The 144,179-nt window shown below is 41.1% G+C and overlaps 1 protein-coding gene across 1 annotated transcript; it reads right to left on the bottom strand.

Annotated features, from left to right (window-relative positions):
* Positions 1-98,805: 98,805 nt before the first annotated feature.
* Positions 98,806-100,695, bottom strand: LOC145627828 (uncharacterized). Its single transcript, XM_081680173.1, has 7 exons — positions 100,395-100,695; positions 100,234-100,321; positions 99,765-100,152; positions 99,331-99,683; positions 99,054-99,187; positions 98,916-98,972; positions 98,806-98,858 (listed from the first exon to the last, which is right to left on the bottom strand). Exons 1-7 carry the CDS (start codon positions 100,693-100,695, stop codon positions 98,806-98,808), a joined length of 1,374 nt encoding a protein of 457 aa, XP_081536299.1.
* Positions 100,696-144,179: the final 43,484 nt, after the last annotated feature.

Genomic DNA, 144,179 nt, shown 5'->3' with positions numbered 1-144,179 from the left:
GTACCCAAATCATGGATTAATATTCTAGGGTACGTTGCCGCCTGTGAGATGCTGCAGGTGGAGGTGAGCTTTGAAGCGTTCGCCCACATGCACTATCTAAGCAGGGCGCCTGCTAGGGGCGGTGAGGGCTGGTACATCTTGACCACTTGCAAGGGGTACATGATGGCTGTTGGCAAGGAGAACAAGTGGAAAGACTGGAGGACTAAGTTTTACATTGTCAAGTCTGCCGACAGCCGCCTGAACCAAAAGTATAACAGGTGGAATAAGAATCCACCTCTCCTAGCAGGCAGGAGTGCATTGCCGCCTATTCCCAGGCGGGCAAAGGAGGAGATCATGGACAAGGGGTTGTTTACCGTGTCCGTGTGGACGAATGATGAGTGGGACAAGGAGGTCACCCCTCAATGCTATCTCCCTTTGTACAAATGGTTTGAAGAAGGAACATTCTTAGGCGCCTGTGGGCTAAGTTCTGAAATGTTGAGAGCTAGTCGGCCGTCTGTTTTATATGCAATTTCATTTTGCTTTTCAGTACTTGTTTGACGGTGCTAACACTTGTCCATTTTTGCAGACAAGACAATGGAGAAGCTCTCGGCCACAAGGAAGCCGGCTGTATCTGCTGCTTGATACAGGTCGAACGTCCTAAACAGGGCTGAGGCTACCACCCACACCAAAGTGGATGAGCAGAAAACTGGCGGCACCCCCAATGTAGGAAATTGTTATACTTTCATTTCTGACCAATGTTAAATTTTCCCGAATGATTTCTAACTTGCTTTTATCTTGTGTTGATGTAGGGTGCGCCTTCCAAATCTCCTTTAAAACCATCCGACCCTAAGGTCCAAAAGACAAGGGCGGGTGATGTGAGCGCATCCGGCAAGGGCGGCCGGAAGCACATTGCTCACAAGCCCAAGAAGGGCCCAGACGCCTCTTCTCTCGAAGCTAAAAAGGAGATCAGCAAACCGGATGCCCAGAGGGCATCGAAGGGTGGCTTCAAGCAACCCACCGCTGCTGTTGGCTCAGCCGAAGAGAGGAGGAGTCTGGGGAGAGAGGAGGAACCGAAGGACGACGGTAAAAACCATTCGTCTTTATTGTTCTTCCATTTAGATATACCTGTGTTATTTTTCTAACTTTCTTTCCTTCTCAGTTCCTATGCAGAGGCCGACTGTAATCCAGATGGCCAAGTCCATGCCGAGGGCGGTTGATCCTGACGACAAGGCGTCTGTCAGAGGAGTCGGCACCCTTGACTTGGATGGCATCTTGGGGAACCTCTGCGAGGTATGAGTCTTAACTTAAGCAATTCAATTCTCTTTTTTTTTTTTTTTTTTTGCTCAAGTCTTTATCTGCCTGGTTTTAACCATTCGGCTCTTTTTGCAGGCCATGCTGCGCGTCCAAGGGCTCAGGCAACCCCTGAAGGAGAAGTCCAAAGAGGTAACAACCGCTAAAGCTCGGGCCGAGTCCGCCTTGGATCGAGCTCAATTTGATATTTCACAAAATGAGTTTCTGACGCTTGATATGATGTATTCGCAGGCGGAAGCCAATATGCAGGTGAAGAAGGACCTGGACTCGGCCCGCCTGCGCATCACTTCCCTTAAGAAAAAATTACAAATCTTAAGGAGAAGCTCGAGCCTCTTCAGGATGCCAAAGAAGAGGCCGAGAGAGCCAAGCAGAGGGTGGGCCGCCTTGAGCAGCGCCTCAGCAATAAGGAGCATCACCTGAAGACCAAGTTTGAGTCCGTGGCTGAACAAGAGAGAGAGGCTCTTGTTAAGCAAATGATGAGCGACTATGATGCCATCATGCGGGACACTTGGGCGGCTGTGCAGCCGGACTCGGACTATCAGACTTGGAAATCCAAGTTTGATTAAGCCAGCAAAGCATTCGACGGTCACCTTATTGAAGAGGCTGAGAATGCTGCTGCGGCCGAGGAAAGCTCCGGGTCCCACTCTTCTGGGGAGTCGTCCTCTGGTGGCGAGGAGGAAGATCAGGTGGAGGACCAAGAGAAAAATGATGAAGAGCAGCCGAAGGACAACAGGTCGGCTGCCAATGAAGAGGCTCTCCCCTGATCACTTAAGCTTTTTATGTTTTCTGCAGCCGGATGGCCATGTATTTTTCTTTTCTGGCCTGCGTGCCGAGTATGGATGTATATTTACCGACCAAGGGGTCAAGTACTTTAACAATTTCTTTGGCTTTGCTAGAAAACAATCTTAACCAGTCGTCCGATGGCGATTTGTCTTTTTAATTTAAATCATTCGGCCATTTGGCTGAAGTTATTCATATTGTTGTCCTTTGCATTTTTGAATTTTTCATTGCATGTTTTTGGCTAAGTATTATCACCTGTATACCATGCGAATGTTCTTGCCCCTGGACGGATGTCGAGTGGTTTCGGTTTATTGGATTGATTGACTTAGAAATTATTGATACTTAGAAGAGTATGCATGGTTTCTAAGTCAATCAATCACTATGGTGATTGCCCCAAACCACTCGGCAGACGTCCATCCTGAATAGGCAACTTAAAGTTTTTATTCGGCTATTGGCTCGAACAAAACTCAAATTTCCAACTTAGCAAATTTGGCCAGGGGAAAACTTCCGCCTGTTTTGCCCCGTGAGCTAAAAACAGGCGCATCCGGCCATAGGCCTCTTTTGAGATAAGATAAGTTTATAACTTAGAAAATGTTCTTTAAAAAGAACTGTCCGCCTGTCTTGCCCCAAAAGCAAAGAACAGGCGTCATCCGGTCCAAAAGCTTCATTAGGTGCTTAAGTAGTTAACTTAACTCGTATATTACTAAGAATGTTCCGACTGCTTTGCCCCTGGGCAAAAACAGGCGCATTGGGCTTAATACCTCATTAGCCTCTACTTATGAAACAGTGACCATTTTCGAGCTGTGCTAGAACAGTTAGAAAATTCAGGCCTTTTAGATTCCACTTTCGATTAAAACAAATGATTGGGAATGCTGCCTTAGCATTCGGTAGGGCCGCTTGTTATATTTGTAGAGTAATGTGCCACCCAAATGGGAGATGCTTCTCCTCGACGAATTCGCCCGAATGGACGTCGCCGATCATCTAACTCATGTTGGAGCAGACGGTCATACTCATGTCGGAGCAGACTGTGACCATTCGGTCTCTTTTTGTTTATTAATATCCGACCATCGGCCTTATCATTATTTTATCTGGCCTTAGGCCTCTTAAATGGTTGGGTAAATATTCTTTAAGTGTCGATATTTACTTAGTTGATTTCGTAGGAGCGACTGTTATAAAGCAATCGGCTCCTTTAGAAGGATTGGGGCGTCTGCTGTTAGGACAGACGCTTTCCAAACGCATTGGCCGTCTGTACTTTATACAGGCGACACTAAGAAACTTTAAATAAAAAGACAAGTTAGGAAATGAAAGGCCTATTCTCATTAACAAAACTTGAGATAACAAAATTTACGCCTTTACATTTGTACTTAGAAGTAATACTTTTTCAAGTTGTCTACATTCCAAGATCTAGGCAGCCGCCTGCCGTCTGGGTCATCCAGGCGGTAGGTGCCGTCTCTTACTTCCTCATAGATTCGGTAGGGGCCTTCCCAATTTGGGGTTAGCTTTCCCTATTCATTCGCCCTACCGACTACCTCCATTTTTCGTAACACAAAGTCCCCTACTTTGAGACGACGCTTGTGTAATCTCTTGTTGTAAGCTCGTGTCATTCTCAGACGGTAAATCTCATGGCGTAAGGCAGCATTGCCCCTACGCTCTGGAAGTGAGTCCGATGCCAGCCGCATGGCCTCCCAGTTAGCTTCCTCGTCATATAACATGACTCGAAGAGTCGGCTCATAATGTTCAATGGGCAGGACAGCTTCTGCACCATACACCATGAGAAACGAGGTTTCTCCAGTTGCCCCTTTAGCAGTCGTTCTGATGGACCAGAGGACGTGTGGTAATTCATCCGCCCAGAGACCACTAGCCCGCTCAATTTTCTTTTTAATCCCATCTAAGATTAACTTGTTAAAGGCTTCAACCTGGCCGTTTGCTTGCGGCCGGCCGACTGATGCAAAGAAGCTTGAGACCCCCAAGTCTCCCAGCCAAGTCTTGAGTTGAGGCGTCTCAAATTGAGGACCATTGTCAAAAACCATAGACATGGGCACCCCGAAACGAGTGATTATGTTCCTCCAGATGAAGGAAATGACGTCTTTAGTCTTGATGTTTTTTACTGCCTCCGCCTCTACCCACTTGGTAAATCAATCCACAGCTACCAGTATATAGCGCTTGCCGCCTGGTGCAGTTTTATATGGCCCCAGAATGTCCATGCCTCATACTCGGCCTCATTGTTAGAGACCTGGAACTTGAACCGTAGTGCGTATTCGTACTTATCTCCTTCAGGAGATTGATAGATAATCCCTGCACCACAGCCGTTCACATTAGAGCTCCCATCCACATACTGAGGAATCTCCCCAGGTTCACAGTGGAAAAAATAGAGGCACTTGTCGCCTGACCGACTGAGCAATCTCCCCAGGGCCGCCAGACAACCTGTTAGTTTTTGCACTTCTTTCACAGTACGGGGCGACTGCATGTCGATCACCGCCTGTATTTTCTCAGGGTTGGCCTCTATTCCCCTTTGGTCAATCAAAAATCCGAGAAACTTCCCAGACTCAACACCAAAGACACACTTTTTTGGGTTAAGCATGACCTTGTGCCGCCTGAGTGTGGCAAATGTTCTCGGAGATCAGCAAGATGATCCGCCTGTAGTTTGGATTTGACTATCATGTCATCAATGTACGCCTCTACATTCCTTCTGATTTGGTTAATGAAGACCGTATTAATCATTCATTGGAAAGTAGCACGCGCATTCTTCAAACCAAACATCACCGTATAACAGATCAACCCCTGATCAGTGACGAATGCCGTCTTTTCTTGATCTTTTTTCCACAAGGGGATCTGATGGAAACCTGAATAGGCGTCCATGAAACTCATCAGGGCATGTCCGGCTGTTGAGTCGACCAGATTGTCGATCTTAGGCAATGGATAGCTATCCTTTAGACATGCCTTGTTGAGGTTTGTGTAGTCAACACAACACCGCTAAGTTCCATTCGCCTTTTTTACTAACACAATGTTAGCTACCCACTCAGGGAAATTGCACGGCCGAATGAACTTGGCATCTAACAGCTTTTTTACTTCGGCAGCTGCCGCCTGACTTCTTTCTTCGCCGTGGTTTCTTTTCTTTTTCCGGATGGGCTTCTTTTTAGGATCCACGGCGATTTTGTGGACAGCGAGATCCGGGCTGATGCCTGGCATCTCCTCCACTTCAAAGGCAAAGATGTCTTTGAATTCCCTCAGCAGCTGGTGAAGGCTTTCACCCAGCTTTGCAAAGGCCATCGTCCCCACCTTAACAATCCGCTCTGGACGAATGTCGTCCAGAGGGATATCAATATGTTCACCAGCAGGCTGGGGACGAAGATCTTTCCGGCTGGTGGGGCCGACTGTTCTTTCTCGACATCGTTGAGGTCGATTTTTTGCTTGCCCTAACCGGAGGCTACGGCCGCGGGCTTGACGTCCGAGAGGTAACACTCTCGAGCCGTCTTTTGGTCCCCATTAAGGGAGCCGACTGTGCCATCATCCTTCTCATACTTGAGTAACACGAGAGCGGGGATGATGACGGCCTTACACTCGTTAAGAGTGGGTCGGCCAAAAATAAGGTTGTAAACTGTGAGCTCTTCAACCACTAGGAAACGGATGGTCATGTGCCGACCGTCTCCCCTGCTTCCCAGGCGGACAGGTAGGTCAATTCGTCCGACTGGGTGCACAAGTCCTCCCCCAAACCCAACAAGGGTATGGCAGACCTCCATCATGCTATCCGGTTTGTACTTGAGATTGGATAAGCATTTGAGGCTGATGAGGTCAGAGGAGCTTCCTGTGTCAATCAGAATTCGGCCAACCAACTGGTTGGCGACTTTACACTCAATGACAACAGGGTCATCATGCGGCCGACGGACCTTGCCTCTGTCCTGCTCGGTGATGACAACTTTAGGGAAGGTGGATGTGCCTGCCGCATCCCCTTCTTTAACTGAGTTGACCATCTTTCTTAGATGGTCCTTGGTGCCCCGAATGGTCGGCCCACCACCGGCGAATCCGCCTGCTATGGTGTATACCGGATCTTCATCAATTTTGATACTCACAGCAGGCTGGGGAGTCTTCTTCTTGGACTGCCCCAGATTTGCCTTTGAAGTCACTTTGGACTTCACATAGGACTTCAGCTGTCCTTTGTCGGCCAAACAGTCGAGCTCCCGCTTAAGACTAAAGTAGTCGTTCGTGTCATGGCCAACATCCTCATGGAAATGGCAATGCTTGTTTTTGTTCCGATTTTCAACGGAACCTTTCATAGGAATCGGCTTTTCAAGAGTCAGCCGATCCTTAATTTTCAAGAGGATGGAGCAGCAGTGCTTGTGGAATTCGTACCTTGGGACGTACGGTTTCCACTCCTTTTTCTTCTTTTGGGCCGGTTGATCAGAGTTATCAATGGCCCAGACTTGCTTTTTCTTTTTGCTCTCTTCTGGCTTAGGAGCCGGCTGAGCAGGCCTACTCTCTTTCTGTCGGTCGGACTTCTTATGGTCCGACTGCTTATTGGAGGAGCAGAGTTCGGTCGCCTGTATATAGTCTTCCGCCTCTCGCAAGGCTCCTTGCAGAGTAAAGATTTGTTTGCGGACGAGTTCGTACTTAAAAGTAGACCCGTCCTTCAGACCCTTAAAAAAGTCTGTGAAAGCGACCTCATCAGACAGCCCATGAATCTGGATTCGGACCAGATTGAACTGCCTGACGTAGGAACGCAAGCCTTCTCTATCTCCCTGTTGTACATTGCCCAAGTCAAGACTTGTCTTTTTGGCAGGGATGTTCATAGAGAAGTTTGAAGCAAACAAGAACGCAAGCGTCTTGAAGCTATTTATGCAACCAGCCGACAGACTGCCAAACCACTGCTGGGCTATGCCCTTTAGGGTGGCTGGAAAGCAACGACACCATGCGGCATCATCCAACCCCTGTAAATACATGAGGTGGGTGTATGCTAACAAGTGGTCTTCTGAGTTGGAGGTCCCATCATAGGCTTGATGAGTGACATTTATGTCACTCTTAGGGAGTAGTTTTAGAGTCATTTTCGTGTTTATTTTATCTTATTTTCCCTTTCTTTCTCTTGTTTTCTTTTTAATAAAGTTTCTTGTTTATTCGGTAATTTTGGAGCGTTTTAGTTTATTTTCTTTATTTTATTAGCTTTAGTTTATTTTCGTATTTTATTTTACTTTATTTGCTTGTATAGTTTTTGTTTATTTTTATTAGTTTAGTTTTATGTCTCTTATTTTCTATTTTATTTTACTTATTTCTATTTTATTTATTTTATTTTATTTGTCGTGGTTTTGTTTTATTTCGTCCTTTGTTTATTTTCATTTTATTTTATTTTATTCTTTGTCCCCATTCTCTCCTCAATCTTGCTCGTGTTTGTAGGTGTGTTCGGGTTGACGCTCGATTTCCATGTTCAAATCAAGTTCGAAGTCCGAGGTTCGAGGCACAAATTTTGAGCCAAGCTAACTGTGTTGTGCTACCTTGTTGCTGCCCCTTAACCTTCACCCCACCTCCCTTATCCTCCACCACATCAACCAACAGCAGCAACATTGCGCAACCTAACACCACCAGCAACTTCCCCTGCTTCACCCCGCAAACACCACACACACCAACAACACAAGCATTTCGCTGCCCCTGCCTCACTTCCAGTTGCCAGCAACAACAACCACAATCACCCACCAATTCCCGCACATCCCCTGCTCCACCAACACCAACAGCAACACAACCTGCACCACGCAAACCACCAATTGCAGCAGCCGCACAACAGCAGCTACCCCCTACTCTCACCACCTCATAGCTGCTGCCTCCTTGAACCAACACAACTCCCTTGCACCAATCGACTCAACCAACAACAGCCACCAGTCGCAAATCCCCAACCCATCCAATTACCACCAGCCGCACCACCGTTCTCAACCACCAACCAACTGCAACCCCGCAATTACCAACACCACCAACACCAACGCAATCAGCCGCACCTAAACCGGCAACATCAATCCACCAATTCACACAAGCATTTCGGCCCCGCAATTAAGCAATTCAGAACAAATTGAAAATCAATCAAGTTCGAGCATACCGTTTGTGGTTCGATCGAACTTCGAGTCAGAGACTTTGTGGGTTTTGTTATTCGAAGAGGAGTGGCCGAACATACCCATGGTTCGACCGAACCAACCCCGTAGTTCGGCAGCACCAACCCACGGTTCGATCGAACCATTTCACGAGCTATGCACATGGCTTTTAATGAGGATCGAACGGCCTCGATTTGATGATGATGGTTGATGAATGGTGGTGATAAGATGAGCTTCAATGGAGATAGAGCAGCCAATGTGAAGGAGAAGAAGAAGGAAATCGTGGTGCTGATGGTTTTGGGTTGGGAATTGATTTTGATTTTGTTTTATTTTTCTTTTCCTTTTTCTTTTATTTTTATTTCCTTTCCTTTTCCTTTTCTTATTTCTTTTCTCTTTTGTTTTCTTTTTTTATTTTTATTTTCTTTTTATTTTCCTTTTCTTTCTTTATTTTATTTCCTTCTTTTATTTTTCTATTTTTCATAGTTTTATTAGCTTAGTATAAATACCCAATTTTGGGGTAATTAGAAAAAAACAATGGAATAACTATCTATTCTTCTCTCTAATTAGTTTTAGGTTAGGTTAGGATTAGTCTTCTTTGGTAGAGAGAGAAAGTGAGGTTTTCTTCATTAATGAACTTGGATTTTGAAGAAGGAGCTTGTTCAATCCTTTGTAGACCTTCATATTCAAATAATGAGCAATTTCTTACTCTCTCTCCTCTATTTTTATTTGTTTATTTTGATTCTTATTTTAGTTGTTGGTATTGCTTGTTGATTATGTTGATTCTTGATTATTTGTTGATTAATCTTGTTATTATCATGATTAGTGAGTAATTTCCCCATTAAGGGGATGGTTGTGGTGTAGTTGGACCTTGAGCATGTTCTAGGGTTTAAAATTGATTTATTTGTGATTAAAGTCTTTATATGCTTGATATTCTTTAATCTTCTTGCAAGTGCACATTGTTGGTTGATTAAAGGTGAATCTTTGCTAACAAGAGACGGAAGTTGACTTAGTTAAGGTTCATTACTATCGATTGTTATTTAATAGTACCTCCTAGTATATGGTTCTAATGTGGAAACATAGAGGCTATGTTAGGAGAAGCCAATTGACCCCAGAAGGCGGCTAGATTGGATTCTTAATTTCGATATTCGAGCATGTTTAGTTCATAATTAATTCAATTTCTATGCCTTTGTTCATGTTCAAGTGAATGCTATACCTAAACCATTTCCCTTAATGTTTTATTTTTTTGTTTTAGCATTTTTAGACTTTAGTTTATTTATCCCCTATTCCGGACTAGCTTAATTGTTGATAACATTTGGTGGTGTTTACCGTTCTCTGTGGTTCGACCCCTATGCTTGCCTTATACTCGTATTAGGTTTGTTTAGGTTGTATAAATTGTATTTGATATAGGGATAGACAATTGACGACGCGTTTATTCCCTTGTCAAGGCTCCAACCAGTACGTTTTTAACTTTAGCCGGCTGTACGGCTTCAATTATTTCCCAAGAGAAAGGAGAGGTTTGATCTCCAAGGTGTTGCAGCCTAAGCTGCCAGTCCATCAGCTGATAGCCGTATATCGCCTGTCCTCCATAGAGAGCAGGTTACATGTAAGGTAAAACTGGCACCTGGTACAATGGTTGTGCCATGTACTGGGCAGACTGAATCATATGAGGCCCAGACTGAACCCGTTAGCTACTTGCTGGGGTCTCATGTACAGACTAGGAACACCTCACAGAGGTATTTCGAAATCTATCATGATAAGTCGACGTTGAAGCCGACTCTGATAGCTGGGTTCTCTTCTCCTCAATGTATTGCCGAGCGTCAAAGAACGTCTTCTTGCTGCCATCCGGTTGTACGTGGCGGATGGGTTTTCTTGCGCCCGTTTCTAGGAAACGGAGCCGAGTAAGGTCAAATTGGGGCCTGGCCTTCTCCTTAGGGGCAGGATGAGGAGTCGGCTGACGGTCCCTTACCGACTTCTGTTTGCCAGCTTGGGCTAGCTTCTTGTCCGACTGCTCCTTTCTAGGTGCAGGCGACTTCTTTGAGGCGAGCTGCTTGATTTTCACCCCTGAGGCTGCTCAGGAGTGTCATTAGTTCATCTCGAGTGACGGGAGTCGATCCTGCCGCCTGGGAAGGATCAATTGGCCGCCCCGAGGGCTTCTTTGGCTGGCCAGCAGTTTTGCTTAGGCCTGCCTGGTCATGGTCGCGCTCCCTCCTCTCCTTACTGCGGATGCGCTTAGAGATGAGGGATCCATTTGGATCCACATAGGTTTCGATGTCAGCGTCGTCCCCTGAGTCATGGTCCGTTTGGACCAGTATATCATTAGGAGGGCGAATGGCCTCTGGATTTGGTACAGGTTCTTGTGAAGCCATTTCAGAGGTACTCTCCCCACATACGGCGCAAAATGTTTCGGGGGTTTTTGTCCCTTGGGAAAGTTACAACACTGAGACTGGATTCAGCAAAGGACGCCTGTACCTGCAAAGCAAACGGACCGCCGGATGGTCGGTTGTCTGCCTCCGAAGATTAAGTTAGTAAGCGTTCGGTAATAAAACGTGCGGAAGTTAAGTTATCTGCTCGGATTCCAAGCTCAGGTAAGGTGTGATAAGTGACGTATTGTCTCGTATTGTGTGTAAATTCTCTCTTCTGTCATAAATGCCAGAATGTCCCTATTTATAGGGTGCTTTTGAAAAGTGTGCCTCTCCTAGGATTTGGTGACCTAGGAATTAGGTCACGCCGTTTTGCGGCTACTTGGGATTTGGGCCTTTGAAGGTCGCCATCCCAGGGCCAATGTCTGAGTGACACGTGTCACTCAGCCCAAAAGGTTTTTGAGGCACCTTTTGAGTGACACGTGTCGCCATCTGAATGGTCCATGTTGGATCTTCAGTCCACGTAGGACAGAGGAGTGTCCGCCCTCCACGTGTCATCATTCCATGGGTACAAAAGGCACCTCTATGGAGGACACGTGGCGCTTTCTTATTGGGCCACCTAGCCGGGTATAAAATACTCAAATCACCCCTTAAGGCTAATGAGCCCCTTTGATGGGCTATGATGTGACACACGCTCCTTAGGGCTAATGACTCCTTGGATGGACTATGATGTGACACCCGCCCCTTAGGGCTAATGAGCCCCTTGGATGGACGATGATGTGTCGGACTCCCCTTAGGGCTAATGAGCCCCTTGAATGGGCGATGATGTGTCTGACACCCCTCAGGGCTAATGATCCCCTTGGATGGGAAATTATGTGACTCACGCCTCATAAGGTTAATTAAGCCCCAGATGGGCGATGATGTGTCTAACGCTCCTTAGAGCAATTGGGCCTCTTCTTTAGGCGATGATGTGTCTCCTCCCCTTAGTTCTAATGAGCCCCTTGGATGGGCGATGATGTGACTCATGCCCCTTAGGGCTAATTGAGCCCCTTGGATGGATAATGATGTGTCTGATGCACCTTAAGAAAAATAAGCCCCTTGGATGGGCGATGATGTGTCTCACGACCCGTAGGGCTAATAAGCCCCGTGGATGGGCGATGATGTGTCTGATACCCTTTAGGGCTTACGAAACCCTTGGATGGGCAATGATGTGTCTGATGCACCTTAGGGCTGATGAGCCCCTTGGATGGGGGATGATGTGTATGATGCACCTTAGGGCTAATGAGCCCCTTGGATGGGTAATGATATGTCTGACGCCCCTTAGGGCTAATAAGCCCCTTGGATGGGCAATTTTGTGTCTAACGCCCCTTAGGGCAATTGAGCCACTTGGACGGGCGATGATTTGTCTGATGCACCTTAAGAATAATAAGCCCCTTGGATGGGCGATGATGTGTCTCACGACCCTTAGGGCTAATGAGCCCCTTGAATGGGTTATGATTTGTCTGATGCCCCTTAGGGCTAATGAGTCACTTAGATGGGCGATGATGTGTCTATCACCCCTTAGGGCTGATGATCCCCTTTCATGGGCAATGATGTGTCTGACGCCCCTCGGGGAAAATAAGCCCCTTGAATGGGCGATGATGTGACTTACTCCCCTAAAGGCGATTTAGCCCCTTAGATGGGCGATGATGTATCTAACGCTCCTTAGAGTAATTGAACCCCTTGGATTGGAGATGATGTGTCTCACGCCCCTTAGGACTAATGGGCCCCTTGGATGGGTAATGATGTGTCTGACGCCCCTCAGGGTTAATGAGCCTTTTGGATGGGCGATGATGTGTTTGACACCCCTTAGGGTTAATGAGCCCCTTCAAGATAAGCGATCATGCAATATTTTAATATACTCGTCCTACCGAAATTGCGAAAAAAGGCCTCCAACATGACGAAATTGCCATTTTTATGATTACGGTCTCATTATTAGGCGTGTCTGAAACAGCACGTGCTCGGATCACGCCATAATGAGCCCCTGGGATCGGCGATGATGTAATTCACACTTTCTAAGAGCGTTCTTGGTGACAAGTGTCTGTGAAGAAACATGTAGACTTATGTATTTGAAGAAACATCAAAGAAGAAATAAATTGTAATGCTTAACTTATGTATACTTGTATTTATTGTTATGTTTGACGCCTCTTAAGGCTAATGAGCCCCTTTGATGGGCTATGATGTGACACACGCCCCTTAGGGCTAAAGACCCCTTTGGATGGCCTATGATGTGACACACGCCCCTTAGGGCTAATGAGCCCCTTGGATGGACGATGATGTGTTGGACTCCCCTTAGGGCTAATGAGCCCCTTGGATGGGCGATGATGTGTCTGACACCCCTTAGGGCTAATGATCCCCTTGGATGGGCAATGATGTGACTCACGCCCCTTAAGGTTAATTAAACCCTGGATGGGCGATGATGTGTCTAAAGCTCCTTAGAGCAATTGACCCCTTCTATAGGCGATGATGTGTCTCCTCCCCTTAGTTCTAATAGGCCTCTTGGATGGGCGATGGTGTGTCTCATGCCCCTTAGGGCTAATTGAGCCCCTTGGATGGATAATGATGTGTCTGATGCACCTTAGGAATAATAAGCCCCTTGGATGGGCGATGATGTGTGTCACGATCCTTAGGGCTAATGAGCCCCGTGGATGGGCGATGATGTGTGTGATACCCCTTAGGTCTTATAAAACCCTTGGATGGGAAATGATGTGTCTGATGCACCTTAGGGATGATGAGCCCCTTGGATGGGGGATGATGTGTATGATGCACCTTAGGGCTAATGAGCCCCTTGGATGGGTAATGATGTGTCTGACGCCCCTAAGGGCTAATTAGCCCCTTGGATGGGCGATTATGTGTCTAACGCCCCTTAGGGCAATTGAGCCCCTTGGAGGGGCGATGATTTGTCTATTGCACCTTAAGAATAATGAGCCTCATAGATGGGCGATGATGTGTCTCACGACCATTAGGGCTAATGACCCCTTTGGATGGGTTATGATGTGTCTGATGCCCTTTAGGACTAATGTGATAGGAATGGTGTCCTTCGAACAAGTGTATTATTCTAATAGCGGGTTCAGAATTATTAGAAAGCTAATATATTCAGTAAGGCCGCTTCCGATCAGTAATATTAATATAATTAATATTACAACTTAATCTTGACAGAACCCTTCGGGTCACACCCAAGCAAAATATTAATTCGTCGCGCGAGTGTTAAATATTTAGACGTCGGAAATTCGAGCTTGGAGCGTCGAAACCGAGCGTCGGAGAATCTCAAATGTCGAGCCAAAATTTAGGATTTGGAGAGACGGGAAAATGCATCAAGTAACAAGTAAAATCCTAGCCACGCAAAAGGCTAGGAATGCATGCCCAATAGGAGCATGCCACGTGGAAGCACACATGGCAAAACGCCATGTGGCAGCACACGTGGCAGCGTGCCACGTGGCAGCGCCATGGTGGCGGCGCGCCACGGTGGCGACACATGTGGCAATGGCCGTGGACCTGGGTTAATGGGTCATGGACACGGGCCAAAATAAAATGGGCCAACCGAACCCAACTTGGGGCTCAAGGTTGGGTGACACATGGTTAGTTCACATTGCATGTGAAATGCCTTCGGGACCAAGTGAGAAAGTGGTCCACACCTAACCATGTGACACTTGTTACTTGTTCCTTTATTTATTTAACTAAGGGTTGAATTCACCAATCTTTCCATGTGGGGTCTTTTTGTGAAAAGTTCCACATTGAAAGATGAATGAAATTCACAAGGCGTACTTCCTTATAAATAGTCATGGCATGGCTTGAGAATTATTTGCTTGAGTGGGAGTTAAAAAGATCATTCCATAATTTTTGGGAAAACTCTTAAACTCATATAACACTCGGGTTTTGGTCGGACCTTACTAACCCCAAGGTAGCTGACCTTAAAGTTATGTTCTCCTTTTTGTGGGTGGATACCGTTGGAGACACGGCGCTTGCGGTGCTCGAAGCTTTCAAGTAAGAGCCCGTTTTTGTAAGGGCGAAGCTCGCTTTGAGGGTAAGATTCGTTCTTCCTTTCTTGTGATTATTTATTTATGCTTTATGGTTTTATTAATTGCGAGTGGTTCCTTGGGTCGGGGTTGTTTCCGCGGTGAGTCGGACTCACCAAACCCCAACAGCGGTATCGGAGCCCCGCTCGTTTATTTTTATAATCATGTTTTTCAAGGTTTATTTTGGCTTAATTTTCTTGTTTAAGTTGCTAATTAGATTAGTAGCTCGGTTTTATTTTTTTAATCCCGTTTTTAATGTCGAGTTTGGCCCAGAACCCAGATTTTCGCCCAAGACTAGTGAATTATGGGTGGAAAACGTGTACTGGAAAGGTTTTTATCGAGGGGTTTTTCGTTTTTGACGAAAAATTTTAAGTCTTTTACTGTGAAAATTTTATTTTTGAGGCTTCCTAAGTGTTAAAGATTCAATCTTTATTTGTGATAAGTGATTGAAACTTTAAAAACCACTAAATTCCATGTTATTTTGTGTTAAACTTTGATGTTTTAATCATTTTGAGTTGATTGGAAACATAAAGTTTCGATTTTTGTGATAGAAATTTGGTTATCTTCATGTTGGAAGATATAATTTTCAAGGATTCACAAAATTTAGATGTTGGAATTTTCATTTGAACATTAAAGTTCATATTTTTCCAACTTCCCTTTACATTGTCAAATTCTCAAGTTTAATTTAAATTGATTAAATTGAAAGTGAGAAATTGCCTCAATTTTATGTTGCACCAAGCTAAACCAATTTAATGAAGAATGGTTCTTGGAATTATTTTGGTTATTTGCACTTTGAAAATTTTATTAAGTTAGACTTGTTTAAAATTTTATTTTGCCCTCTAAGTTAGTTCTAAAATTAATTTAGAATAATTAATTATTTTTGTCTTGCGAAAAGGGATCAAATCCCGAGGCCGTGGCAGCGCCTCCTTGCTTGCGGCCACACGCACGGCAGCAGCACACGGGCTGCAGCAGCTCGCGGCCGTGTGCCGTGGGTCGTGTGTTCGTTTTTTTGGCGTGTGCGTATGCTTGGTGCGGTGAGGTGACTAGCCGTAGTAAGGCTTGATGTTAATTTTTTGCCGTTTTACTTATTTTAATTAATTTTGTTTATTTTAATTAAAATTTTGGGAGGCTAGGCCTCGGTTTTGAGCGGCATTGGCAAAATTTCATTTTGACAAGTTTGGGTGCTACCGACTTAATTAATTAGATTAATTAAGGAAATGCGGAATTTAGTGGGAGCTTCAATTATTAATGACGTAAATTATATAATCGGTTAAACAACTTTGACTAGTTTTAATTAGGCGTGTTAATCGGATTAACCACCTAGATTAGTTACTAGTGCGCGCGTTGTTTAAATGCATTTTTACTTTGTTTTAAATTTGTAAGTTGCATGGGCCATTCACAAATAGTGAATGGATGAATGGAATATATATATTCTCTCTCACAGGTTTTATGGAATTGCAACTAGTGGGACCCGACTAGGATAGAAAATACGGACTACGTGCCGTTATGTATTTTTGTAAATCTAAATACGGTCTACGCACCGTTAAGTATTTTTGTACTTTAATATTTAGATTATTCCTAGTTGTAGACACTAGTTTTTGCATAGTTTGGTTAATTCTTGAAGACGGCGTATCTTGGAAGACAAAGCCTTGAATTGCAAATGAAGACCTTTTAAAGATATGAAGATTTCAAGGGGTCATGCTAGTTGCCAATATGCATCTATAATTTCGCTTTATATTTTATGCTTATATATATGTGAATTATTCGTTAGATGCATGTTTAGGTTTTCTTGATGTTGCGATGATTAGTTAAGTTCACTTAAATCAACTAACATAGAAATCCTAGGTCCCTAATAATATTGAGTCAAACTTGCCTTTCCAAAACAACACTTACTAACCGGACGATGGTGATGGTAGGCTACGCCAAAGCGAGGTGCCATCACTTCTGCAAGGGGCATAAGGCACACCGGGTGTGCACGTTGGTTTTGGTTTAACTCATCGGTATGAGTGAGGAGTCCTCACATACCGTGGCAAAAGAGATAAATCGTCAAAGATGCATTAGATGCGACGATTGTCTAACCAAGAATGGCTTAGAGCCATTAGTAAGGCAATGCTTACCCTAGAAGATTGAGTGTTTAAGACAAGCCAAAGCATGCTTAACCACTCTTTGTTTCTTCGGATCTTGGAATCGCCTTATTTTTGCCAAATAGGGACAATTATTATGCGTAAATAAGACGTTTAATAAGATTTAAGTTTGCATGAATGCTATTAAATTTCAAACTTATTATGTTCTTGATAAATGGTTATACTTAGCACTTATATTTATAGTATTCTAAATCAAATAATATTGTTTCCATGATTGGTAAAGGAAATCCTTGAGAATAGATCTCAAAGACAAGAAAAGCATTTCTAAAATACAATTCTCATAAATGACTTTTATAACTAAGTCCGAAAGGACGGTTGGACATCATGTATTCAAAATACTAGGTAGTTTTGATAAAACATGAGGAATTGAGTTGCAATCTCAATATTGACAACCAACGTATCCTTTCGCATCATACATAATTGAGTAGGACTCATTGATGTAGTAATTCGAGTAAGAATTAATGGAAAAGATGGAACTTTGTTTTACGGCGCACTAGGTGCTTGATTATGCCTAACAAAGTATAAGAGTCAAGGTACTTAAAGAAATGATTCTTAAAGTAAGATTATGAGATATTGTATGATAAGAAATATAGGAAAGAAGGAACGAAGAAAAGGAATTAGATTTCATTTCAACTCATGAGTTCATGTTATTGTAGTTAACTTAGCAATTCGTTATCTTCACAAGTATCGGATACTGCTTGAGTGTTCCACTATGATAGTGACCTCAAACTATTGAAGTTAAGCTAAGTTATCGACTTACAAGCTTAGAATGAAGCAAGAAGAGCTACATCAATTGTAAGGTCGTATGTTTTGTTTAAAGACCTTTTAAGCCAAAGGGTGGAACAAGTAATGGTTATTATGTCCCATAATCAGCAATGGATCCGTTTACACACGGAAAGACTCACATTCAAAGTAATGAGCAATAGTTGCTAGATTTATTTGAATGGCATGGTTATCCAAGCATTGGGTCAAGAATGCCTGATTATAAACAAACATTTCCCTAAACATGATAAACTCACTAAGTTCAAGTCATGGGCTTTATTTGCATTCCAAACATCTTTAGCAATGTCACATCGACAAGAACGTACTCAAAGGCTCTATTAGATAGACTCTTGATAGTTGCTCGATTTGGAATCGTTCTAAGACAAGCAAGTCTTACTTGTTGAAACCGACAAAACAGAGAGCTATTGTTCTTGGTATAGACAGTTGACTCCAAAGGCTAAAGAGGATTCAATTACTTCAACGTTTCACAAAGAATTTGAAAGGATATGGCTATATTCATAAAATGTGAACAAACTTGACTTGAGTAGCTCAAGAGTTCAGTGAAGTACATAATCGACTTGGCAAGATATCAAAACTTTTAGATTAGATCGAGCGATGTTTTCTTGTGCCAAGCGTGACTATCTCAAAGTTATGAATGGAAATTTTCATAAATAACTCCATAAAAAACATAGTGTGTCTTCATGGAGACCTCGGTGTCATTTGAAAATGACTCGAACAATGATGGTTCACAACCCTTCCTATAAAGTTCTTAAAGATTTGCACAAATGACTAATGTTACACTAAACAATGTGTCGAAGCTAAGAAAGGACGCCATATTCAGTTATGGATAGAAATAACTTCTAAAAGTCTTTTCAAGTATATGTCTAAGGCTCTTAGTCTCAGTGGGAGTTCACTAGCTCAGTGGGAGCAAAGTGGCTCAGTGGGAGCTAGGTGACTCAGTGGGAGCTGAATGGCTCAATAAAGACTAAGATAGCTCAAGTAGGAGCTAACTGTTTGTTTCACAACGAACTTTTACCCAAAGACAATATACATGTCTCTTTGTAAGCATTCAAATGAGACTACGGGTATTACCTCCACATCCTAATTGAGAACAAAATTTGTTTGTTGCTCTAAGTAGTGTCTTTCTGGAAAGTAACACGTTTCCAAAACGACAAGTGGGAGACAAACGAACTCGATGACCATCGAACTTAGCAACAAACTAGAACTGAGAATCTCGGAAGACCTTAAAGGACTTCATGAGAATGCTTGATCAAGAATACTCAAAAGGACTTTACAAGTGCCTTAAAAGAGAATTCATTACTCACAAAACATTAAAAATGTTGGAGTAAGATCAACATAATAAAAGGGCTTTGAAAGCGCCTTAAAACTCAGTGTTTGATGCAATTGCCCCGTATAGGTATAGAATTCACCAAAGGCTTGGATTGAATCCTACAAATTTTCTTATTAAGTTAGAAACAAACCTAAGACTTACAAGCATACTATTTACTATTAGATAGTAAAGGAATAATGTCTTGTAAGATAGCTACGACAAATCCAAGTTCCGAATAATGGTTAAAGACCATGAAAATCCGAAATAGACTCCATGTTTGAAAATCATGTTTGAAACTTAATTAATTTGCATGAAAGGTGAAAGACCCATCGATTGCAAATAAGTTTTCAAGTAGAAAACTAACAAATGTAGAAATGTATATGCATACATAGCTAGATTGGTTGTAAAGGATATAATTAATATCAAGGAGTTAATTTTAAAATCCCATTCACCAATCGGAATGCTCAAGTCTTTTCGTGATTGATCTAGCAAAATTGCACATATGAAATATGGCAAAATAGATACAAAAACCGCATACCTAAAATAGGATTTTGGAAGTGACTATGGAATAGTCTAAGGGTTTTGAAAATCTAAATAATGCTAGATTTGAAAGCAAGCACATGGAATCCGTCATAGGATTAAAGGAAGCATTACATGAAGGAATTGGAACATGTTTTCTCATAAAGTTAATAAGAGGATTGACTTATGGAGAAACATAGAAATTCTGATGAACAAGAAGTTTAGTGGGAGAAAAAGTAATGGTCCAACAAGAAGTTTACGAACTCTATTGTGAAACAACCATCAAATGCTAAATGTTTAGAGTTGAAAGTATTTTCGACAATGGACCGAGCTAAAGACGATACTTAGTACATGTTGGGAATTAAGTTCTATGGTATAGACTTAATTAAATGTTTAAATGAGTAAAAGAAATTACCACTATGTATGAAGCTAAGTAAATGTTTGACCTATGTATAAGCTAGGCTAAGTACTAAGTCAAACGAGAAAGAATCTAGTAGGAGACTTTCAACCACATCATATAGCGAACAATTTGGCAAGACTCAGTGTAACTGTATGAGCTAAATGTTACATGGATGGAATAAAATTGAGAATAATTCTAGAATTAAATCCATCATGTAAAGCTATGATATGGAATCGTCAGATGACTTAAATGCTTAGAGCATGTGAAGTACGTATATAATACCAATCGACATTAATCTAAGTATTAGATCATTAGATTATAGTCAAGAACATCTAAAGAACTTAGATAAGTAGTTGGATGAGTTCTTGACGCATGGAAACAAATATAATTTGAGTTTTGATGTTGCAAGCACAAACCTTAACAAGGATTAGATCCTTAGCAAGGAAGCCATTTATAAGCACGAGGCAAGAAGTGTCGTGGCTTGAGAATGGTAACATGGATGTGCATCCATGTATAATGTGCGGGAATTTAAGGAAAATTTCCATGCTCACAAGTGATTAGGGTATCCCAAATTGTTGTGAGTCGCATGGAGTGAAACCCAAGAAAGGCATCATCAGGGAGTCTACTAAAATATATGATGAGAATATTGTTGCCTTAAAGGCAATAATAAGGAAAGATGTTAAATGGAAAAGTTCGTTGTTGAACGTTGATGATTGTAGGTTGTCAATTAGAAGGTCTCGAATCATACAAATGAGTGGGAGCCATTGCTTGGACAATAAATCCTGAATCACATGTAATCCATTAACACTCTCAAAATTTTATCATCTTATTATGGAAATGGTGGATAATGAAGATGCTAAGGTTTGCAAAGTAATTATAACTAAACCTATGCAATAAGTGAACGACAACATTCATAATTGCATGAAAGAAATCAAGCATATCAAATATGAGTGTGATTTTTATGAATGTTTTATGAAGAGTACTACTCTTAAAACATTTGGGAAAAACCATTTATCATAAGATGAAACATTGTGAAGTTTCATAGTGGAATAAAATATTTCTAAATATTTCACAAAACTATTTAATTGTGGTTTAGAATTAAATAATGAGTCCATTCGATTTTAATAAATATTAAAAATAGGGTATCAAGTCAATGGCTTGGATAAAGAAACACCTATTAAGTGAACATTGAATATTTTAATCGAAAATTATCCCTAATCAAGGTCATATTTTGTGGACGATTGATGACCATCAGAGATTAGTGTGTAGTATGATTTATAGCACCGTTTCTTGTGCTATGAGGATATAAATCATTTGCACAGGTATTGGTTTAGAACCATACTGGATCGACCTATGAGGATACTTTAAGAGATTTAAAAAATCGTCATAAGTATTTTCTCATTATTACTATCGGAACTCTTTTCCTTTGACCATGAGTAGTGGGAGATCTCTTGTTTGAGTACTGGTCCGCTTTGGTATCCGCCAAACGTCTGCCGTAACTGGGGATTATAAAGACAGATATCAGGCGAGTGAGTCCTCTTAGTAAGAGAAGCTACATTACAGGACTGGAAATGTCCCCCTACTAACAATAGAGAACATGTCTTGTTGTTTACAAGGCCTCTCAAAGAGCGAGACTGTGAAAAATGCATGGCCGTGCTCAGATGGATTTTAGAAATCATCTGCTTGTTGACAATCAAACTCGGATTTCGAGAAACACTTCTGGACGTAACAGAGATGACTAGTAATCTTACTCTGTAGTTCATGAAGATACATGAAGAGACATAGGATAAGGGCTATACACTAAATGCACACTTGTCCGGAAGGACAAGTGGGAGATTGAAAGGAATGGTGTCCTTCGAACAAGTGTATTATTCTGATAGCGGGTTCAGAATTATTAGAAAGCTAATATATTTAGTCAGGTTAAGTGATCGGAATGCCTGGGTGGAGGCCGCTTCCGATTAGTAATATTAATATAATTAATATTACAGCTTAATCTTGACTGAACCCTTCGGGTCACACCCAAGAAAAATATATGAACTGACTCGACGAATTAATTCGGAAGAAATTAATTCGTCGCCCGAGTGTTAAACATTTAGACGTCGGAAATTCGAGCTTGGAGCGTCGAAACCGAGCGTCGGAGAATCTCAAATGTCGAGCCAAAATTTAGGATTTGGCGAGACGGGAAAATGCATCAAGTAACAAGTAAAATCCTAGCCACGCAAAAGGCTAGGAATGCATGCCAAATAGGAGCATGCCACGTGGCAGCACACATGGCAAAACGCCATGTGGAAGCACACGTGGAAGCGTGCCACGTGGCAGCGCGCCACGGTGGCGACACATGTGGCAATGGCCGTGGACCCGGGTTGATGGGTCATGGACACGGGCCAAAATAAAATGGGCCAACCGAACCCAACTTGGGGCTCAAGGTTGGGTGACACATGGTTAGTTCACATTGCATGTGAAATGCCTTGGGGACCAAGTGAGAAAGTGGCCCACACCTAACCATGTGACACTTGTTACTTGTTCCTTTGTTTATTTAACTAAGGTTTGAATTCACCAATCTTTCCATGTGGGGTCTTTTTGTGAAAAGTCCCACATTGAAAGATGAATGAAATTCACAAGGCATACTTCCTTATAAATAGTCATGGCATGGCTTGAGAATTCTTTGCTTGAGTGGGAGTTAAAAAGAGCATTCCATAATTTTTGAGAAAACTCTTAAACTCATATAATACTCGGGTTTTGGTCGGACCTTGCTAACCCAAAGGTAGCGGACCTTAAAGTTGTGTTCGCCTTTTTGTGGGTGGATACCGTTGGAGGCACGGCGCTTGCGGTGCTCGAAGCTTTCAAGTAAGAGCCCGTTTTTGTAAGGACGAAGCTCGCTTCGAGGGTAAGATTCGTTCTTCCTTTCTTGTGATTATTTATTTATGCTTTATGGTTTTATTAATTGCGAGTGGTTCCTTGGGTCGGGGTTGTTTCCGCAGTGAGTCGGACTCACCAAACCCCAACATAATGAGCCACTTAAATGGGCGATGATGTGTCTATCGCCCCTTAGGGCTAATGATCCCCATTCATGGGCAATGATGTGTCTGACGCCCCTCGGGGAAAATAAGCCCCTTGGATGGGCGATGATGTGACTTACGCCCCTCAAGGCGATTTAGCCCCTTAGATGGGCGATGATGTGTCTAACGCTCCTTAGAGAAATTGCACCCCTTGGATTGGAGATGATGTGTCTCACGCCCCTTAGGGCTAATGGGCCACTTGGATGGGTAATGATGTGTCTAACGCCCCTCAGGGTTAATGAGCCTTTTGGATGGGCGATGATGTGTCTGACACCCCTTAGGGTTAATGAGCCCCTTCAAGATAAGCGATCATGAAAAATTTTAATACATTCGTCCTACCGAAATTGCGAAAAAAGGCCTCTTACATGACGAAATTGCCATTTTTATGATTACGGTCTCATTATTAGGCGTGTCTTGAAACAACACGTGCTCGGATCACGCCATAATGAGCCCCTGGGATGGGCGATGATGTAATTCACGCTTTCTAAGAGCGTTCTTGGTGACAAGGTGTTTGTGAAGAAACATGTAGACTTATGTATTTGAAGAAACATCAATGAAGAAATAAATTGTTATGCTTAACTTATGTATACTTGTATTTATTGTTATGTTAGAGGCCCCTTAAGGCTAATGAGCCCCTTTGATGGGCTATGATGTGACACACGCCCCTTAGGGCTGTTGAGCCCCTTGGATGGGCGATGGTGTGTTTGACGCCCCTTAAGACTAATAAGCCCCTTGGATGGATGATGATGTGTCGTACTCCCCTTAGGGCTAATGAGCCCCTTGGATGGGCGATGATGTGTCTGACACCCCTAAGGGCTAATAATCCCCTTGGATGGGCAATGATGTGACTCACGCCCCTTAAGGTTAATTAAACCCTGGATGGGCGATGATGTGTCTAACGCTCCTTAGAGCAATTGAGCCCCTTCGATAGGCGATGATGTGTCTCCTCCTCTTAGTTCTAATGAGCCCCTTGGATGGGAAATGATGTGTCTCATGCCCCTTAGGGCGAATTGAGCCCTTGGATGGATAATAATGTGTCTGATGCACCTTAGGAATAATGAACCCCTTGGATGGGCGAAAATGTGTCTCACGACTCTTAGGGCTCATAAGCCTCGTGGATGGGCGATGATGTGTCTGATACCCCTTAGGAGTTATGAACCCCTTGGATGGGCAATGATGTGTCTGATGCACCATAGGGCTAATGAGCCCCTTGGATGGGGGATGATGTGTATGATGCACCTTAGGGCTAATGAGCCCCTTGGATGGGTAATGATGTGTCTGACGCCCCTTAGGGCTAATAAGCCCCTTGGATGGGCGATTATGTGTCTAACGCCCCTTAGTGCATTTGAGCCCCTTGGATGGACGATGATTTGTCTGATGCACCTTAAGAATAATGAGCCCCTTGGATGGGCGATGATGTGTCTCACGACCCTTAAGGCTAATGAGCCCCTTGGATGGGTTATGATGTGTCTAATGCCCCTTAGGGTTAATGAGCAACTTAGATGGGCGATGATGTGTCTATCGTCCCTTAGGACTAATGATCCCCTTTCATGGGCGATGATGTGTCTGACGCCCCTCGGGGCAAATAAGCCCCTTGGATTGGCGATTATGTGACTCACACCCCTCAAGGCTATTTAGCCCCTTGGATGGGCAATAATATGTGTAACGCTCCTTAGAGCAATTGAACCCCTTGGATTGGAGATGATGTGTCTCACGCCCCTTAGGGCTAATGGGCCCTTGGATGGGTAATGATGTGTCTGACGCCCCTCAGGGATAATGAGCCAATTGGATGGGCGATGATGTGTCTGACACCCCTTAGGGTTAATGAGCCCCTTCAAGATAAGCGATCATAGAAATTTTAATACATTCGTCCTACTGAAATTGCGAAAAAAGGCATCTTACATGACGATAATGCCATTTTTATGATTACGTTCGCATTATAAGGCGTGTCTTGAAACAACACGTGCTCGGATCACGCCATAATGAGCCCCTGGGATGGGCGATGATGTAATTCACGCTTTCTAAGAGCGTTCTTGGTGACAAGTGTCTGTGAAGAAACATGTAGACTTATGTATTTGAAGAAACATCAATGAAGAAATAAATTGTTATGCTTAAATTATGTATACTTGTATTTATTGTTATGTTAGAGGCCCCTTAAGGCTAATGAGCCCCTTTGATGGGCTATGATGTGACACACGCCCCTTATGGCTATTGAGCCCCTTTGATGGGCGATGGTGTATTTGACGCCCCTTAGGGCTAATGAGCCTCTTGGATGGACAATGATTTGTCTAACTCCACTTAGGGCTAATGAGCCCCTTGGATGGGCGATGATGTGTCTGACACCCCTCAGGGCTAATGATCCCCTTGGATGGGCAAATTTCTCTCAAACTCATCTCTTTCTAATGAAGCCTTATCAATGAACTCACTCATAAGGTTATGGGCTACCGTTTGAAACTCAAGAAATATTTGGGCCATAATCTCAAATGAGTCCAAATCATCATGGATAGACGAGTCAAAAGCTTGCTCATTGGAATCATCTAGGGGACTATGGGGCACACCTTTAGAATTCATGCAAAAATCGGATGCAAAATGAGAAAGAGCATGCACTTCATCATCATTAGAGTGTACCTCATTACATTGAGCTATAGAGAGAGGGGAGTTGAAATCATGCATTACATGGTCACTATGGGGAGCATCAAGCACATCATGGGAATTCATATTAGACAAATCATGACAATTAGCATCAACATTAAAAGCATGAGAATCCCGAACATAAGTCTCATGATTGGCCCTCTCCCAATCATAATTATCCCTAGCTAACCATGAATAGAAATCCCAAGCTTCATCCGAAGACATGTCTTGAAATTTACCATTTAACATATTATCAACTACTCCTCTAAAATTCTCATTTAATCCCAAATTGATGATTTCACAATAATCACCCTTGGTTAAACCTTTAACACCATCTAGGAAATCCTCAAGTCTATTGAAATACACCTAAAACGGTTCATTATCAATTTGAGGAATAGAAATATAAGCCATTTTTTCTCAAACAAAACAAAGAGAACAAAAACAAATAAAAAAAAAAAATATAAACAATGGACTAGTCTTAATAAGATAACATGACGGTAATGGAAGCCGTTCCCCGGCAACGGCGCCAATTTGGCAAGGGAATAAACGCGTCGTTAATTGTCTATCCCTAGATCAAATACAATTTATACAACCTAAACAAACCTAATACGAGTATAAGGCAAGCATAGGGGTCGAACCACAGAGAACGGTAAACACCACCAAATGTTATCGACAATTAAGCTAGTCCGGAATAGGAGATAAATAAACTAAAGTCTAAAGATGCTAAAACAAGAAATAAAACATTAAGGGAAATGGTTTAGGTATAGCATTCACTTGAACATAAACAAAGGCATAGAAATTGAATTAATTATGAACTAAACATGCTCGAATATCGAAATTAAGAATCCAATCTAGCCGCCTTCCGGGGTCAATTGGCTTCTCCTAACATAGCCTCTATGTTTCCACATTAGAACCATATACTAGGAGGTACTATTAAATAACAATCGATAGTAATGAACCTTAACTAAGTCAACTTCCGTTTCTTGTTAGCAAAGATTCACCTTTAATCAACCAACAATGTGCACTTGCAAGAAGATTAAAGAATATCAAGCATATAAAGACTTTAATCACAAATAAATCAATTCTAAGCCCTAGAACATGCTCAAGATCCAACTACACCACAACCATCCCCTTAATGGGGAAATTACTCACTAATCATGATAATAACAAGATTGATCAACAAATAATCAAGAATCAACATATAAAATAATAATCAAAATAAACAAATAAAAATAGAGGAGAGAGAGTAAGAAATTGCTCATTAATTGAAGATGAAGGTCTACAAAGGATTGAACAAGCTCTTTCTTCAAAATCCAAGTTCATTAATGAAGAAAACCTCACTTTCTCTCTCTACCAAAGAAGACTAATCCTAATCTAACCTAAAACTAAAACTAACTAGAGAGAGGAATAGATAGTTATTCCATTCTTTTCTAATTACCCCAAAATTGGGTATTTATACTAAGCTTAATAAAACTAGGAAAAATAGAAAAAGAAAATAAAATAAAATAAATTAAAAGGAAAAGTATAAATAGAAAACTAAAATAAGAATAAAAAAAATAAAAGAAAGAAAATAAGAAAAAGAGAAAAGAAAACAAAGAAAATAAAAATAAAAGAAAAAGAAAATAAAATCCAATAAACCCACGAATCCCCACCAAACCATCAGCTACCCCATTCCTTCCTCTTCGAAATTGGCTGCTCTAAAATGGGGGAATGATCCCATGTTTTTCATCTCACCAAATCAAACTAACAACCATCATCATCAAATCACTACTGCTCATCATCATTGAAAATCGGCACCAAGAAAACACCACCGTTCGATCCTCATTAAAAGCCATATGCATAGCTCGTGAAATGGTTCGGTCGAACCGTGGGTTGGTGCGGCCGAACTACTGGGTTGGTTCGGTCGAACCATGGGTGTGTTCGACCACTCCTCTTCGAATAAAAAAACCCCCAAAGTCTCTGACTCGACGTTCGACCGAACCCTCAACGGTTTGCTCGAACTTGAGAATTTTTGATTTACTGTAAATTGGGGATGTTGCTGTGCGAATTGGTGACGGTAAGGTGCAATTGTTGTTGTAATTGATGCTGGTGGGCGATTTGTTGCTTAATTGGTGGTTGTTTTGTTGTTGTTGTGGCTGGTGGTTTGCGGGGTGAAGTAGGGGAGTTAATTGGCGACTGTTGCGAGGTGAGGGTGGCTGTAAATTGGTGGCAGCAGGCTGGTGGTGTGTGATATTTGCGGATTGGAGCAGGGGAGTTGTGTTGGTTGGTGGTGAGGCTGGTATGCGGCTGTGTGCGCGAGGGAGCAGGGGGTAGTGGTGGCTGGTGCAGTGGGCGCGTGAATTGGTGGGTGATTGTGGTTGCTGTGGCGGTCAGGTGGTTGTTGGCTAGTGGTTGGAAGTTGGACTGGTGGTGAGTGGTGTGAGGGGTTTCAGCAGGTGAGTGAATTGGTGCTGGTGTGTGTGATGTTTGCGGGGTTGCAGGCTGGTGATAGGTGGCTGATGTGGTGTGGTGGAGGATAAGGGAGGGGATGTGGTGAAGGATAAGGGGCAGTATGGGGTTGGCTCAAGTTTGCACCTCGAACCTTGAACTTCGAACACGGACATGGCCTTGAAACCCGGGTCACCTACAACCAAAAACACGAGGGGAAATCAAGACAAAAAGGAATGAAATAAATAAAATAAAACTAAATAAACTAAAATAGGGAATGAGAGAATTAAAACTAAAACTAATAAAATAAAGACACTAAACCAAAACTTTATTAAAGAGAAAACAAGAGAATAAAAGGAAAATAAGGGAAAATAAACACGGAAAGGACTCTAAAACTACTCCTTAGGAGTGACATAAATGTCACTCATCAGTTAATTAAACCCTGGATGGGCGATGATGTGTCTGACACTCCTTAGAGCAATTGAGCCCCTTTTATAGGCGATGATGTGTCTCCTTCCCTTAGTTCTAATGAGCCCCTTAAATGGGCGATGATGTGTCTCATGCCCCTTAGGGCTAATTGAGCCTCTTGGATGGATAATGATATGTCTGATGCACCTTAGGAATAATGAGCCCCTTGGATGGGCGATGATGAGTCTCACGACCCTTAGGGCTTATGATCCCTGTGGATGGGCGATGATGTGTCTGATACCCCTTAGTGCTTATGAAACCCTTGGATGGGCAATGATGTGTCTGATGCACCTTAGGGCTAATGAACCCCTTCGATGGGGGATGATGTGTATGATGCACCTTAAGCCTTATGAGCCCCTTGGATGGGTAATGATGTGTCTGACGCCCCTTAGTAATAAGCCTCTTGGATGGGCGATTATGTGTCTAACGCCCCTTAGGGCTAATGAGCCCCTTGGATGGGCGATGATGTGTCTCACACCCCTTAGGGTTAATAAGCCCCTTAAAGATAATCGATCATGGAAAATTTTAATACATTCGTCCTACCGAAATTGCGAAAAAAGGCCTCTTACATGACGAAATTGCCATTTTTATGATTACGGTCTCATTATTAGGCGTGTCTTAAAACAACACGTGCTCGGATAACGCCATAATGAGCCCCTAGGGTGGTCGATGATGTAATTCACGCTTTCTAAGAGTGTTCTTGGTGACAAGTGTCTGTGAAGAAACATGTAGACTTATGTATTTGAAGAAACATCAATGAAGAAATAAATTGTTATGCTTAACTTATGTATACTTGTATTTTTTGTTACGTTAGAGGCCCCTTAAGGCTAATGAGCCCCTTTGATGGGCTATGATGTGACAAACGCCCCTTAGGGCTATTCAGCCCCTTAGATGGGCGATGATGTGTTTGACGCCCCTTAGGGCTAATGAGCCCCTTGGATGGACGATGATGAGTCTGACTCCCCTTAGGGCTAATGAGCCCCTTGGATGGGCTATTATGTGTCTGACACCCCTCAGGGCTAATGATCCCCTTGGATGGGCAATGATGTGACTCCCTCCCCTTAAGGTTAATTAAACCCTAGATGGGCGATGATGTGTTTGCCGCTCCTTAGAGCAATTGAGCCCCTTTGATAGGCGATGATATGTCTCCTCCCCTTAGTTCTAATGAGCCCCTTCGATGGGCGATGATGTGTCTCATGCCCCTTAAGGCTAATTGAGCCTCTTGGATGGATAATGATGTGTCTGATGCACCTTAGGAATAATGAGCCCCTTGGATGGGCGATGATGTATCTCACGACCCTTAGGGCTAATGAGCCCCGTGGATGGGCGATGATTTGTCTTATACCCCTTAGGGCTTATGAAACCTTTGGATGGGCAATGATGTGTCAGATGCACCTTAGGGCTAATGAGCCCCTTAGATGGGGGATGATGTGTATGATGCACCTTGAGGCTAATGAGCCCCTTGGATGGGTAATGATGTGTCCGACGCCCCTTCGAGCTAATAAGCCCCTTGGATGGGCGATTATGTGTTGTAGACACCCATTTGTGTCTCCCCAAAACCAAACCCAGTGATGTGTACCTTTCACGTCGAATCATAATCGAATGAATCGAAAGTGTGGAAAGGTCTAGTGTTGCGGAAAGTTTTTAATTCTTTTCTCTTCTCTCTGTTTTGGAAAACTTTATTTTTAAGAAAATAGCCAATCCAGTTTGGTTGGTCCATGATATGGGTCCAATAATAGTGTAGTTGGATGGGGCTTGCAAAGACCTTTCCAACGATATATTATAAGCCCAATTACGATGAATATTGAGGAAGTTATGGCCAATTTACTAAACTGGGCCCGGTTTGAGCTTTATGTGCAGCCCAATGATCTAGGGGAGGGCCTTATATGATTTATCATTGCTAATGCAATTAGGAATGGTTTTAGTCTTCTAGATTCTTCTACAAGGTTCTTTTCATTCCTAATTCAATTATCATTGATAAGTTGACTTTGTTGACTTTTCAGAGTTTTAATCGAAATCAAATATCATTTTCGAAGGAATTATATTATTTTATCCTCCAGTACGGTAAACTTATCGTATTTTCGAAAACGCGTTAAAATCAAGACTAGCGTCCAACCCCAGGCCTTGGCGTCTAGAACTAGGCTTGGCGCTAGGCGCTAGCCATTGGCGCCTGGCGCTAGCCACTGGTGCCTGGCGCCAGCTAGCCAGGGTTGGCGCCAACCTTGTTTCCTGAGCGTCAGACTCTGTTTTGTTAAATTATCTTGTTTGGCTGATTTTCTCTATAAATATCCTATCAAAAACTCCGTTTTCATTCACGAATTCTCATCAACAATTAGTTTTAATTAGCTTTCAACAACAATCATTAATTCTTGAGCATTCTTTCATTCATCTCTTTCTTACCTTGTTTTTCATACAAAATTCCGCATTCGCAAGACTTAGATACACCTAGCCATATTCGAAGTTGCTTTCGCCCTAGACGTGAAAGGTTTTAATTTCTGAGGGTTTGGTCCCAAATCTATCTTTCAATTATTTAATTTAATTGTTTGTTTATTATTTTCCTTGAAGTTACTAACGTGTGTATTTTGTTATTAGAAAGAGGTACGAAGCATTAAAGTAAGTGCTTTAATTGATTAATTGATATTATGATGTAGAAATCATGTTTATATTGTTATTATGATATTCCTAGTATCATGTCTAGGGTAATTTTAATATTAAATATGATTGTTACGATGCTTCCTATGTTTTTCCTAATATTTATGATTGTTAGAATAATGTTAGGGCTAAAGGTTTGATTTTTATTGCTTAGTGACATGCTAGGGTTTGTTATTAATCTTGTTAGTATCATGTCTAGCATCTTGTTATTTTTATTATGCTTTAATATTAACAAGAACATGATTATGATTATAATCGTTATAATTTATGATTATGAATATTATTATTATTATTATTATTATTATTATTATTATTATTATTATTATTATTATTATTATTATTATTATTATTATTATTATTATTATTATTATTATTATTATTATTATTATTATTATTATTATTATTATTATTATTATTTTTATGATAATTATTATTATTATTATTATTATTATTATTATAATTATTATTCATGATATTGATTATTTATTGTGTTGCTTGATTATTTATATTTATTGCTTGATCACGCCTTTTATGCATGCTTAAAGGGAATTTGGTACTTGTAATCACGCTTAATAAGATAATTAATAATCTTGTTAGGGTTAATGTGATTATAATTTCAAGTGATCGCCAATAATAGTTTATTTGTGCATTAATATTCAACCAACATAGATTAAACAGGTTTAGGGTAATCCTATTGATTGTATGTTAATCAGAAAGCGCACATGAATACGATCAGAATAAAGTAGAGGCCTATTATTAGGGCAGGTTCAATCTCTTTTAGGTTGGATTTGTACCTTCATCCCCGAACCCTTATTTGGTTCTAGACCTTATGGAGTTGACGATCTCTTGGATCGTTAAGGGGTGTAACCTTCACCTCGTGAACGGTTTACAAGTTCCTAAAAAAACTTGTTGGCGACTCTTTTGCTCTATCTTCTTCCCTTTTGGACGCCACTGTACTTTAGTGTATGATCACAGTGGGGTTCAAGCTAGTGGGATTTTAAAGGCTTGAATTTATTCCCTACAGTTTTTGGCGACTCCGCTGGGGAGGATTTCTATTTTAATTCCTGAATTTGTTTCGGCAATGATTTAGAATGAGTGGATGAGACTCGAAAAGTTCTAAGTATTTCATGTGCGTAATTTTGATTAACATTATTGTCATATGCATAAAAAAGATCTCATTGGAAAGACCATCCGTAATGAGTTAAAAACATAGGATTTTACACGTAGGAAATTTGAGGAATGTCTTTCACAACTAGGACCGAAATAACACCGCTCGAAACTGGAAAATTTTATCGAGCACAGAAAGCTGCTGAGGCATGTGGGAAGTAGCGTCAGGGGCCAGAGCTTGGCGCCAGACTTTTAGCCTTAGCGCCAGACGCCAGCATTGGCGCCAGGCGCTACAGTTAAAAACTGGCGCCAGTCTCTCTTTGCTGGCGACAATTTCCCCCAATACCGAGCCAGAAATATGCGTTCTAATTTCGACCAGTTTTTCGTATTGTTTGCTCGATCCTACTTCCTGATTAAATTTTTTCTCACTTTTCTGAAACCCATATGTGTTCTACATATGGACATAACCCTCTGGGAATTCATGCTCCATCTACCCGATTGAACGCTCCGTGCAACAAAGGGTACATCCGAGATGTTGAATTCACCAAACCATGGAAGCGAGTTTTTCTAAAACTCGCGGTGTCCCATCCACTCGCACCAACCCTTCACGGTTAGGCTTCCGCGCGGTGCATCCGGACAATTAACCATGGACCCTCTATTGACTAAACCATATCCCGAACTTTAGGGAACTAGAGCCATGGTTAGGTTGCAAACTCATTGCATCATATTGTGCCTACCTGACTAATTGTGCATTATTTGTTGTGCATACTCTATGTGATTTTTCCTAACCGTTTGTTTGACTTGTGTTAAGACTAAATAAACTGATTAATGACTAAAGGACTTTGTTTAATTAATTAATTTGAGCTAATAAATAAACATAAAATCGAGTCATACTTCCTTTAAGTCAACCCGGATTTTTATTCCCGTATACTGCACAAATGTCAACTTGTTTTGGTCATAGCTGGAGTTCTAGAAAGAACTACGAGTCGTACAACCTATGGATCTGTATCCCCAAGTTTTTTCTTTAATTTGGCGTTGGTTTCATTCCAATCAGAGTCGCGGATCAAAAGTTATGACTAAAATACCACAGTCTTTCCAGTTTAATGCATATACGTGAAGTCTTAACTTAGTTTTTGCTTGAGTCTAGTCACATAGTCTAGCCACATGGTCATGACACGAGTCTTAACGTACCATCTACACTCACTAGTCTTAGCACACACTTTGAGTATATGTCACCATGACCATGTCTTAGGTTCATGCATGAGTCGGTCTTTTTCCGTCATTTGAGTTGGGGGTACATTCTATTCCTAGTTCTTCATATCCCTCCACCTCCATCTACATCATTTTCCTTCACGCTCTATTCCAATCTTTCTTCACTTCCTCCATCCATTGCATGTTGAATAAAGTTTGAGTCAAATGATTAACAATGAATATCCCAAAACTCCTTTTCCACAGTACTTGGTCGAGGAGAGAAGGGCGATTAATCAAGGACAACACCTTTGTTCAAGTCTTACTTTTTGATAAACCGATTCGTCAAAAGAGGAAGGCTAAGAAGATAATGGCAACTCAAGAGGAAGTTAATGAACTTAGGAGTCAATTGACTAACGTGACTGAGACACTGAAGATACTCACACTCAAGGTCGATGATCCCGTGAAGCAACAACAGATGGATCTCATGCAAGAGAGTCTAAGCAAGCTATCTAGTGACTATAAATTTCAGGGCATGAGTTTGCAAGGGGTCTCGCTGGACAAGGAACTTCTTCCGTATAAGTTCAACGCCACTGACATCCCTAAATTCAAGGCAACAGATAACCCTTACTTTCATCTAAGAGATTTTGAAACAATAATGAGTATTAAGGGTATCGATAAGAAGGTTTTTTCCTCTCTGTTCCTACTATCTCTTGAAACCGTTTGCCAATAATGGTTCTTCTCCCTTGACAAGGAGAAAACCTCTACCAGGGAATCGATAGTAAACGCTTTCGTTGATAGGTACAAGTGCAATATTCAAGTTGAAACTGACCATAGATAACTGGAGATGCTAAGACAAAAAGAGAATGAAGGCTTTATTTCTTTCTTTAATAAATGGAGGGAAACTTCCGCCAAGATGATAGAGGTCCCCACCGAAAGGAGTCTATAAGGATGTTTGTCAAGAATCTCTAAGAAAAGTATTCAATGCACTTAAAATATCAACACAACTTGAATACTTTAAAGGCCGTTTATGACATCGGAATTGAAATCGAAGACGACCTCGTAAAGTAAAAAGCTACTAACAATAGTAACCACGGTGGCTGGAAAGGAAAGATGAACGACAATCCTTCTTCTTCAGAAAACGCCCACTCTAGTAATAATGTTAGTACCTTTGACCATAATGGTGTATTAGCCATAGATAATCAAGGATCTAAAAGGAAACCCAGGCGAGAGTTTACACCCATTGGAATGACCTACAATGCTGCTTCCGATCGTCTCTATGATCGAGGATTAATCAAACCTATTGGCCCTACCGAGGATCCAACACTAGAAAATCGATCTTCGAGATGAAATCCAAATTCCTATTGCAAGTACCATCGAGGAAACGGTCATACCACTGATGAATGCTACAGGTTTCAAAATCTCATTCAAGACCTCATAGAAACAAACAAGGTCCCATTGCCTCTAGCTAGCGAGAAGACTGGGTGATGATGAAGCAAATGACACAAGACAAGAGGCGAGCTGCAACGATAAGATTTCCTGGCCTCTTTTTTCTATTTCTTTTTCATCATTTCTTTCCCCAATAAGTCTAGCATAGGCACCTTTTCCTTTCCTTAGATTAAAGTTGTAGATTCTTTATTTTCTTCTAATAAAATGAGCATCTATTTCCTTGCACATGATCATCACATTGCATTGCATCAAAAAAAAATTTAAAAAAATTAAAAAAAATTAAAAAAAAGAAAAAAAATCCATGTCGAGCTAAACACAAGGTATACCAATGATTTGAGGCACCCCTTGTAGCCACATCATATCTCCTTTCACCTTTCAAATATACAATCCTTTCTTCATAAGCCACTTTGAGCCTCGTCTAACGATATACCCTTCATTTTTTCAACCTACATCTACCTAACCTTGGGATGGGATGGTGTGTAACTTATGCAATTCTAAAAAGCTTGAGTGATTTCTAAAGATCAAAATAAATAGCAAAAATAAGCAAGCAAAAATAAATAAAAGTGTACAAAAGGGCAAGTGTTCCAATGTCTTTGATATGAAAATATCTTCGATAAGAACACGTCTCAGATTGCGTCTCTTATCGAGTGCTCGGTATCGTGCCTGAGAAACATGAATGCCAAGTGAGTGATAGACCACATGATCGGGATTGCCCACACTTATAAAAATAAAATAGATGCAAAAACAAAAGAAAGGGCTAAAAAAGAATAGAAATTCAAGCATAAAAATATAAAGATTCGAAAGCGAGGTTGCACACCTTGGGGGCTAATCGAGGGTCTTGAGCCTTTTATCCTCTTCTTCTATAACCTTTAGCCTAACCACGTCACAACCCTTAAAAAGACCTTTTTGAGGTATACACACACTTGTGCGAGGTTCGTCTAGAGCTACGTTCGGCCTGATTCCTAACGGATACGTAGGCGACCTCACATCGAGGTGCGGCCGTAATAAAAATACATTCATATTCACATTCACACACTTACACCATGATCATATCAAGGGATTTCCTATGCTCATCCCTATTCACTTAGAGCTAGACTTGGGGGCTTGATCCCTACATCATTAGCTTACCTAGCCTAAGAGTCACCACCATTTGACTCTTTATAATAATATATTTTTCCACACACTTAGCTCTTTCGGCCTAGCTTTAGTGTCACTATCACACACCGCACAGATACATGACCAAATATACTTCCCTTAGGAACCCTTTGTCATGAAATCTTAACATAACGATGAAGCATGCCTTGTCACATCACTCATCAACCATAATGGTCATTGCATCACGAAGTATAAAGTGCTTAGCCTCCGTGCCTAAGTTACCCAAATACTTTCATCATGGAGTCAACAGTTGAGATAGCCTAGGATGGATTAATCCTTGCACCTTGAGAGATAGTATCAAACAACATTTAACTAAGCTTATTCAACATCATCGATAAAACTTTGATTCTTTTTCGCGTCTTTCTTTTTCGGGAGAAAGTCGGTACCCTCCAAAAAAATGACGGAAAATTTTTGCTTTTTTGAGTCAACACTATGCACGCACGAGTCACGAGTCACACGTGTCATTTCACTTTGAGTCGAGTCAACCTCGAGTCAGTCGATCACATCGAGTTAAGTTTATGCCTTGAGTCGTGTCAAGTTATTGAGTGAAGCAACATTAAGCCTTAGGTCAACCCTAAGATAATTAAAAAGATTGGCAAAGTTCTATAGTCAAAATAAATACAGGTGCAGCAGAATAGGGAAGACCCTACTCTAATTCTTTGCGCCAGAGATATCTCAGCAACAACAGAGCTCAAAGCCTCCCAGAAAGGTGATTTCGACCTCATGCAGCAATTTCGGGTTCCTTGGTATGCCAGTTAGCCCCTATAAGCAATTAGACATGCTTAGTAGTCGGCTCGATTACAATCATAGTAAGTGATTGACCAGACAAAAAATCATCTCACTTAGCTTAAGCGCCTTAAACACTGGCTCATTACAATCGGTTCAAAAGCAAGAACTTAAACGACAATATTTCCAAATATGGATTGTCGCGCATTCTTATTAAACGACAAAGTTTTCCAAAAATTGGATTGTCATCCCCAACTGACAATATTTCCAAAAATGGATTGTCGTGCATCTTCTTCAACGACAATTTTTCCAAGATTGGATTGTCATCACTGGCAAAGTTTCCAAGCGTGGATTGTCGTGCTCCTTCTTTGTTTGGCAATTTTTTCCAAGTTCGGATTGTCATCGCTGGCAAGTTTTCCGAAATTGGATTGTCATACACCCAGTTCCCTATAGCAAAATTTCCCAATGGATTGTTATAGGTTTCTATTCATCATAAATATCGGCAAAAGTTCCTCAACGTGGATTGTCATTCATTTCAGTAAGTGGCAAATTTTCCCGAAGTGGATTGTCGGTCGACTCTTTTTTTGCAAATGTTCCAAGACGCGGATTGTCAATAGTGGCAATATTTTCCCAAAAGGATTGTCGCATAGCGTTGGCAAATTTCCAAGGTGAATTGCTTTCAAGAGTTCTATTCCAAGATGTGGATTGTCGATCCTAGCAAAGTTCTTATGAAAGATTGTTACGAAGCATTGGCAACTTTTCCCAAAATTGGATTTTAGCAAATTTTCCGAGGTACGGATTGTCGCTTCATCGTGACAACATTTCCAAGGATGGATTGTTACGTGGCATTGACAACTTTCCCTAAATCGGATTGTCATACATCATACAAGAGTTGTGTTGGCAACTATTCCCAAAGAAAAGAGGATTGTCATCACAGCAAAAGCACCGACATACTGGTTCACAAGCAGCAAAGCGCCGATGTACTGGCATAACAAAAGCAATGATCTTTTCGAAGACTATCACAGCGGAAAAAGAAGCTCTTTGTTTAAGAGACGAGTGAACATCGAAGCAGCAAGACATCATTCCCTAGCTTGCGGAGAGTTGTCACAAACAACTGAGGATTGTTTCAAGAGAAGCAATCTTTGATAATATTCCCTAGGATGTGGAATATTATCAATGCGGATGAGGATTGTTTCAAGAGAAATAATCTTCGATGATATTCCCTTGGACGTGGAATATCATCATAGCGGAGGAGGATCGTTTCAGGCGAAGCAATCTTCTAATTTGGAAGCAGTTACAGGCGTAGCGGTTTTCAAGCGGGATGGCATTCTCTAGCTTGTAGGAGGTCATCAAAACAGCGAGGATACAGTAAAGCAGCAGCTAATCGGTTACTTTCAAAGACGTGTGCTCGACGGTGCAAGATACGCGTTTCTTAACTCATTTATCTGTTTAACTAACGCTAGTTTTGCAGGTGTCGGCGTTACAAGAGTGGTTTAGGATCGCAGCACGTTCTGAATTATTCTCCGTCCCTATCGATACTTTGACTTTTGTTTTCGAAACTTGCGTTTCTCCAAACTCACTCAAAGTGGGGGCTTCTGTAGACACCCATTTGTGTCTCCCCAAAACCAAACCCAGTGATGAGTACCTTTCACGTCGAATCATAATCGAATGAAACGAAAGTGTGGAAAGGTCTAGTGTTGCGGAAAGTTTTTATTTCTTTTCTATTCTCTCTGTTTTGGAAAACTTTATTTTTAAGAAAATATCCAATCCAGTTTGGTTGGTCCATGATATGGGTCCAATAATAGTGTAGTCGGATGGGGCTTGAAAATACCTTTCCAACGATATATTATAAGCCCAATTCCGATGAATATTGAGGAAGTTATGGCCAATTTACTAAACTGGGCCCGGTTTGAGCTTTATGTGCGGCCCAATGATCTAGGGGAGGGCCTAATATGATTTATCATTCCTAATGCAATTAGGAATGGTTTTAGTCTTCTAGATTCTTCTACAAGGTTCTTTTCATTCCTAATTCAATTAGCATTGATAAGTTGACTTTGTTGACTTTTTCAGAGTTTTAATCGAAATCAAATAGCATTTTCGAAGTAATTATATTATTTGATCCTCCAGTACGGTAAACTTATCGTATTTTCGAAAACACGTTACAATCAAGACTAGCGTCCAACCCCAGGCCTTGGCGCCTGGAACCAGGCTTGGCGCCAGGCGCTAGCCATTGGCGCCTGGCGCTTGCCACTGGTGCTTGGCGCCAGCTAGCCAGGGTTGGCGCCAACCTTGTTTCCTGAGCGTCAGACTCTGTTTTGTTAAATTATCTTGTTTGGCTGATTTTCTCTTTAAATATCGTATCTAAAACTTCGTTTTCATTCACGAATTCTCATCAACAATTAGTTTTAATTAGCTTTCAACAACAATCATTAATTCTTGAGCATTCTTTCATTCCTCTCTTTCTTACCTTGTTTTTCATACAAAATTCCGCATCCGCAAGACTTAGATACACCTAGCCGTATTCGAAGTTGCCTTCGCCCTAGACGTGAAAGGTTTTAATTTCTGAGGGTTTGGTCCCAAATCTGTCTTTCAATTATTTAATTTAATTGTTTGTTTATTATTTTCCTTGAAGTTATTAACGTGTGTATTTTGTTATTAGAAAGAGGTACGAAGCATCAAAGGAAGTGCTTTAATTGATTAATTGATCTTATGATGTAGAAATCATGTTTATATTGTTATTATGATATTCCTAGTATCATGTCTAGGGTAATTTTAATATTAAATATGATTGTTACGATGCTTCCTATGTTCTTCCTAATATTTGTGATTGTTAGAATCATGTTAGGGCTAAAGGTTTGATTCTTATTTCTTAGTGACATGCTAGGGTTTGTTATTAATCTTGTTAGTATCATGCCTAGGATCTTGCTATTTTTATTATGCTTTAATATTAACATGAACATGATTATGATTATAATCGTTATAATTTATGATTATTATTATTATTATTATTATTATTATTATTATTATTATTATTATTATTATTATTATTATTATTATTATTATTATTATTATTATTATTATTATTATTATTATTATTATTATTATTATTATTATTATTATTATTATTATTATTATTATTATTATTATTATTATTATTATTATTTTGATGATAATTATTTTATTTATGATGATATTATTATTATAATTATTATTCATGATATTGATTATTTATTGTGTTGCTTGATTATTTATATTTATTGCTTGATCACGCCTTTTATGCATGCTTAAAGGCAATTTGGTACTTGTAATCACGCTTAATAAGATAATTAATAATCTTGTTAGGGTTAATGTGATTATAATTTCAAGTGATCGCCAATAATAGTTTATTTGTGCATTAATATTCAACCAACATAGATTAATCAGGTTTAGGGTAATCCTATTGATTGTATGTTAATCAGAAAGCACACATGAATACGATCAGAATAAAGAAGAGGCCTATTATTAGGGCAGGTTCAATCTCTTTTAGGTTGGATTTGTACCTTCATCCCCGATCCCTTATTTGGTTCTAAACCTTATGGAGTTGACGATCTCTTGGATCGTTAAGGGGTGTAACCTTCACCTCGTGAACGATTTACAAGTTCCTAAAAAAACTTGTTGGCAACTCTTTTGCTCTATCTTGTTCCCTTTTGGACGCCACTGTACTTTAGTGTATGGTCACAGTGGGGTTCAAGCTAGTGGGATTTTAAAGGTTTGAAATTATTCCCGACATGTGTCTAACGCCCCTTAGGGCAATTGAGCCCCTTGGATGGGCGATGATTTGTCTGATGCACCTTAAGAAAGATGAGCCCCTTGGATGGACGATGATGTGTCTCACGACCCTTAGAGCTAATGAGCCCCTTGGAAGGGTTATGATGTGTCTGATGCCCCTAAGGGCTAATGAGCCACTTAGATGGGCGATGATGTGTCTATCGCCCCTTAGGGCTAATGATCCCCTTTCATGGGCAATGATGTGTTTGATGCCCTTCGGGGCAAATAAGCCCCTTGGATGGGCGATGATGTGACACACGCCCCTCAAGGCTATTTAGCCCCTTGGATGGGTGATGATGTGTCTAACGCTCCTTAGAGCAATTGAACCCCTTGGATTGGAAATGATGTGTCTCACGCCCCTTAGTTCAAATGAGCCCCTTGGATTGGCGATGATGTGTCTAACGCCCTTTATGGCTAATGGGCCCCTTGGATGGGTAATGATGTGTCTAACGCCCCTCAGGGCTAATGAGCCCCTTGGATGGGCGATGATGTGTCTGACACTCCTTAGGGTTAATGAGGCCCTTCAAGATAATCGATCATGGAAAATTTTAATACATTCGTCCTACCGAAATTCTGAAAAAAGTCCTCTTACATGACGAAATTGCCATTTTTATGATTACGGTCTCATTATTAGGCGTGTCTTGAAACAGCACGTGCTCGGATCACGCTATAATGAGCCCCTAGGATGGGCGATGATGTAATTCACGCTTTCTAAGAGTGTTCTTGGTGACAAGTGTCTGTAAAGAAACATGTAGACTTATGTATTTGAAGAAACATCAATGAAGAAATAAATTGTTATGCTTAACTTATGTATACTTGTATTTATTGTTATGTTAGAGGCCCCTTAAGGCTAATGAGCCCCTTTGATGGGCTATAATGTGACACACGCCCCTTAGGGCTATTGAGCCCCTTAGATGGGCGATGATGTGTTTGACGCCCCTTAGGGCTAATGAGCCCCTTGGATGGACGATGATGTGTCTGACTCCCCTTAGGGCTAATGTGCCCCTTGGATGGGCGATGATGTGTCTGACACCCCTTAGGGTTAATGAGCCCCTTCAAGATAAGCGATCATGGAAAATTTTAATACATTTGTCCTACAAAAATTGCGAAAAAAGGCCTCTTACATGACGAAATTGCCATTTTTATGATTACGGTCTCATTATTAGGCGTGTCTTGAAACAGCACGTGCTCGGATCACGCTATAATGAGCCCCTAGGATGGGCGAAGATGTAATTCACGCTTTCTAAGAGCGTTTTTGGTGACAAGTGTCTGTGAAGAAACATGTAGATTTATGTATTTGAAGAAACATCAATGAAGAAATAAATTGTTATGCTTAACTTATGTATACTTGTATTTATTGTTATGTTAGAGGCCCCTTAAGGCTAATGAGCCCCTTTGATGGGCTATGATGTGACACACGCCCCTTAGGGCTATTGAGCCCCTTGGATGGGCGATGATGTGTTTGACGCCCCTTAGGACTAATGAGCCCCTTGGATGGACGATGATGTGTCTGACTCCCCTTAGGGCTAATGAGCCCCTTGGATGGGCGATGATGTGTCTGACACCCCTTAGGGTTAATGAGCCCCTTCAAGATAAGCGATCATGGAAAATTTTAATACATTCGTCCTACCGAAATTGCGAAAAAAGGCCTTTTACATGACGAAATTGCCATTTTTATGATTACGGTCTCATTATTAGGCGTGTCTTGAAACAACACGTGCTCGGATCACGCCATAATGAGTCCCTAGGATGGGCGATGATGTAATTCACGCTTTCTAAGAGCGTTCTTGGTGACAAGTGTCTGTGAAGAAACATGTAGACTTATGTATTTGAAGAAACATCAATGAAGAAATAAATTGTTATGCTTAACTTATTTATACTTGTATTTATTGTTATGTTAGAGGCCCCTTAAGGCTAATGAGCCCCTTTGATGGGCTATGATGTGACACACGCCCCTTAGAGCTATTGAGCCCCTTGGATGGGCGATGATGTGTTTGACGCCCCTTAGGTCTAATGAGCCCCTTGGATGGACGATGATGTGTCTGACTCCCCGTAGGGCTAATGAGCCCCTTGGATGGGCGATGATGTGTCTGACACCCATCAGGGCTAATAATCCCCTTGGATGGGCAATGATGTGACTCCCGCCTGATGCAAGTCTAAGCATGGAGAACTTCGAAGATTTGCTTATCATGAATCAAGATAGCTTGTCACTAAACATTGATTCAAGCCAAGCATTGCATGGACACTTTCTTGGATATCAAAGCAAAGCCACGGTTTGCATAGTGGCTTTTCTTGGAGTCTAGTTCACTTTCTTGAACTTTCTTGAATTTTCTTTACTTAGATTTTGCTTACAAGTTTTTACCTTTCACTTGAAAGGATTTTTCTTGGTTCAAGCATTAGGATCTTTAATCTTTATTTAGGTTTTTAATTTTTATTTATTTATTTAGTTGCTTTAAAACTCAGTTAGTTAGCAAAATAAATTAGTTTGGTGTATGATTGTTCGCCAAGGTGCTTGCTCTTCAAGCAAGTTAGAACTCTAGTTTAATTAGGATTGAATTAGGGACTTGTCCTAATCTTCCTAGGTAAACTAAGTCTTATAAATAGGGCTTTAAACACACGAATAAATATACGTAGATTAATATTCAGATTTATTTCTTAAGTTGCATACTTGAGTTTTGGTTGATTGCGATCAATTGCTATTTTGCTTGTTTTAGTTAAAACATTCGTTTGGATTGATTAATTAGGTGGATTCTTAATTGATTAATCTTAGTTTTTGTTTAATTCTTGGTGGATTTCCTGTATGATGAAAGGAGTATGATGAAAGGAAAAGATGCAAATTGGCTGAATTAAAACTGACCGGTTATGCTAGTCTTTGGTATGATAATCTAAAGAAGAAGAGGCATAAGGAATAGGAATTGACTAAGTCCAGTGTTGCAAGGTAAAATCAATTAAGCAATCAAGAGAGTATGGTAGACTAGTCTTCTAGAGGTCAAACTAACACCAACTACGAGAGACTCTAGCTAGGAACTTTGCAAACCTACTCAATCGACAAAAGGAAGCCATAAATCAATTTTCCGTATCAATGTGAACTTACAATGCAATCTAGTGCAACAATCAGAGTTAGATACTCTTCAATTAATCACACACATGCACTTAAAAAATCAACCAATTTAATCACTACATCAACTCCATCAATTTCCCCCAATTAGCATCAATCCATTACTCATATATGCTTCACCATTCCCCTAGCAAGAAAACTACTCACAATCCATGGAAATCAAGATCAAAACTAAGCTAAACAACAACTTCATCATCATCATATCAATCAAACTAATTTAAACACAAATTAAATTTAAACTTGAACAATCAACAAAACAATTGAAATCATAAGCTAAAGATTGCATTAAAGTAAAAGAAATCATTACAAACTTTCTTCAATTAAATGGAGAAAAAGCTAGAATCATTAATCATCAATCATGAACTTCTCTCTCTACAATCTAGAGTTTCTCTCTCTAAAAAATGATCTATTCTAATTCAATTTCTAAAAATATGAACTCTAAAAAAAAAAAACTCTCTTTAAAAATAGATTGAAAATCTATATATAGTAAAACTAACAAAGAGAAATTAGTTAGATTGTCCAAAATAGACACGTACAGGCAGCCAACTACCAGGGAGAGCGCGGCCGCGCAAAACAGGGTATGGAACAGAGACCCAGACAGGTGTGCCCGCGCCACTTGTCCGCGCGATCGCGCCATAGTCGCGCGCGCGCATGGGAACAGGGCAGCCTTCTTCACCATCATGTCGATGCTCCTCGTGCGTTCTACTCAATGCTCTTGATAAACACGGGACTTTACAGTTTCCAAACTCCATGATTGTGGGTTCAACACAAGAATTCGTGCCCCCACGACTTGAAAGCATGACCTAGAGTCTTTAGGAACTTGCACTTCTCCATGCTTGAGCTTTAAATGGAGAACATTAGGCATCCTAATCAATACAAAACTTGGGAAGGGGCCTCGAGAATCTTTGGATAACGACCTTAACCTGAAAAATGAAAGAAAACAAGCAAATAAAAGAGAAAATAACAAAATAACACAAGAAATGCATGAAAAAAGGAAAATCAACTAAATAAAGAGTAAACTTAAGAGATAAAGAGCAAAATCAAAGAAAAAAGAAAGAAAAGAGCTAAAAAAATCAATCTAAAATCATGCTAAAAGAGAACAAATGAGTACCATAAATTACACTCATCAAATTCCCCCAAGCTAAACTTTTGTTCGTCCTCGAGAAAAATAAAGCAAGAAAGAAAAAGGATGAAAGACTTATTCAAAAAGAAAAATAAAGTCAAGAGACGGGAATGTACACTAAGACTCACTAACGTAGGAATGACGATTGTTTTTAGCTATAACAAGCCCTTTAAACTTCAAAGTCGCCTATGAGGATGAGTGAGATCTTGTAAAGGTTTCCTAAGAGCTTAACATATAACTCTCAGCCAATATACATGAGGCAAACCACAAAAAGTAAAGTAAAAGATAGAAAAGCAAAATTGAAACCTTTACGAATTGGACTTTATAAATGGACTACACTTCAAATGAATAAACATCTTTCTTAAGAAAATAGGGGTATGCACTTTCCAAGATATCCGAGGTTGATTGAACATAGAATATGCTAAGCATAGAGAACTAGTTATCACAATTCACCTTCATCCCATTCGATCTTACCGCGTTCTCCCTATAGTCTCAAATTTCCCTCTAATGAGCGTCTTAGTAGCTCCTCGAAGGAGCCGAAAAAGAACACACTTTTGGGCTACTCGACGTCTTGACTTTGCATTCTTTCTCTTTAGGCTTTAACTCATAATGCCCTCCCTTGATATGTGACTCAACCTCTAGGTCAAAAGGTCTTTCCTAATGGTTGTAATGCAATGGAAAAAAGAGTGAGGGTAGGCTTAAAATTTAAAAATTTGGCGGTATTCCTAATTAGTCGAAGGGTGATCAAACCTTCTCCTCGTAACCAAGCAATCGCCAAACAAAAACAAACTAATTCCCCCAAGTTTAATCAAAGCTATAAACACAAGCATATATACAAAAAGCGTAAACACTTATCCCCTAAGTTTAAAGGAAGCATTGTCCTCAATGATATAAAAGGGAAAAGAATCACATCAAAATATTTTTGGATTTTCTCATTTTCAACTTTTTTTTTCTTTATTCATGTATTCAAAGCAATTGTCCTCGCCTCTTTTAACTTTGGACGGCTTTTCCCAAATTGCATTTATTATGTCCTTGCCTTTTATAACTTTGGACGGATTTTTCCAATAATTCATATGCCATTATTCACAATATTTAAAAAAGACAAGCTTGCTTAAAAATTGAACAAATATCCAACCTTATACACCACAAACTCCAAAAACATGACCATTTGCTTAACAAAAATCAAATATGGAACAAAAAGAAACAAAAGGCTCAAAATTCTAAAGATGTGGCATGAAAAGAAGGGAAAAAGGCTCAAATGGTTAGCAAGAAGGAAAATGTAAACCCAATGAACTAAATAGAAAGAAAATTAACCTAGAAAAGAAAAATTACCACCCCGAAAAAGTGCCTTTGTCCTCCCTAGATGGTTCAGTCTCGTGTTTGAGAATTATGAGTCAAGATTCAAGATTGGGTTTGCAATAGTCAAGGATCCATGCCTTGAAAAATGATGAACCTTACATGGATGTAGCAAAAACTCACTATAGGTGTCAAATCGACTATAGGAATAAACTACCAACATGCCACAAACAATTAGAATCCGGTTTCATGATCCTCCAAGTTCTTATACATGCTACCTTAGCATACACCTATCCTAGAGTCAACCAAGCATCTTCTCAAACCGTGCATACCCATACCACATAAGAAGATAGTCATTCAAAAGCAAAAGTCGTTTGTTGTAGACACCTAAAAATGTCTCCCCAAAACCAAACACGATAATGAACAACCTTCCACCGCCGTTATTGGTCGGGTTGAGTATTTAATATTTGGAGTACTTAAATCCATGTTTCCATAGAATACATTTCATAAACCAATCCATTTCCTAGCTCATTTTCCTAAACAATAATTTATTTTCTACTTTTCGTGTCCACATCGCAAAACCTAGAGAAACTGATTTTTAAATTAATAATTTGGATCCAATTATTATTTTATTGGATATTCCTTGAAATAAGATTTCCAAAAATATATAATAAGCCCAATTTCGATTTAAAACGAAAAAGATATGAGCAAAACACTAAACTCGGCTAAAAATCGATACCCTTCTACTACAACGACCATATAAAAAAATATACAAATTATTTTGATCTTATTATTATTTTTTTGGAAATTATACTTTATAAGATTTCCAATGACATATTATATGCCTTATTCCGAGTTACGGATCAAAAGTTATCGCAATTTTAAAAACGTGCAAGCAATAAAAGCACCGCGTCACCGGGGATAGTGACTTGCACAAGGTTTGGTACCGTGTCGTGATACACATACCGTAAAACATTGCTTTTTCGCGTCATTTCCCACATGATTTTTTTACCGTTACACGGTATACTGTACTGTGCCACAGTGGACTTTGCCGCGTCACGGTACACATACCGTGACACGGGGCAACTCTGTGTCCTTTCCGCGTAAACCCTTCACGCTTTTTATCTCCCATAACCTAATCATTTCCCGCGTCACTCAATTTTCCCTCGTGTCACGGGATTTTCCCCCGTCCCACGGTGCCAAGCGCCGTGTTTAGGGTAATTTTACCCCGCCACGTGGTCCAATCAGAGGATGACACGTGTCAGCCCAGGATGGCCCAAAGTGGACCAATCCTTGCTTGACACGTGTCACTCCAGAAATTAAGGGAAAAAGGCGGCCTTTTGGCCCAAATCCCGAGAAAGCCGCAAAGTGGCGCAGCCCACCACTGATTAGGGTACAGTGACCTAATCAGGGGCACAATTCCTAAGGACCCTATAAATAGGGAGATGTCCCTCTTTTTGAGGGCACGTTTTACCATTTCTTACACTTGCATTCTCTCACATCAGAGAAACACCTGAGCTTGGAATCTGAGCAGATACCCACCTAGATTTTCATTCTCTTTATTCCGTTTCAAGTTACTAACTTGACCGTCGGAGGCGGAGCTCCAACCACCCGGAGTCTCCGTTATTTTGCAGGTACAGCTCAGTCGGATCAGACTTCGTGACGTAACTCTCCCGAGGGACAAAAACACCAAAAACATTTGGCGCCGTCTGTGGGGAGAGTACCTCGAAGATGGTTCAAGAGTCTGTACCACCCCCTAACCGTTTGGGCGATGACCCAGAAGTTTTTACAGACCAGGAGGATGAGGATCCTCAGCTCGAAACCTTTACAGCCGAGGATGGCTCGCTCAGAATCAAGAGCATCCGGCCCAGAGATATTCTGGAGCGGGGTGCCTCCCAGGCGGGTCCGAGCCGACCTACTGGCCGCCGGAAGGGGAAACCCAAACGGCCGCTGGATCAGCCCCTGTCACCCGAGACGAACTCATGAGATTCATGAGAAGATTCAAGGGTGAAATTAAAGAGCTGATCACCAAAAGCCGGACTGGCCCAAGTAAAGGTCAGTCGGCGAAGAAGACTCCTCCAGAGAAGGCGAAGTCAGTCAGAGACCAGCAGCCCACTCCTCATCCAAAGGAGAAGGCAGCCGGGACCATTGATTGATAAAAAATTCTCCTTCCTAAGAAGAACACCAATAACACTCGCCGGACTCAGCAGCCGGTGAGAAGTAAAAAATCTACTCTTGATGCCCGGGAGATCATTAACCGGAAGAGAAACCAATCGCTTTCCGAGTCGGCTTCAACGTTGAACTTTCCAGACAGCTTCAACAATATATCTGCAGGGAGTGCACCCTCCTTGCATGAGAGCCAGACAGGCGGTAATACCGTCCATTCTGGCCCTCACATGATTGGAGTTGTACCATATGTTCCTACTCAGGCTGACGGACAGTATCCTCCTCACTTCATGCAGCTGGCCTTCTTTGGAGGTCAGGCGGCATATCCAAATGTCTAGCCATTGGACTGGCAGCTTCGTCTGCTGCGCCTGGGTGAACAGCCTTCTGCGTTCACCCGGGAGATAATCGAGGCGGCCCAGCCGGCCAAGGTTAAGAATGTATTGGTTGGTACATATGATGGTACCACCAATCTGGAACACCACCTCATGGCATACACCAACCTCATGTATCTGCAGGGGTTGGATGATGTCACTTGGTGTCGGTGCTTCCCGGCTTCATTGAAGGGCATTGCCCAGCAATGGTTTTGCAATTTGCCGGCCGGATCCATCGATAGCTTCTGGAAGCTCGCCTTCCTGTTTGCTTCCAACTTCTCAATGAACATCCCTGCTAAGAAAACAAGCCTTGATTTGAGCACTGTTAAGCAGGGAGATAGAGAAGGGCTGCGCTCCTATGTCAGGCGGTTCAATCTGATCAGAATTATGATTCAAGGACTGTCTGACGAGGTAGCTTTTACAGACTTCTTCAAGGGTCTGAGAGACGGGTCGACTTTTAAGTTCGACCTAGTCAGAAAAGGGGCTTTCACCTTACAGGCGGCCCTGAGGGAGGCAGAAAGCTACATCCAAGCTACCGACCTCTGCTCGCCTGGTAACCAGTCGGACTCTAAGAAGTCCGACAAACAGAAAGACAGCCGGTCTGCTCAGCCGGCCAAAAACAAAGAAGAGAGCAAGAAAAGAAAAGAAGTCTGGGCGGTTACTAACTCTGACCAGCCGTCCTAGAAGAAAAAGAAAGAGTTTAAACCGTACGTCCCCAAGTACGAGTTTAATAAAGACTGCAACTCCATCCTCATGGAGGTAAAGGACCGACTGTCCATTGAGAAGCCGAATCTTATGAAGAGTTCTGTCCAGTCACGGAACAAAAATAAATTCTGTCAGTTCCATGAGGAGGTCGGCCATGACACCAACGACTGCTTCAGTCTTCAGCGGGCGTTGGACCGTCTGGCTGACAAAGGGCTGTTGAAGTCCTACATTTCTAAGTCCCCAGCTGGGGAAAAAAAGAAAAACAAGGGTCAGTCCTCCAAGAATACCCCCCAGCCTGCTAGTAGCTCGGATACCGATAAGGAGCCGGTCTACACAATAGCAGGCGGGTTCTCTTGTGGTGGCCCTACCATCCGGGGCACCAAGAGCCATCTTCGAAAGATGGACAAGGATGATGACGAGCAGGCGTCTACAAGCACCTCCTTCCCAGACGTCTTGATTACTGAGAAGGATAGGGGCAGCGTCCGCCGTCCGCATGATGACCCGATTGTCATTGAATGTAAGGTTGTCAACCAACTGGTTGGAAGAATCCTTATTGACACCGGCAGCTCATCAGACATCATCAGCCTCCGGTGCTTGCAAAAGCTGAAATATAACGTCAGCAGCATGCATGCGGTCACCCACCCCTTGGTTGGTTTCGGGGGTGGGATGGTCTACCCAGCCAGAAGAATTGACTTACCCATCCGGTTGGGAGAGAAGGGCCAAGGACGACATATTGTCGTCAGATTCTTGGTCGTTGAGGAGTTGACCGCCTACAACATTATCCTTGGCCGGCCGACCCTCAACGTAGCCAAGGCTGTAATCATCCCATCTCTCATGCTCATCAAGTATGAGAGGGATGACGGCACTGTGGGTTCCCTAAATGTGGATTAGAAGACGGCCCGAGAGTGTTATCTCTCAGCCGTCAGAGACACTGTGGCCTCAGACGGCCAGGAACCAATAGACCTTGACAATGTCAAGGATGCCGACCCTACGCCTGTCCCACCAGCATCCGGGAAGAAAAGAAAGGCACTTCTGCTGGTGGAGGTGAAGAAAGAGAAAAAATAGCAATCACTGGCCGGTGAACGGTCAGATGAGTTCTGCCCTCAACCGGCTGGTGAAAGTATTGATCTCGTTCTGGATGAAAGCCGTCCAGAACATACTGTGAAGGTTGGGACGGTTGCTCATGCTACTTTGGGTGTAAGCTTGCACCGTCTGCTGAAGGAATTCAAAGACATTTTTGTCTTTGAAGTGGAAGAGATGCCAAGCGTCAGCCCGGATCTCGCTGTCCACAATCTCGCCGTGGACCCCAAAAAGAAGCCCATCCGGCAAAAGAAAAGAAACCACGGTGAGGAAAGAAGTCAGGCGGCAGCTGCTGAAGTCAAAAAGCTGCTAGATGCCAGGTTCATTCGGCCTTGTAGTTTTCCCAACTGGGTGGCCAATGTGGTCCTTGTTAAGAAGCCGAATGGGACCTGGCGCATGTGTGTTGATTACACAGACCTCAACAAGGCGTGTCCAAAGGACAGTTATCCGCTTCCAAAAATCGACAGCTTGGTCGACTCTACAGCCGGCCACGCCTTGATGAGCTTTATGGATGCCTATTCCGGCTTCCATCAGATACCCCTGTGGAAAAAAGATCAAGAGAAGACGGCCTTTGTCACTGATCAGGGGTTATTCTGTTATACTGTGATGCCGTTTGGCTTGAAAAATGTGCCTGCCACTTTCCAACGAATGATTAATACGGTCTTTGTTAATCAAATTGGGAGGAATGTGGAGGCATACATTGATGACATGATAGTCAAATCTAAGCAGCAGGCGGATCACCTTGCTGATCTCCGAGAAACCTTCACCACACTCAGGCGGCATAAGGTCATGTTAAATCCTAAGAAATGCGTCTTTGGTGTTGAGTCTGGGAAGTTTCTCGGGTTCCTTATTGATCAAAGGGGGATAGAGGCTAACCCTGAGAAGATACAGGCGGTGATTGACATGCAGTCACCCCATTCTGTCAAGGAAGTCCAGAGACTCACCGGTTGCCTGGCTGCCTTGGGAAGATTCCTCAGCCGGTCAGGCGACAAATGCCTCTACTTCTTCCAAGCAATCAGGAAAAAGACCAGATTTGAATGGGGGGATGATGCTGAGGCGGCGTTCTAGAGGTTGAAAGAGCATTTACATTCTCTGCCTAGGTTGGTCAGTCCTTTGCCTAGGGAGACGTTGTACATGTATTTAGCCGTCTCAGACCATGCTCTCAGTGTCGTTCTCCTTGCTGAGCGAGACGGCGCGCAGCTCCCGGTTTACTTCATTAGCCATGTTCTTAAAAATGCTGAACTCCGGTACCCCACGGTTGAAAAATTTGGCCTCGCTTTGTATATGGCATTCAAAAAATTGAAGCCTTACTTTTCTTGTTAAGAAACCAAATGGGACCTGGCGCATGTGTGTTGATTACACAGACCTCAACAAGGCGTGTCCAAAGGACAGTTACCCGCTTCCAAAGATCGACAGTCTGGTCGACTCTACAGCCGGTCACGCCTTGATGAGCTTTATGGATGCCTACTCTGGCTTCCATCAGATACCCTTGTGGATGAAAGATCAAGAGAAGACGACCTTCGTCACTGATCAGGGGTTATTCTGTTATACTGTGATGCCGTTTGGCTTGAAAAATGCGCCTGCCACTTTCCAACGGATGATTAATACGGTCTTCATTAATCAAATTGGGAGGAATGTGGATGCGTACATTAATGACATGATATTCAAATCCAAGCTACAGACGGATCACCTTGCTGATCTCCGAGAAACATTCACCACCCTCAGGCGGCATAGGGTTATGTTAAATCCTAAGAAATGCGTCTTTGGTGTTGAGTCTGGGAAGTTTCTCGGATTCCTGATTGATCAAAGGGGGATAGAGGCTAACCTTGAAAAGAAACAGGCGGTGATAGACATGAAGTCACCCCGTTCTGTCAAGGAAGTGCAGAGGCTCACCGGCTGTCTGGCTGCCTTGGGGAGGTTCCTCAGTCGGTCAGGCGACAAGTGCCCCTACTTCTTCCAAGCAATCAGGAAGAAGACAAGATTTGAATGGGGGGAGGATACTGAGGCGGCATTCCAGAGGTTGAAAGAGCATTTACATTCTCTACCTAGGTTGGTCAGTCCTTTACCTAGGGAGACGTTGCACATGTACTTAGCCGTCTCAGATCATGCCCTCAGTGCCGTTCTACTTGCTGAGCGAGACGGCGTGCAGCTCCCGGTTTACTCCATTAGCCATGTTCTTAAAAATGCTGAACTCCGGTATCCCATGGTTTAAAAATTTGGCCTTGCTTTGTATATGGCTTTCAAAAAATTGAAGCCCTACTTTCTGGCACACCCGGTGGTGATTTACACCGACCAGCCACTCAAGCGGCCAATGTCTACTTTGGACTCATCCGGGAGAATGTCGAAATGGGCTATTGAAATGCAAAGTCTTGAAATCACTTACGAACCAAGAAAGGCAGTGAAAGGCCAGGCGTTTGACAACTTCATTGTTGAAATGACCCGTCCGGTGGCTCCGGATAATCTTGATCAGGTTTGGAAAGTATATGTAGACGGGAGCTCTACTAAGAACGGCTGTGGTGCAAGCGTAATTTACGAGTCTCCTGAAGGGGACAGATGTGAGTATGCACTACGCTTCAAATTTCAAGCCTCTAACAATGAGGCGGAATATGAAGCCCTGCTAGCCGGCATTCGCATGTGTAAGGCGGCAGGGGCTATGAAAATTAACGCCTACTCTGATTCTCAATTGGTCGTTAGCCAGTATGAGGGAAGCTACGAGGCTACTCATCCGGCTATGATTAAATATCATCAGGCAGTCAAAGAAGAGACCAAGGCACTTGCGGAATTCCGTCTGAGTCAAGTGCCTAGGTCGGAAAACAACCAGGCGGATGCACTGTCAAAGCTGGCGTCTTCCACCTGCCATGATACGCCTCGGTCATTCTTTTGGGAAGTTCTTAAAAAGAGAAGCATCTATGAGGATCCCATTGGAATTCTGGACCAAAGCTCTACCTGGATGAATGGCATCCGGGCCTACCTTTCAGACGATACTCTTCCTGATTCACCATAGGAAGCAGCCGTCCTGAAAAAGCGAGCTGCAAGCATCGAGTTGAAAAATGGAGAACTCTTCAAGGCGGGGTTTCTGAAGCCTTTGTTGAAGTGTGTCACCCCAGAAAGGGGGAAAGAAGTTCTCGAAGACTTGCACTCGGGATTCTGCGCCTCTCATATAGGCGGCAGGTCCCTAGCCGTTAGAGCCAGACGACATTATTTTTGGCCCACTCTTGAGGCAGGCGCCAAGGAATTGGTGAAGAAATGTGACAAGTGCCAAAAATTTGGCAAACTCATTCACCGTCCGGCTACTGATCTGACGGCCATCCACAGCCTAATCCCGTTTGCAAAATGGGGCATGGACATTCTAGGTCCTTACACGCCTGCTCCAGGCGGAAAGCATTACATCTTGGTGGCTGTGGATTATTTCACCAAGTCGGTGGAGGCTGAGGCGGTTAAAAACATCAAGACCTCAGACGTAATTTCCTTCATTTGGAATAACATTATCACCCGGTATGGGGTACCTATGTCTATGGTGTTTGATAATGGTCCTCAGTTTGAGACGCCTCATCTAAAAACTTGGTCAGGAGATCAGTGGATCTCAAGCTATTTTGCATCTGTTGGTCGGCCCCAAGCAAACGGCCAAGTTGAAGCCTTCAATAAACTCATCTCAGACGGCATTAAGAAGAAAATAGAAAGATCCGGTGGCTTATGGGCAGAAGAACTAATCCATGTCCTATGGGCCATCCAGACAACAGCAAAAGGGGCAACCGGTGAAACCCCATTTCTCATGGTTTACGGTGCTGAAGCCGTCTTGCCCATCGAACATTACGAGCCGACTCTCAGAGTCATGCTATATGATGAAGAGGCAAACTGGGAAGCAATGCGCCTGGCTTTGGATTCACTCCCAGAACGCAGGGGCTATGCCGCCTTGCGTCATGAGATTTACCGTCTGAGAATGACTAGAGCCTACAACAAAAAAGTACACAAGCGTCCTTTGAAATTTGACGACTTAGTGTTACGAAAAATGGAGGTAACCGGTAGGGCCAATGAGCTGGGGAAGCTAACCCCAAATTGGGAAGGCCCCTACCGGATCTATGAAGAAGTAAGGGATGGCACCTACCGCCTGGAAACTCCAGACGGCAGGCGCCTGCCTAGAACTTGGAATGTAGACAATATGAAAAAATTCTACTTTTGAGAATGTAAACTTTTTGTAAACAGTGAGTCGATTAATGAAGATTCTGATTTTGTTTGCAAAATTGAGTTATTGTTTGATTACCCATCCGGGTAATACCCAGACGGATTTTTCATTTACCTAACTAAGTTCGATACTTAGTAAAGGATACATTTGTTTGACCGCCTGGGTAATACTCGGATATTCGGATCTCTTGTTTATTTAAGTTTGATACTTTGTTCATTTAACTAAGTTTGATTATCCGCCTGGGTAATACTCAGAAGGATTTTTCTTTTACCTAACCAAGTTTGATACCTGGTAAGATTAAATAATTGCCTGTCCGTCTGGATAATACCTAGACAGACTCGTTTGTTTAAACAACTAAGTTCGATACTTAGTGAAAATTTAATACTTCGGCTAAAAACTAAGCACAAAAACGTTTAGTGGCTATACAACCGCTGTCAAACAAGACCAGAGGCTAAAATGGCCGGATGGTTGCTCTTTTTATAAAATCGTCTGTCCCAACATGGACAAAGGCATCCAGCGACACCCCTCCGGGTGCAATCGTCGCAGAGAACAGACTATTTGTCGGTTCTACGTACCCATGTAGAAGGCAAAAATTGAACGACCAAATTGGTCAACTCATAGCCGTCTGACCAAAATGACCTGTAAAGAATGATCAAGTTGCCGAATACCGGATGCCCTGGGGCATAAGTCGGTCACTGGTTGAAGAACTCACTTAGGTTATTTATTCCGAAATTGCAATTCCTACCTCAATTGGGGCAAAGGAGTCGTGCAATGGCTATGAAATCTCTACCAAGACGGATAAGCACCGTCTGGGTAGTAACTGGAACGCCTGTTGGTGTACGGCTGTGCACTTGGTTTGGGGCAATCACTATTGTGATTGATTGACTTGCAAACATATCATGCTCTTTACAGCCTCAGACGTTTTCAAGTCAATCAACCAACTCCACTTTAAACCAACCACACAGCCGTCTAGGGGCAAGGACAGCCAGACTATTGGTTAGTTAGGCAAAAAATCGCCGCATGCTTTTGATAAGTTAGGAAAAAATGAAAAATTAAAATTTGCACAAAATAAAAATTCAGATGCAAAATGATCAAAACCGACTCAGTCGGTGCATTTCATAAAAGTCCACCCAACCAAACGGTTGTAGTGGATTAAAATGTTAACCGGACCCCGTCTGAGAGAACGAAATTGTTAATTAACACAGCTCCACAGCCGGTAAACACAAGGATACTCGGCACGCAGGCTGGAAAAAATAAGTTTTGGCACACTGCCGCTGAATAAAAGAAAAAATAAAAGCAGAGATTGGCATACTGCCGCTGAATTGTCACTTCTGGCCTGCAGACGGTGCTTCCTGGTCCTCCTCCTTTTCCTCATCATCTGAGGGTATCTCCTGTGCTTCACCAGGACTAGGTAGCTCAAGCGCGGTCGGCTCGTTGTTGGAGTTGACCCAGGCTTCGAAAGAGGCAGGCTCCGTCTCACCTTATTCTCTCAAGTACACCATGTACTCGGCATAGCTGTGCGCCAGTGCCCAGAAGCTGTAATCCGCGTCTGGGTACAAGGCAGCCCAGGCAATCTTCATAAGGGCGTCATTGTCAGCGTCACTCTCAGCAACAAGGCAGTTTTGCTCCGCCTCCAGGGTTGCTGCAAAGTTTGTCTGAGCCTGAGCAGCCTCCTTCTCCAGCCTTTGAACCTTAGTCTTCAGTTTGGTGTTCTCTTCGGAAACACCTTTAAGTGTGCCAAGGTCCGTCTGGGCCTTCTTGAGCGCCTCATCAGCCTTTTTGGCGCTCTCATCCGCCTTCTTCTGGTCCTCCTCCGCCTCCTTCTTAGCCGTCTCAGCATCCGTCGCCCGCTGCTTGGCCGCCTCCAGATCTGACTCCAGCTGCTGGATTCTAGACGCCTGTGTCATAATGATTGCTTTAGTTTCAAGTTCATTTTCGATAGTCGAGTGTAAAGCAATATTATCAGTGTCTATGGCGGACTTCTTGGCCCTGTTTACCTCTTCCCGTTTGCGGGAATAAGGACGTTTGAGCCCGTCCACCCGCAGCATGGCCTGCAAAATGTCAGGCGGTATAAGTATTGCAGGCGGGGTAAAACACTTGGAAAAAATAAAATTGAATTGACAAGTTTCTTACCTCAGCCAGAAGGGATAGAATGCGTTCAAGATTGAACGTCTCTATCCCAGGGATATTGTCCTTATCCCTCTTCCGGACGGCTTCCAGCATGGCCTTGGCATGCTTCTGGACGTCTGGCCAGCGGGGAGATTGATCTGCACCGCAATCAATACGTGATGAGTGCGAAACTAAGGCAGCACCTATTTGTTGCCGGTCGTCTGAAGATGATGTCTGTTTAGAGTGGGATTTCACCCGTAAAGGCCACCCCAACTCAAGTGGGGATTCAAAAGGGTTCTTACCTTCTGAGCTGGCCAAGCGGGAACCGCTTGCAGGCGTGGTGAACCCCGCGGCTGCTGATAAGGGGTTGACGAGATCAAGGCACAAGCTGCCGCCTATCTTCTTGTTTCGCCCCGCTATCCGCATCTGCTGATGCCCGGCTGAGGCGCCAGGAGTTGACGCAGAGGTGGATTTTTTTATTTTGTTGAGAACGGCAGGGTTCTCCTCCCTAGCCCGTTTGAGTTGTTTCTCAAACGACTTTCTAACCTCTCCTCCCTGCAAAAATAACCAAAGTTACGGTTAGCATCCGGGAAAAATTATTTTAAAAGATCAACTTATGAAAGGGTCAGGCGATTGTTACATTGGCTTTGACCTTAGCCGCAGCCTTTTCCGCAAGCGCCTTGCGGATGACAGCAGAGGATCGCTTAGGAGTCTTCTCCGACTGCAACATTTTTAATGCTTCTTCTGCAAAAAGAGAAGTTGGTCAATATCATAAATCAATTCTAATAAAAAGCTACTACAGACGGATATAAACTCAGGCGCATACGTTTGGTAAACATGTGTCATAACCCGCAGGCGGCTAGAAAACACTCATCCATGAACCAAGCGCTCTTGGGGATCCAGTTCTTGGGAACTTTTATTGTTTTCCCGGTTGACAAAGTTGCGTCTGTGAGGCCGAAAAAGTCTGCCTCAATGATCTTGTCAAAATCTTCCTCTAGGATCCAGGGAAGAGCGCACTTCCGGCCAAACAAGTCGGGCTTCTTATTGTACAGACGGAATTCGTAATTCTTTCGTCTGGTTGGAGCTGACATCAGGTAGAACATGTGCTTCCAGCCGTCGAATTTCGAGACCTTGTCCAAGGTCATCACATATTGGGGCTGTGTGGTTAGAGTGTACCACGCCCTCCAGCCGTCTGGGCTTCTGCTAAGATAATGCATACTAGCAAAAGCCTCCCAGCCGGGGTTAAGCCCCTGGAACTCACAGGCGGCAACATACCCCAGAATGTTTGTCCAAGAGTTGGGGGTAAGTTGCCAGACTCCGAGGCCGTAGCCTCTCAAAATTGCCTTCACCGCCTGGTGAAGAGGAAAGCGGAGACCAGCCTTGAACGCCGCCTCATAACAGCCAAAATAGTTGTTGGCGTTCTGTTCATCGTTCTCCAAGGCGATGGTGCCATTCTTAGGCGGCACCCGGATCCTATACCCGTCTCCTAACGGGTGCATTTTAGTAAAATTCTTCAAGTTTTCCTCCATTTGGATCCGGTCCTTGGAGGAGACATGGATGTTGAAGGGATCATCCTTCTCGTTCCACTTTTTCCTTTCTTCCTCCTCGCTATCCGGAAGCGGGGGTAAGTCGTCAATGCTCTTAGAGGTAGAGGCGGAGCTGTCGCTCTCCGTCTCCTCCTCACTTTGATTCAAGGGGGCAGAGGCGGCCTCGTCGCCGCGTTGGTTGCATTCCTCCAAGAAGGAATCAGCAGGAGTTGAAGGGGCGCGCGGAGGGGATCTCTCCAGAGCCGTCTGGCCTCCCTGACCAGACGTTTCTCCCTCAGGCGTTTGGCCACCTGAGCCTTCGCTTTGGTAATTTGGATCAGTTGCCATCTGCATTGTCCGAGCCATGATGTCCTGCACAGACACATAACTGGTCGGAATCCAAGGCAAAGGGTGGTCCCAACACCCCGAGACGGCACTCCCAGTCCTAGACTTAGCCGTCCCTGGTGACCGGCTGGACTCTAACCTAGTTTGTGCCGTGGTGTTGGTGATGCATCCATTTATTGCAAGAAATATGTAAAAGCGATGAAAAAAGAAATAGAGCTGAGAGGGGCAGAGACAGTACCTTTTGAAGTTAAATCTGAAACTAGGCGGATCCGGCTGGGTCGGTGGAAAACGAGCTCTCTTGCTTGCGCCTGACTCAGACGGATGACTTCTGCTCTCTCAAAGTTTTCTCTCTAGAAAGTTTTTGTAAAACGTACAAAATTATGAGGGTAAAACGGCTATATATAGAGGGTAAATACGGGGGCATTTCCGTAATTTACTCGGAAGGTGAACGGTAACTCTTTAATGGTAAAATTACCACCAACCGGAGCATGACATGTGTCACAGATGCCACGTGGGGTTCCACGTCACATCTGTGAGGGGCAAATGTTTAGGGTAATTTTACCCCGCCACGTGGTCCAATCAGAGGATGACACGTGTCTGCCCCAGGATGGCCCAAAGTGGACCAATCCCTGCTTGACACATGTCACTCCAGAAATTAAGGGAAAAAGGCGGCCTTCAGGCCCAAATCCCGAGAAAGCCGCAAAGCGGCGCAGCCCACCACTGATTAGGGTACAGTGACCTAATCAGGGGCACAATTCCCAAGGACCCTATAAATAGGGAGATGTCCCTCTTTTTGAGGGCACGTTTTACCATTTATTACACTTGCATTCTGTCACATCAGAGAAACACCTGAGCTTGGAATCCGAGCAGATACCCACCTAGATTTCCGTTCTCTTTATTCCGTTTCAAGTTACTAACTTGACCGTCGGAGGCGGAGCTCCAACCACCCGAGGTAGAGGCGGAGCTCCAACCATACGACACCCGAGGTTCCGTCCTTAAACCAAGGCGTGAAAGGTATAATTAACTGAGGGTTTGGACCAAAACAACCTAGAAAATTAAAGGAACGCGCGGAATGTGAGTAATTTATTAATTTAATTACTCTTATTTTATTTTAATATTGCTAGCATCTTGATTAGGTTATTTTATATTTGATTTGACTAACGCTATTATTGTTAAATTGCTTTTAATATTAATGTTTATTTTATTATATTTATTGATCACCGTATTGCATGTTAAAGGGAATATGTAATTGAAAATCACGCTTAATAATATAATTTGGACAACCGGTTTAGGTTTCTTTTTAATCTTGTTGTTTAATCAAGTGATCAATAATATTTTAGAATTATATGTTGCATTAATATTAAACCAATTTAGCAAATTAATAGTTTTGAGCAAATTGAATCTTTGTTTTCATGCCTTTGAGATCGCAAGAATCAATTTTCACTATAAGAATCGAGTAGAGGCCAATACGGGCGAATGTGACTCCATGACTCACTTCATACCATCATCCACGATTCTCCTTTTGTGGTTCGGAACCATATGGAGTTAGAAATCTCATGGATTATGAATGGGGTGCAACCTTTACGGGTCAATCATTGTTGTATATCGTTGTCCCTTTATCGTGGTTGCCTTTTATGATCCGTGAACGGTTTACAAGTTCCTTAAAAACTTGTTGGAGGCTCCCTACTTTTTTTGTCCCTAATCGTATTATGTCAATTCCCACTTCCTATGAGTGCCAAGTGTATTCACACATGCTTTAACGTAGGCGCACTTCGAGCGACGCCTACAGTTTGGGGACTTCACTGGGGAGGATTTTTGGTTATTTGTCAATTTTAGTGATCACTATTTATTTAAGATGAGTGGACGAGAAATGAAATATTCTTGAAAATATAATTGGGATTAAATTAGTATTTTTACATATGCATAGATGTTTTAAAGTCGTATCTCGAGTTTGTCCCGTAAGAAAAATTGGATAACCTGGTCGTGAATGAAGAAAATAGAAGCACTGGTCAGATTTCCTAACTATGCCGCGCCAAGTTAGAATATGTCGTGTCATGGCGCAGGACACCGTCACGCGGTGTTTAGCAGCGTGACACGGTAGATTTTGTCATGTCGCGGCAGTCCTAAAATCTTTCCAGCTTCCTGCGATTTTTCTAAAAAAACGTGTGTTCTACATACGTCTTAGCTCTGGGGGATTTAAGCTCTATAAACCCAAAAACGCTAATGGCAATAAGGGTTCATCCGAGTTTTTAAATCCACCAAAACCATGAAGTCGAGATCGATTTAATCACGAACTTGCGGAGCCGCCCGTTGGCATACACCCTCAAGGGAGGCTGCCTTGCTAACTCGTCCAAACTCTCAACCATGGTACCCTTTTGACACCAAATAAAACCTGACCATAGTGAAATATAGAACATGACCTTAGGTTGCGAACTATTCTTTGCATTATTGTGCCTACGTGTCCTATGTGTGTATATTTTGTCATTTTGATCCTAACCTTAATGATCTTTCTTTGTCTATGGTGGATTAATTATGACTAACAATTTCCAATGGACCGTACTCACTTAGTAATTAGCACAAACTCTAAAATTGAAAAAAAAAACTGGAACTAATTCACCGTGACACGGCAAAAAACGCCGCGTCACGGAAACCAGTACCGTGTCACGGCGACATGTAGCGCGCCACGGTGCAGGTTTGCCGTGACACGACAGTTGCGCCGTGACACGGTGCCCAATTTTAAGTCTAGTCAACCCCTATTTTGGTATTGCGTGCTAATTTGGTCCACATGTCAGTCATTTTGGTTACTGTTCACGCGGTGTTTAGCAGCGTGACACGGTAGATTTTGTCATTTCGCGGCAGTCCTAAAATCTTTCCAGTGGATTTATTTCTCTTCTCACAATCAGCTTCCTGCGATTTTTCTAAAAAAACGTGTGTTCTACATACGTCTTAGCTCTAGGGATTTAAGCTCTATAAACCCAAAAACGCTAATGGCAATAAGGGTTCATCCGAGTTTTTAAATCCACCAAAACCATGAAGTCGAGATCGATTTAATCACGAACTTGCGGAGCCGCCCGTTGGCATACACCCTCAAGGGAGGCTGCCTTGCTAACTCGTCCAAACTCTCAACCATGGTACCCTTTTGACACCAAATAAAACCTGACCATAGTGAAATATAGAACATGACCTTAGGTTGCGAACTATTCTTTGCATTATTGTGCCTACGTGTCCTATGTGTGTATATTTGGTCATTTTGATCCTAACCTTAATGATCTTTCTTTGTCTATGGTGGATTAATTATGACTAACAATTTCCAATGGACCGTACTCACTTAGTAATTAGCACAAACTCTAAAATTGAAAAAAAAACTAGAACTAATTCACCGTGACACGGCAAAAAACGCCGCGTCACGGAAACCAGTACCGTGTCACGGCGACATGTAGCGCGCCACGATGCAGGTTTGCCGTGACACGACAGTTGCGCCGTGACACGGTGCCCAATTTTAAGTCTAGTCAACCCCTATTTTGGTATTGCGTGCTAATTTGGTCCACATGTCAGTCATTTTGGTTACTGTTCACATGTCTAGCCATACGATTAAACCACGAGTCTTATAACATCACTTAATCACTCACGAGTCAAGTATAGTCCACACACTTTCTTTGTGTTCCGACTCGAGTCGTGCACCAGGTCGTTTATGATCGTATACTAGGTTCATGCACCCTTTTTTTCGCCATAATAAAAAAATGTGTGGAGTTTTCCTCACCTGTTTTCAAATGTCTATTTTTTCCCTTCCTTTCCTATCTTGAGCAATGAGTCAAACAATTAAGTGAATTGTTTTATTCCACAGTACTTGGTCAAGAGCAAAGGTATATTAATACGGTTTGAGTCATTACCGCAACAATCTCTTAAATCCAAGAGGCGTTCAAAGAGAACTTCGCCATCTCCACATTACTTATCACGTTTTAATGGCCACTAAGGAAGATATTGAGAACATCAACAAATTCATCGAGGCACTGTCTGCCATGATGGAAACCCTTACCACTAGGGTTACTACAATGGAACAAAACAAGGTCACTGTTTCTACCCTTGACAAATTGAAGGAACAAATGAGTAAGATTTCTAAGGATTTCACTTATGTGGAACAACCTCCCACTCCTTTGGATGTGAAATACAGGCTCCCTAAAAAGTTCTCCACTGCTGATATTCCAAAGTTCAAGCCTCCTGACAATCCAATATTCCATTTGAAGGCGTTCTTTGCAACCATGGCTCTTAAGGGATTGGACGTAACACTCTTCCCTATGGTGTTCCCTCCCCCTTTAGAACATGCTTGCCAGCTATGGTTTTATTCCTTATATGCCAAACGTACTGCGACTTGGAAAGATGTCACTGACAGTTTCATGAATCGCTACAAGCGTAACATTCAAACTAAAACTTCTGAACGTGAACTCTCCATTCTCAAACAAAAAGAGAATGAAGGCTTCACCGCTTATCTGAACTGGTGGAGGAAAACGACTTCACTCTTGGTAGATCCTCCCAAAGAAAAATAGATGGTTCTCCTCTTTATTCAAAATCTGACTCACAAGTATAGGAAACATCTCAAATTTCATCCACTGAACACTTTCAAAGCTGTATACAACATCGGCATCAATATCGAGGATGAGCAAATAAAGACTGCTGGTAGTAATAATAATAACACTTGGAAAAACAAGAAGAATGACCATCCTTCTTCTTCGTCTTCTAAGCAAAAAAATACTACCAACAATATAAGCCAAGTTAATCTCAATGAAGTGTTAGCTCTTGATGCTCCATTGCCTAAGAAAAAAAGAACTTACACTCCTTTAGGATTTGGCCTTTGATCGCCTTTACGGTCAAGGCTTGATCACATCTATTGGGCCATTTCCAGAGCCAAAACCTAAAGAAAGGAGCTCCAAATGGAATCCCAATGCCCATTGTAAGTACCATGAAGGAAGGGGCAACACTACGGAGCAATGTTGGAATTCGAAGGACGTCATTCAAGAGTTGGTGGATGCAAACAAACTTATGTCCCTCCAGGCGACAAGAAGTAATGAACACAAGGCGCACAAATGATGAACCTTACATGGATGTAGCAAAAACTCACTATAGGTGTCAAATCGACTATAGGAATAAACTACCAAAATGCCACAAACAATTGGAATCCGGTTTCATGATCCTCCAAGTTCTTATACATGCTACCTTAGCATACACCTATCCTAGAGTCAACCAAGCATATTCTCAAACCGTGCATACCCATACCACATAAGAAGATAGTCATTCAAAAGCAAAAGTCGTATGTTGTAGACACCTAAAAATGTCTCCCCAATACCAAACACGATAATGAACAACCTTTCACCGCCGTTATTGGTCGGGTTGAGTATTTAATATTTGGAGTACTTAAATCCATGTTTCCATAGAATACATTTCATAAACCAATCCATTTCCTAGCTCATTTTCCTAAACCATAATTTGTTTTCTACTTTTCTTGTCCACATCGCAAAACCTAGAGAAACTGATTTTTTAAATTAATAATTTGGATCCAATTATTATTTGATTGGATAGTCCTTGAAATAAGATTTCCAAAAATATATCATAAGCCCAATTTCGATTTAAAACGAAGAAGATATGAGCAAAACACTAAACTCGGCTAAAAATCGATACCCTTCTACTACAACGACCATAAAAAAAAATATACAAATTATTTTGACCTTATTATTATTTTTTTGGAAAGTATACTTTATAAGATTTCCAATGACATATTATATGCCTTATTCCGATTTACGGATCAAAAGTTATCGCAATTTTAAAAACGTGCAAGCAACAAAAGCACCGCGTCACCGGGGATAGTGACTGGCACAAGGTTTGGTACTGTGTCGTGATACACATACCGTGAAACATTGCTTTTTCGCGTCATTTTCCACATGATTTTTTCACCGTTACACGGTATACTGTACCGTGCCACGGTGGACTTTTCCGCGTCACGGTACACATACCGTGACACGGGGCAACTCCGTGTCCTTTCCGCGTAAACCCTTCACGCTTTTTATCTCCCATAACCTAATTATTTCCCGCGTCACTCAATTTTCCCCCGTGTCACGCGATTTTCCCCCGTCCCACGGTGCCAAGCGCCGTTTTTAGGGTAATTTTACCTCGCCACGTGGTCCAATCAGAGGATGACACGTGTCAGCCCAGGATGGCCCAAAGTGGACCAATCCCTGCTTGACACGTGCCACTCAAGAAAGCCGCAAAGCGGCGCAACCCACCACTGATTAGGGTACAGTGACCTAATCAGGGGCACAATTCCCAAGGACCCTATAAATAGAGAGGTGTCCCTCTTTTTGAGGGCACGTTTTACCATTTATTACTCTTGCATTCTCTCACATCAGAGAAACACCTGAGCTTGGAATCTAAGCAAATACCCACCTGGATTTCCGTTCTCTTTATTCCGTTTCAAGTTACTAACTTGACCATCAGAGGCGGAGCTCTAACCACCCGGAGTCTCCGTTATTTTGCAGGTACAGCTCATTTAGACCAGACTTCATGACGTAACTCTCCCGAGGGACAAAAACACCCAAAACATTTGGCGCCGTCTGTGGGGAGAGTACCTCGAAGATGGTTCAAGAGTCTGTACCACCCCCTAACCGTTTGGGCGATGACCCAGAAGTTTTTACAGACCAGGAGGATGAGGATCCTCAGCTCGAAACCTTTACAGCCGAGGATGGCTCGCTCAGAATCAAGAGTATCCAGCCCAGAGATATTCTGGAGCGGGGTGCCTCCCTGGCGGGTCCGAGCCGACCCACTGGGCAGCCGGAAGGGGAAACCCAAACGGCCGCTGGATCAGCCCCTGTCACCCGAGACGAACTCATGAGATTCATGAGAAGATTCAAGGGTGAAATTAAAGAGCTGATCACCAAAAGCTGGGCTGGCCCAAGTAAAGGTCAGTCGGCGAAGAAGACTCCTCCAGAGAAGGGGAAGTCAGTCAGAGACCGGCAGCCCACTCCTCATCCAAAGGAGAAGGCAGCCGGGACCATTGATTGGTAAAAAATTCTCCTTCCTAGGAAGAACACTAATAACACTCGTCGGACTCAGCAGCCGGTGAGAAGTAAAAAATCAACTCTTGATGCCCGGGAGATCATTAATCGGAAGAGAAACCAATCGCTTTCCGAGTCGGCTTCAACGTCGAACTTTCTAGACAACTTCAACAATATTTCTGCAGGGAGTGCACCCTCCTTGCATGAGAGCCAGAAAGGCGGTAATACCGTCCATTCTGGCCCTCACATGATTGGAGCTGTACCGTATGTGCCTACTCAAGCTTACGAACAATATCCTCCTCAATTCATGCAGTCGGCCTTCTTTGGACGTCAGGCGGCATATCCAAATGTCTAGCCATTGGACTGGCAGCTTCGTCTACCGCGCCTGGGTGAACAACCTTCTGCGTTCACCCGGGAGATAACCGAGGCGGCCCAGCCGGCCAAGGTTAAGAATGTATTGGTTGGTACCTATGATGGTACCACCAATCTGGAACACCACCTCATGGCATACACCAACCTCATGTATCTGCAGGGGTTGGATGATGCCACTTGGTGTCGGTGCTTCCTGGCTACATTGAAGGGCATTGCCCAGCAATGGTTTGGCAATTTGCCGGCCGGATCCATCGATAGCTTCAGGAAGCTCGCCTTCATGTTTGCTTCCAACTTCTCAATGAACATCCCTGCTAAGAAAACAAGCCTTGATTTGAGCACTGTTAAACAGGGAGAGAGAGAAGGGTTGCGCTCCTATGTCAGGCGGTTCAATCTGATCAGAATTATGATTCAAGGACTGTCTGACGAGGTAGCTATTACAGACATCTTCAAGGGTTTGAGAGACGGGTCGACTTTTAAGTTCGACCTAGTCAGAAAAGGGGCTTTCACCTTACAGGCGGCCCTGAGGGAGGCGGAAAGCTACATCCAAGCTACCGACCTCTGCTCGCCTGGTAACCAGTCGAACTCTAAGAAGTCCGACAAACAGAAAGAAAGCCGGTCTGCTCAGCCGGCCAAAAAAAAAGAAGAGAGCAAGAAAAGAAAAGAAGTCTGGGCGGTTACTGACTCTGACCAGCCGTCCCAGAAGAAAAAGAAAGAGTTTAAACCGTACGTCCCCAAGTACGAGTTTAATAAATACTGCAACTCCATCCTCATGGAGGTAAAGGACCGGCTGTCCAGTCACGGAACAAAAATAAATTCTGTCATTTCCATGAAGAGGTCGGCCATGACACCAACGACTACTTCAGTCTTCAGCGGGCGTTGGACCGTCTGGCTGACAAAAGGCTATTGAAGTCCTACATTTCTAAGTCCCCAGCCGGGGCAGCGTCCGCCGTCCGCATGATGACCCGGTTGTCATTGAATGTAAGGTTGCCAACCAACTGGTTGGAAGAATCCTTATTGACACCGGCAGTTCATCAGACATCATCAGCCTCCAGTGCTTGCAAAAGCTGAAATATAACGTCAGCAGCATGCATCCGGTCACCCACCCCTTGGTTGGTTTCGGGGGTGGGATGGTCTACCCAGCCGGAAGAATTAACTTACCCATCCGGCTGGGAGAGAAGGGCCAAGGACGACATATTGTCGTCAGATTCTTGGTCGTTGAGGAGTTGACCGCCTACAACATTATCCTTGGCCAGTCGACCCTCAACGTAGCCAAGGCTTTAATCATCCCATCTCTCATGTTCATCAAGTATGAGAGGGATGACGGCACTGTGGGTTCCCTGAATGGGGATTAGAAGACGGCCCGAGAGTGTTATCTCTCAACCGTCAGAGACACTGTGGCCTCAGACGGCCAGGAACCAATAGACCTTGACAATGTCAAGGATGCCGACCCTGCGCCTGTCCCACAAGCAGCCGGGAAGAAAAGAAAGGCACTTCTGCTGGTGGAGGTGAAGAAAGAGAAAAAATAGCAATCACTGGCCGGTGAACGGTCAGATGAGCTCCGCCCTCAACCGGCTGGTGAAAGTATTAATCTCGTTCTGGATTAAAGTCGTCCAGAACGTACTGTGAAGGTTGGGATGGTTGCTCATGCTACTTTGGGTGTAAGCTTGCACCGTCTGTTGAAGGAATTCAAAGACATTTTTGTCTTTGAAGTGGAAGAGATGCCAGGCGTCAGCCCGGATCTCGCTGTCCACAAACTCGCCGTGGACCCCAAAAAGAAGCCCATCCGGCAAAAGAAAAGAAACCAAGCGAGGAAATAAGTCAGGCGGCAGCTGCCGAAGTCAAAACGCTGCTAGACGCCAGGTTCATTCGGCCCTGTAATTTTCCCGATTGGGTGGCCAATGTGGTCCTTGTTAAGAAACCAAATGGGACCTGACGCATGTGTGTTGATTACACAGACCTCAACAAGGCGTGTCCAAAGGGCAGTTACCCGCTTCCAAAGATCGACATTCTGGTCGACTCTACAGCCGGTTACGCCTTGATGAGCTTTATGGATGCCTACTCCGGCTTCCATCAGATACCCTTGTGGATGAAAGATCAAGAGAAGACGACCTTCGTCACTGATCAGGGGTTATTCTGTTATACTGTGATGCCGTTTGGCTTGAAAAATGCGCCTGCCACTTTCCAACGGATGATTAATACGGTCTTCATTAATCAAATTGGGAGGAATGTGGAGGCGTACATTAATGACATGATATTCAAATCCAAGCTACAGACGGATCACCTTGCTGATCTCCGAGAAACATTCACCACCCTCAGGCGGCATAGGGTTATGTTAAATCCTAAGAAATGCGTCTTTGGTGTTGAGTCTGGGAAGTTTCTCGGATTCCTGATTGATCAAAGGGGGATAGAGGCTAACCTTGAAAAGAAACAGGCGGTGATGGACATGAAGTCACCCCGTTCTGTCAAGGAAGTGCAGAGGCTCACCGGCTGTCTGGCTGCCTTGGGGAGGTTCCTCAGTCGGTCAGGCGACAAGTGCCCCTACTTCTTCCAAGCAATCAGGAAGAAGACAAGATTTGAATGGGGGGAGGATACTGAGGCGGCATTCCAGAGGTTGAAAGAGCATTTACATTCTCTACCTAGGTTGGTCAGTCCTTTACCTAGGGAGACGTTGCACATGTACTTAGCCGTCTCAGATCATGCCCTCAGTGCCGTTCTACTTGCTGAGCGAGACGGCGTGCAGCTCCCGGTTTACTCCATTAGCCATGTTCTTAAAAATGCTGAACTCCGGTATCCCATGGTTTAAAAATTTGGCCTTGCTTTGTATATGGCTTTCAAAAAATTGATGCCCTACTTTCTGGCACACCCGGTGGTGATTTACACCGACCAACCACTCAAGCGGCCAAAGTCTACTTTGGACTCATCCGGGAGAATGTTGAAATGGGCTATTGAAATGCAAAGTCTTGAAATCACTTACGAACCAAGAAAGGCAGTGAAAGGCCAGGCGTTTGACAACTTCATTGTTGAAATGACCCGTCCGGTGGCTCCGGATAATCTTGATCAGGTTTGGAAAGTATATGTAGACGGGAGCTCTACTAAGAACGGCTGTGGTGCAAGCGTAATTTACGAGTCTCCTGAAGGGGACAGATGTGAGTATGCACTACGCTTCAAATTTCAAGCCTCTAACAATGAGGCGGAATATGAAGCCCTGCTAGCCGGCATTCGCATGTGTAAGGCGGCAGGGGCTATGAAAATTAACGCCTACTCTGATTCTCAATTGGTCGTTAGCCAGTATGAGGGAAGCTACGAGGCTACTCATCCGGCTATGATTAAATATCATCAGGCAGTCAAAGGAGAGACCAAGGCACTTGAGGAATTCCGTCTGAGTCAAGTGCCTAGGTCGGAAAACAACCAGGCGGATGCACTGTCAAAGCTGGCGTCTTCCACCTGCCATGATACGCCTCGGTCAGTCTTTTGGGAAGTTCTTGAAAAGAGAAGCATCTATGTGGATCCCATTGGAATTCTGGACCAAAGCTCTACCTGGATGAATGGCATCCGTGCCTACCTTTCAGACGATACTCTTCCTGATTCACCATAGGAAGCAGCCGTCCTAAAAAAGCGAGCTGCAAGCTTCGAGTTGAAAAATGGAGAACTCTTCAAGGCTCGGTTTCTGAAGCCTTTGTTGAAGTGTGTCACCCCAGAAAGGGGGAAAGAAGTTCTCGAAGATTTGCACTCGGGATTCTGCGCCTTACATATAGGCGGTAGGTCCCTAGCCGTTAGAGCTAGACGACATTATTTTTGGCCCACTCTTGAGGCAGGCGCCAAGGAATTGGTGAAGAAATGTGACAAGTGCCAAAAATTTGGCAAACTCATTCACCGTCCGACTACTGATCTGACGGCCATCCACATCCTAATCCCGTTTGCAAAATGGGGCATGGACATTCTAGGTCCTTACACGCCTGCTCCAGGCGGAAAGCGTTACATCTTGGTGGTTGTGGATTATTTCACCAAGTGGGTGGAGGCTGAGGCGGTTAAAAACATCAAGACTTCAGACGTAATTTCCTTCATTTGGAAGAACATTATCACCCGGTACGGGGTACCTATGTCTAAGGTGTTTGATAATGGTCCTCAGTTTGAGACGCCTCATATAAAAACATGGTTGGGAGATCAGTGGATCTCAAGCTATTTTGCATCTGTTAGCCGGCCCCAAGCAAACGGCCAAGTTGAAGCCTTCAATAAACTCATCTCAGACGACATTAAGAAGAAAATAGAAAGAGCCGGTGGCTTATGGGCAGACTGGGAAGCAATGCGCCTGGAATTGGATTCACTCCCAGAACGTAGGGGCAATGCCGCCTTGCGTCATGAGATTTACCGTCTGAGAATGACTAGAGCCTACAACAAAAAAGTACGCAAGCGTCCTTTGAAAGTTGACGACTTAGTGTTACTAAAAATGGAGGCAACCGGTAGGGCCAATGAGCTGGGGAAGCTAACCCCAAATTGGGAAGGCCCCTACCGGATCTATGAAGAAGTAAGGTATGGCACCTACCGCCTGGAAACTCCAGACGGCAGGCGCCTGCCTAGAACTTGGAATGTAGACAATCTGAAAAAATTCTACTTTTGAGAATGTAAAATTTTTGTAAACAGTGAGTCAATTAATGAAGATTCAGACTTTGTTTGCAAAATTGAGTTATTGTTTGATTACCTATCCGGGTAATACCCAGACGGAATTTTCATTTACCTAACTAAGTTCGATACTTAGTAAAGGTTACATTTGTTTGACCGGCTGGGTAATACTCGGATATTCGGATCTCTTGTTTATTTAAGTTTGATACTTTGTTCATTTAACTAAGTTTGATTATCTGCCTGGGTAATACTCAGAAGGATTTTTCTTTTACCTAACAAAGTTTGATACCTGGTAAGATTAAATAATTGCCTGTCCGTCTGGGTAATACCCAGACAAAGTCGTTTGTTTAAACAACTAAGTTCGATACTTAGTGAAAATTTAATACTTTGACTAAAAACTAAGCACAAAAACGTTTAGTGGCTATACAACCGGTCTCAAACAAGACCAGAGGCTAAAATGGCCGGATGGTTGCTCTTTTTATAAAATCGTCTGTCCCAACATGGACAAAGGCGTCCGGGGACACCCCTCCGGGTGCAATCGTCGCAGAGAACAGACTATTTGTCGGTTCTACGTACCCATGCAGACGACAAAAATTGAACGACCAAATTGGTCAACTCATAGCCGTCTGACCAAAATGACCTGTAAAGAATGATCAAGTTGCCAAATACCGGATGCCCTGGGGCATAAGTCGGTCACCGGTTGAAGAACTCACTTAGGTTATTTATTCCAAAATTGCAATTCCTACCTCAATTGGGGCAAAGGAGTCGTGCAATGGCTATGAAATCTCTACCAAGACGGATAAGCACCGTCTAGGTAGTAACTGGAACGCCTGTTGGTGTACGGCTGTGCACTTGGTTTGGGGCAATCACCATTGTGATTGATTGACTTGCAAACATATCATGCTCTTTACAGCATCAGACGTCTTCAAGTCAATCAACCAACTCAACTTGAAACCAACCACACAGCCGTCTAGGGGCAAGGACAGCCAGACTATTGGTTAGTTAGGCAAAAAATCGCCGCATGCTTTTGATAAGTTAGGCAAAAATGAAAAATTAAAATTTGCACAAAATAAAAATTCAGATGCAAAATGATCAAAACCGACTCATTCGGTGCATTTCATAAAAGTCCACCCAACTAAACGGTTGTAGTGGATTAAAATGTTAACCGGACCCCGTCCGGGAGAAAGAAATTGTTAATTAACACGGCTCCATAGCCGGTAAACACAAGGATACTCGGCACGCAGGCCGGGAAAAACATGTTTTGGCACACTTCCGCTGAATAAAAGAAAAAATAAAAGCAGAGATTGGCATACTGCCGCTGAATGGTCACTTCTGGCCTGCAGACGGTGCCTCCTGGTTCTCCTTCTTTTCCGCATCATCTGAGGGTATCTCCTGTGCTTCACTAGGACCAGGTAGCTCAGGCGCGGACGGCGCGTTGTTAGAGTTGACCCAGGCTTCAAAAGAGGCAGGCCCCGGCTCACCTTATTCTCTCAAGTACACCACGTACTCGGCATAGCTGTGCGCCAGTGCCTAGAAGCTGTAATCCGCGTCTGGGTACAAGGCAGCCCAGGCAATCTTCATAAGGGCGTCATTGTCAGCGTCACTCTCATCAACAAGGCGGTTTTGCTCCGCCTCCAGGGTTGCTGCAAAGTTTGTCTGAACTTGAGCAGCCTCCTTCTCCTGCCTTTGAACCTTGGTCTTCAGTTTGGTGTTCTCTTCGGAAACACCTTTAAGTGTGCCAAGGTCCGTCTGGGCCATCTTGAGCGCCTCATTAGCCTTTTTGGCGCTCTCATCCGCCTTCTTCTAGGCCTCCTTCGCCTCCTTCTTAGCCATCTCAGCATCCGTCGCCCGCTGCTTGGCCGCCTCCAGATCTGACTCCAGCTGCTGGATTCTAACCGCCTGTGTCATAATGATTGCTTTAGTTTCAAGTTCATTTACAATAGTCGAGTGTAAAGAAATATTATCAGCGTCTATGGCGGACTTCTTGGCCCTTTTTACCTTTTCCCGTTTGCGGGAATAAGGACGTTTGAGCCCTTCCACCCGTAGCATGGCCTGCAAAAAGTCAGGCGGTATAAGTATTGCAGGCGGGGTAAAACACTTGGAAAAAATAAAATTGAATTGACAAGTTTCTTACCTCAGCCAGAAGGGATAGAATGCGTTCAAGATTGAACGTCTCTATCCCAGGGATATTGTCCTTATCCCTCTTCCAGACGGCTTCCAGCATGGCCTTGGCATGCTTCTGGACGTCTGGCCAGCGGGGAGATTGATCTGCACCACAATCAATACGTGATGAGTGCAAAACTAAGGCAGCACCTATTTGTTGCCGGTCGTCTGAAGATGATGTCTGTTGAGAGTGGGATTTCACCCGTAAAGGCCACCCCAGCTCAAGTGGGGATTAAAAAGGGTTCTTACCTTCAGAGCCGGCCAAGCGGGAACCGCTTGCAGGCGTGGTGAACCCCGCGGCTGCTGATAAGGAGTTGACGAGATCAAGGCACAAGCTGCCGCCTATCTTCTCGTTTCGCCCCGCTATCCGCATCTGCTGATGCCCGGATGAGGCGCTAGGAGTTGACGCAGAGGTGGATTTTTTTATTTTGTTGAGAACGGCAGGGTTCTCCTCCCTAGCCCGTTTGAGTTGTTTCTCAAACGACTTTCCAACCTCTCCTCCCTGCAAAAATAACCAAACTTACGGTTAGCATCCGGGAAAAATGATTTTAAAAGATCAACTTATGAAAGGGTCAGGCGTTTGTTACCTTGGCTTTTACCTCAGCCGCAGCCTTTTCCGCAAGCGCCTTGCGGATGACAGCAGAGGATCACTTAGGAGTCTTCTCCGACTGCAACATTTTTAATGCTTCTTCTGCAAAAAGAGAAGTTGGTCAATATCATAAATCAATTCTAATAAAAAGCTACTACAGACGGATATAAACTCAGGCGCATACGTTTGGTAAACATGTGTCCTAGCCCGCAGGCGGCTAGGAAACACTCATCCCTGAACCAGGCGCTCTTGGGGATCCAGTTCTTGAGAACTTTTATTGTTTCCCCGGTTGACAAAGTTGCTTCTGTGAGGCCGAAAAAGTCTGCCTGAATGATCTTGTCAAAATCTTCCTCTGGGATCCGGGGAACAGCGCACTTCCGGCCCAACAAGTCGGGCTTCTTATTATATAGACGGAATTCGTAATTCTCCCGTCTGGTTGGAGCTGACATCAAGTAGAACATGTGCTTCCAGCCGTCGAATTTTGAGACCTTGTCCAAGGTCATCATATATTGGGGCTGTGTGGTTAGAGTGTACCACGCCCTCCAGCCGCCTGGGCTTCTGCTAAGATAATGCATAATAGTAAAAGCCTCCCAGCCGGGGTTAAGCCCCTGGAACTCACAGGCGGCAACATACCCCAGAATGTTTGTCCAAGAGTTGGGGGTAAGTTGCCAGACTCCGAGGTCGTAGCCTCTCTAAATTGCCTTCACCGCCTGGTGAAGGGGAAAGCGGAGACCAGCCTTGAACGCCGCCTCACAACAGCCGAAATAGCTGTTGGCGTTCTGTTCATCGTTCTCCCAGGCGATGGTGCCATTCTCAGGCGGCACCCGGATCCTATACCCGTCTCCTAACGGGTGCATTTTAGTAAAATTCTTCAAGTTTTCCTCCATTTGGATCCGGTCCTTGGAGGAGACGTGGATGTTGAAGGTATCATCCTTCTCGTCCCACTTTTTCCTTTCTTCCTCCTCAGTATCCGGAAGCGGGGGTAAGTCGTCACTGCTCTCAGAGGTAGAGGCGGAGCTGTCGCTCTCCGTCTCCTCCTCTCTTTGATTTAAGGGGGCAGAGGCGGCCTCGTCGCCCCCTTGGTTGCATTCCTCCAAGAAGGAATCAGCAGGAGTTGAAGGGGTGCGCGGAGGGGATCTATCCAGAGCCGTCTAGCCTCCCCGACCAGACGTTTCTCCCTCAGGCGTTTGGCCTCTTAAGCCTTCGCTTTTGTAATTTGGATCAGTTGCCGTCTGCATTGTCCGAGCCATGGTGTCCTTCACAGATACATAACTGGTCGGAAACCAAGGCAAAGGGTGGTCCCAACACCCCGAGACGGCACTCCCAGTCCTAGACTCAGCCGTCCCTGGTGTCTGGTTGGACTCTAACCTAGGCTGTGCCGTGTGTGTTGGTGATGCATCCATTTATTGCAAGAAATATGTACAAGCTATGAAAAAAGAAAAAGAGCTGAGAGGGGCAGAGACAGTACCTTTTGAAGTTAAATAAAAAACTAGGCGGATCCGGCTGGGTCGGTGGAAAACGAGCTCTCTTGCTTGCGCCTGACTCAGACGAATGACTTCTGCTCTCTCAAAGTTTTCTCTCTAGAAAGTTTTTGTAAAACCTACAAAATTATGAGGGTACAACGGCTATATATAGAGGGTAAATACGGGGGCATTTCCGTAATTTACTCGGAAGGTGAACGGTTACTCTTTAATGGTAAAATTACCACCAACCGGAGCGTGACATGTGTCACAGATGCCACGTGGCGTGCCACGTCACATCTGTGAGGGGCAAATGTTTAGGGTAATTTTACCCCGCCACGTGGTCCAATCAGAGGATGAAACGTGTCAGCCCCAGGATGGCTCAAAGTGGACCAATCCCAGCTTGACACGTGTCACTGAAGAAAGGCATGAAAAAAGGCAGCGTTCAGGCCCAAATCCTGATAAAGCCGCAAAGCGGCGCAGCCCACCACTGATTAGGGTACAGTGACCTAATCAGGGGCACAATTCCCAAGGACCCTATAAATAGGGAGATGTCCCTCTTTTTGAGGGCACGTTTTACCATTCATTACACTTGCATTCTCTCACATCAGAGAAACATCTGAGCATGGAATCCCAGCAGATACCCACCTAGATTTCCGTTCTCTTTATTCCGTTTCAAGTTACTAACTTGACCGTCGGAGGCGGAACTCCAACCACCCGGAGTCTCCGTTATTTTGCAGGTACAGCTCCACCGGATCAGACTTCGTGACGTAACTCTCCTGAGGGACAAAAACACCCAAAACACGCCGTGTCGCGGCATGCTCTGCCGTGTCGCGGTGTTATTTTTTAGGGTTTTTATCTTTTTAGGGTTTTGTGTGTTCCTTCTACTCATTTTTCCTATAAATACCTCCCTCCTTTCTACAATTCGAGGCATCAAATCCTTCTCTCGTTCTCTCTTTTACACCAAAAATCATTCTCTTCTCTGTCTCTCTCTCTCTCTCATATTCTAATCCTTAATCAGATATTTCTAATTGCACCATTATTCCCTTAAGCACTCCAAGGAGTCCATACGACACCCGAGGTTCCGTCCTTAAACCAAGGCGTGAAAGGTATAATTAACTGAGGGTTTGGACCAAATCAACTCTACTTTTTATTTAATTTAATTTAATTTTCATTTGATTTATATTTTTTTTATTAAAGTTACTAACAATTTATTCATGATGTAGCAATTTAAAGGAACGCACGGAATGTGAGTGAGTAATTTATTAATTTAATTACTCTTATTTTATTTTAATATTGCTAGCATCTTGATTAGGTTATTTTATATTTGATTTGACTAACGCTATTATTGTTAAATTGATTTTAATATTAATGTTTATTTTATTATATTTATTGATCACCATATTGCATGTTAAAGGGAATATGTAATTGAAAATCACGCTTAATAATATAAATTGGACAACCGGTTTAGGTTTCTTTTTAATCTTGTTGTTTAATCAAGTGATCAATAATATTTTAGAATTATATGTTGCATTAATATTAAACCAATTTAGCAAAATAATAGTTTTGAGCAAATTGAATCTTTGTTTTCACTATAAGAATAGAGTAGAGGCCAATACGGGCGAATGTGACTCCATGACTCACTTCATACCATCATCCCCGATTCTCCTTTTGTGGTTCGGAACTATATGGAGTTAGTAATCTCATGGATTATGAATGGGGTGCAACCTTTACGGGTCAATCATTGTTGCATATCGTTGTCCCTTTATCGTGGTTGCCTTTTATGATCCGTGAACGGTTTACAAGTTCCTTAAAAACTTGTTGGAGGCTCCCTACTTTTTTTGTCCCTAATCGTATTATGTCAATTCCCACTTCCTATGAGTGCCAAGTGTATTCACACATGCTTTAACATAGGCGCACTTCGAGCGACGCCTATAGTTTGGCGACTTCTCTGGGGAGGATTTTTGGTTATTTGTCGATTTTAGTGATCACTATTTATTTAAGATGAGTGGATGAGAAATGAAATATTCTTGAAAATATAATTGGGATTAAATTAGTATTTTTACATATGCATAGATGGTTTAAAGTCGTATCTCGAGTTTGTCCCGTAGGAAAAAATTGGATAACCTGGTCGTGAATGAAGAAAATAGAAGCACTGGTCAGATTTCCTAACTACTACCACGCCACGGAAGAATATGTCGTGTCATGGCGCAGGACACCGTCACGCGGTGTTTGGCACCGTGACACGGTAGATTTTGTCATGTCGCGGTAGTCCTAAAATCTTTCCAGTTGATTTATTTCTCTTCTCACAATCAGCTTCCTGTGATTTTTCTAAAATAACGTGTGTTCTACATACGTCTTAGCTCTGGGGGATTTAAGCTCTTTAAACCCAAAAACGTTCATGGCAATAAGGGTTCATCCGAGTTTTTAAATCTACCAAAACATGAAGTCGAGATCGATTTAATCACGAACTTGCAGAGCCGCCCGTTGGCATACACCCTCAAGGGAGGCTGCCTTGCTAACTCGTCCAAACTCTCAACCATTGTACCCTTTTGACACCAAATAAAACCTGACCATAGTGAAATATAGAACAGGACCTTAGGTTGCGAACTATTCTTTGCATTATTGTGCCTACGTGTCCTATGTGTGTATATTTGGTCATTTTGATCCTAACCTTAATGATCTTTCTTTGTCTATGGTGGATTAATTATGACTAACAATTTCCAATGGACCGTACTCACTTAGTAATTATCACAAACTCTAAAATTGAAAAAAAAAACTGGAATTGATTCACCGTGACACGGCAAAAAACGCCGCGTCGCGTAAATCAGTACCGTGTCACGGCGACATGTAGCGCGCCACGGTGCAGGTTTTCGTGACACGACAGTTGCGCCATGACACGGTGCCCAATTTTAAGTCTAGTGAACCCCTATTTTGGTATTGCGTGCTAATTTGGTCCACATGTCAGTCATTTTCGTTACTGGTCACATGTCTAGCCATACGATTATACCACGAGTCTTATAACATCACTTAATCACTCACGAGTCAAGTATAGTCCACACACTTTCTTTATGTTCCGACTCGAGTCGTGCACCAGGTCGTTTATGATCGTATACTAGGTTCATGCACCCTTTTTTTCGCCATAATTAAAAAATGTGTAGAGTTTTCCTCACCTGTTTTCAAATGTCTATTTTTTCCCTTCCTTTCCTATCTTGAGCAATGAGTCAAACAATTAAGTGAATTGTTTTATTCCACAGTACTTGGTCAAGAGCAAAGGTATATTAATACGGTTTGAGTCATTACCGCAACAATCTCTTAAATCCAAGAGGCGTTCAAAGAGAACTTCGCCATCTCAACATTACTTATCACGTTTTAATGGCCACTAAGGAAGATATTGAGAACATCAACAAATTCATCGAGGCACTGTTTGCCATGATGGAAACCCTTACCACTAGGGTTACTATCATGGAACAAAACAAGGTCACTGTTTCTACCCTTGACAAATTGAAGAAACAAATGAGTAAGATTTCTAAGGATTTCACTTATGTGGAACAACCTCCCACTCCTTTGGATGTGAAAAACAGGCTCCCTAAAAAGTTCTCCACTGCTGATATTCCAAAGTTCAAGCCCCCTGACAATCCAATATTCCATTTGAAGGCGTTCTTTGCAACCATGGCTCTTAAGGGATTGGACGTAACACTCTTCCCTACGGTGTTCCCTCTCCCTTTAGAACATGCTTGCCAGCAATGGTTTTATTCCTTAGATGCCAAACGTACTACGACTTGGAAAGATGTCACTGACAGTTTCATGAATCGCTACAAGTGTAACATTCAAACTAAAACTGCTGAACGTGAACTCTCCATTCTCAAACAGAAAGAGAATGAAGGCTTCACTACTTATCTGAACAGGTGGAGGAAAACGACTTCACTCTTGGTAGATCCTCCCAAAGAAAAAGAGATGGTTCTCCTCTTTATTCAAAATCAGACTCACAAGTATAGGAAACATCTCAAATTTCATCCACTGAACACTTTCAAAGCTGTATACAACATCGGCATCAATATCGAGGATGAGCTAATAAAGACTGCTGGTAGTAATAATAATAACACTTGGAAAAACAAGAAGAATGACCATCCTTCTTCTTCGTCTTCTAAGCAAAAAAATACTACCAACAATATAAGCCAAGTTAATCTCAATGAAGTGTTATCTCTTGATGCTCCATTGCCTAAGAAAAAAAGAACTTACACTCCTTTAGGATGCGGCCTTTGATCGCCTTTACGGTAAAGGCTTGATCACATCTATTGGGCCATTTCCAGAGCCAAAACCTAAAGAAAGGAGCTCCAAATGGAATGCCAATGCCTATTGTAAGTACCATCAAGGAAGGGGCAACACTACGGAGCAATGTTGGAATTCGAAGGACGTCATTCAAGAGTTGGTGGATGGAAACAAACTTATGTCCCTCCAGGCGACAAGAAGTAATGAACACAAGGCGCACAACAGATCCGTTGTGCAAGATTTCATGATTTTTTTTATCATTCATCTCTATTCCCCTATTTATGTCTAGCATAGGTTTTCCATTTCGAATTTTTATATGTTTCATGTGTTTCGTTCACCTTTTCCGTTAATAAAATGAGCAAATTTTCTTTACATTTCGATCATAGCTTTTTTCATTCACTCATTCTAAAAAAAAAAAATCAATTACCGAACTAAACACAAGGTACACAAATGACTTGAGGCACCTTTGCAACCCTGTCATTCTCTGTTAATCGTTCAATCACATTCCATTTTTTCATCAACCATTTTGAGCATCGTCTAACGTTTGGCCTTCATTTCTTCAACCTACATTCACTTAACCCTGGGATTGGAAGATTTGTAATTGTATAACATTCAAAAAGCAAGTAAAAAAAAAAGCAAAGCAGCAAAGCAACAATAAAAAAATGTCTAAAGGCAAGTGTTCCAATGTCTCTGATATGAACATGTCTCAAATTGCGTCTCTAATCGAATGCTTGATACTGTGCTTGAGAAACATGAATACTAAGTGAGTGATGGACCGCATGATCTGAGATTTCCTACATTGATGTAAAAAAGGAAAAAGAAAAGAAAAGAAATTTAAAACAAAAAAAATATATGAAAAGTAAAACTTTCAAAGTCTAATACACAATTGAATATCTTGGGGGCTTCTCTCGGGTCTTGAGTCTTTTACCCCTTTCTTCCTTAAACCTTTAGCTTAACCACATTACAACCCTTGAAAAGACCTCTTTGAGGTGTACACACACTTGTGCAAAGTTCGGTTATAGCTACATTCGGCTTGATTCCTAATGGATATGTAGGCAACTTCACATCGAGGTGCGGCCATATTTACATTCAAATGCTTAATCGAGTCAAAGAATATCCAATGTTTACCCCTACCCATTTAGAGCTAGACTTGGAAGCTTGAACCCAAATCATTTAGCCTACCTAGCCTAAAGAGTCACCATCTCAACTCTTCTCACATATATTTGCCTCACCATAGCCTTTGTAGCCTCACCTTTATATCACTTTCACACAATTCTTGCACACATACATAGCCATATCATCTTTCCCTTAGGAACCCTTTATCATGAAATGTTGTTTCCCTATCGCACATGCTTCACCATTTTCGAGAAAACATTCATTAGAAGAAACGTTGTATACTTGCTTAGCTTCCTGACCTGAGCAATATTCATTGTTTCATGCATCAATGATTTGTAATCATACAAAGCATATCGTGCTTAGCTCCTTGACCTAAGCAACGTTCATTATTTACTTCATTTATATATGTGCTTAGCTTCTAGACCTAAGTGACGCTCAAGATCGCTTCTTTACACCAATTATGATGCTTAGCTCCATGACCTAAGTTCGTTCATCTATCGTGTCACACGATGTAATCATCCTTAGCCTCCTAGCCAAATAACATGCATCATGCATACATTATTTTCAAGATAAGCAATTCAATCCATGCGATTCATTTTGTCTTGCTCAACGAGGAAGTTCAAAACATCTTTCCTTTTCTTTTGAAGAAGTTTAAAAACTTTTTAAAATTTTTCTCATCGAGGGAAGTTCGATAATAAAAGTTCAGTTTTAACGTCGTTCTTTTTCGGGAGAAAGTTGTTACCCTCCTCTTATCTCATGACAAAAATGACATAAAATTTTTTTGGTTTCTTATGTCTGCACACACACACACACACCATATACGCACACAACCACAAGTTATACACATGTCATGTCATGTCAAGTCAAGCTTGGTCAAGTCAATCATAGTCTATACGAGTCCCTTGACTAAATTTGTTTTTGTAGGTGTAATTGAAAGGAATGGTGTCCTTCGAACAAGTGTATTATTCTGATAACGGGTTCAGAATAATTAGAAAGCTAATATATTCAGTAAGGTCAAGTGATCGGAATGCCTGGGTGGAGGCCGCTTCCGATCAGTAATATTAATATAATTAATATTACAGCTTAATCTTGACTGAACCCTTCGGGTCATACCCAAGCAAAATATACGAACCGACTGGACGAATTAATTTGGCAGAAATTAATTCGTCGCCCGAGTGTTAAATATTTAGACGTCGGTAATTCGAGCTTGGAGCGTCGAAACCGATCGTCGGAAGTCGAGTCAAAAATAATAAAAAGACGAGACGCGCAAAATAATAATTAATTGACCATATTCCCAAAATACCCCTAGCATCGGAGTGCCTCGAGCATCTGAATGCTAGGGGCAAAAATGTCCAAGCATAGGTGGCTAGCAAGCGCACCAAGCCGAGCCTAGTATGGCTGGCTAGGTGCGTGCTAGCGCACCGTGCTAGCAGCCTGACGAGTGGAAAACTAGGTCGTTATCTAATCTTCCCTCGATCAAACTAAATTTATAAACACTTAACAAACCTAAATACGAGTATAGAGGCAAGCTAAGTCAAGGGTCGAACCCAAAGGAACGGTAATGTTCAAGCACTTTCAATTATGCGCCTAAGCTAGGTCGAAGACGAAGGTAAGAGAGAATATACAACTAACAAAACAAGTAACAACGGAAATAAAACACTAGGAACGGGGATCAACAAGTAATCATGTCAATTGCAACAACTTGGGAAGAGCATGCCAATCAAAGGTTGTGAGGACTAAATGATAAGAGCAATCAATAGGAATCAAAGAGCTATCTCCTAATTGTTAAGCTAGGGTTCACTATGAATAACAAACTAAGATAATCACAATCAAAACCAATTGATAATTGCAATTCCTAAATCAATTGTTCATGTAATTAGCAATTACAATGCAATCTAGCATAATTCTCAAGGCCAAATTGAATTACACACATGCAAACCTTCACTAATCACTTTAATCTCAACAATTAATCAACACAATTCCAAAATTAATCACAATTAATCAATCATACAAGTTTCACCCAATTCCTAGCCAACAACTACTCAAACAACATCATCAAATCAACTATCAACTATAGAGAACAAGAATCAACAAAATATCAAGAACAATTACTCTAATCAAACATCAAATATCAAAATCAAACCAAACAAACATCAAATTAAACAAAGCAATTGAATGAGATAGAGTTTAGAAATGCTCATTGATAATTAAGAAGATCTCCAACACAATTGTCACACTTGCATCTTCAATCTCTCAATCACCATTGAAATTCCTCACTTTCTCTCTCTAAAACTACTCCTAATCTAGCCTAATCTAGAGAGAGAAGCTCTCAACCTAAGAGAGAGAAAACTATTCTAGAACTAAAGAATTACATGAATGAAGAATAAAGGAAACCAAAAACTATATAAACAAAAGGAGAAAAGAAGCTTAAAATCGTAAAAGACCCAGAAACCCGCGCCCGCGGAGAAATCGGCCGCGCCCGCGGAGGGGAATGGACACCCCAATAGCCGCGCCCACGGCCCAAGCCCGCGCCCTTGGGGAGCCCTCGGGACAACCGCGGTTGCTTACTGCCCAAATACGGCAGTTTTGGAGCTGCAGCAACCCCGCGCCCGCGGCAGTTTTCCAGGGCCAACTTCAGAAGGCTGTCACTTCGGATCTAAGAATCGTATGAAGGCGTGCGACCTATCATTGGAAAGCTCTTCAAGTCTAGTTTCCAACCCAACTTGAATCACCCTAATCCAATCTGAAGAACTTGAGATATGACTAAAACAATGCACAAAGGTCTTATTTGATACTTTGCAATCCTTCGTTTTCCTTTGTTTCAAACTCAAATTCAATTCCGAAAAGTGCATATTGATCCTAGTGGGTGCTATTTTCAATTCCCATGCATATAGCCCGCGACGTACCTACAAAACAAGACAAAGAAACGGAGAAGCAAGAGAAATAGCCAAGAAATGAATAAAATGATAAGAAAGCCATTAAAAGCATGGTTTTCTCTAAACTAACACAAAAACACGCGAATCGAGCATTATTCTCTTAAAACACGACATAAACGACTACAAAGGAGCATAGAAATATAAAGAAAACACAGCCTAAAGGTGCCATAAATTGCACGGATCACAGCCACGCACATCAGCCGCGTACATGTGGTGCGTGCAGCAGCTAGCTGCCGCAATCTAGGCATGCTAACAGCGCACGCACTAGCAGCCACGCTCAGCAGCAAGCCCGCACCAAGTATGTGGCTTGCGCGCACAGCAGCAGCCCGCATCTTGGTGCGGGGCTGGGCTCGAGCTGGGCTCGTGGCTAGGCCATAGGGCCGGTCACTATGGGGATGCTTGAGGAATATGGGAGTAAGTGGGTAAGGACATCTGGCACAAGGAGAGTATTGAGTGGGGAGCAAGTATGATCCCCTACTCTCCATGTGGTCCTCACCAACCCATTATTAGTTTGCAATTTTTATTTAATTTAGCTTTAAATTAATTTGTGGAATTTTATGATCCCACATTGATGGGATAGAAATTCCCACTCATACTTTCCTCTATAAATACCAACCTTGGGATTTGGAGTAAAGTGCTTGAGTGGGAGTTAGAAAGAGCATTCCATATTTTGGGAAAAACTCTTAACCTCCATTAACACTTGGGTTTTTGTCGGACCTTGCTAACTCCAAGGTAGCGGACCTAAAAATTCGTGTTCGTCCTTTGTGTGTGGATACCGTTGGAGGCACGACATTTGCGATGCTCAAGGCTTTCAAGTAAGAGTCTGTTTTGAGAGGGCGAAGTTCGCTTCAACGGTATGATTCGTTCTTCCTTTTCTTGTGCTTATTTATTTATGCTTTATGTTTTAATTAATTACGAGTGGTTCCATGGGTCGGTGCTATTTCCGCGGTGAGTCGCACTCACCAAACCCCAACAGCGGTATCGGAGCCCCGCTCGTTTATTTTTATAATCATGTTTTTCAAGGTTTATTTTGGCTTATTTTTCTGGTTTAAGTTGCTAATTAGATTAGTAGCTCGGTTTTATTTATTTTAATCCCGTTTTTAATGTCGAATTTGGCCCAGAACCCAGATTTTCGCCCAAAAATAATTAATTTTGGGACTGTGATTTTAGCCAAATTCTGACCAGAAAGGCCTTTTTCGAGGGATTTTTCGTTTTTGACGAAAAGTTATGTCTTTTCTAACCTTGAAATTAATGGCATAACTTGTTGATTATGTGGTTGATTATTTGCATTATTTTCTGCATTTTTAAGTCCCCTTAAAGCACACTTACTTGGTAGTATTTGATGCTTAATGGTTGATTTATTTTCACATAGTTGCAAACTAATTGCTTTTTAGTGTGAAATTTTTTGTTTTGAGGCTTCTTAAGTGTTAAATATTCAATCTTTATTTGTGATAAGTGATTGAAACTTTAAAAACCACTAAATTCCATGTTATTTTGTGTTAAACTTTGTTGTTTTAATCATTTAGAGATTATTGGAAACATAAAGTTTCAATTTTTGTGATAGAAATTTGGTTATCTTCATGTTGGAAGATATAATTTTCAAGGATTCACAAAATTTAGATGTTGGAATTTTCATTTGAACATTAAAGTTCATATTTTTCCAACTTCCCCTTACTTTGTCAAATTCTCAAGTTTAATTTAAATTGATTAAATTAAAAGTGAGAAATTGCCTCAACTTTGTTATTGCACCAAGCTAAACCAATTTAATTAAGAATGGTTCTTGGAATTATTTTTGTTATTTGCACTTTGAAATTTTATTAAGTTAGACTTGTTTAAAATTTTATTTTTTTGCTCATTGAGTTAGTTCTAAAATTAATTTAGAATTAATTAATTATGTCTCGCGAAATGGGATCAAATCCCGAGGCCATGGCACACAAAACGAGGCAAAGTACCACCCTTGGCTAGCCGGGCTGCATAGCAGCCCGCATGTGGCTGCCCCGTCTTGCGTGCGGCCACACGCGCGGCAGCAGCACACGGCCGCAGCAGCCACGCACCAGCAGCCATGGTTGTGCGTGCCCGTGCGTGCGGTTGTGGCAGCAGCCCATGGCTGCTTGCCGCGGGCCGTGTGTGCGGAGTTTTTTTTGTGTGTGCATATGCTTGGTGCGGTGAGGTGAATAGCCGTAGTATGCTTGGTTTGCATGAGCCGCGATTATTCGAGTTTCCTTGGCAAAACGCTTAAAGCGAAAGCCACTTGAAATGCGGTTGGCTTAATATTGCTTATTTTGCCGTTTTATTTATTTTAATTAATTTTGTTTATTTTAATTAAAATTTTGGGAGGCTAGGCCTCGGTTTTGAGCGGCAGTGGAAAAATTTTATTTTGACAAGTTTGGGTGCTACCGACTTAATTAATTGGATTAATTAAGGGAAATGCGGAATTTAGTGGGAGCTTCAATTAATTAATGACGTCAAATTACATAATTGGTTGAACAACTTTGACTAGTTTTAATTAGGCGTGTTAGTCGGATTAACCACCTAGATTAGTTACTAGTGCGCGCGTTGTTTAAATGCATTTTACTTGTTTGGTATTGTAAATTGCATGGGCCATCCACAAATAGTGAATGGATGAATGGAATATATATTCTCTCTCACAGGTTTTATGAAATGGCAACTAGTGGGACCCGATTAGGATAGAAAATACGGACTACGTGCCGTTATGTATTTTTGTAAATCTAAATACGGTCTACGCACCGTTAAGTATTTTTGTACCTTAATAATTAGATTATTCCTAGTCGTAGACACTAGTATTTGCATAGTTTGGTTAAGTCTTGAAGACGACGTATCTTGGAAGACAAAGCCTTGAATTGCAAATGAAGACCTTTTGAAGATTTGAAGAATTCAAGGGGTCATGCTGGTTGCCAATATGCATCTATAATTTCGCTTTATATTTTATGCTTATATATACATGTGAATTATTCGTTAGATGCATGTTTTGGTTTTCTTTATGTTGCGATGATTAGTTAAGTTCACTTAAATCAACCAACATAGAATTCCTAGGTCCCTAATAATATTGAGTCAAACTTGCCTTTCAAAAACAACACTTACCAACCGAACGAGGGTGATGGTAGGCTACGCCAAAGCGAGGTGCCATCTCTTCTCCAAGGCTCATAAGGCACACCGGGTGTGCACGTTGGTTTTGGTTTAACTTATCGGTATGAGTGAGGAGTCCTCACATACTGTGGCAAAAGAGATACATCGTCAAAGATGCATTAGATGCGACGATTGTCTAACCAAGAGTGGCTTAGAGCCATTAGCAAGGCAATGCTTACCATAGATGATTGAGTGTTAAGACAAGCTAAAGCATGCTTAACCACTCTTTGTTTCTTCGGATCTTGGAATTGCCTTATTTTCACAAAATAGGGACAATTTTAAGTGTAAATAAGACGTTAAATAAGTATTGAAAATTTGCATGAATAAAATTCAATCTTATTTAAGTAATTTTGAATGGTTTTTCATTAAAATTCTTTTAATTGTAGAATCATGTCTTCAACCTCAAACAACCAGTTTTCATTACGCTCAATTCTCGACAAGGAGAAGTTGAGTGGTACCAATTTCCTTGATTGGCAAAGGAATTTGTGCATCGTTCTTATGCAAGAACAGAAAGAGTATGTCCTTGATGAGGAAATGCCCGAGGCTCCCAATGAGGAGGTAACTCAAGCAGCCCTTAACCGATGGCAAGTAGCCGATCGGGATGTCAACTGCGTAATGCTAGCCACTATGTCTCCTGAACTTCAGAAAACCTTCTTCGAGAAGGAATCGGCCTATGAGATCATTTCTAAGTTACATAATATGTTTCAAGAACAGGCTCGAACTGAAAGGTTTGAAACCCACAGGCAGATCCTTGAGACTAAGCTCAAGAAAGGAGAGCCAGTCAGCCCACATGTGCTCAAAATGATCGGATTATTTGAGAACATGGGAAGGCTTGATGCGGGGTATTCAACTGAAATGGCTATTGACATCATTCTCCATTCCCTTCACAAAGGCTATGACCAGTTAAAGATGAACTACAACATGCATAGCATGGAGAAAACCCTCACCGAGCTTCATGGGATGTTGAAGCAAGCTGAGCAGACGCTCAAGGATGAGGGAAGGCATGATATGCTAATGATTAAGAAGGGCAATCCATTCAAAAGGGCGGGCATAAAGAAGAAGGGCTTCAAGGGGAAAGGAAAGAAGAACTTTCCGCCTGAGCCGAAAGCTACCAAAGACAACAAGGAGAAAAAGGTAGCATCTTCTAAGTCTGATTCCAAATGCTTCTATTGTAAGAAGAAGGGACATTGGAAGAGAGACTGCCTCAAATTAAAGGAAGAAAAGAAGAACGGAACTGTTGCTTCTACATCAGGTATTTACGTTATAGACTTTAACTTCACTAGCTCGGCTTCATGGGTATTAGATACCGGATGTGGCTCACACCTTTGTTCCGATTCACAGGAACTAAGGAACACTAGGAGGCTAGCGAAGGGAGAGATCGAGCTTTGGGTAGGAAATGGAGCAAGGATTGGTGCTATATCCGTAGGATCTCTTAGTTTGTCTTTGCCCACGGGGCTAGTTTTTGAACTTGACAATGTTTATTGTGTTCCCAACATTACCAAAAACATCATTTTAAGTTCGGCGTTGGACGCCAAAGGTTTTGAATTTCGAGTTAAGGATCAATCATGTTCATTTTATCTCGATAATGTTTTATATGGTACGACACATTCAGAAAATGGTCTTTATGTGTTATCTCTAGACAAAGAAATTTATAACGTTAATAATCCTGCAACGAAAGCTAAGACTACACCGTCTAGTCAAACTTACTTGTGGCATTGTCGTCTTGGCCACATTAACATCAAACACATCAAGAAGCTTCTTCAAGAAGGTATTCTTGACTCATTTGATTTAGAATCCTTTGAGAATTGCGAAGGATGTTTATTAGGCAAGATGATAAAGTAACCATTCTCCAAGTTGGGAGAAAGGGCAAGTGACTTGTTAGGACTAATACACACCGATGTATGCGGGCCAATGAGTACACCCACAAGGAGTGGTTATCGGTATTTCATAACCTTCACGGACGACTATAGTAGATATGGTTATGTCTATCTAATGTCGCACAAATCTAAATCGTTTGATAAATTCAAGGAATTTCATAACGAAGTTGAAAACCAACTCGGCAAGAAAATCAAAGCGCTTTGATCGGATCGAGGTGGCAAACATTTGAGCCAAGAATTCGATGACCATATGAAAGAACATGGAATACATTCAGAGTTGACACCTCTGGGAACTCCTCAATGGAATGGAGTATCTGAAAGGAGGAATCGAACCTTGTTAGACATGGTCCGATCGACTATGGGTCTTAGTGAACTTCCAATCTCTTTCTGGGGTCATGCACTTTTAACTGCGGCACTTACACTGAATCGTGCTCCGTGAAAGGCAGTGGAAAAGACTCCATATGAATTATGGACAAATGAACCTCCAAGGTTGTCTTTTCTCAAGATTTAGGGATGCGAAGCATATGTCAAGAAACTCATTTCTAACAAACTTCATCCGAAATTTGACAAGGTTTACTTTGTGGGTTATCCAAAAGAAACCAAAGGGTATTACTTCTACAACAAATCCGAGAACAAAGTGTTTGTTGCTCGTGATGGTGTCTTTTTGGAGAAGGAGCATCTCTCCAAAATGACAAGTGGGAGGAAAATCAAACTCGACGAAGTTCAATTCGAGAGGACGAGCAATAAGGACAAGTTGACAATCAAAGTGCTCACGAAGCATCTGTTGACATTGGTCAAAGTCAAAATATGCAAATTCAAACCGACAATGAAAATGCTTAGTCCATTACCCTACGTAGGTCTACTCGGCCAAGATCTCAACCTGACATATATCTCGGTGTTGTATTAACCGAAGATCAGGACATCCTAGTAGTGGATGGAGATGAGCCGACAACCTACAAGCAAGCTATGACGAGCCCCGACTCTGCAAAATGGCAAGAGGCCATAAAATCCGAAATGGACTCCATGTTTGAAAATCAAGTATGGGACTTGGTTGATTCACATGTAGGTTACACACCTATCGGATGTAAATGGATTTTCAAGATGAAAACCGACAAAGATGGAAATGTATTCATTTACAAAGCAAGGCTGGTAGCAAAAGGTTACAGGCAAATTCACGGCGTTGATTATGATGAAACCTTTTCTTCAGTAGCTATGATTAAGTCCGTTAAAATTCTTCTAGCGATTGCTGCATATTACAATTATGAAATATGGCAGATGGACGTCAAAACCGCCTTCCTTAATGGAATTTTGGAAGAAACTGTGTACATGACACAGCCTGAAGGTTTTGTCGACCAGAACAATCCTAAGAAGGTATGCAAGCTTAAGAAGTCCATTTATGGATTAAATTAAGCAAGCAAAAGTTGGAATCTGCGATTTGATGAATCCATCAGTAAGTTTGGTTTTATCAAGAATCCAGATGAGTCTTGTGTTTACAAGAAGGTCAGTGGGAGTGACATCGCCTTCCTAGTCTTATATGTCGATGACATTTTGCTCATTGGAAATAGCATTCTGTTGTTAGAGTCTGTAAAGGCTTGGCTCGGGAAATGTTTTTCAATGAAAGACTTGGGAGAGGCTCAGTACATACTAGGCATCAAGATCTATAGGGATAGATCAAAGAGGATGATAGGAATTAGTCAAAGTACTTACATCGATAAGGTACTAGCTTGATTCCAAATGGAAGGAGCCAAGAGAGGGCACCTACCCATGTAACATGGCATAACCTTAAGCAAGAAGCAGTGTCCAAAGACACCTGATGAGCGAGAAAGGATGAGTCGTATTCCATATGCTTTGCATATTGGATCGATCATGTATGCCATGATATGTACTAGGCCGGATGTATCGTATGCCTTGAGTGCTAAGAGCCAATACCAATCAGACCCAGGAGAGGCGCATTGGACTGCGACCAAGAATATTCTGAAGTACCTAAAAAGGAACAATGATAAATTCCTGGTCTATGGCAGTAAAGATGAATTGGTTGTTGAGGGATATACCGACAAAAGCTTCCAGACAGACAGAGATGACTCCAAGTCACAATCCGGATACATATTTTGTCTCAATGGAGGAGCGTTTAGTTGGAAGAGTGCAAAGCAAAGCACAACCGCTGATTCTACAACTAAAGCCGCGTACTTGGCAGCGTCTGAAGCAGCCAAGGAGGCAGTTTGGATTCGCAAGTTCATTGATGAACTTGATGTTGTACCCTCCATCAAGGGTCCAATAGACCTCCATTGTGACAACAATGGAGCTATTGCTCAGGCTAGAGAGCCACGAGAACATCAGAAGGTCAAACATATCAAGAGGCGATTTCACATGATTCGAGAATGGAAGACAGAGGGTGAAATAAGAATTTGCAAAGTGGGAACGGATGATAATGTAGCCGATCCACTTACTAAACCCTTGTCTCAAGTGAAGCACAAAAAACACATTGAGGCAATGGGAATCAAGCGTGTCGCGAACTGGCTTTGATTTCCATATTATAGTGTTTTAATTAAATTTTGGACAATGTTAATGTAAAGCACTATGATGAACCATTCAGTTTTTGGAGTAAATAAATTTTTTCATGCAATTTAATTCAATTCGTCTCTATTTAATTGTGGTTTAGAATTAAATAATGAGTCCATTCGATTTTAGTAAATATTCAAAATAGGGTATAAAGTCAATGGCTTGGATAAAGAAACACCTATTAAGTGAATATTGAATATTTTAATTGAAAATTATCCCTAATCAAGGTCATATTTTTTGAGGACGATTAATGACCGTTAGAGATTAGTGTGTAGTATGATTTATAGCACCGTTTCTTGTGCTATGAGGATATAAATCATTTGCACAGGTATTGGTTTAGAACCATACTCGATCGACCTATGAGAATACTTTAAGAGATTTAAAATCGTCATAAGTATTTTTCTCATTATTACTATTGGAACTCTTTTCCTTGACCATGAGTAGTGGGAGGTCTCTTGTTTGAGTACTAGTCCGCTTTGGTATCCGCCAAACGTCTGTTGTAACTGGGGATTATAACGACAGATATCGGGAGTCTAGGTCCTCTTAGTAAGAGAAGCTACATTACAAGACTGGAAATGTCCCCCTACTAACAATAGGGAACATGTGTTGTTGTTTACAAGGCCTCTCGAAGAGTGAGACTGTGAAAATACATGGCCGTGCTCAGATGGATTTTAGAAATCATCTGCTTATTGACAGTCAAACTCGTATTTCGAGAAACACTTCTGGACGTAACAGGGATGACGAGTAATCTTACTCTGTAGTTCATGAAGAGACATAGGAAAGGGGCTATACACTAAATGCACACTTGTCCGGAAGCACAAGTGGGAGATTGAAAGGAATGGTGTCCTTCGAACAAGTGTATTATTCTGATAGTGGGTTCAGAATTACTAGAAAGCTAATACATTCAGTAAGGTCAAGTGATCGGAATGCCTGGGTGGAGGCCGCTTCCGATCAGTAATATTAATTATAGCTTATTCTTGTCTGAACCCTTCGGGTCACACCCAGGCAAAATATACGAACCGACTCGATGATTTAATTCGGAAGAAATTAATTCGTCGCCCGAGTGTTAAATATTTAGACGTCGGTAATTCGAGCTTAGAGCGTTGAAACCGATCGTCGAAAGTCAAGTCAAAAATAATAAAAAGACGAGACGCGCAAAATAATAATAAATCGACTATATTCCCAAAATACCCCTAGCATCGGAGTGCCCCGAGCATCCGAATGCTAGGGGCAAAAATGTCCAAGCATAGGTGGCTAGCATGCGCACCAAGCCGAGCCTAGCATGGCTGGCTAGATGCGTACTAGCGCACTGTGCTAGCAGCCACGCACAGCAACAGCTAGCAGCCGCGTGCACGTGGTGCGTGCAGCAGCTAGCTGCCGCAAGCTAGGCGTGCTAGCAGCGCACGCACTAGCAGCCACGCTCAGCAGCAAGCCCGCACCAAGTGCGTGGCTTGCGCGCACAACAGCAGCCCGCATCTTGGTGCGGGGCTGGGCTCGGGCTCGGCTCGTGGCTCGGCTCGTGGCTGGGCCATAGGGCCGGTCACTATGGGGTAGCTTGAGGAATATGGGAGCAAGTGGGTAAGGACATGTGGCACAAGGAGAGTATTGAGTGGGGAGCAAGTATGGTCCCTTACTCTCCATGTGGTCCTCACCAACCCATTTCACATGGTAATGCCACTTGTAGATTTATTATTAGTTTGCAATTTTAATTTAATTTAGCATAAAATTAATTTGTGGAATTTCATGATCCCACATTGATGGGATAGAAATTCCCACTCATACTTTCCTCTATAAATACCAACCTTGGGATTTGGAGTAAAGTGCTTGAGAGGGATTTAGAAAGAGCATTCCATATTTTGTGAAAAACTCTTAAACTCCATTAACACTTGGGTTTTGGTCGGACCTTGCTAACTCCAAGGTAGCGGACCTAAAAATTCGTGTTCGTCCTTTGTGTGTGGATACCGTTGGAGGCACGACATTTGCGATGCTCAGGGATTTCTAGTAAGAGCCCGTTTTGAGAGGGCGAAGCTCACTTCAAGGGTATGATTCGTTCTTCCTTTTCTTGTGCTTATTTATTTTTTCTTTGTGGTTTTATTAATTACGAGTGGTTCCTTGGGTTGGGGTTATTTCCGCGGTGAGTCGGACTCACCAAACCCCAACGGTAATTACAGCCCACGTCCGGGGACAAGCTTAACATCTACAGCCCACGTCCGGGGAGAAGCGGACCATTTGCAGCCTACGTTCGGGGACAAGAAAACCATCTACAACCCACGTTTGTAGACAAGCGAACCATTTATAGCCCATGTTCGGGGACAAGCGAACCAACTACAGCCCACGTTCAGGGACAATCGAACCTGCCAAAATCAGACAAGTCTTTCCTCAAGCATGGAAAGTGTCATGTGGTGGATTTCTTCAAGCATAAAAAGCCTCCAAATTCATATGTCGACTTTCCTCAAGCATGGAAAGTATTATCCGGTTGATTTCTTCAAGCATAGAAAGCCACTAAATTCATATGTCGACTTTCCTTAAGCATGGAAAGTATCATCGAGTAGATTTCTTCAGGCTTAAAAAGCTACCAAACTCATCAGTCGACTTTCCTCAGGCATGGAAGGTATTTCAACAAAATTTCATTCGGTGGATTCCTTCAAGCATAGGAAGCTACTAAACTCATTTGTCACCGATACACTAGTGTTAGATAAGAATTGTATTCCTTTACTCTTTTATCTGTGGAACTAACATTTGTTTGCAGGTATCAGCGTATAAAGAGCGATTTAGGATCGTAGAACGTCTTAAATCATTCTCCGTCCCTATCGACTACTTCAACTATCGTTTTTGAAATTGTCGCTTCTACAAACTCAGTCAAAGTGGGGGATTCTGTAGACACCTAAAAATGTCTCCCCAAAACCAAACTCGATGATGAACAACCTTTCACCGCAATTATTTTTTGGGTTGAGTAATTAATAATTGGAGTACTTAAATAAATGTTTCCATTCAATAAATTTTATAAACCAATCCATTCCTAGCCCATTTCCCTAAACCATAACTTGTTTTCCACTTTTCGTGTCCACATCGCAAAACCATTCACGCGCTTTATCTCCCGTAACCTAATTATTTCCTGCGTCACTCAGTTTTCCCTCGTGTCACGGGATTTTCCCCCGTCTGACGGTGCCAAGCACCGTGTCGCGGCATGCTCTGCCGTGTCGCAGTGTTATTTTTTAGGGTTTTTATCTTTTTAGGTTTCCGTGTGATCCTTCTACTCATTTTTCCTATAAATACCCCCTCCTTTCTACAGTTCAAGGCATGAAATCCTTCTCTCTTCCTTTCTTTTACACCAAAAATCATTCTCTTCTCTCTCTCTCCCTCTCATATTCTAAGCCTTAATCCTATATTTCTAATTTCACCATTCTTCCCTTAAGCACTCCAAGGAGTCCATACGACACATGAGGTTCCTTCCTTAAACCAAGGCGTGAAAGGTATAATTAACTGAGGGTTTGGACCAAATCAACTCTACTTTTTATTTAATTTAATTTAATTTTCATTTGATTTATATTTTTTATTAAAGTTACTAACAATTTATTCATGATGTAGCAATTTAAAGGAACGCACGGAATGTGAGTGAGTAATTTATTAATTTAATTACTCTTATTTTATTTTAATATTGCTAGCATCATGATTAGGTTATTTTATATTTGATTTGACTAACGCTATTATTGTTAAATTGCTTCCAATATTAATTTTTATTTTATTTTATTTATTGATCACCATATTGCATGTTAAAGAGAATATGTAATTGAAAATCACACTTAATAAGATAATTTGGACAACCGGTTTAGGTTCCTTTTTAATCTTGTTATTTAATCAAGTGATCACTAATATTTTAGAATTATATGTTACATTAATATTAAACCAATTTATCAAAATAATATTTTGGAGAAAATTGAATCTTTGTTTGCATGCCTTTGAGATCGCAGAAATCACATTTCACTATAAGAATCGAGTAGAGGCCTATATGGGCGAATGTGACTCCATGACTCACTTCGTACCATCATCCCCGATCCTCCTTTTGTGGTTTCGAACCATATGGAGTTCGTATCCTGATGGATTATGAATGGGGTGTAACCTTCATGGGTCAATCATTGTTGCTTATCGTTGTCCCTTTATCGTGGTTGCCTTTTATGATCCGTGAACGGTTTACAAGTTCCTTAAAAACTTGTTGGCTGCTCCCTACTTTTGTTGTCCCTAATCGTATTATGTCAATTCCCACTTCCTATGAGTGCCAAGCATATTCACCCATGCTTTAACGTAGGCGCACTTCGAGTGACGCTTACTGTTGTATATAGTCCAATTCAAAAGAAAAACAAAAAGTGACAAATAAAGCCTAAAACATACAAAAAACCAAAATCAAGAAGAAAGAAAAATAAAAGAAAAGAAAAGAGAAAAAGAAAGACATAGATAAAGGAAAAGTAGGAAAATTAAGAAAGGAACAAAAATGCAAGTATAACACGTAATTCCCAATCAACAAACAAGTGATCAAATGACAACATCGCCAATGATCCCAAACACTCTTGGTGTTATAAGCATCCATCCTCGAACCATTCAACTTCTTCTAAAACCAATCCTAAACTATGCATCCAAGAAAAGAAAAGAAATAGATAAAAATAAGAAAGATCTCACCGGCTTTCGAGCAATGCTAAAATAGTAAGATGAGGAATCAACCACCTCATGAAGCTCCAAGAAACAAAGCATCATCATCAAAGCCATGTGAGAACAAAAATAGAAAAGAGAACTATAGACAAAGAAAACGGTTAGTAACTTCAAAACAAAATAACACTAAACTATCAAAAAGCAAAGGCAAGAAAATAAGAACTAAATAACCTACAAATCAGCTAACTAATCAACAAATCACTAAACTACAAAATTTGGATTCAAGGGTTTGGATTCATGGGATTTGGATGTTAGGGAGTTTGATTCTAGGGAGAAACACATGCATCATCATTAAGGAAAAATCATCACAACAACAAGATCAAGAGTAAAAGAAATAAGCATGAAAGAACAAACACCATCAGAGAGAGGTCAAGATAGAGACCATCATACAAAGAGACAATAGAAAACATGCCAAGCTTCAACAACAAATTGGCCACCGAGACAAACCCCTAAGAAAAGTAAAGCTTCTTTAAGCTAATCATAGATACATCTTAACATCCCATCAATACAAAGCAAGCACACATAAAGATAAGGGATGGAGGAAAATGACACAAAAATGAGGGAACTAGCTACCACTACCACTCAACCTGGAGCCATCATTGTCATCCCCATCATAGGAAAACCCGGATGGGGGACCATAAGGATCCAATCCCCAGGTGTAACCGGGTGGCCAACCATAGTGCCCCCAAAGTTATCTTGTTGCCAAGGGGCAAGGGGAGTGAATTTTTCGGGCAAGGCAAGCGGTAGTGGGTGCTCGGGGTCCACATAGGTGTAGTTAGGATCACCCCTATAGTCGCTCCCACCGGGAACATGATAATCATAGTTACCGTGCTCATCGGGGGATGAGCGAGTCTCGGTGTTGGACCCCGGGGGTCCTTGCCAATATGGGTACGTAGGTACCCCATCACCCCCAAAAGATGGTATAGGACCATGTTGGGGTGGAAAGTAAGAGTAGTTAACCGGTGGAGTGATGTCTCCCCGAACACCCGCATCATATAATTGTTGGTGTTGGAGAAACATACCTTGTTGCATCTCTGAAATTCCCCTCATTTAAGAGTAGAGGGCCTCAAATTCTTTATCGTATATGCCCTCCAACCAGATTTGCCTGCCCTTAATTTGAGCACTAAGGGCATCCCAGTCGGAGTTAGCAAATTGGTGTTGTTGTTGTTGTTGTTGTTGTTGTTGTTGCTGTTGTTGTTGTTGTTATTGTTGTTGTTGTTGCGGCTCTTCTTCATCTTCTTCACCCATTTCCTCATCATCATCATAGTAGGGAGGGCGGTGACTCAAGGGGATTTGGAAAATGTTTGCCACATTCTAGTTGTGGAGAGAAGTTAAGGAGGGGTTAGGAAGATAGCACCAATGAGTGTTCTCCCTAAGCCAATCAAACACCTCGTCATCATCGTTCTTTGCTAAAAACTGAATTTGCTTCAATTGCTTGATGTCGAGGTAGACAAAATCGACATCCCCCACTGGAGTGCAAGACAACAAATAGTGATAGAGGTCAAGGTTGGTCACTAGCCTTGTGACCATGCTACCACAAAGAATCTCGCCAGATTTCCTATCTTGCAATCCTTGGCAATACTTCACAAAAGTATACCCCAAATTTAAGCGACCACAGTACTCCTCACGAGTAGCCACCCAATGAATCCGAAGCTCAAACAGACTCACTTTACCCAACTCTTGCTTCGGAAATACCGAATACCCCAAAAGCCGAAGGAGAACTCGAAGACATGGTCGGTACACCTTACTAATCTTAGCTTACCGGGTCAAAAAGTCATTACACCCTGAAATGTCATCCCACCATGAGTTTTGATCATACTCATTATTGAAAAAGAGGTCGAGATCAAAAATATCCGAGTTTGGGTCGAAGTCAAGAACCGCATTGAACTCTTCACGAGATTGATCAAAATGAATGTTGAAAAGTTGAAACCGAACACGGTGGTAACCTCCCTCAACTACAACAAGATCATCCGTAGCCAAAAACTCCAAAGAAGGTTGAACATAAGTACGGAAGCTACGACTCACGAATGATCCCATACGGAGGTTGTTGAGAAATTCCCTTAGGTCTTCATCAATTCCCAACTTAATCATATCCGGTTCGGGAAGGTTTAAGGGAACAATTATCTTTTAGTTTGGTGTATCTTGCTTTTTGTATTGGGTCGGTGATTCGTAATTTTGGAATAGGCGTGGGTTAGAGAGGTTGTGAGGTAGAGGGGGAAGGAGTGGGTTCTTCAATGGTTACATTGGTCTTTTGTTTCTTGAGAAGGTTTTTTATGTGTTTAGACATGGTGATCTCCCAAATATATTAGCTCAACAATCCGATCACAATACACCACAAGAAATACCAACCAACAATTCAAGATGCCTCAATCACACTCCTTTACCAAAACCGTCAATCAACAACTCACTACAAAAATCAAACAATCTCAAATTTACACAATCACCACCGATTCCAATCAACAATTGCTTTCCAATCAATCGCCAATCACAATGAAACCAATAACCAATGCTCAACATTACCAATATCATATTACCAAAAATCCGACCTCAACAATTCTCAACAATAATGTTCAATTTAGCTACAAAAACATCAAACAACACAATGTGAGGCAATAACAATCAACAAACAACATATATAATCATCCAAAAAACAACATCAATCATCAAAATCACCAAAATTCATACTACTACTATTCACAACCATCAACAATTTAATTCTTGCAACTATATGATATAATAATACAATTAAGAGTAAAAGAAGATGATTATACCATAAAAGATGCAAGATTGAACAAGTTTTGGCCACCAATTCCCTCAAAATAAAAAAAGCCCAAATTTGCTTCAACATGGATGAGAGAGATTGAAGGTTTAAATGGATGGAAGTAGTGTATTCTTTGTTGAAAAGGATGGAAATATGGGATGATTTGATGATTTATGATTGAAAATTTATTGATTATGTGATTAATTTGATGAGAGGGGTTAGGGTTTGTGTGGTTTGAGAGTGAGATGAGAGGGGGTGCGTTCAAGTGATAGGGAAGAAGGAGAAATGAGGAAAAGAAAGGGGAAAGAAGAAAAATAAGGTGCGGTTGCTGCAGGGGTGCGTGCCCGTGAGGCTAGGCCGTGCACCCGTGCTTGTGTAGAAGGGCTAGCACAATCTTTCAAAGTGTTGGCTAGTTGAGTGATTTGGGTTTCAAGCATCTTGTTGTGTGTCATCATCTCACTGAACTTCTTATCACTCACCGACATGTAAGTGTTCAAAACTTTGGTTTGGCTCTCAATGATCTCCTCTAAGGTAGTCTTGGAAGATGGGGGTTGAGTATAAGAATTATCACCATTGCCTTGAGGTCTTGGAGCAAATCCGGGTGGGGGTCCCCTTTGGTTGTTGTTTTGAAAATTTCCCCTATTTTGGTTGTTCCAATTACCTCGTCCTTGATTGTTACAATTTTTTTTTTTTTTTGGTAAGTAAGAAAAGTATTATAAACAGAAACTGTACAAATGTACAACAAATACAACCTGTCAAAACAGGGAAAATCCAAACTACACAAGCCTCAAAAGTAAGGCACACCACCCCTAACAGATTCAAGAATATCCTGATCACCTTCTATGAAGGGTAGCAGGATAAACAAGAATCAGAACCAGGTTCAAAGACCCCTGGTACCTTCTAGGAAGGGTTGAGGGAAACCAAGACCTGCACAAGACACACAAAGAACATAAACTGCCAAAATAGGCATACAAACAGAACAAGACTAACACAGAAACATCTAGACACTATTTCTAAGCTGATACATCCATTTACAGTCAGCAAATGTCCAAGTATGATTGATCAGCTGCTGACACCTAGTCACCACCTCCCTTCTAATGACCTTAGCAATGAATTCAGGTCTGAGCACATCTTTATGCCAGAGAGCATGATTCCTAGCAAGCCAAATACTGTAAACAACAGCAGTCAAACTAGCCAACATCAGAATTTCCTGCACTTGATTCCTACCCTCAGCTTTCCATAACTTCCAGTTGTGTAGGATGTCTACATGATTCTTATCAAACCCAATCTAGTGAGAAACAACCTTCAGCACCTTCCTGCTAAAACTGCAGGAAAAAAGAGATGACTGTAAGATTCCACAGCATCACCACAAAGCAAACATTCACTGCTATCACTAACCCCATATTGGAAGAGCTTATCTCTAGTTTTAAGCCTCCCTAGAACAACAAGCCAAACAATAAAGGTGTGTTTTGGGATATTGAAAGGATTCCAAACCCACTTACACCATTGAACCTTATCCATATCACCTTGCAACCAGTTATACCCATCCCTGATTTTGTACTTGTTATTCAGCCACCCCTTAGTAGTAAAACCATGCATCAAGTCAGCTCTAACTCTACATAACAATTTCCATGCCCACCAAGCATCTTTCTTTGGAACATAATCCTACCAATTTTCACCTTTAATATAAACTGAGTGTACCCATTTGACCAAGAGTGAGTCAGTTTTCTTGGCTATTTTCCATACATAAACACCCAGAGTAGCCTTGTTCCACTTTTTACAGTCTCTAATCCTAAGACCACCTACTCTCTTAGGTCTACAACACCAATCCCAGGCAATTGGTGGAGTTGTAGAAAGAACAGCATTACCACTCCACAAAAAAGCTCTGCAAAGCTGGTTAATCCTATCAATGACTGGTTTCGGAAGTAAAACACATTGAGCCCAATAAGTATGTAGACTCATTAACACTGCATTAATAAGGGTGACCCTAGCTGCATATGAAAGATTCCTACTATTCCAGCAGTGTAATCTGACCAACATCTTATCAATAAAACTATCATAATCCACCATCTTCAAGTACTTGGCATTCAAAGGGATCCCCAAGTACCCAAAAGGCATATCACCCTTCACGAACCTAGAATGGCACAGAATGCTATCTTGGACAGGTTGCTGAACATTGCCAAAATAAATTAAAGTTTTCTCAAGATTAGCCTACAAACCAGATCTAGCTTCAAAGGCTTTAAGATCCTTGATCAAGAGCTTGATAGAGTCATTATTCCCATAAGAAAACAACATCAAATCATCTGCAAAAATCAAGTGATTTAAAGCAAGCTCCTTACACCTCTGATGATATTTAAATCTCTTTTTCTTCCCAACTTTCTTTAGCAATCTGGACAGATACTCCATCACGATAACAAATAAGAGAGGAGACATAGGATCCCCTTGCCTTATTCCCTTTTTCCCTCTTAAAAAATCCATAAGAACCACCATTAAGCAAATAAGAAAAAGTAGGAGTAGTAACACATTGCATAACCCAAGAAATGAACAGAATGGGAAACTTCATAGCACTCATCATTCCCCGAATAAAATCCCAGCTTACAGAATCATAAGCCTTCCTGAGATCCACTTTAATGGTACACCTAGGGGGCTTCCTTTTATTATTATAAGCCTTCAGCATGTCTTGACAAATAAGGATATTATCCAGAATAGATCTTCAACAGACAAAGGCCCCTTGACATTCATCAATTAAACCAGGTAACACCTCCTTCAATCTAGAACAGATCATTTTAGAAATGATCTTATACACCACATTACAACAAGCTATAGATCTGAATTGAGTAACCTTAATTGCATGCTCAATCTTTGGAATCAAAGTCAAAGTAGTGGAATGATTGTCACAAAAATTTTGGTGTTGGCCACCAATGCCATGAGATTGGCCTTGATTTCCATACCCTTGGCTTTAGTTTTGATTAATATAACCTTGGTTGTTATAGTTACCTCGAAAACCTTGATTTCCTTGGTTCCTATAACCACCATTGTTGTACTTATCAAAACTACCTTGTTTGTGAGAATTCCTATTCCCAAAATTCCTTGTACCATCAAATCTTTGTCCATTGTAGTTGTTGGATACAAAATTCACTTGCTCACAATCACTGTTTTCAACATCATCACAATTTTCAAAAGCATTTGGTTAATTAGAAGAATCGTGGTCATAAGACCCACAAACATCAAAAAAGACACAACCACTTGGCATATTACTCAAGGTAGAAGGAGGAGTTGAGTTAGAAGGTGTACCTCTCCCTTTTATGTGGGAAGGAAGACTTGGTGCGATCGAAGAGGCACTCTCTAGCTTGGCTTTTATCAATGTCATATCCTTTCCCAAGTTTGAGATTTGGGAAGACAAGTTATTGATTGCATTAAGATGATCAACCGAATAAACCGTTGAGCCACTCTTTCTTGGTGAATTTCATCTCTCGGAGGTTGATAACTCCAATTAGCCGGCCTAGAAGAAGAAAAAAGAGTGGAAATCGTACGTTCTAAGGTACGAGTTCCACAAAGGCAGTTACTGCATCCTCATAGAGATAAAGGATCGGCTGACTCTGGAGAAGCCGACTCCAATTAATGGTTCTGCTGAAAATCGGAACAAAAACAAGCACTATCGTTACCATGCGGATGTCGGCCATGAAACCAACGACTGCTTTATCCTCAAGCGGACGCTAGATCGTCTGACCGACAAAGGGGTGCTGAAATCCTATGTGAAGTCTAAAGTGACTTCTAAAGTAAATCTGGGGCAGTCCAGCAAAAAGACTCCCCAACCTGCTGGTAGTTCTGATTGAGAGTGGAGACTAGGTCGTTGAAAACTAATCTTCCCTCGGCCAAACAAAATTTGTATTCTCTCAACACACCCTTATACCTAGCATAGGAATAAGTCGAGGGTCGAACCTTTAGGAATGGGAGATAAATGCTAATACTAAAGCTAAGCTATCTCAAATTAATGAAGTAAGGTGTGTATATTCTAAACAATCGAACAATCGAAATGAAATCAAATTTATCAAACACTAGTGTTTAGGATCCACTTATTTTCACAATGGATAAGTAATTGGGATAGGAATTGATTAAGTCGAGTGTTGCGAGGGAAAATCAATTAAGCAATCAAGAGAGTATGGTAGGCTAATCTTCTAGAGGTCAAACTAGCGCCAACTACGAAAGACTCTAGCTAGGAACTTTGCAAACATACTCAATCGACAAAAGCAAGCCACAAATCAGTTTTCCGTATCAATGTGAACTTACAATGCAATCTAGTGCAACAATCAAAGTTAGTTACTCTTCAATTAATCACACACATGCACTTAATCAATCAACCAATTTAATCACTACATCAATTCCATCAATTTCCCCCAATTAGCATCAATCCAATACTCATATATGCTTCACCATTCCCCTAGCTAGCAAGAAAACTACTCACAATCCATGGAAATCAAGATCAAAACTAAGCTAAATAACAATTTCATCATCATCATTTCAATCACAAATTCAATTAAAACTTGAACAATCAACAAAACAATTGAAATCATAAGCTAAAGATTGTATTAAAGTAAAAGAAATCCTTACAAACTTGCTTCAATTCAATGGAGAAAATGCTAGAATCATCAATCTTCAATCATCAATCAAGAACTTCTCTCTCTACAATCTATAGTTTCTCTCTCTACAAAATGATCTATTCTAATTCTACTTCTAAAAATATGAACTCTCTCAAAAAAAGCTCTCTCTAAAAATAGGATGAAAATCTATACATAGTAAAACTAACAAAGAGAAATTAGTTAGATGGTCCAAAATAGACTTGTACAGGCGAGGCCAACTACAAGGGAGAGTGCGGCCGCGCAAAACTAGATACAGAACTGAGAATAAGATAGGCGCGCCCGTGCCTGGGAACAGGGCAGCCCTCTTCACAATCATGTCGATGCTCCTCGTGCGTTCCACTCAATGCTCTTGATAAACACGGGACCTTGAAATTTCCAAACTCCATGATTGTGGGTTTAACACACGAATTTTTTCCCCCACAGATGAAAGCACGGTCTAGAGTCTTTAGGAACTTGCACTTCTCCATTCTTGAGCATCAAATGGAGAACATTAGGCATCCTAAACAATGCCAAACTTGGGAAGGGGCCTCGGGAATCTTTGGATAACGACCTTAACCTGAAAAATGAAAGAAAACAAGCAAATAAAAGAGAAAATAACATAATAAACCAAGAAATGCATGAAAAAGGAAAATCAACTAAGTAAAAAGTAAACTAAAGAGATAGAGCAAAACTAAACAAAAAGGAAAGAAAAGAGCTACAAAAGCTATGTAAAATCATCCTAAAAGAGATCAAATGAGTGCCATAAATGACACTTGTAGGGAATATTTCAAGCATTATCCCTAGCTTGAACCCCACTGTGATCATACACTAAAGTACGGTGGCGTCCAAAGGGAAAGAAGATAGAGCAAAAGAGTCGCCAACAAGTATTAGGAACTTGTAAACCGTTCACGAGATGAAGGTTACACCCCTTAACGATCCAGGAGATCGTCAATTCCAATAGTTCAGAAACCAAGACTGGTAGTTCGGGGATGAAGGTACAAATCCAACCTAAAAGAGATTGAATCTACCCTAATAATAGGCCTCTACTTTATTCTTATCGTATTCATGTGCGCTTTCTGACTAACATGCAATCAATAGGATTAACCCTAAACCTGTTTATCTATGTTGGTTGAATAGTAATGCACAATAAAACTATTATTGGCGATCACTTGAATTATAATCAAATAAACCCTAAACAAGATTATTAATTGTCTTATATAAGCGTGATTACAAGTACCAATTCTCTTTAAACATGCATAAAAGGCGTGATCAAGCAATAACAATAAATAATATCAAGCAACATAATAATAATCATAAATAACAATAATTATAATCTTAATAAAAATCATAATAATTAAAATAATCATGTTAAAGCATAATAAAAGCAAGATCTTAGGCATGATACTAACAAGATTAATAACAAACCCTAGCATGTCACTAAGTAATAAAGATTAAAGCTTTAACCCTAGCATGATACTAACATGCTATTAGGAAAGAATATAGGAAGCATCACAATTGTCATATTTGATATTAAATTTACCATAATCATGATACTAGGAAGATCAAAACACCCTAACATGACGTTAGGAATCATAATAACAACCTAGACATGATTTCCATATCATAATATTAATAAAACCATTAAAGCACTTACTTGGATGCCTCGTATATCTTTCTAATAACAAAATACACACGTTAATAACTTCAAGGAAAATATAAAACAAAACAATTAAATTAAATAATTGAAATAGTGATTTGGGACAAAACCCTCAAAATTATCAAACCATTCACGTCTAGGACGAAGGCAACTTCGAATTTGGCTAGGTGTGTCTAGTGCTAATGTTTGAGGAATTGTGTTTGTAAAAGGCTAGGCTTAGAAAGAGAGAGAGAATTAAGAATTTCTTGATGAGAGTTGGTGATTGAAAAAGGGGAGATATGACCTCTATTTATAGGAAAAAAGAGAGTCGAAAAATAAAGAAAAGAATCTGAATTCGAATTCGAATCGAAATAAAACTAGATGGACAGCAGTTTTTGCGGATTTTGTTTTTATCATATCTTTTGATCCAGAACTCCAAATAATGCATATAATATGTCGTTGGAAAGATCTTAAAGTCTACTTTCCAACCCAATTATAATCAGATTAAAATTTTTTATAGATAAAAATATATGGCCGAAATAGTAGGAGGGTGTTAGTTTTTGATAGAGTTTCATATCTCATTCATATCTTTTTCGTTATAACTCGGATTTAATATTATTATATATCATTGGAAAGCTAATTCAAGATATATCCAACCATATAAAATTTGGATAAAGATTATGAAGCACAAAAATAAAATCTGACTGTCTTTGACCATCTTTAAATTCGAATAGAATTAGGATTTAAGAAAAGGAAAGTTTGAAAAAAGGAAAGTTTTTATTTAACTCATATTCTTTAATCTTATCTTTTCAAAAAGGATATTTAAGATCTTTTAAAAAATTATAGAAGCTTCTAATTAATCCTAATTAGTTTAGGAATAGGATTAGACCTTTGGACCCTCCACATGATCATTGGGTCATAGATAAAATCCGGTTTGGGCCTAGTTTAGTATTTTTGCCATAACTTCCTCATTATTCATCGGAACTAGGCTTATAATATATCGTTTGAAAGGTCTTTTCAAGCCCCATCCAACTACATTATTATTGGACCCTTATCATGGACCAAAATAAACAGGAATGTACGTTTTTCGAAAATAGGGTAAGAAAAGAAATATTTTTAAAAACAGAAAGAAGAGAAATTTTAATAAAAACATCCTCATCACTAGACTTTTCACACTTTCGCTTTGTTCGATAATCAAATGACATGAATGGTATTCATCACTGGATGGTTTTGGGGAGACACATTTGGGTGTCTACAGAATCCCCCACTTTAACTGAGTTTGGAGAAACACAAGTTTCAAAAACGAAAGTCAAAGTAGTCATAGGGACCGAGAATGATTCAGAACGTTCTGCGATCGTAAATCATTCTTGTAACGCCGATACCTGCAAACTAGAGTTAGTTAAATAGATAAAAGAGTTAAGAAACGCGTACCTTGCACCGTCGAGCACAGGTCTCTAAAGGGTAACCGTTTTGTTGCTGTTTGCTGTTGTGACAACTTTCCACAATCTAGGGAACGCCATCTTACTGTTTGTTTGGACGATCTTCCGCAATCTAGGGAATGTCGTCGATCAATGCTGCTACATCTCGAGCCTCTTTCTTGAATCATAGTGACAACCTTTCCAATCATAGCAAAAGTCGTCGTAGACCGCCCATCTCGTGCTATCTTCTCAAATCTTGGTGACAACCTCCACAATCTTAGCAAATACCGTCGAAGACCGCCCATCTCGTGCTATCTTCTCAAATCTTGATGATAACCTCCACAATCTTAGCGAATGCCGTCGAAGACCGCCCATCTCGTGCTATCTTCTCAAATCTTGGTGACAACCTCCATAATCTTAGCGAATGCTGTCGAAGACCGCCCATCTCGTCCTATCTTCTCAAATCTTGGTGACAACCTCCAAAATCTTAGTGAATGCCGTCTAAAATAACCTCTCTTAAAGTCATCCTCAGTTGTTGCGATAATATTCCGAAGAAAACTACCGAAGATCAACGCTTGTTGATCATTAAAGCTCGCTTGAACTTTGCTTCCACTATGCCAGTACGTCGGCGCTTTTGCTGCTTGTGAACCATCATGTCGGTGCCTGTGCTGTTTATGAACCAGTATGTCGGTGTCTTGCAATGAGCCTATGTTTAGGCGCTTTGAGCTAAGTGAGACAATCTTTCGTCAGGTCGATCACTTATTGCGATTGTAATCAAGCCGACTACTTAATCATGTCAAATTGCTTATAGAGGACAACTGGCATACCAAGGAACCCGAAATCGCTAAAAGAGGTTGAAATAACTATTCTGAGTGGTTGAGCGTTCTGTCGCCGCTGCAATGCCTCTGGCGCTGCGATTTGGCTCTGTCGCTATACGCTGGGATCTAGCTCCAAGCGCTAAAATCTATTTCCAGACGCTAGATGTTGTCGTCAGGCGCTGGAGTAGGGTCTTCCCTATTCTACTCTTACTACCGATGTTGCTTGATTTCACTTCGAACTTTGAACTTGGTCGTTTCCTTCCAACCAAATCTACTCAAATCTCTTGTAAATTAAAGCTCTTCATCTCTAATCTACTGATCCATGTAACTTTGCTCAAACTCCTCTCATCTTGGAAGAATCTCATTCGGTCATATTCGCGGTTTTTTTTTTTTTTTTTTTTTTTTTTGAAAAAAAAGATCCGGGAATGTCCTTGCTTGCTGGTATGTACCTGCATTTATATCTTTGACTATAGGACTTTGCTTATCTTTCTTTAGGATTGACCTAATGTTTAGTGTTGCCTGACTCATTGACTCAAGGTATAAACTTGACTCACTAATTGACTGACTCGAGGTTGACTCGACTCGATGTGACTCGTGTGTGCATAGTGTTGACTCAATGTGATAACGCGACATGACTGTGTGTGCATTGTATTGTGATCGTGCGGCTAAAAAATGCAAAAAAGAAAAAAATTTCCTTCATTTTTGTGGAGGGTACCGACTTTCTCCCGAATAAGAAAGACACAAAAAAAAAATCGAAGTGTTTGAAGGTGCATGTTGAATGAGCTTAGTCAAATGTTGTTTCTCATAGTACAAGGAATGTAACATATTAGACTATCCTAGTTGACTTGATAATGAAAGTATTTAGGCGACTTAGGCGCGGAGGCTAAGTACTTCATACTTTGTGATGCAATGATGATTGATGAGAGATATTTACATGACAAGGCATGCTTCAGCGTTGTGTTAAGATTTCATGACAAAGGGTTCCTAAGGGAAAGTATATTTGGTCATGTATCTGTTATGTTTGTGAAAGTGATACTAAAGTTTGGCCGCAAAGGGAAGATATTATTTTTTAGAAGAGTCAAATATAGTGACATTAAGGCTAGGTAAGCTAATGATGTAAGGATCAATCCCCCAAGTTTAGCTCTCAGTGAATAGGGATGAGCACAGGGGATCCCTTGATATGATCAATTGTAAATGTAAATATGAATGCATGTTTATTACGGCCGCACCTCGATGTGAGGTTGCCTACGTATCCGTTACGAATCAGGTCGAATGTATCTCTTGCCGAACCTCGCACAAGTATGTGTATAGCTCAAAAAGGTATTTTTAAGGGTTGTAACATGCTTAGGCTAAAGGTTACAGAAGAAGGGGATAAAAGGCTCAAGACCCTCGATAAGCCCCCAAGGTGTGCAACCTTGCTTTTTAATCTTTATATTTTTATGCTTGAGGCTTTCTACTCTTTTTTTTTTAGCTCTCTTTTCTCTTTTTTGCTTTAGCATTTTTTTTATAAGTGTGGAAAATCCCGATCATGCGGTCTATCACTCACTTGACATTCATGTTTCTCAGGCACGGTACCGAGCACTCGATAAGAAACGCAATCTGAGACGTGTTCATATCAAAGATAGTGGAACACTTGCCCTTTTTGTACACTTTTATTTATTTTTTGCTTATTTTATTTATTTTGATCTTTTGAAATCACTCAAGCTTTTGAAATTGCATAAGTTACACACCATCCCATCCCAAGGTTAGCTAGATATGGGTTGAAGAAGAAAGGTTTATCGTTAGACGAGGCTCAAAGTGGTTTATCCAAAAAAGGATTGTATATTTGAAGGGTGAAAGGTAATATGATGTGGCTACAAGGGGTGCCTCAAATCATTGGTATACCTTGTGCTTAGTTTGACATGGATTTTTTTTTTAATGCAATTTAATTTAATGGTTATATGCAAGAAAATAAATGCTCATTTTATTAAACAGAAAAAAGAAAGAATCTACAAAATTAACCTAAGGGGAATAAAAAGGTGCCTATGCTAGACTTATTGAGGAAAAGGTAAATAAAAATGAATAGAAAAGGAGGTCACGAAATCTTGTCGTTGAAGCTCGCCTCTTGTCTTGTGTTGTTTGCTTTATCATCACTCGCTCTTCTTGTTAAATAGAGGCATGGGAAGCTTGTTATTATCAATTAAATGTTGGATAGCCTCCTTTAGTTTCCAACAGCTCTCAGTAGCATGACCCCTACCTTGATGGTACTTGCAGTGTTCATCTGGATTCCAACTTGGCAATCTCTTTTTAGGTTCGGGATCTTGAATAGGTCCAATGGGAGTAATGAGTCATTTGGCATGGAGTCGGTCGAAGGCAGTATCGTAGCTCATCCCAATGGGGGTGAAGTCTTTCCTTAGTTTCTTCTTAGATCCTTGGTTATCCATGGCTAAAACTTCACTGAGATCAAAGGTACTAACATTGTTAATAGAGTGGGTGTTTTCGGAAGAAGAAGGATTGTCGTTCTTCTTTCCTTTCCAGCCACTGTGGTTACTATTGTTAGTAGATTTTTTCTCTGCGAGGTCGTCTTCCATCTCGATTCCAATGTCATAAACGGCCTTGAAAGTATTCAAGTTGTGTTGATATTTTAAGTGCTTTGAATAATTTTCTTGTAAGTTCTTGATAAACATCCTCACAGACTCTTTTTTGGTGGGAACCTCAATCATCTTAGCGGAAGTTTCCCTCCACTTATTGAAGAAAGAAGTAAAGCCTTCATTCTCTTTTTGTCTTAGCACCTCGAGCTGTCTATAATCGATTTCGACTTGAATATTACACTTATATCTATTAATGAAAGCGTTTACAATAGCATTCCAAGTAGAGGTTTTCTCTTTGTCAAGGGAGAAGAACCATTGTTGGCAAACGGTTTCAAGAGATAAAGAAAACAAGGAATGAAAGACTTTCTTATCAATCCCCTTAATGTTCATTATAGTTTCGAAGGCCCTTAAGTGAAGGTAAGGATTATCTGTTGCCTTAAATATTGGGATGTCGTTGGCATTGAAATTATGCGGTAGAAGTTTCTTGTCCACCAAGACCCCTTGTGAACTAATGCCTTGAAACTTGTAATCACTAGATAGCTTGCTCAAGCTTTCTTGCATAAGGTCCATTTGTTGTTGCTTCACAGGGTCATTGATTTTGAGAGCTAATTAAAGCCTTCAACGCCTCAGTCACGTCAGTCAATTGAATCCTAAATTCATTAACTTCCTCTTGAGTTTCCATTATCTTTTTAGCTTTCCTCTTTTGACGAATCGGTTTATCAAAAAGTAAGACTTGAATAAAGAGGTTGTCCCTGATTAATCGCCCTTCTCTCCTCGACCAAGTACTGTGGAAAAGGAAAATTAGGGATATTCCTTGTTAATTATTTGACTCAAACGTTATTCAACATGAAATGAATGGAAGAAGGTAGAAAGAATGAAAGTTGTGATATGGAGAAAGATGATGTAGATGGAGAGATAAAAAAAAAATTAGGAATAGAATGTACCCCCAACTCAAATGACGGAAAAAACCGACTCATGCATGAACCTAAGACATGGTCATGGTGATATATACTCAAAGTGTGTGCTAAGACTAGTGAGTGTAGGTAACATGTTAAGACTCGTTTCATGACCATGTGGCTAGACTATGTGACTAGACTCGAACAAAGACTGAGTTAAGACCTCACGTATATGCATTAAACTAGACAGGCTGTGGTATTTTAGTCATAACTTTTTAAATGTGACTTTTATTGGGATGAAACCAACGCCAAATTAAAGATCAAACTTGGGGCTACAGATCCATAGGTTTGATGACTCGTAGTTCTTCCTAGAACTCCGGCTATGACCAAAACAAGTTGATGCTTGTGCAGTATACGGGAATAAAAAATCCGGGTTGACTTAAAGGGACTATGACTCGATTTTAGACATATATATTAGCTCAAATTAATTACTTAATTATTTAAGAAAAGTATTTTAGTCATTAATTAGTTTATTTAGGTTTAATTACAAGTCAAACAAACGGTTAGGAAAAACAGAGAGTATGCACAAGCAAAGAATGCACATGTAGTCAAGTAGTCACAATATGATGCAATGAGTTTGTAACCTAGCCATGGCTCTAGTTCTCTAAATTTCGGGATATGGGTTACTCAAAGAGGGTCCATGGTTAATTGTCCAGATTCACCGCGCGGAAGCCTAACCGTGAAGGGTTGGCGCGAGTGGATGGGACACTACTAGTTTAGAAAAACTCGCTTCCATGGTTTTGTGAATTCAACATTCTCGGATGTACCCTTTGTTGCTCAGAGCGTTCAATCAGGTAGATGGAGCATGAATTCCCAGAGGGTTATGTCCATATGTAGAACACAATTAGGAAGTAGGATAGAGCAAACAGTGCTAAAAATTGGTCGAAATTAGAACGCATATTTCTGGCTTGGTATTGGAAGAACTTGGCGCTAGCAAACAGATTCCAGCGCCACCTTTAGGCTTCAGCGCTTGGCGACAGAAGCTGTCGCCTGGCGCTAACGTCAAATTGTTGGTGCTAGACTTTGTTCCATGGCGCTAGTTCCTACATGCCTCAGCAGCTTTCTGTGATCGTTAAAATTTTCCTGTTTCGTGCAACATTATTTCAATCCTAGTTGTGAAAGATAATCCTCAAATTTCCTACGTGTAAAAATCCTATGTTTTAACTCATTATGGATGGTCTTTACAATGAGATCTTTTATATGCATATGTCAATAATGTTAATCAAAATTACGCAAATGAAATACTTAGAAATTTTCAAGTCTCATCCACTCATTCTAAATCATTGCCGAAATAAATTTCAGGAATTAAAATAGAAATCCTCTCCAGTGGAGTCGACAGAAATGGTAGGGAATATTTCAAGAATTATCCCTAGCTTAAACCCCACTGTGATCATACACTAAAGTACGGTGGCGTCCAAAGGGAAAGAAATAGAGCAAAAGAGTTGCCAACAAGTTTTAGGAACTTGTAAACCGTTCACGAGGTGAAGGTTACACCCCTTAACGATCCAAGAGATCGTCAACTCCAATAGGTCTGGTACCATGACTGGTAGTTCGGGGATGAAGGTACAAATCCAACCTAAAAGAGATTGAATCTACCCTGATAATAGGCCTCTACTTTATTCGGATCGTATTCATGTGGGCTTTCTGACTAACATGCAATCAATAGGTTTAAACCTAAGCATGTTTATCTATGTTGGTTGAATATTAATGCACAAATAAAACTATTATTAGCGATAACTTGAATTATAATCAAATTAAATCTAATCAAGATTATTAATTATCTTATATAAGCGTGATTACAAGTACCAATTCCCTTTAAACATGCATAAAAGGCGTGATCAAGTAATAACAATAAATAATTTCAAGAAACATAATAATAATCATAAATAACAATTATTATAATCATAATAATTAAAATAATCATGTTAAAGCATAATAATAGCAAGATCCTAGGACTGATACTAACAAGATTAATAACAAACCCTAGCATGTCACTAAGTAATAAAGATTAAAGCTTTAACCCTAACATGATACTAACACGCTATTAGGAAAGAATATAGGAAGCATTAAAATTGTCATATTTGATATTAGAGTTACCCTAAACATGATACTAGGAAGATCAAAACACCCTAACATGACGCTAGGAATCATAAAAACAACCTAGACATGATTTCTATATCAGAATATCAATAAAACCATTAAAGCACTTACTTGGATGTCTCGTATCTCTTTTTAATAACAAAATATAAAACAAAACAACTAAATTAAAGAATTGAAATAGATATTTGGGACCAAAGCATTAGAAATATCAAACCTTTCACGTCTAGGGCGAAGGTAACTTCGAATTTGGCTAGGTGTGTCTAGTGCTAATGTATGAGGAATTGTGTTTGTAAAAGGCTAGGCTTAGAAAGAGAGAGAGAATCAAGAATTTCTTGATGAGATTTGGTGATTGAAAAAGGGGAGATATGACCTCTATTTATAAGAAAAAAGAGAGTCGAAAAATAAAGAAAAGAATCTGAATTCGAATCGAAATAAAACTCGATGGACAGCAGTTTTTGCGGATTTTGTTTTTATCATATCTTTTGATCCAGAAGTCCAAATAAGGCATATAATATGTCGTTGGAAAGAACTTAAAGTCTACTTTGTAACCCAATTATTATAAGATTAAAATATTTTGTAGATAAAAAGATATGGCTGAAATAGTAGGACGGTGTTAGTTTTGGATAGAGTTTCATATCTCATTCATATCTTTTTCGTTATAACTCGTATTTAATATTATAATATATCATTGGAAAGATAATTTCAATATATATCCAACCATATAAAATTAGGATAAATATTATGAAGCAAAAAAATAAAATCCGACTGTTTTTTAACATCTTTAAATTCAAATAGAATTAGGATTTAAGAAAAGGAAAGTTTTAAAAAAAGAAAGTTTTTATTTAACTCAAATTCTTTAATCTTATCTTTTCAAAAAGGATAATTAAGATCTTTTTAAAACTTATAGAAGCTTCTAATTAATCTTAATTAGTTTAGGAATAGGATTTGACCTTTGGACCCTCCACATCATCATTGGGTCGTTGATAAAATCCGGTTTGGGCCTAGTTTAGTATTTTGGCCATAACTTCCTCATTATTCATCGGAATTGGGCTTATAATATATCGTTAGAAAGTTCTTTTCAAGCCCCATCTAACTACACCATTATTGGTCCCTTATCATGGACCAAACTAAACTGGAATGCACGTTTTTCAAAAATAGGGTAAGAAAAGAAATATTTTCAAAAACAGAAAGAAGAGATATTTTAATAAAAACATCCTCATCACTAGACTTTTCACACTTTAGCTTTGTTCGATAATCAAATGACATGAAACGTATTCATCACTGGGTTTGGTTTTAGGGAGATATATTTGGGTGTCTACAACACTCATCAAGTTCCAAAACCGATGAAGAGCCGGTCTACACTATAGCTGGCGAATTCGCCGAAGGTGGCACATCCGCCTTCCCGAAAGTCATCATAACTCAAAAGGACAGAGGTAAGCTTATTCGACCGCATAATGACCCTGTGGTTATAGAATGAAAAGTGGCAAACCAAAAGGTTGGCCGCATATAGATTGACACAGGAAGCTTCTCTAACATCAATAACCACAAATGTCTATCCAACCTCAAATTTAGGCCGGATATCATGCAGGATTTCTCCCATACCTTTGTTGGGTTTTGGGGAGGAATTGTGCACCTAGTCGGACGGATAGATCTGCCTGTTCGTTACGGAGACAAGGAAAGCGGGCGGCATACGGCAATTCGATTTATAGTGGTCTAGGAGCTAACCACCTACAATTTCGTTCTTAGCCGACCCACTCATAACGAGTGCAAGGTCGTCATCATCACTTCCCTCATGCTGGTCAAGTATAAGAGGGATGATGGAACTGTTGGTGAGCACATTGATATTCCTCTGGACGATAGTCATCTATAGCGAACTGTTAAGGTGGGGACGACTGCTTTTGCTAAGATGGGTGCAGACTTGCACCATCTGCTAAAAGAACTCAAAGACATCTTTGCCTTTAAAGTGAAAGAGATGCCACACATCAGCCCGGATCTTGCTGTCCAAAAACTTGCTATGGACCTCAATAAGAAGCCCATTCGGCAAAAGAAAAGAAACTACGGCAAGGAAAGAAGTCACGCGGCAACTGCCGAAGTAAAAATGTTGTTAGATGTCGTGTTCAATCAGACCTGTAACTTCCGTGACTGGGTTGTGAATGTTGTGCTGGTAAAGAAGCCGAATGGTACCTGACGCATGTGCGTTGACTACACTAACTTGAACAGAGCATGTCTGAAGGATAGTTATCCACTTCTACATATCGATAGTGTGGTCGACTCTACAGTCGGAAATGCTTTGATGAGTTTTATGGATGCCTACACAGGCTTCCACTGGATTCCCTTGTGGAAAAAAAATCAAAATCATGAAAAAAAAGCATTCGTCACTGATCAAGGGTTATTCTTTTACACTTTGATGTTGTTTGGCTTGAAGAATGCGCCTGCTACTTTCCAATGAATGATTAATATAGTCTTCATTAATCAGATTAGGAGGAACTTAGACGCGTATTTTAATGACATGATAGTCAAATCCAAGCAGCAAGAAGATCACCTTGCTGATCTCTAAGAAACATTCGCCACACTCAGGCGGCACAAGGTCATGCTTAACCCTAAGAGGTCTGTCTTTGGTGTTGAGTCTAGGAAGTTTCTCGAATTCTTGATTGAACAGAGGGGGATAAAGGCCAACCCTAAAAAAATACAGGCGGTTATCAACATGCAGTCGCCCCGCACTATTAGGGAAATACAAAAGCTAGCAGGTTGTCTAGCGGTGTAGACACCCATTTGTGTCTCCCCGAAACCAAACCAAGTGATGAGTACCTTTCACGTCGAATCATAATCGAATGAAGCGAAAGTGTGGAAAGTCTAGTGTTGCGAATAGTTTTTAATTTCTTTTCTCTTCTCTCTGTTTTTGAAAACTTATTTTGAGAAAATAGCCAATCCAGTTTGGTTGGTCCATGATATGGGTCCAATAATAGTGTAGTTGGATGGGGCTTGCAAAGACCTTTCCAACGATATATTATAAGCCCAATTCCGATGAATATTGAGGAAGTTATGGCCAATTTACTAAACTGGGCCCAATTTGAGCTTTATGTACGGCCCAATGATCTAGGGGAGGGCCTAATATGATTTATCATTCCTAATGCAATTAGGAATGGTTTTTTTCTTCTAGATTCTTCTAGAAGGTTCTTTTCATTCCTAATTCAATTAGCATTGATAAATTGACTTTTGTTGACTTTTCATAGTTTTAATCGAAATCAAATAGCATTTTCGAGGAAATTATATGATTTTATCCTCCAGTACGGCAAACTAACGCGTTAAAATTAGGCTTGGCGCCTGACCCCAGGCTTTGGCGCCTGGAACCAGGCCTGGCGCCTAGCGCTAGCCATTGGCGCCTGGCGCTAGTGTTGGTGCCTGGCGCCAGTTAGCCAGGGTTTGCGCCAGCTCTGTTTTTTTGTGCGTCAGACTCTGTTTTGTTTATTTTATCTTTTTAGCTGATTTTCTCTATAAATAACGTATTAAAAACTCCATTTTGAATCATCTACATTCACCATCATTCACCAATTTTCACGAGTTTTCATCTACAATAAGTTTTCTAATTCTCTCATCTCTCTCTCTTTCCTTAATTCTAACTTTGTTTTTTCATACAAAATTCCACATTCGCAAGATCTAGAAACACCTATCCATATTCGAAGTTGCCTTCGCCCTAGACGTGAAAGGTTTAATTTCTGAGGGTTTGGTCCCAAATCTCTATTTCATTTATTTAATTTAATTGTTTTGATTATTATTTTCCTTGAAGTTACTAACGTGTGTATTTTGTTATTAGAAAGAGATACGAGGCAACAAAGTAAGTACTTTAGTTGATTAATTGATGTAATGATTTAGAAATCATGTTTACATTGTTCTTATGATATTCCTAGTATCATGTCTAGGGTAATTTTAATATTAAATATGATTGTTACAATGCTTCCTACTTTCTTCCTAATATTTAAGATTGGTAGTATCATGTTAGGGTTAAAGATTTGATATTTATTGCTTAGTGACATGCTAGGGTTTGTTATTAATCTTGTTAGTATCATGCCTAGGATCTTGCTATTTTTATTATGCTTTAACATGATTTATAATTATTGTTATAATTGTTTTGATTATGATTATAATTTTATAATTATTGTTATTATGATTAACATGATTATTATTATGGTTATGATTATAATTTTTTTGTCATAATATTATTTATTATTATGTTGCTTGATGCTTATTTATTGTTATTGCTTGATCACGCCTTTATGCATGTTTAAAGGGAATTTTGGTACTTGTAATCACGCTTAATAAGATATTAATAATCTTGTTAGGGTTTATGTGATTATAATTCAAGTGATCGACAATAATAGATTTATTTGTGCATTAATATTCAACCAACGTAGATTAAACAGGTTTAGGGTTAATCCTATTGATTGCATGTTAATTAAAAAGCGCACATGAATACGATCAGAATAAAGTAGAGGCCTATTATTAGGGCAGGTTCAATCTCTTTTAGGTTGGATTTGTACCTTCATCCCCGAACCCTTATTTGGTTCTAGACCTTATGGAGTTGACGATCTCTAGGATCGTTAAGGGGTGTAACCTTCACCTCGTGAACGGTTTACAAGTTCCTAAAAAACTTGTTGGCGACTCTTTTGCTCTATCTTCTTCCCTTTTGGACGCCACCGTACTTTAGTGTATGATCACAGTGGGGTTCAAGCTAGTTGGATTAAATCTTGAAATTTATTCCCTAGAGTTTTTGGCGACTCCACTGGGGAGGATTTCTATTTTAATTCCTAAATTTGTTTCGGCAATGATCTAGAATGAGTGGATGAGACTCGAAAAGTTCTAAGTATTTCATGTGCGTAATTTTGATTAACATTATTGTCATATGCATAAAAAAGATCTCATTGGAAATACCATCCGTAATGAGTTAAAAACATGGGATTTTACACGTAGGAAATTTGAGAAATATCTTTCACAACTAGGACCGCAATAACACCGCGCGAAACTGGAAAATTTTATCGAGCACAGAAAGTTGCTGAGGCATGTGGGAAGTAGCGTCAGGGGCCAGAGCTTGGCGCCAGCATTTTAGCCGTAGCGCCAGACGCCAGTATTGGCGCCAGGCGCTACAATTAAAAGCTGGCGCCAGTCTCTATTTGCTGGCGCCAATTTCCCCCAATACAGAACAAGAAATATGTGTTCTAATTTCGACCAGTTTTTCGTATTGTTTGCTCGATCCTACTTCCTGATTGAATTTTTTCTCACTTTTCTGAAACCCATATTTGTTCTAGATATGGACATAACCCTCTGGGAATTCATGCTCCATCTACCTGATTGAACGCTCCGTGCAACAAAGGGTACATCCGAGATGTTGAGTTAACCAATCCATGGAAGCGAGTTTTTGTTCTAAAGCTCACGGTGTCCCATCCACTCGCGCCAACCCTTCACAGTTAGGCTTCCGCGCGGTGCATCCGGACAATTAACCATGGACCCTCTTTGACTAAACCATATCCCGAACTTTAGAGAACTAGAGCCATGGTTAGGTTGCGAACGCATTGCATCATATTGTGCCTACTTGACTAATTGTGCATTATTTGTTGTGCATATATATTCTATGTTTCTCTTAACCGTTTGTTGACTTGTGTTGAGACTAAATAAATTAATGGCTTAAAGAACTTTGCCTAATTAATTAATTAATTTGAGTCATTAAAGTCTAATATTTTAATCGGAATTGACTTAGTACGACTTTAGGCATACCCCAATTGACTAATAACACCGAAAACAGTCCCAGATCGAAGCTCCAATATTGGCGCCAAGGTCTGAGCTGTAGCGCCACATTATGGAGTGTAGCGCCTGACGAAAGCTTTGTCGTCTGGCGCCAAGATCTACGATGTGACGCCAATCCTGTCGTTTGGCCGACAGTTCGGATTATTGGTTGAGTCATCACTTAGAGTCTGATTAATCAGTTTGCAAATTAATTCGGTTAAATTTTGCTGTCAATAGTACTTATTTGAGTCGATGATCGAGTTTAGGCACTAAGTCCCATAGTCTTACACAAGAGTCCAAGCATGTCACTTACACTCAACGCACACACCAATACACATACTTTGACCATGTTTAAGAGAGTCTTGTGTGCGCGTTTTTTCCATCATTTTTTTAGAAGGGTAAGTCGGATATTAATCCTCCAATAGAAAAAAAAAACTATACTTAGTCCCTAAAAATATGTACATTATTTTTGCCAAAAAATATGAACACCCTTTTCTATTTCCTTTTCTTCCTTAAAATAAACCGTAATGTCAAGTTGATTCGAGTAAAGTAATTAAAACGCAAAATGGTTTAATTTACAGCGCATGGTCAAGAAAAGAATTGAAGGAAGGTTAATCAAAGACAACCTCATCGTACAAGTCCAACTTTTCGACAAACCCATAGCTCGTAAGAGGAAAGCTAAGACTATAATGGCAACACAAGAAGAAGTCAATGATCTTAAGAACCAACTAGCTACCGTGACTGAGACACTGAAGCTTCTCGCACTAATGATCGATGATCCCGTGAAGCAACGATAGATGGACCTCATGCAAAAGAGTCTAAGCAAGTTGTCTAGCAACTACAAGTTTCAAGAGCTTACATCACAAGGGGTTTTGGTGGACAAAGAACTTCTTCCGCAGAAGTTCAACGCCAACGACATCCCAAAATTCAGAGCAACTGACAACCCTTACTTTCATCTAAGAGCATTTGAAACAATCATGAGTATCAAGGGTATTGATAAGAAGGTCTTCCCTTCTTCTTTCTCACTATCTCTCGAGACCGTTTGCCAACAATGGTTCTTTTCTCTCGAGAAAGAAAAGACCTCCACGCTTTCGTTGATAGATACAAGTGCAACATTCAAGTCGAGACTGACCATAGGGAACTTGAAATCCTCAAGTATAAAGAGAATGAAGGCTTTACCTCCTTCTTTAACAAATGGAGGGAAACCTCAGCCAAGATGATTGAAGTGCCAAGTGAAAAAGAATTTGTGTGGCTATTCATAAAAAATCTTCAAGAAAAATATTCCAAGCATCTCAAATACCAAAATAATCTCCATACCTTCAAGGCCGTTTATGATATTGGGATCAATATTGAAGACGACTTGGCTAAGTTAAAAGCTGCCAATAGTAACTCCAACAGTGGCTGGAAAGGAAAGAAGAACGACAATCCTTATTCTTCCAAAAACGCCCACTCAAACCACGTTAGCACTTTTAATTTAGGAGAAGTCCTTGCTATGAACAATCAAGGAAAGAAAAAACCATTTAGTAGGAACTTCACTCCTATTGGCATGAGTTATGACACTGAATTTGATCGATTAAATGCAAAAGGTCTTATAACTCCTATTGGACCATTTGGGGACCCACCAGTTGAGAAGAGGTCGGCTAACTGGAACCCCAATGCACACTGCAAGTATCACCAAGGTAGGGGCCATCTCACTGAAAACTGTTGGAAGCTCAAGGAAGCTATCCAAGACTTGATTGACAATAACAAACTGTCGTTGCCCCCTGCCAGTAAGAAGCCAAGCATTGACAATGCACCTCTTTCTCATACCCTGGCTATCTCTGATGAGGAAAACGAGGTTGATCCCTCATCTCTCATTAGACCTATCAAAGAAATCCGTGCCATAGAAAAAGAAGAGGAAATCTTTTTCGATGTCAAGGATAATCTTCCAGAACCGACAAGTAAAGAAGATATACAATTGCTCACACTGTCTATGAAAGAGGTATCGCAACTACTACATGAAGCTCTCAAAGCTATGAACGAACTCCATAAGAAATATGATGAGTTTCCACTTCCGAAAGATGAACCTAAAAGAGAATTCACACCAGTGAGAACGACTTATGAGGCAAAGCACTTTCCTTTACAAGACACTGAAAAACCCAAGAAGAGTAATATAATCTACACTCCAATTGGGATCCCATATACACAAATGTTCGAAATGCTCTCCGAGAGTGGCGAGATCAAACCTCTCTAACCGAGGCCATTCGAATCGTTGAAAAGGAAGGATAGATATTACTTTCAGTATCATCAATCAGGGGGTCACACTATAGAAAACTGTTTCAAATTCAAGGATTTGGTTCAGAAAATGATTGATGAAAAGAAACTAGTCTAAGTTCAACAAGAAGAGGATGCGACCATCAATGGAGTTTAGGACAGTGATGAAGAAGATGTCTATCTAAAGGACACAGTAGGACCTTCACCTTCTGTGTCATACACAACATATGACATTTGGGCTGAAGAAGACTCATCGATAGACGTCCTCACAAGATCCGGGAGAATGCAACCTCCCGTTTCAACACAACCTATGCCAATCACACAACAAGTTCCCATACCTATCATTGAAGACAATGATATTATTAAGTAGTTTAAGAAGACAAAAGTTGAGATGAATGTATGGAAACTTCTGGAAACATCTCGAGAACATAGGTTGGCTGTAATGAATGCCTTGGAAAAAATCGGGATAGATTCTGACACTACTCCTGAGGGAATAGCCAACTTCCTCACAAGTGACCTTCCTAGTCCGATTAATTTGATCACTTTTTCTGACAAAGATTTACCCCCAGAAGGTGACAAACATTACAAGGCATTAAACCTCACAGTAGTTTGCAAGAGGATGAATGTTCCTATGACTCTTGTAGACAATGGATCGGCGATAAACGTGTGTCTACTTAGAACTGCGAGGATGCTCGGCATAAGGGACGAATATTTAACTCCGTCTACACAAGGAATAAGGGCCTACGACAACACTCGTCGTCAAGCTCTTGGCAAGATCACCCTAAATGTCACGGCAGGAGCAATAGAACATGCTACTACTTTCCAAGTAGTAGATATTAAAGCTTCGTTCAACTTATTGTTGGGACGCCCTTGGCTTCATGATCTAAAGGCCGTCCCTTCATCTCTCCACCAACAAGTAAAAGCTATAGTTGGGGGAATTCCAATCACTATCGATGCTTCGCCTATGAGGATTAAATCCATAGAGAATCCAATCATTAATGTAGAGCACGACGAAGATGATGAAGATTTATGGGGCTTTAACGAAGAAGTCTCTTTAATCCAGGAGGATTAAAAGACCCCTCTTTTCCATGACCCCCATTCCAACATGATTGTCAATGCCATGCTGAAGAAACAAGGACACTTTCCTGGGATGACCTTAGGAAAGAAGAAGGGAATGGCAAAACCGCTGGAGTCACCTGGCCTCCCTAAGTTAAACACTTTCGGACTTGGTTTCGAACCGACTCAGAAGGATCTTAAGCGAGCCTAGGAAAAGTCAAAAGTACGTAGGGACGCTCGCATTCAAAAGAAAGCAATCCCAATGGATCAGTACCCTCTTACGCTTAATGGTCAGTTTATAAAAGAAGGAGAGGACTATCCATGCCATGAATTTCCCGAGCCATTTGTTGTAAACGGCATACGACAACCGGGATTCGAGATTTTCTTGGATTGCTACTTCACTGATGAAATCCCAACTCCTGTCTACAAGGAGAAAGCACCCCCATGCTTTGACTTTAACGTCATGGGATTACTATTCGGGCAAGAAAAGAATGAGCCAACTTGTAAATAGGATAACTCCTCGCTCATTCAAACAGTCCTACAAAGTGAAAGCTTCGATCCCTCGAAGCTAATTACTCCAGCTGAAGGATCACTACAAGGGTGGCGCAAGACTATCAAGGTGACTACTCCAAGCGGAAAGAAGATATCCATCACGACAAGGCAAGGACCAATGTTTGAAGAGTCGTCTGAGTCTGAGTCTGAGTCTTCTAAGTCTTTAGTAGAAACACCTCCCCCTCCTATTTCTTCTCCTAGGATAGTTAGTGATCCAGTCCCTGAGGACGTATCACTCTTTGATGTAATGATCTCAGAGTATAATAATATTTCTCATTCTCCTTACTTCTCGTGTTCTTCTCTAACCCAAGATGACGAGCATTGCTTAACTAACAATGAAAAAGACAAAGAAATTATTAAATCAATGGAAACATTCGAAAAGAAAACACCGGTAATTGAAGAAACTGAAACAGTTGATATCTCAAATTATTCAACTCATAAAAGAGAAGTTAAAATCGGATTAACACTGAATAAACAAGAAAGAACCGATTTAATTAACTTACTTAAAGAATTCATCGATGTATTTGCTTGGTCATATGAAGATATGCCAGGCATTAATAGAGAAATAGCTCAACACACTATACCACTAATTCCAGGAATGAAACCTGTAAAACAAAAGTTACGTCGAATGAAACCTGACGTAGCTCTTAAAATAAAAGAAGAAGTTCAAAAACAAATAACTGCAGGTTTCATCAAGGTATCCAAATACCCCGAATGGGTCGCCAACGTCGTCTCAGTTTCGAAAAAAGACGGAAGGGTAAGGATGTGTGTCGACTATCGACATCTAAATAAGGCAAGTCCTAAGGACGACTTCCCTTTGCCACACATCGATATTCTGGAAGATAACACGGCAAATCACGCGCTTCTCTCATTCATGGATGGGTATGCAGGTTACAACCAGATCCTCATGGCAGAAGAAGACATGGAGAAAACAACTTTTATAACACCATGGGGCACTTACTGCTACACGGTAATGCCATTCGAGTTGAAAAACGCGGGTGCTACTTACCAACGTGCAGCAACTGCTTTACTCCATGACATGATGCATAAAAAAGTCGAAGTATATGTCGACGACATGATTGTAAAATCAAAAGACCGTCCAGGCCATCAAGTAGCCTTAAGGAAATTTTTCGAAAGGCTAAGAAAATATAATATGAGGTTGAATCCATCTAAGGGTGCTTTTGGAGTCACCTCAGGCAAGCTTTTGGGTTACGTCATAAGCTCTAGAGGAATAGAGGTAGACCCAACCAAGATCAAAGCAATCATGTCAATGCCACCGCCCAAGACTGAGAAACAGATTCGAGGATTTATTGGCCGGTTGCAATACAAAAGTAGGTTCATATCAAAACTGACGACAATATGTGAACCAATCTTCAAGAAGCTCAAGAAGAATGTACCAGTGATATGGGATGAAGAGTGTCAAAAAGCCTTTGAAAAGATCAAAGCCTATCTCGCAAATCCTCCCGTATTAGCACCAGCACTCCCCGGAATACCTCTTAGGTTATATTTGACGGTTACCAAAGAGACAATCGGAGCTACGCTAGCACAAGAAGTAGAAGGCAAAGAGAACGCAATTTACTACCTAAGCAAGAAGATGCTCGAATACAAAGCACGCTATACACCACTCGAGAAGTTGTGCCTCGCCTTGGTGTGCGCCACAACCAAGTTAAGACATTACATGCTGGTGCATACCGTCTCCGTAGTCTCCCGATTAGATCCACTCAAGTATCTTTTCGAGAAATCCACACTCAATGGACGCATATCAAGATGGATAGTCAATCTAGCCTAATTTGATGTAAGGTTCATGCCACAAAAAGCTATCAAAGGATCCGTGGTGTCAGATTTTCTAGCGGATTTTCAAATAGAAGACTCGACGCCAATACAAGACATTGAATTTCCAGATGAAGATTTAATGGTCACTGAAGATGATACTTGGACCTTATACTTTGACGGAGCCTCAAACCAAAAGGGATGTGGCGTTGGAGTGTTACTAGTATCACCTAAAGAGGAGCATGTTCCAATGTCCATAAAGCTTGATTTCGACGTTACCAACAATGCTGCTGAATATGAAGCATGCGTGGTAGGCCTTGAAACAGCTTTGGCATTGGGAGTAAAGAAGTTAAGGATATTCGGAGACTCTTCTTTGATCATCAATCAGATATCTAAGAGGTGGAAAGTAAGGAGCGAAAGTCTAACCCCTTACCAAACCTATCTGGAAACTCTTACCGATCAGTTAGAGAAGGTAGAATACACATATCTACCTAGAGAGGAAAACCAATTCGCTGATGCTTTGGCAAGACTAGCCTCAATGGTTAGGATTCCCACGAAAATCGAGCAAATGCCTTTAACTATAGAAAAAAGACACAAACCAGCATACATCCAAGCGATAGAAGATGACGAAGTAGTCCAAGGCGAAGAAGAAGAAGAAGAAGAAGAAGAAGAAGAAGAAGAAGAAGAAGAAGAAGAAGAAGAAGAAGAAGAAGAAGAAGAAGAAGAAGAAGAAGAAGAAGAAGAACCGTGGTACACGGACATACTCAATTATGTCACCAATGGAGAATACCCTCCTCATGCCGACAAAAGAGCAAAACGAGCATTAAGGCTTTTTGCTTCCCAATATGTACTCATAGACAACGAGCTACATAAAAGGGTACCTAAGGGTCGAGCTCTCCTATGTGTAGGAAAGAAGGATGCACAAAGAGCAAAGAGAATAGTCCATGAAGGAATCTGTGGAACATATATAAATTGCAAAATGCTAGTCCAGAAGATAATGCGTGAAGGATATTATTGAACTACAATGAATAGGGATTGCCATCAATACGTAAAAAGATGCCCTAAGTGCCAAATTTATGCTAATTTACAACATGTCCCTCCATCCTTGCTCTACACCTACACATCGCCATGGCCATTCTCTACATGGGGAATTGACATCATTGGCAAATTCACTCCCCTAGGAACGGGAGGCCACAAATATATTCTAGTAGCAATTGATTACTTCACAAAGTGGGTCGAAGCGCAATCGTACGCTAAACTCACTACAAAACATGTAGCACTCTTTATCGAGAGAAATATTATTTGTCGATACGGAGTCCCACATGAAATGATAAGTGACAATGGAACTCACTTTCAAGCCGAATGTGAGGAACTGCTACAAAAATATGGCATTCAACATCATCATTCTTCCCCTTACAGAGCACAAGCAAACGGAGCGGTCGAGGCAGCTAATAAAAATTTAAAGACTATCATCGAGAAAATGACGGAAATTTACAAATATTGGCCTGACAAACTTCACTTCGCATTGTGGGGTTACCGCACGTCAATTCGCACATCAACAAGAAATACGCCATTTTCCTTGGTATATGGAATGGATGTCGTACAACCTGTCGAACTAGAAATACCATCTCTACGCATTGCATTAGAGAGTAAACTCGATGAAGTTGAATAGACTAGGGAAAGATATGAAGAATTAATTCTACTCGATGAGAAACGACTAGAAGCTCTACATCACACTCAGTGTTACCAAACTCGTATGGCTAGGCATTTTAATAAGAAGGTCAAGACAAGGAATATCAAAGTAGGAGACTTGGTGTTAAAAGCACTAAGGAAAAATGTTTTAGATCCAAGGGGTAAATTTAGACCTAATTGGTCTAGACCCTATATTGTTAAAACAATCCTGTCAGGAGGTGTAGCAAAACTAACTGATATGGATGGCAATGAATTCTCGAACATGACAAATCTTGACCAACTTAAGAAATACTACCCATAATTACTTTAGTAGGATACTCAAGAGAGCTACGTTCGACCTGATTATTTAAGAAAGGGTACGTAGGCAACCCTTTGCGGGTGCGGCCACTTTATTTTTCGACATCTCTACGTTCCAGAATTAATTAAAAATTCAACAGAAGATCGGCGAATTATCGACGTCGCAAAGGAGAACCTAGCGCCAGCCAACAACCATCAGCGCCAGCCGATGAATTTGGCGCCTGGCGCCAGACTTCAATGACAGGCGCCAATTGCCAATAAGTGGCACCAATTTGGAAATAAATTCTGGGCGAATTTCGGTGTTTTTTCGGAAAATTTTCGACTTCCGTACTGGAAGAATTTCTGGAAAATTAATTTTTCGGTTTTCATTGATTTAATAAAATAAATTTAAAGTAAATAATTTAAATAAAAGCTGAAATTTCATTATTATAATAAAATTACATTATTGATGGAATTTAAATAAAGCTGAAATAAATTAAGTTAAAATAAAAAATAATGAACTAAGTCTAATAAATTGAAAGTCAAGCAATGCTCCTAATCTTTCTTTTCCTTTCAAGCCCTTTTCCAATTCTTGTCTACTTCCTCCTCCTCATCCATAACTTTAGCTAGTAGGCATCCTTTAGAGGACCTACATTCAATCTTAGAGTAGATAGTCTCCCCTTCAGCTAATACTCCATGCTTCTTTTCCACCCAAGCTTTTTTATCTGTGGTGTCAGCTTTCCTTTTTCCTTTATCCTTGGTAGCACCTTTCTTCCTAGGCATTGCAGGTGTTTTGAATTCAATTCTTGCACCTAAGCGTTCCTTGGCAGGAATCACCCTGTCACCTAGACGATTCTTCACATCAGTTCTACCCTGATCCTTCGAAGACTTCTTCAGCAACCACTTCTTTACATCATTGGGCAAAGAAGGAGGAACCTTTTGGGTAATCACTTCCCACAAAGGTCTAGCACTCTAGTAAGCATCAAATATGCGTATTGTCTTTTTACCCTGCAGGGGTAATAATAAGTCACACGAGACAAGCTTGAAAGGCGGCAGAAAGGTTGCTTGTTAACGCCAACCATCCTTTCTATTTTCCACCATGGGACGACCCACTTGATAGCAAAATCACGAGATTCGAAGACTTTTCTCCACCCATGGCGCCCAATTTTAGGGATGTGTTTCTTCCTTCTCACGGAGCAATTGGGAGTATACTTCTCAATATCGTCTGGAGGGCTAATTAGTCCTAGCCTTTCCATTAGCCACATCTGTAAAAAAAAAATAAAAAAAAAAAAAAATTGCAATGCAATTAAATTATTATTACAATACAAAAATATATTTTTTTATTTCTGTAATTAAAAATATTATTTTTCTACCTGTAATAAAATTGGAGAGCCGCGAAAAGGTGCTTTTGGGTCCCTTTTCAGTTCATCAAGACTAATTATAGTCTCTCCAACTATCAATGGCATTGAATTCCTCCCTAATTCAATTTGTTCTAAAACAGTGGTTATAATTGATTGACCTTCATTATTTTTGCCACTACTAAGGAAAAATTGATAAAGCATAATGCAAAATAAGAAAGCCCTTCTTCTATATATATGAAAAGATTCAGAAAGAGGTTTATCAAAATAATGGCGTGCAAATTCTTTCAAATTAACTATGTTGCCATCTACTATTTTTGATAAATCCCTTTCCTTTAAATTAAAGAAGCGCTCAAAATCCTTATAGTAATATGCATCTACTCTAGGGATTACTATGAGATCTATTGCAGGGAAGCTTAAGATAGCACCATATTCCTCTGGCAAAGGGTTCATCTCATCATACCCTATTCTAAAGCAATGAGTATCAATACTCCAAAATTCTAGAGCGGTATGTATGAAATCTAAGTCAAAATCTACCCCTTTGATGCCATAAATTCCCCCAAAGTGAAATAAATCTAATTCTTTTCTCTCCCTAGCATTAAGAGATCGACACCATTCATGAGTATATTGGGTGAAGGTTTTGTTGATTAAAGACATGGTTATTATTTTTTCTAAAGCGAAGAATTATTTTATTCGCTGGAATTATGAGAAGAATCGGTTTGGCAGGGGGCTATTTATACACAAATTGCGAGAAGTTTTAATCAGAATGAAATACGGCTTCAGCGTCAATTGGCGTCAAAATCCCGTAATTGGCGCCAGCCGCCAACACTTGGCGCCACACGCTAAGTGTAGCGCCTGGCGCCACGCACCATATTGTGGCGCCAGCTGGCGCTAAGTTGCCACATCAGGCGCGCGTGCTTAACTTGCGTTTTTCATCCTAAACTCGAGTCAGCTAATGACTTTATGGCTCCGTTTATCTTTCCTAAACAATTTTTTTATCCTTTTTTTTAATTAATTAAAATAGCTATTATTTTTAATTATATTATTCTTTTTTGGACTTTATTTAAATTCCAAACACCCGACATTTTATTTAATTGATTTTTTTTCCTTTTTATTTTTTCTTTAGGGGGAGAGAGTCGGATACTCTCCATCAATAATAAAAATGACGGAATTTTTGCGCAAAATTATTTGTCACACTTCTCTTGCACACACCAACATGCATATAATAAAAGTAAACAAAATAACTCATAATAGCATAAATATACAAAATGTATCTATAAATAATGAGTCTAAGGCAAAGTTCTATAAAAATTCAAAATAAAATATACACAGGAACAAACTACGGCGCCGGAGGACGTATGCCCATCATATCATAAAATTGCGTCGTACGAGGAGTCACCTCTCCACCAGCTCCAGTTTCCGCAGGAGGAGGAAAGCTCATCCACTCCACCCAGGATCAACCTGAGGCTGAGACTGCGAAGGGTGCTGCGATGACGAGCCTACCTCGTACATCCCACCACCTCTGAAGGCCGAGATAGCCTCTCCTACCGGTGCAGCATGAGCACCCTCAGAAGACGATCCCGAGCTCTCTGCAACGTCAGCACGAGCAGCCTCCGAGCGACCACCTCTACCCCCTGATGAGGTACGACGACGTCTCGAGCTGGACCTTGCCGGATCCCTCCGCCCCTCAGGTCTCGTACGGGTGTGAGAAGTAATAGGCTGGCCCTGCAAAAAGAATTAAATCAGAAACAAGGCAAAATTGAAGCGGTAATGCAAAAAATATATAAAGAAAGACTACCTCTCGGATGACGTCATCCCGACGGCAAGTGGCCGCATTCCTCATCCGGACGAGCTGGCTCCGGAAGGCATCTATACAACGTGCCATCGCCGAAACCACCTCGCGCGAAAACTGTCAGAAAAATAAGTCAGTAAACATGCGTGATATATGGACAAAAATTCTGAATAACTAGGCTTACTCGAGTCTGGTGGCGAGGAATCGACTACTCTACGAAGCACTCGCCCTCGGGAGCCGGAGAAATCATCTCCTCAATCGGCCCGTACATCCCCTGGTAGTGGATGGACATACGGGGTGGCACGAACTCAGCAGCACCGTCCTGATAAAACAAAAATTCAGTAAAACATTACTTGGGGGCTACTTCTTGGAAAGTAAAAGCCGAAAAATCTTACCCTCACATCCTCGGCCGGTACGGGGGTTGGAGCTAACAACGGTAGTAGCTCCTCAGCATAGCACTGCCCAGGGATCACATAGGATCGCCAAGGGGTACCATCTCCCTCAGACATGCTCGACAATCGCGCCTCGTCAAACATGTGACGTGGTGGAGCAGCAGGAACGACGAAGAAATCTGAGGAATACTGTCTAGCAACCCTCTCTCCTAAGTACACGGCCGCTCCGTAAGTCCCCAGGAAATAGCGACGCTCAGCTGAATACTGTGCGGCTAACCCAAGGACTGTCCAACCGCCCCGCGGCCGGTACACCACCTCAGGCCCCTACAAAGAACATCAATCAGGCGAGAGTATACCTAAAGCATCGCGGAAAAGCAAATAAATAACAAAAGTCGTACCGCAATGATCCAGTTCCGGACATGTGTAGTAGACATATCCACATGGCGATCGCCCCAAGAGGCGCTCATGGGAAATCCGCGCGGCGATGGTCTCGCCGGCGCAGCAGAAGGGAAGTACTCGAGAACCAGATCTACAAGGAGTTAAAATTGTAAGTAAATGCTAGCTAATATGTAGAGCTAAACTTTATAAGGAATAATGTTTTCCTCAACGACCTTCCAAAAGGCAGACAAAGCGATGTTCGTCCCAAAGGACAGGTGTCGACACGAGTCCCTCAGCGCACGAACGAAGTCAGCGTAGGCCAAGCTGGCCCAGTCATAAGTCCCGATCCGATGAAGATCACGGACAGCAGGAAGATAGTAAAGCAACGCCCTACTATCTTTGTCAGGGGAGAATGTCCCTGACAATAACATCAGCGCAAAGATGCGCACCCGCTGCTCTCGGGTGGTCGCATCGTCATCAAGAGCCGCTGCCAGCGTCGAGCGGTGAATTCCTCTAGCGCTAAACTGAGTCGTCTCGACCTCAGCTCGGGCCCGAATAGCGATCGGCCCCAACAGCTCCTCGACCTCCGAAGAAAAGACGTCAATTCTACTGTCAAACGGCAGTGGCACACAGGTGAACTCCAGTCCTGTGTTGAGACTGAAATCCGTAGGGGTGACCATCATCTCGCCCCAGGGGAAATGGAAAGTGTTGGTAGTGTCCCAGAAGAACTCCACCAAAGCGCGCACTACATGATGACCCCCGCTGGAGGCAACCATAGCCTTAGAGGTCTCGAACAAAGTAGACAGTCCACAAGACTCCCATAGGAGTCTCGTTTGACGATCCCTGGCGATGTACACCTTGTACAAATCGCCCAAACAATCATAGCCGGAACCGTGATAGCGTGTCCTCCCGATCGTGATGCCCTGTCTCACCCTCTCAGAAATGTGGTGGACGGGGGCGAAGAACAGGGTACACTCATCTCACTCGGGAAGTCGACCAAGCGAAGTAGAAGGTATGGCGTTATCCTCTACGGGCTCATGCTCCCGTCGAGTATTTTGGGACCATGAACCCAAGCCTCGCTGTCTAGCCATACTACATTGTGAAAAATCATCATAAATTAAGGTTCTATAGTATCTAAGGCTCGCCTAGGCGCATGATACTATGTTCACAAAAACAGAGTACGTAGTACTAAAATAGGGCACAAATTCAAATTGAGCATAACAGCATTTTTAAAGCAATCACACAATTTCTTGCAATACTATAGTAATTATTGTGACAAATTGGACAAGAATTGCTAGCAAAAACATCAAGAACGAGTCACATTGTTCTTCACGACCTTAGGAGGTCCAACGATGGCAAATTGCTCATTTCTTCACCAAATTGAGTCAAACAAGCCTCAAATTACTCCCAAGGCAATATACAAACATAATCTAGCAATTTCATGGCATAAAACTTGACAAACAAAGAAAATTGAGCATTAAAAATTTCAAATATACATAAAATTCGTGAATAAACATGCCAAGAATTCATAAAAACCAATGTGAGTTTGAAGAAAACTTACCTAGATCGGGAAAATAGATGAAAAGAGCTTTAATTTGCAACGAATTTGAGTGAATTTGGTTGAGAAACGAGCAAGAACCGAGCAATTGAAGCTTTCTGGTTTTTTTCGAGCAGTTTCGCGACGAGCAGCCAGCAAAATGAAGAGGAAAGGGGTATTTAAGGAAATCCCCGTGCTGACCCTAAGCCCTATGCATTGGCGTCAAAAATTAGGCTTGGCGCCTGGCGCAAATCTCAGCACCTGACGCTAAGACTAATTAAGTGGCGCTGATGGCTTTTCAGCGGCGCTAGAGCACCCAGCCACTTGGTGAGGTTGTTCTACCTTTCTGCAACATATTTTTGGGTTACTTGGTACGCCAGTTAGCTCCTCTAAGCAATTTGACATGATTTAGTAATCGGCTTGATTACATAAAGTCGTCGACCAGATGATAGATCGTCTCACTTAGCTTAAAGCGCCTAAGCATTGGCTAATTAGCAAAAAGGCACCGACAAAATGGTTCATTAGCAAAAAGGCACCGACATAATGGTTCATTCGCAAAAGGCACCAATGTACAGGTTCAAAGCAGCAGAAATGTCGACGTACAGGCATAGCGAAAGCAAAGTTCAGGCAAACTTTTAAATATCCACAGGCGTGGGTCTTCGGTAATTTCCTTAGGAAAATTATCGCATCAAATGAGGATGACTTCTAGTAAAGGTATCTTCGACGGCATTCCCTAACTTGCGGAGAGTTGTCACAAACAACTGGAGGTAATTTCGGGCGAAGTTGTCTTCAATCATATTCCCTTAGGCATGGAAGATGGTCATAATGCGGATGGAGATTGTTTCGAGAGAAATAATCTTCGATAGTATTCCCTTGGACGCGGAATATTGTCAATGCGGATGAGGATTTGTTTCAAGAGAAGCAATCTTTGATGGTATTCCCTTGGACGACGAATATCATCATAGCGGAGGAGAATCGTTTCAGGCGAAGCAATCTTCTAATTTGGAAGCAGTTACGGGCGTAGCAGTTTTCAAGCGGGATGGCATTCTCTAGCTTACAGGAGGTCATCAAAACAAAAGTAAAGCTGCAAATTGGTTACTCTCAGAGACGTGTGCTCGACGGTGCAAGATACGCGTTTCTTAACTCTTTTATCTGTTTAACTAATGCTAGTTTTTCAGGTATCGGCGTTACAAGAGTGGTTTAGGATCGCAGAACGTTCTGAATGATTCTCCGTCCCTATCGCTACTTTCACTTTTGTTTTCGAAACTCGCGTTTTTCCAATCTCAGTCAAAGTGGGGGCTTCTGTAGACAGCCATTTTTGTCTCCCCGAAACCAAACCCAGTGATGAATACCTTTCACGTCGAATCATAATCGAATGAAGCGAAAGTGTGGAAAGTCTAGTGATGCGGATAGTTTTTTATTTCTTTTCTCTTCTCTCTGTTTCTGAAAACTTATTTTAAGAAAATAGCCAATCCAGTTTTGTTGGTCCATGATATGGGTCCAATAATAGTGTAGTTTGATGGGGCTTGCAAAGACCTTTCCAACGATATATTATAAGCCCAATTCTGATGAATATTGAGGAAATTATGGCCAATTTACTAAACTGGGCCCGGTTTGAGCTTTATGTACGGCCCAATGATCTAGGGGAGGGCCTAATATGATTTATCATTTCTAATGCAATTAGGAATGGTTTTAGTCTTCTAGATTCTTCTAGAAGGTTCTTTTCATTCCTAATTAAATTAGCATTGATAAATTGACTTTTGTTGACTTTTCAGAGTTTTAATCAAAATCAAATAGCATTTTCGAGGAAATTATACGATTTTATCCTCCAGTATCATGTTAGGGTTAAAAATTTGATTTTTATTGCTTAGTGACATGCTAGGGTTTGTTATTAATTTTGTTAGTATCATGCCTAGGATCTTGCTATTTTTAATTATGCTTTAACATGATTTATGATTATTGTTATAATTGTTTTGATTATGATTATAATTTTATAATTATTGTTATTATGATTAACATGATTATTATTATGGTTATGATTATTATTATGATTATAATTTTATTGTCATAATATTATTTATTATTATGTTGCTTGATGCTTATTTATTGTTATTGCTTGATCACGCCTTTATGCATGTTTAAAGGGAATTTTGGTACTTGTAATCACGCTTAATAAGATATTAATAATCTTGTTAGGGTTAATGTGATTATAATTCAAGTGATCGCCAATAATAGATTTATTTGTGCATTAATATTCAACCAACGTAGATTAAACAGGTTTAGGGTTAATCCTATTGATTGCATGTTAACTAAAAAACGCACATGAATACGATCAGAATAAAGTAGAGGCCTATTATTAGGGCAGGTTCAATCTCTTTTAGGTTGGATTTGTACCTTCATCCCCGAACCCTTATTTGGTTCTAGACCTTATGGAGTTGACGATCTCTTGGATCGTTAAGGGGTGTAACCTTCACCTTGTGAACGGTTTACAAGTTCCTAAAAAACTTGTTGGCGACTCTTTTGCTCTATCTTCTTCCCTTTTGGACGCCACCGTACTTTAGTGTATGATCACAGTGGGGTTCAAGCTAGTGGGATTAAAGCTTGAAATTTATTCCCTACAAGCGGCCTTAGGGAGATTCCTCAGCCGGTCAGGTGACAAGTGCCTCTTTTTCTTCCAGGCAATAAGGAACAAGACTAGATTTGAATGGGGGGATGATGTTGAGGCAGCCTTTCAAAAATTGAAAGAACACTTGCACTCTTTTCCAAGGCTAGTTAGCCCTCTTCCTAAAGAGACGCTCTACATGTACCTAGTTCTCCTAGCTAAAAGAGACGACATCCAGTTCTTGGTCTACTTCATAAGCCACGTTCTCATGAACGCAAAGCTTCGGTACCCCATTGTTGAAAAATTTGTCCTTGCTCTTTACATGGCTGTCAAGAAGTTAAAGCCTTACTTCCTAGCACATCTGGTTGTGGTCTATACTGACCAACTGATCAAGCGGCCAATCACGACCCTAGAATCATCAGGCCGAATGCTGAAATGGGTAATTGAGTTATAAGGGCTGGAAATCAATTTCGAACCAAGGAAGGCAACAAAGGGGCATGCATTCGCCGACTTTATTGTTGAAATGACAAGGCCGCCTGAGCTGGATGATACTGATCAGGATTGGAAAGTGTATGTGGACGGGAACTCCATTATGAACGGCTGTGGTGCAGGAGTTATACATCAGTCTCCTTAAGGGGACAAGTACAAGCATGCACTACGGTTCAAGTTCCAGGCTTCAAGTAATGAGACCGAATATGAAGCCATGCTAGCCGGCATTCTCATGTGCAAGTGATAGGTGTCATAAATGGAACCTATTTGATGAGTATTTAGGTTGTTTTTACCTTCTTTTCATAGCTTTCTTTCTTAAAAAATGCTTAGTTTCACGCTTTTGCTCTTTGTTTTACCTTTCTCTCTTATTTTGTAGTTTTGTGCATTTTAATGGTTTTTCAAGTCTTTTCTCCATTATTTATTCTCTTTTTGTGGTTGTAGGTATTGTATGAGGTATGGGTCTCGATAGTGATGATTTTCCAAGTGGGAAGATGCTTGTGGAGTAAGCTCATAGCATTGAGAAAGCTCAAGATACAAGGAAGTGGATGCTCCAAGTTCCAGCTCTTACGCTCTCGAGCCGTGCTCCCATGAAGAAGTGGTGTTGAACCCACCAAAAGTGTTCAAACTTTCGGCCTATACCATCATGCATCATTCAGAGCTCGCAGGTTTGAAATCGATCGCACAAGCGGCAAAGAAAGTCGGAAGAAACCTAGATCTAAGCGGGCGCGCAGGCTAGCTGTGCAGGCGCGCAACCCGGATGCGCGGCACACCACCTTCGGACGTGGGCGCACGCCTCTCCCGACGCGGTCGCTCCTCCCCCGCTTTTCGGGTTCATTCGATCTCTTTTTCGCACCTCTATAAATACCTTTCTTAACCGATTTTTGTAAGAAGTTTTTTAGACATAATTTTGATCATATTCTGAACTTAGTTGAGAGCTTCTCTCTCTAGTTTTAGGGTTAGTTTAAGAGTGGATTTTAGAGAAAGAAAGTGAGGAATTTTAATGGTGATTGAGAGATTGAAGATTCAACGGTGACAATTGTGTTAAAGATCTTCTCTATTACCAATGAGCATTTCCAACTCTATCTCATTTTATTGTTTTGTTTGATTTCATATTTGTTTTGTTTGATTTTAATGTTTGATTGTTGATTAGTGTAATTGTTCTCCATATTTTTTTTGTTGAATCTTGATTCCTTTAGTTTATTGTTGATTGATGATGATATTTGAGTAGCTGTTTGGCTAGGAATCGGGTGAAACTTTTATGATTGATTGATTATGATTAATTTTGGAACTGTGTTGATTGATTTTTGAGATTAAAGTGATTAATGGAAATTGTGCATGTGTGTAATTCGATTAGACCTTGCAAATTATGCTAGATTGCATTGTAATTGCTAATTACTCGAACAATTGATTTAGGAATTGCAATTATCAATTAGTTTGGATTGTGATTCTCTTAGTTTGTTATTCATAGAGACATCTAGCTTAACAATTAGGAGATAGCTCTTTGATTCCAATTGATTGCTCTTATCATTAGTCTTCACAGCCATTGATTGGCATGTTTGTCCCAAGTTGTTTAAATTGTAAAGATTACTTGTTGATCCCCATTTCTAGTGTTTTATTTGTTTGGTTATTTGTTTGTTAGTTATTAGTGTTTCCTCCTTATCATTGGCTTCGACCTAGCTGAGGCACATAATTGAGAGCGCTTGAACATTAACGTTCCTTTGGGTTCGACCCTTTACATGCCTCTATACTTGTATTTAGGTTTGTTAAGTGTTTATAAATTTAGTTTGACCAAGGGAGGATTTGTCAACTACCTAGTTTCACCCCTCGTCAAAATGGCGTCATTGTTGGGGAACGGTGTCTATGTTTGAGTGTTTTTTATTGCTTATGTCTAGGTCTTTGTATATACTTTTCTATATTTGATTTTTTTTTTTTGTTTTGTGAAAAAAAAATGGCATGTCTCTCATTTCCTCAATATGATAATGAGCCTTTTTGTGAATATTTCAATAGACTTGAGGGATTTTAGGATTATAATTGTTGTAATATTTAGGAGGCTTATGAGATTTGTTATTTTGGTTTGAATGAGCAAACTAAGAATGAAGTTAAATGCATGCACAATGGTGAATTTAGAGCATTGTTAATTGATAATGCTTGGGATTTCTATGTTTGGTTTGCTTTGGATGTTTATAATAGGGGTAATCATGTTTCTAATATTGATGTGCATTGTCTTAATTCTTCTATTGTTAGCATGAATTCACATGATTTGTCACATGATCCCATAAGTGAACCTAGAACAAATGCTTTCAATTCTATTTCCCTTTTGTTTATGATGATGAGGTGCATACTCAAGTTGATGCTAATGGTGTGTTTCAATTTTCTTCATTATTTATCATGTCTTCTTGTGATGTGGTTCGTTCCCTTAATAACGAATCTCATGTGTTTGATTGTGGCCCCCCTCTCCATTGTGATGAATATGTTCATGATTTTCATGTTGATTCTTCCAATCTTGGTTGTACTTCTTCTTTTCTTGTTGAACCTCAATTATCTACACCTTTTGAATCTCTTGATGCTTTTTTTAAAACTCAAATTAGGCAACTTGAGCTTGGTAATGAGCTTTGTCTTAGTAAGTAGTCGATTCTTAACTCTATGAGGAGTCACTTAGAGATAATGAAAAAGAGTGATGAGCATTTTGAGGAGGTAAGAAGGAGAGGTGGAGAGCTAGAAAGCCAATGTGTGTGTTGAGGATGATGATGATCATTTTGAGCAACCAAGAGAGAGTGAGGATCCCATTGGTGAGCACTTGATTGATGGTGAAGGAGTGGAGAAAGAAGAGAGTGTTAATTTTGAGAACTCCAACCCTTGTTCCCATCTTGATGAGTCTCTTATGCATGATTGTGAATCTTCTATCTGTGAGTACTTGGACTCTTTTGAGGGTATGTCCTATATGTTCTTTGAAAGTCAAAAGAAAACCCATAACTTTTTGAATGAGTTCATTGAGGATGCTTTATGGGAGATAGAGGAGTTTGAAATGAGTTTTCATCCTTTCATGCATGGTTTTGTGACTTTAGGCTTTAAGGATGTTGAGGGAGTTGTTGTTCATAGTTGTGATGGAGGGAATTATGTAGTTCCTCTTGGAAGTTGGATGTATGAGGGAGATGGAGATCATGAGTGTTCTTCTTTTAAGGACTCTATGATTGATTTTCATGCTCTTATTGGTGATTTGAGGCATGGGGTGAGAAAGAGTTCATTTGTGAGACTATAGCCCCTATTCATTCTTCTCATGTCTCTTTTTCAAGGAGATTCAACCATATCCCTTACATTCCTATTTCCCTTCCTTCTTTTGTCAATAAGCCTATTGGGGGACCCCCTTGTCTATAATGATTTATATGTGCCTCATTTGTCTCCTATTGAGAAAAAGGGTGATGTTGCCACCCAAAAATATTGTGAGGAAAGTTTGCCTTCTTTTTCCTTTCTTCTTCTTCTTTTTCTTATTTTGTTGAATTTGCTTTTGATTCTTCTTCTTTCTCTTGGCATCTCTCTCCTCATAGGTGTGCATTAAGCTTGTTGCATGCCTTATTTTTGTCATGTGCGCATTTACTTTCTTATGAAATGTGTAGTAGTGCCTTTGACAAGCTCTTGTGTGCGTTGATTTATTATTTTCTAGAGCGATCAAGCTTGGCCCTTAAGCAAGCCTGTCTAGGGAAGTAACCCGTGTTTGATTGCTTTCATTTTCCTTTCTTTTTAGAATAGATTTTCTCTCAAGGAAATTATTGTGTGCTTTTTGCTAGGTACATGACTTGATATACTTTGGTGCATTGGCGTGGATCAAGAAGCAAGGAAGATTGACTCCTCTATTGCTAGCATATGGAAAGCAAGACTCGATTCTAGATGAACTTTTCTTTGAAAGGTTAAATTGGGTCATTTGCGGCTATTTACACCCACCTAACATCCGGTAATATTTTTCTGTGCTCTTTTTCTAATGGTTGATGACTTGTTGGACATGTGTTGGTATTGTTGGATTGATCTCTTTGTTTTCCCCTTCCATGGATTATTTGATTTATGTTTGAGCATGTTGTTTCATTCAAGCTTTGGGGAGGGTATTCTATCATGTTTTGGTGGGATTTTGAGTCATATATGCCATGTGCTTTTGTATAGGCATTTCCATGTTCCTTATTTTGAAAAACTCCAAAAAGGTTTTTTTTTCTATCAAGACAAATTTGCAATGTATCTTTGTTTTTTTCTTGCTTTGGGCGTAATACTTTTGGACTTGTATAGTTTAATTCTTTTCTTCTTAAATGGTAACGGTGTGCACGATTTGATAGAATCTTTGGTTGACTCTAGGATATAGCATGCTAAGGTAGTCGTTTAAAACTTTTGGGACCCTGAAGCCAGAATCTACTGTTTATGAAAATTTGCAATTGCTTCCTTTTGGTGAATTTGAAACTAATAGTGAGTTTTTGCTACAACCATGTGAGGTTTCATTATTTTCCAGCCGTCTCCATATGTTGCATGTGCAGAGCTTGGATCCTTTACTATTGTATGCTTTATATAGAATTTGACTTTCATCTCCCGAGATCGCGACTGACCCATTTAGGAATGACAAAGGCATCTTTTCGGGGTGGTACTTTTTTTTCTTTTTCTAGGATAGTTTCCTCTTCTTTGTTTTAGGGTTTTCATTTGCCTACTTGCTAACCATTTGAGCTATATACCCTTCATTTCAAGACACATCTTTAGATCTTGAGCCTTTTGTTTCATTTTTGTTCCTATCTTTGGTTTTTGTGAAGCATTTGGTCTCTTATGTCGGAGGTTTGGTGGATGAGAATGATTGTTTAGTTCTTATGGTGTAAGCAAGTTTGTGTTGTAAATGTTTTGTGAATAAAAAGCAAATGCAAAGTTGAAAAGCCGTCCACAATTAAAATAGGCGAGGACAATTAATAAAGTGAAAAAAATAAAAAATTGAACAAATGTGAAAAAGCAAAGCACATTCAAAAGCTTTGGCAAAAGAAAAAAAGCAAAAAATGAGAAAATTCAAAAATATTTTGATGTAAGTGTCTTTCTCCCTATTTTAAGCATTGAGAACAATGCTTTGTTCAAGCTTGGGGGGAAGCGTTCTTATGCTTTTTGTACAAATGTTTGTGATTCTTGGCTTTGAATAAGCTTAGGGGTGTTGTGTTTTTGTTTGGTGTTTACTTGGTTTTGGTGTTGAGATTTAGCCAATCTTTGCTTCACTATTCAGGTATACCACCAAATTTCAAATTTTAACCTACCTTAACCTTTCTCGCCTTTACATTACAACCCTTTCCAAGACCTTTTGACTTTTGTGGTTTAGTCATAAGTCGGTGGAGGGAGATGTAGGTTAAGTTTACAGAGCGGCATGCAATACTTGAGATGTCGAGAAACCTCAAATCTATTTCCTTTTCCTGTTCCTTTGAGGAACTATAGAGATTCTTGCTAAAAGTAGATTTAAATCTAATTGGGAGAATGTGTTAAACATGTTTTGAGATGAAAATGAATTGAGTCTTGATAGTTGTGTATGCTTAGCATATCCTATGTTTAAATAAACCTTGGATATCTTAGAACGTGCACTCCCTTACTTGTTTAGAAAGATTTGCATTCATTTACGCTTGTACATTTGCAAAAAGTCCATTCATGAACATTTGTTTTCTTTCCTTTTCTTTTCTTTTTTCTTCTTTTTCGTGCTTTGCCATGTTTGTTTGGTTTGTAAGAGTTATGGGTTAATATCTTAAGAAACCCTTACAAGAGCATTACTCGTCCTCTAGGGCCATCTAGGGGTTTATATGGCTTGTCTTTAGTTGCTAAAATTGACCGTGATTCCTACGAATGTGAGTTAGTGTATATTATTGTCTCCTATCTTCTTTTGGTTTGTTTAAATAAGATCGTTATTTTCTTTCCCTTGGTTTTGTTATGCTCGAGGACGAGCAAAAGATAATCTTGGGGGCATTTGATGGTGTCATAAATGGCACCCATTTGATGAGTATTTAGGTTGTTTTTACCTTCTTTTCATATCTTTCTTTTTAAATAATTGCTTAGTTTCATGCTTTTGCTCTTTGTTGTACCTTTTCTCTCTAATTTTGTGGTTTTGTGCATTTTAATGGTTTTTCTAGTCTTTTCTCCTTTATTTGTTCTCTTTTCGTGGTTGTAGGTATTGTACGAGGTTCAGGTCTCGATAGTGATGATTTTCCAAGTTGGAAGATGCTTGTGGAGTAAGCACATAGCATTAAGAAAACTCAAGATGCAAGGAAGTGGATGCTCAAAATTCTAGCTCTTGCGCTCTCGAACTATGCTCCCATGAAGACATGGTGTTGAACCCACCAAAAGTGTTAAAACTTGCTGTCTATACCATCATGCATCATCCGGAGCTCGCAGGTTCACTGTTGAGCGCACGAGTGGCAAAGTAAGTCGGAAAAAACCCAGAACAGAGCGGGCGCACATCCCGGATTCGTGGGCGCGCCATCCTGACGCAAGGGCGCGCGCCTCTCCTAGCGCGGTCGCTCCTCTTCTGTTTTCCGGATTCATTCGATCTCTTTTTCGCGCCTCTATAAATACCTTTCTTAATCGAATTTTGTAAGAATTTTTTAGACATAATTTTGATCATATACTTAGCTTAGTTGAGAGCTTATCTCTCTAGTTTTAGAGTTAGTTTAGGAGTAAATTTTAGAGAGAGAAAGTGAGGAATTTCAATGGTGATTCAGAGACGGTGACAATTGTGTTGAAGATCTTCTATATTATCAATGAGCATTTATAACTGTATCTCATTTTATTGCTTTGTTTGATTTCATATTTGTTTAGTTTGATTTTTATGTTTGATTGTTGATTATTGTAATTGTTCTCCATATTTTGTTGAATCTTGATTCCCTTAGTTTATTGTTGATAGATGATGATAGATGAGTAGTTGTTTGGCTAGGAATTTGGTGAAACTTGTATGATTGATTGATTAATTGTGATTAATTTTAGAATTGTGTTGATTGATTTTTGAGATTAAAGTGATGAATGGAAATTGTGCATGTGTGTAATTTGATTAGGCCTTGAGAATTATGCTATATTGCATTGTAATTGCTAATGACACTAACAATTGATTTAGGAATTGAAATTATAAATCGGTTTGGATTGTGATTCTCTTAGTTTGTCATTCGTAGAGACATCTAGCTTAATGATTAGCATATAGCTCTCTGATTCCAATTTATTGCTCTTATCATTAGTCTTCACAACCAGCGATTGGCATGTTTGTCCTATGTTGCAATTGTTAAGATTACTTGTTGATCCCCATTCCTGGTGTTTTATTTGTTTGGTTATTTATTTTTTAGTTGTTAGTGTTTCCTCTTTATCTTTGGCTTCGACCTTGCTTAGGCACATAATTGAGAGCGCTTGAACATTACAGTTCCTTTGGGCTCAACCCTTGACTTGCCTCTATACTTGTATTTAGGTTTGTTTAGTGTTTATAAATTTAGTTTGACCGAGGGAGGATTAGTCAATGACCTAGTTCACCCCTCTTTAGCAAGGTGGCAGGGGCAGATTGACACCTACTTTGACTCCCTGTTGGTCGTAAGCCAATACCATGGTGATTATGAAGCCAACCATCCAGCTATGATCAAATACTTGCAGGGGGTTAAAGTTGAGGCCGGGACACTTGAACAATTTAATTTGAGTCAAGTGCCTTGGTCCAAAAACAATCAGGCGAATTCTCTATTTAAGCTAGGATCATCCGCCTTGTGCGACACACCTCGATGAGTCTTTTGGGAAGTAATGGAAAAGCGAAGCATTGAAGAAGATCCCATTGGAGTACTTGATCAAACTTCTACTTGGATAGACAGCATCCAAGTATATCTTCTAGACGGCACGCTGCCGGATTCAACTTCAGAAGGCATTAGTTCACAAGGGGTCTCGGTGGACAAGGACCTCCTTCCACAGAAGTTCAATGCCAACGACATCCTGAAATTCAAAGCAACTGACAACCCTTACTTTTATCTAAGAGCTTTTGAAACAATAATAAGCATTAAGGATATTGATAAGAAAGTGATTACCTCTTTGTTTTCTCTATCTCTTGAAACTGTTTGCCAATAATGGATCTTCTCTCTTGAGAAAGAAAGAACCACAACTTGGGAGTCAATAGTAAACGCTTTCATTGATAGGTGCAAGTGAAACATTCAAGTTAAACTGATTATAAAGAACTTGAAATACTCAAGCAGAAAGAGAATGAAGGTTTCAATTCTTTCTTTAACAAATGGAGAGAAACCTCTGCTAAGATGATTGAAGTACCAAGCTAGAAAGAATCTGTGAGGTTGTTCATCAAGAAACTTCAAGAGAAGTACTCCAAACATCTCAAATACCAAAATAATCTCCATACCTTCAAGGCCGTCTATGACATTGGAATTAATATTGAAGACGACCTGGCTAAGCTGAAAGCTGCTAACAGTAACTCCAACAGTGGCTGGGAAGGCAAGAAGAACGACAATCCTTCTTCTTCCAAAACTACTCACAAGGGGTCGGACTAGGTCGTTGAAACTAACCCTACCCTAGGCCAAACAAAATTTTTAATCTCTCAACACACCCTTATACAAGTATAATGGTAAGTCGAGGGTCGAACCACTAAGGAATGGAGGGCGATCTTATATTGTCAAGTCAAGCTATTCAGAAAAGGTAAGGTAAGGGTGTGAATGCTAAACAACTAAACAAGCTAGGTTGGGACAAATGTAATATAATAAACACTAGAGCTCGGGATCTACATATACTTGTAACGGATTCTGCTAATTGGGAAAGAGTTGACTAAGTCGAGTGATGCGAGGGAAAACCAATCATGGAACCAAAAGAGCATATCAAGCTATTTTTCTAGAGGTATAACTAGCGTCAACTACGATAAACTCTAGCTAGGAACATCACAAGACACCTCAATCGTTGAATGCAAGCCACAAATCAATGGTCCGTATCAATGTGAACCTACAATGCAATATAGAGTGAATAACTAGGGTGATCAAGCCTAAATCAAACACACACATGCACATAATAAATTAACCAATTTAATCGCATCATCAACTCCATCAATTTCCCCAAATTAACATCAATCTATTACTCATATATGCACCATTACCCTAGCAATCAAACTACTCACTATCCATAGAAATCAAGATCAAAACAAAGCTAAATAACAAATTCGTCATGATCAAATTAAACAAACTAAAATCAAATCACAAATCAATCAAACTTCAATCAAACTTGAACATTCAACAAAACAATTGAAATCAAACTAAATATCAAACTAAAGATTGAATTACAGAAAAGGAATCCTTACAAACTTGATCAAAGATCAAAGGAAATTGAGAAATCTTCAATCATCAACAATCCACCATGAAATTCTATCACTAAAACCTGGATTTTCTCTCTCTAAAAATCTCTCTAAGTTGATCTAAACTAATTCTAATTCTATTCTAATCATTCTCTCTCTAAAAATAGAAGGAAAAACTATATACAGTAAAACTAACAAGAGAAAAGTTAGTTAGATCGTCCAAAAGAAACCCCGCAATGTGCGGTCGCAATAAGGAAGAGGCGCGACCGCGAGAAAATGGGTACGGAACAGGGGCCCTGGCAGGCGCGCCCAGGTGCGCGGCCGCACCACCCTCGTGTGCACCCGCACCTGGCAGCAGGGGAGCTCCCTCTTCTTCGTCCTAGCTCATCCTCGTGCGCTCGTCTTGGTGATGATGATGAACACTAATGTAGGCAGTTTGAAATGGCTCTTTTTGTGGGTTCATGCCAAAGATAATGCCCCCATCGCATGCATGCACCGATCTCATGAACTTGCTTCTTGCATTCCTTCAAAGTTGAGCTCCAAATGACAAGCAAGAGGCATCCAAAATGATGAAAAATATGAGAGGAAGGCTCGGGAATCCTTGGAACACGATCATAACCTAAAAATACATGAAAACAAGCAAATAAAGGAAAAAAGACCAAATAAACAAAGAAATGCACAAAGAAAGAAAACTAACTAAGGAAAGCACTGCACAAACTAAAGAAATAAAGAACAAAACTAAGGAAAACTAAAGAAAAGAGCTATAAAAGCGCATGAAAATCATCCCAAAAGAAGCCAAATGAGTGCCATAAATGACACTC

The sequence above is a fragment of the Chenopodium album genome, chromosome 4, assembly GCF_948465745.1.
Source record: "Chenopodium album chromosome 4, dcCheAlbu1.1, whole genome shotgun sequence".
Lineage (NCBI taxonomy): Eukaryota > Viridiplantae > Streptophyta > Magnoliopsida > Caryophyllales > Amaranthaceae > Chenopodium > Chenopodium album.
This window is presented reverse-complemented; position numbering and strand designations above follow the sequence as displayed.

Bases quoted from the DNA above. Each gene is read 5' to 3' on its own strand.
- LOC145627828 (XM_081680173.1), bottom strand. From the start codon at position 100,695: ATGCTGAAGGCTTATAATAATAAAAGGAAGCCCCCTAGGTGTACCATT. The intron at 99,684-99,764 runs GTATGGAAAATA...GAAAATTGGTAG, and splicing joins AGGCTACTCTGGGTGTTTAT to GATTATGTTCCAAAGAAAGA. The intron at 98,973-99,053 runs GTAAATGGATGT...CTATTTTGGCAG, and splicing joins TACTTGGACATTTGCTGACT to TTTATGTTCTTTGTGTGTCT.